The 139,909-nt window shown below is 45.2% G+C and overlaps 7 protein-coding genes and 1 long non-coding RNA gene across 14 annotated transcripts in view; 6 read left to right on the top strand and 2 right to left on the bottom strand.

Moving 5' to 3' along the window:
- The window catches only part of NGF (nerve growth factor), a 26,474-nt gene extending 9,422 nt beyond the window's left edge, over nt 1-17,052 (top strand). The window contains exons 2-3 of one of the 2 annotated variants that reach the window (XM_056511523.1): nt 13,024-13,151; nt 16,195-17,052. In XM_056511523.1, the coding sequence (XP_056367498.1) occupies nt 16,206-16,922 (717 nt within the window). In that variant the 5' untranslated portion in view covers nt 13,024-13,151; nt 16,195-16,205 and the 3' untranslated portion in view covers nt 16,923-17,052. The remainder of the gene's footprint in view (nt 1-13,023; nt 13,152-16,194) is intronic. The other variant, XM_056511524.1, reaches the window with a different exon arrangement.
- Nucleotides 17,053-44,700: 27,648 nt separating this feature from the next.
- TSPAN2 (tetraspanin 2) lies at nt 44,701-66,515 on the top strand. The gene is made up of 8 exons (XM_056511488.1): nt 44,701-44,864; nt 47,507-47,609; nt 59,313-59,410; nt 59,836-59,910; nt 60,401-60,502; nt 61,669-61,743; nt 62,476-62,559; nt 64,064-66,515. The coding sequence occupies exons 1-8, from the start codon at nt 44,796-44,798 to the stop codon at nt 64,127-64,129; spliced, it is 672 nt and encodes a 223-aa protein (XP_056367463.1). The 5' UTR covers nt 44,701-44,795; the 3' UTR covers nt 64,130-66,515.
- A 2,825-nt stretch (nt 66,516-69,340) lies between these two features.
- TSHB (thyroid stimulating hormone subunit beta) lies at nt 69,341-70,408 on the bottom strand. Its single transcript, XM_056511415.1, has 2 exons — nt 70,247-70,408; nt 69,341-69,583 (listed from the first exon to the last, which is right to left on the bottom strand). The coding sequence occupies exons 1-2, from the start codon at nt 70,406-70,408 to the stop codon at nt 69,341-69,343; spliced, it is 405 nt and encodes a 134-aa protein (XP_056367390.1).
- A 6,945-nt stretch (nt 70,409-77,353) lies between these two features.
- Nucleotides 77,354-89,917, bottom strand: LOC130263733 (bile acid receptor-like). 6 transcript variants are annotated; one of them, XM_056511475.1, is made up of 11 exons: nt 89,720-89,917; nt 85,057-85,180; nt 83,546-83,914; nt 82,522-82,662; nt 81,220-81,359; nt 81,026-81,133; nt 80,836-80,935; nt 79,619-79,747; nt 79,242-79,361; nt 78,937-79,050; nt 77,354-78,799 (listed from the first exon to the last, which is right to left on the bottom strand). In XM_056511475.1, the coding sequence occupies exons 2-11, from the start codon at nt 85,145-85,147 to the stop codon at nt 78,570-78,572; spliced, it is 1,542 nt and encodes a 513-aa protein (XP_056367450.1). In that variant the 5' UTR covers nt 85,148-85,180; nt 89,720-89,917; the 3' UTR covers nt 77,354-78,569. The 6 variants fall into 6 exon arrangements, with proteins under 6 accessions (XP_056367450.1, XP_056367453.1, XP_056367452.1 ...); XM_056511478.1 differs by having other exon boundaries at nt 81,026-81,130; nt 89,641-89,916; XM_056511477.1 differs by having other exon boundaries at nt 81,026-81,130; nt 89,720-89,916.
- LOC130263734 (uncharacterized) lies at nt 85,621-89,606 on the top strand. Its single transcript, XR_008842382.1, has 3 exons — nt 85,621-85,679; nt 87,995-89,436; nt 89,470-89,606. It is a non-coding gene; the product is annotated as an uncharacterized LOC130263734 (long non-coding RNA).
- A 7,970-nt stretch (nt 89,918-97,887) lies between the features above and the next one.
- Nucleotides 97,888-102,402, top strand: SIKE1 (suppressor of IKBKE 1). The gene is made up of 5 exons (XM_056511489.1): nt 97,888-98,202; nt 98,279-98,384; nt 98,602-98,744; nt 100,594-100,707; nt 101,080-102,402. The coding sequence occupies exons 1-5, from the start codon at nt 98,044-98,046 to the stop codon at nt 101,164-101,166; spliced, it is 609 nt and encodes a 202-aa protein (XP_056367464.1). The 5' UTR covers nt 97,888-98,043; the 3' UTR covers nt 101,167-102,402.
- A 698-nt stretch (nt 102,403-103,100) lies between these two features.
- Nucleotides 103,101-124,683, top strand: CSDE1 (cold shock domain containing E1). Its single transcript, XM_056511183.1, has 20 exons — nt 103,101-103,700; nt 107,066-107,500; nt 110,536-110,734; nt 112,060-112,169; nt 112,504-112,596; nt 113,117-113,214; nt 113,357-113,438; nt 113,758-113,886; nt 114,055-114,180; nt 114,940-115,152; nt 116,803-116,943; nt 117,031-117,189; nt 117,757-117,864; nt 118,608-118,783; nt 119,164-119,276; nt 119,924-120,043; nt 120,247-120,425; nt 121,366-121,529; nt 122,567-122,699; nt 123,228-124,683. Exons 3-20 carry the CDS (start codon nt 110,536-110,538, stop codon nt 123,273-123,275), a joined length of 2,391 nt encoding a protein of 796 aa, XP_056367158.1. The 5' UTR covers nt 103,101-103,700; nt 107,066-107,500; the 3' UTR covers nt 123,276-124,683.
- A 1,055-nt stretch (nt 124,684-125,738) lies between these two features.
- Nucleotides 125,739-130,665, top strand: NRAS (NRAS proto-oncogene, GTPase). Its single transcript, XM_056511185.1, has 5 exons — nt 125,739-125,908; nt 126,467-126,645; nt 127,926-128,085; nt 129,305-129,427; nt 130,103-130,665. Exons 1-4 carry the CDS (start codon nt 125,798-125,800, stop codon nt 129,422-129,424), a joined length of 570 nt encoding a protein of 189 aa, XP_056367160.1. The 5' UTR covers nt 125,739-125,797; the 3' UTR covers nt 129,425-129,427; nt 130,103-130,665.
- The last annotated feature ends 9,244 nt before the right edge of the window (nt 130,666-139,909 follow it).

Genomic DNA, 139,909 nt, shown 5'->3' with positions numbered 1-139,909 from the left:
TTGTTCCAGATTCCTTGTGAAACCCAAACCCTTCCCTTTGCAGGGAGAGCAAGGCTGGACAGAAAGGTTGAAAGGTTTGGGTGGGATATTGGGGAGGAATTCTGCCCTGTGAGGATGGGGGGGCTGGGATGGATTTCCCAGAGCAGCTGTGGCTGCTCCTGGATCCCTGCAGTGCCCAGGCCAGGCTGGATGGGGCTGGGAGCAGCTGGGACAGCAGCTTTGGGGTCCCTTCCAACCAAACCATCCCAGCATTCCATACTGATTCTCTTCATGCTGGTGGTGCTCCCACCTGCTCTGCACACTCAGCCAGGTGAGGAAATGCCCAATCCAGCTGCAGGGCTTGCAGCCAGATGTTGCAGCTTCAGCCTTGGTGTCACTGTGACTACAGCAGCCACACCCCGTGTGTGAGGACTGCAGCTCCTTAACTGTGACATCAAATCCAGCTGTTAATTGTGCTTGGAACCTCTGATATTACAATGGGATGGGAGAGCTTCACATGACAAATATTAAATATTCATCAAAGCAAGCAGTTGATAAAATTGTGCAACCATGTGCGTGCAGGGGAAGAGATGATTCACTTACAGATGTGCTGCTGATAAATTTTTCATCGCTGCACACAACCTGGGGCACATCAGCAGCCAGACAAATGTTTAAACACCACCGTTATTTTCCACTAGACAAACTCTTGCAAAAAAAGTCTGACATTTCAGCTCCTCTTTGAAACGATTTCTGCTGGATGTAAGAAACAAAACCCATAGAAATGTCCTTTTGGGATTAATTCTCTAAACATAATGACTAAAAAAGCCTACTGGCTTTACTCTGAAATACTGCAATTTTTGCTGTTAGTATTAAGAGCTGCAAAAAGTTGGTATTATTTATCTTTCTAAATCTTTTTTATCTTTCTTTATCTTTCTAAAACCTTCTAAAAAGTTGTTTTAACTCCTGGAGGCTGCAAATTTTCTGTCTCAGAGACAAGGCAGCACATTCAGAAGGAAGAAATGTGAGAGGGCAAGTGTCTGTTAATGTGTGCATCACATTGTAACCTGCTGCAAGCCTGGGAAATGGAAGAAAAAAAGGGAGCACTGGTGAAAAATCTTCAAATTATTGTAAAGAGCAAGTTTTCAGGAAGCAATTAACTGCCTGACTGGGAATATCCCTGCTTTTTATTTGATGTCAAACTCATGGGTGGTATTTTGAAACATTTGATTGAGCTCAGTCAATTAGCCTTGATTATGGTTTGGCTTTTCCCTCAGAATAGGCTGATCCATAGGGAATGCCACTCATACCAGCACTGAGGCACTGGGGGTGACTCAGCTGATTAATCAGCTTTCTTTTCTCTTATTTAGAAGCAAATCTTTGGCTTCCCCAGCTGCTGCAGTGATCACTATCGAGCTGGTGTTGTAACTCTCACAGCTTTGCTCACCCCTGACTCACATTCTGAGAGGAGGAAAGTCACCTGCAGCCCTGATCTGTAAAACAATCATGGAATTTCAGAATCCCAAGGACCTTAAAGCTCCTCTCATCCCACCCCTGCCATGCAGAGACACTTTTCAGGCTGCTCCAAGCCCTCCCCAGCTCTGTCCCTGAGGAACACAGCAATGCTGCACCCAGGGATTTCTGATCACCATAAAGTCCTTGGCATTTGCAGGAGAAATGTTCCCATTCCTGTTGCTTTCTGGTCAAGATTTGTCCCTAATTTGGAATCAACCATAATTCCCATGCTTAAGGGTTCTGACAATTCCTTTTAGACAAGCAGGTACTGAATCCTCACCTGTATTTGGCCAAATAAATCTAATCAGTTCCTTAGAACACAGCACAGAATCTGCAGATGAGCCATTTTTTCCAATCCAAAAATTACATAAATTTATTAACTAAGTTAATGGAAGGAAAAAAAAAGGGCTACTTGTAAAAATCTTAAGTAAACACAGAGCTTTTTTCTCTTTCTTTAATAGGTAAATGGCACAAAACACAGCCAGGGTACAGGCACAGGGTGTAATCATGGTCATGAAATGCCTACAATGTAAATGGATTTAATGACAAAATTAAACAAATCTCAATTAAAAGCACAATGATTCCAGACAGGCAAAACCCATCACTCTCCCAGCTTCCCACTAAGTAGATCTGCAAGCATGGAAAGGTTGCCAGCTATGGGGAACAGTTTAGAAAGTTAATGACAGTACAAATGGGATTCACTGGAGACTGTAATCCTGACTCTGTAAGCATTGCCAGAGGCCTGACATGAAGGAACAAGTACTATTTCAAGCAGACTGCAAAGCCAAGGCAAAGATTAACATCTGTCAGAATCTGCTACAGATGAGATTCTTATTGATCCTTGAATGTCACAAGAATTTAGAAGGGCTCAAAAGAACTTTAAAGAGAATACTCAAGTATCTGTGGATTTGGTTTGTAGATCTGAAGTACCTTTCCCACACTTCAGCTATTTTTTTTTTTTTTCAAACAGCTGTGTGTGATGTAGCTCAGTGCCACAAGAGCTATTTCTTCCAACTTAGTCACTGTCAAGCTTAGTCTTGCAGGAAAAGCAGTGGCAGGGAGCAGTTCTGGTGCTGTTTCCAACCTCCAAGACAGAGCTTTTCGTGTTTGGACTGTGTTGCTGTGGATTTTGTTTCTGCCTCATCCCTATCTATCCCTACTAACAAGATTAAGGCTTTGCTCACATTCTTCTAATTAAAATGCTGTAATTCTGAGAAGAGATTCCACATCTCCTTTTAGCAGGGTAATCAGTACATCTGTGAGTTCAAGTTACTATTTTTTAACATCAAAGCTTGTACAAAGATAGATCTCTTCCATGCAGGCCATGACTTTTATCCACACTGGTTTGAAAACTGGCTCCATTTTGTACTGGGATCAACATCATGTCCTGCAAGGAAAGAGAGCTGGGAATGCTCAGCCTGGAAAAGAGAAGGTCCCAGGGAGAGTTGAGAGACCTTCCAGGGGCTCTGAGAGAGATTTTGGGCAGCCTGGAGGAACAGGACACAGGGAATGGCTTCCCACTGCCAGAGGGCAGGGTTAGGTGGGAAACTGGGAAGGAATTGTTCCCTGGGAGGGTGGGGAGGCCCTGGCACAGGTGCCTCTGGATCCCTGGAAGTGCCCATGGCCAGGTTGGACATTGGGGTTTGGAACACCCTGAGATAATGGAAGGTGTCCCTGCCAACCAAAGGCTCCCAACATCTTGTCCTGTCAGGAGCTCATGTGCATCTTTCTGCTGCATTTTTTCCTTGTTAAACTGGAAGAAGCATGATCTGAGTGTGTGCAGGGAAGGGACAGAGCTGGGGAAGGGGCTGGAGCACCAGGAGTGGCTGAGGGAGCTGGGAAAGGGGCTCAGCCTGGAGAAAAGGAGGCTCAGGGGGAATTTCTGGCTCTGCAAACTCTCTGACAGGAGGGGAAACAGGGACAGGAGGAGAGAGAATGACCCCAAACTGTGCCAGAAGATTGGATAGAAGTGAAAATTTCTTCATTGAAGGCATTTCCACAGCTGCCCAGGGCAGTGGGGAAGTGCAGTGCCTGGAAATGTTCAAAGCCTTGTAGATATGGTGCTTGGACACACAGTTTAGGGTGGACATGACAGTGCTGTGTTAATGATCTTAGAGATTTTTCCCCACCTTAAAGATCCTATGAACTCCAAGTTATATTTCACTTACCAGGCACGGCCTTGAAATTTTATTTATGAAGCTTTTAGTTCTTCTTTAGTTCTTATTTTTAGCTTCTCCTTGCCATATCAAGGTACCACTCCACAGCTTTGAGAAGCCCCTCCTGCCCTCACTCCTCTCCCCTATTTTCCCTAAGCTTGTGACACAGAACTAAGAGACTGTTTGGTTTAATCAGCTACTGCAAGATTGTTTTGGTGAATGTAGGCTGAGGAAACTCATTACAGCAGTTTAGTCCTCCCAGTCCAAGAGTTCCCACATCCAACCCATGGATTGTTCTCTCTGTGGAAATGGGGGAAAAAAGGTTCATATCTATTATAATAAAAGGTAGCAAGGAAAATAATAAGCTGGTAAACACAGGAAGAGTAATCTTCTAACCCTGGCCTACTTTTACAAGAATTCCCTAATTTCCAAGCCCACGTAGCAGGGAAGTCAGTGAGCCCCACAGAAAGCTGAAGTGTGAGCAGTCCAAGGATGTCCAATGCCATCAGTGATGGCACTGTGCTGTAATTCAGGGATTCAGAGCTGTTCACTCAGAGCAGGACCAAAGAGAGTTCTAGAAAATGTGGTAGAAACACTCAAGGGCATGGTTTAAAGGAAAAAGAGGCAACTTTCCCATTATAATCTGCACTGTAGCAAAAAATGCTTTCAACCAGCAGATGATGCCAGAAATGTGAAGACCCTTCAAATGCTCCTCACACAAGTGAGTTGCCAAACTCAGATTTATAAGGGCTGCTGAGACTGCCAGGTCAGTCCAACTCCCTGTTTCCTGTTCTTAAGCAAAGGTTGCTGAACTTCATTTAAACTTCTCAGGGCTTGGTCCTGTGCTTGGAGCATTCCCACAGCACAGGACAGGGGCTGATCTTTGCTTCACAGACTCTTCTGTTGAGCTGTCCTTTTGCACAGAGGGGCTGTGTGGCCAGGAGAGCTGTTCAAAGACACAGGGATTTATTCCAGAGACAGCTGCAGGCTCCCAGCAAGGGAGGATGTCCTGCATGCTGCTCCATCATTCTCTGTGTTACACCCCCATCCTTCATCCCTGTGTGAGGCCAGCATATTCCAGAGCTCTCAGGCTCCAGAGCTTCCAGATCCAGACAAACAAACCCCTTCCCACATTGAAATGTCACCTTAAATTTCATTTCACCTTAAATGGCTGAGCAGGGAATAGAAAGCTGCAATGTTAAAAGATGCACAGCAGCTGCCTCCTGTCAGCCTCTGACACAACACAAGGATGGAAACTCCTGCTCCCCACGGCTGGGTCTGTGCCCAGCAGCCCACAAAGCACAGCTGAGATGTGGCCCCAGCTCACACGGCCTCTGCTCTCAGAGCACGAGCAGATTGCTGTGCAGCAGCTGCCTGACACACTGGGGATGCTGAGAGTGCTGAAGCAGAGCTGAGATCCTCAGAGCACAGGAGTGAAGTAACCCCTAAATCAATCTCTGTGCGAGGAAACACAACTTGGATCAGTTTCTCTGAATATATATTTTGTTGCTGATGTGCAGAATCCATCACATTTTGTTAGCAGCCAGCAGTTGTCTGGCTTTGTGAGTTAATACAGCAATGAGTTAAAACAATCCCACAGAAAGGAGTAAATACTTTCCCAGCAGATGAAAGCCAAGGTGCTGGAGAGGTCCCAGGTGTGCTGCAGAGATTGTGTGGGGCAGCAGCTCTGAGGCAGCTGGAGCCAATGTGTGACAGGAGAAGGCAGGAGCCTTGCAGATAAAGGAGTCAGGGAGCACGTGGAGAGGAAACAAAACAGAAGATGTCAACACACAGGCATGAGCAGGGGCACGAGTGAGAGAGCCAGAGAACAGATTTAGGGATGGATGTCTCACTCTCCTGCTGCTTTTTAATCCATCCACTCCATAAAGAAAGGTGCAGAAAAGGGTTTTGGTAAAGAGAGAAGGAGCTGGTGCTCACATGGGTTACAAACACTGGCAAAACTACTCTTGTGTTTTCTACCACTTGAGGCATGCACACACTGAAATACAATGAACAAATAAGGACAGTAAGGCAAATAAAAGCATGTGAAGAAATAGGATCAGTTTCCCAAACATCCTGAACACTTGTGCTTTGCAGTGGTTTACTGTGCTGCCAAGGAATCAAAATTATCTCCCAGGCTGAACTCAGAAGAAAGGTACAGGGGGAAAAATGTAGGTGGCAACACACTTCCACAGAAAGAGCTTTAATCCTCAGTAAGTGCTGAGTACAGACACACAAAGTTTGACAGCCCAGGGGTGAAAATTCCAGCAGCAGCACCTTTTACAAAGCAGCTCTGTCTCCCATGGAGAACGATGCAGCATCGTTGTCTGGGGTGCTGGAGCTGCAAGGTGAATCCCCATTTGCTGCTTCCCTTTTTCTGGCTGTGCTCAGATGAGCCACAGCATCAGAAGGAATATCTGAAAAGTCTAAGCAATTGTAAAAAAACTCGTGTTTTTCTTGGTGAACTACCTCAGATATCAGCAGACTCCTATTTCTCCTGCAAGAACTACTTGTGCTTGCAGAGAACATTACAAGATGACACTGCAATCTGATAACTCAGTGTTTCTGTGGTTTACTTTGTTTTATTTGGTGGTGTTTCCAGATTTTTTGTGGAAATCTCTACCCTGCTTCTTAGGAGGTTTTACCCTCTCATTTCAAAACTACACCACATCTAAAAGGTTCCTGCTGTGCAGGGAAAGAAAACCCTTTTTTCCACCTCTTTGGGAACTAAATTTTTATGCCACCAGCAAGTAGCAAAAAAAGACCTTCAAAGCTGCATTTTTCTTGCACCCAACTAATTTGCTTAGTTTAGATTTAACACTAAGATTGTTACTTAATATATTTTTATTTTTATTATCTATTACTATATCACTATTTATTTAGATCTGCTTAGTTTAAAACCCACTGTATTTCACATCTCTGTAGTGGAGTGCTTAGGAATTCTAAAGAAATTGTTTTGAACTCAGTTTCAAATGGGAAAGGCAGGTGGAGTACAAGGATTTGAACATTTGACCACATCTTTACAATCTGCAGAAAAAACTCAGGCTTTGCAATGAGGAGACAGACAAATATCTGCCCAAATCTTGAAGGTCACCTCATGTACAGCAGGACACAAATCTTATGTCCACTTGTCCAGAAAATATGGAAATACACTTCTCAAATGTACAGCACATGTCAAAGAATACAGAAATCAAACAGCTAAACAGCAACAGCAAAATTATTTGAGTTTTTTTGTGCACACAATTCACCCTGAGGTATGCTGGATTATGAAAAATATTAATATTTTTTCTATAGTCCTAAGTATTATGTCTGTGCCTTGTGAGTTACAATAAGAAGGGCACAGAATGGCTGTGACTGCTCTGGGGTCAATACCCATTTCCAGCTGCAATAAAAATCAGGAATTTGGTTTATAAAGGTGTCATTTTAGGGGGTTTTGTCATGATTTTCCTATTGTAATGTAAAGGAAATCATAAGAGAGGAAATTCAATCCCTAAGAAGGTAGTTAAATTCTGTAGGTCTCATGAAAGTAAATGAGATTTTAAAATGGGAAAGAATATCCTAGGAATTAAAAAAACAACAAAAGGAGGTGGGCAATGGAGAGGAGGAACATTGCTACTGCTTGGCAAGAATCCTGTGTTATTCTTTGGGTTCTTCACAGGCTACAGAAGTAAATTCTGCTGCCCATAAGTGAGTGGGGAGGATCATTTTATTAAGTGTTTGTAAAACCACTCGACATTTCTGGATGGAAAAATCCTACACAAGCAAAGCAATATTCCATTCCAGTATTGACTGTACCTTCCCTATCTCAGCACTCTGAGTGAGCACAAGAGCACCTCCATGTCATAAGATTTAATTTTGTGGATTTTTGTCTATATACTTAAGGGGTTTTTAATGGAAAAAAAAAAAAAAATCCAACACAGCAGTTTGAATTGAACTTTTTATCAGGTGCAGCCAGGCCCTCAGTTCAGTAGAACAGAAGTTTTAAAGTGCTCTCCACTCTATCCTTTGCTGCATCCTTCTGTGCTCTGACTTGCCAAGCACAGACACCCTTCAGCTTCCCTTTGGAACTTCTCAGAATTCCTGCCCCATTAAAATATCGTTGAGTCATTGAAAATAGTTATAAACACACTGGAAGATTTGTACAAGATAAAATTCCTTTTGGATGTAAATAATTAATAGAAGGGGAAAGTCTGAAAAGTCATGGCCATAATTTATGGCTGCTCCTTGTCCTTACATAATGTTCTTTTCCAAATTCATGACCCAGAGAAGCACTGAAATGATGGAGTCTACCTTTGGGAATCTGATCATGACATCCCAGCTCATTTTTGTTTTCTACCTCATTTTTGGAGTCACCACATTGATGCCTTACACTACAACACGTGCAATTGCTAAAAGTCAAGTGTTCAAGTTCATTTGTGCAGTTGTAGAAAAGTGAAAAAGGAGAATATAAATGAAAATTATGAGCCTGAATAAAAACTAAATGCTAGCTAGAATTGCTGCTGGGATTCAGCTGGTTCTTATTAATCAGGGTTTGGAAAAGAATCAGGATTTATATTCCCTTCTGAATAGCTGGAATAAGATCACTAGTTGGAAAGGTTTACTGGCCCTAAAGATATTGTATTTTTCTGCCTTAACTACTCTTGGCTGTAAGAGGGGATGTAACATCACAGTCTGACTGCCCTCATACTTTCTGTTCCCAGCTGAATTCCAGTTTGATTTTGGTAGTGTTGTGAAGCCTGAAATTCCAGTTCTTTCATTCCTGGTAATTTGGTGTTGGAAACCTCGGGGCCAAATATAGCAAGCCAACGATTCCCAAATTGAAATCCATTTGGGGAAGGTGTAGAGGGGAGAAAGGCAGGCCATGCTCCAGCCTCAGGAAGGTCTTTGGACTCCCTGTTTTAAGCAGCAATAGGGAATGAGTCCTGCTGTGTTTGGATTTAGGAGCAGCAATCCTGTGCTGGCTGCCAGCTGGGCAGGAGGGAGGAACCAGCTTTATATGGATTTATCCCATTTATCCTGCAGTAGTTTTCCTGTCAGTTAGTGCCTGAGATCTTTAGTCACTCCTTGGTGCCTATGAATTAGGATATATGAAACCCTGGAGTCCTATAAAATATATATATCCAGCTCCAAGGCGACATGGAAAGTTCCAAAGCAATCATCACATGTCAATCATTGATTGCAGGATTTGCTTTCTGGATAATATAGGGATGATATACAACCCTGGTATGCTTCAATAACTCACTCCTAGCCAGGATTTTTATTTCTAGCTCATTTAATTTACCAGCTTTATGCCATTGAGGTCATTGACTTCAGGAGAATCACATTCACATGCTCCTCCAAAAGATGTTTTCTGTCATTTGTTTTCAGATTTGACACTAGTTTTGTAAGTGTTGTGCTTTCCTTCACTTTACTTAAAGAGATTTTTATCTTGACAGAGACAATTTCTTTATCTGTTATTTAACAACTGTCAGTTTGCTTTTGTTATCTGCAGCAGGATAAAGCTTTCTGCCCTGCCAGGGTGGCTCTGTGCATGTTTGACACTCACTAACAGCCAATCTGTCACAGCCAGAGCTGCATCCTGCCACAAGCCCTTGCTGGTAGGGCCACCCTGACCTAAGTTCACGGGGTTTTTCCCAAAGGAATCACATTTCAGATGGCTGTTGATGCCTCTGGACTCCCATGAGCATGTTCTACAGGCGAGAGCAACATGATGCCAAACACTATAAAACAAACTTGAGAAGCCAAACAAGTGATTATATTCTTAGAATTTTTGATTTTACCACTGAGGAGTTTTAAAGTGAGCCTTCCAAAGGTGAGCAGAGCCTGTGTCCCCAGCCCTGTCCCCTCCTGTCAGAAGCCCCAGGCTGTGGCTCCAGGCTGGTCTCTCCCAGGCCTCACTCAGCACCAAATGCTCAGAGGGAATGGGCTGTCAGTGAAGGTGATGGGAAATACACTTCATTTCCTCTCTGGGCTCCTCTGCTGAGACACAGCAAGTGAAATATTGATGTACTGGTTCAGGATGAAAGAAGGGATTAAATGAGGCCCTTGCAAATAAGCCATTTCCATAACTTGTACCCCAATAAACACAGAATAAACCTTAAGGAGTGTTTTCCAAAACCTCAGTGGTTTGGATTTGGTGCATCCCCACCACACAGAATCACAGCATGGTTTGGGTTGGAAAGGACCTCAAGGATCATCTGCCACAGGCAGGGAATATTCCACTCCCCAGGCTGCTCCAAGCCCATCCAAGCTGGCCTTGAGCACCTCCAGGGATGGATTGAAACTCATGGTGCAATTCCCCCTCAAGCACCCCAAATTGCCAGAGGCTCAGTGAACCAGCCCTGTCATTATCTTTACCTGGCTGGGGCTGAGTCAGAGCTCTGGAGGCAGATGCTGGGTGCTCATCCCTACGATGAGGAGGATCACAGTGACACCATGCTCCTGCTCCAGGGCAGCATTTTTCTCAGTCTACTGCTCTCCCTAGAAATCCTCAAAGGAACATTTCAGTGCCGGAGGCATTTGGAAAAAAAAAGGGGAAAAAAAAAAAAAAAAAAAAAGGAAGTGTATGAGACACAGGTAGCTTCCAGCTGGCTTCCAGCACCCATAAAACTCTTATTTACAGGCTGAGTCACTGCAGATATAATGGAGGAATGAAATGTTGGGTCCATTAGAGATTCCCATTTTCTTGCTCATCAGCTAAGATCAAGGGAAAGCTGAGCCTCTGACACTGCTCTTAGTCATAGTGCCTTCAGGATTCCCTTCAAGGCCTCCCAGGGCTCACAAGTCTTTTCCCTGAGCTGTTGCTGCTAAATTTTAATTCATATAACTCGTATAGCTGTGAAAATATTTCCATGAGAGATGTGCCAGAAGCACCTTCTCTTTACCAGCAACTTCAGCAGCAGCTGCCTCCCTCATTTCTCTCACTACCAGAAGCAATGAGACAAAACTAATTCACTACTTGTTGCTTATTTTGGTGACCTCCACGATCCCATTTGCTGCACTGACAGCCAAGCAGTTCTGTTTATTTTTTGCATATCCCTAAAATATGCCAACAACTTCAAGAATGACAGAAAACAGCATTCCAACTTGTATCATGCCTTAGACTACAACATTCTATGCTTATGTTTATTGACTGTGTTTGTTTTTATTTAGAAAATAATTTACTTGCTGTGTTTGACTGAGCCAAATGAGAATTAATTTATCTTTTTTAGGAACTGCTTTAATGGCATCTGGTCAATGTGCAGTGAGAAGGCTGCACTGACTGCTGCTCTTATTGGGAGCAATTAATTTAGTAAATTTATTAAATTTTCTTTCCTAATAACTTTCCAGGCAACATTCCCTGTTTGTCCATTTTTTCCTCGGATTCTGTGGGTAATTTTAACAAAAAGGGAATTCCCTAAACTTGTTTTGTTCGGCACTTTTTGCACTGAAAGCAAAGGGCTTTTCAAGACACAGAACCATTTGTTTTCTGGTGTGATCCATTTCCACACTCTCCAGAATTATGGAATTATGGAATCCCAGAATGGTTTGGGTTGGAAGGGATCTTAAGGCTCATTCAGTTCCACCCCTGCCACTTCCACTGTCCCAGCTGCTCCAAGCTCCAGTGTCCAACCTGGCCTTGGACACTTCAGGGATCCAAGGCAGCCACAGCTGCTCTGGGCACCTGTGCCCAAACCAGTCTGGGACTCTTTAATTCTACTCTACATGTGCTGAGACTAAGAAATAATAAGACTGAAGTGAGATTTTTTTACCCACCAGGTTTGTCATCCTGTATGCATGTAAATCCTGAAATCAGACTAACTTCAGTAGGATATTTTATGAATGTCTGGGAGTGGTAGAACAGAGGAATAGTCTATGGATGCTGAATAACACTGCATCATTTACTGGATTCCACCACAGCCAGGAATCCGGGAAAAAGACAGTAAAAGAACTTTAAAAAAAAAAAAAAGTCCTGCTGAAAATAAATGCTTTTGTGGTTAAAAACCAGCCAGTTGGAACTGAAACAGTGTTTTCTTAGGGTGGCAGAACAGTTGGAAAAGTTGTTGGATTTTTTTTGGCAGTGGCCAGCGCATTATAGCTCTATCATTACTGGTACTCAACTCTCCAGAGTTCACTGAAAGGGTTATTACTTCACTAGTACATTCCTGCAAAAATACAGCATAGTGCATCTGTAGCATGAAGCTCTGGATTCTGGAACTCTGTGTGACCTTTCTGACACACTGATGTGAGTGCAGCCAGCTCAGCTCCCAAATTCTGCAACACCCAGGGGGAACCTGAGCCACAGCCCCAGACAAAGGCAGGGTGGCCAAAGCTCTGCACAAGTTGCTCAGTGAGCTCATAGCAGGGTGACTCCTGTGCCCTGCACTGATGGAAACAGGCTGGGGAGGTTTCAGCTGGGGGTTTAAACATCAAGTGACTTGTACTTGGGTGCTGGTAAGAGCCAAACCCAGTGGCTGCCTCTGCTGGCAGCCAGTGCTCCCGAGGACAGACACTGTGCAGGTGGAAAGTGAGTCCAGTTCTTTGCTTTGGCATTAGCAGCTTGTTCTCCTGAGCAAATGCACTTCAGCCTGAATGCAGCAGGATTTTTGCAGTACAGGAGTACCTTATCCAACCCCTATTTACCTTATCCAACCCCTATTTACCTTATCCAACCCCTACTTCTCTTATGAAATAGAGCAGATAAGCTATTGAATAATAAGACTAATAAAGTACTATTTTTATCCCTTTCAGTGCCATGAATTTACAATCAGAAAATGTGTTTTGCTGAGAAGTGTCAGTGTGCTGGATTTAATTGGTGAAGAAAATAATGGTTTTCCTTTAGCTGGGGTCTGTATGACCATTCACAATGCAGTGATTCAGACTGGAGCCATTGCAGCTCCACAAACATCTAAGTGTGTGTTTTTATGTGTCTGCAAGTTTGGTATCTTCAATTCTGCTCAAATATCAGCCATAATCAGATAATTGACTGCCAAAAAATGGCAATCTGTGCTTCTCCTCCTGAATTTAATTGTAACCAGATTTGCTTCCCAGCACAGATGTGGGGCTGTGAGCCCTGGCTGGTGCCTGGCTGCTGTGCAGTGCCACAGGCACTGCTGCCCCACAGGGCATCACTCCTGGCTTTGCTGAGCCTGGAAGGTGTCTGAGAGGAGTGGGAAGCACTGGATCAATAACCACAGCCTAGTAAAGGTGCTGAGTAAAGGCAGATCTGCCTGCAAATGTACAAATGTGCTGTTGTGCAGAGTCTGGAACTGCTTTGGACAGGCTTGATGCTGTGACAGGGAAAAGGCACAGCTCAGAAAGACACATCCCCAAGGGGGGATGGCACTGAGAACACTGATTTGCTGGCTAATGACTGACACAAACCCTTCTGCCCCAGTGACCCAGGGCACAGGCAGCTGGCAGGAGCAGCAGGGCCCCATGGCAAGGAGCAGCCCAGCCTGGCTCAGCTCTGGATGAAGTAAGGACCTTGCTGGGGGAGCAGTTCTTCGTGCAGTGCACTCAGAGGTAAGGCAGCCCCCACTGCAGCCTGGAGACACCCTGGCCAGGCTCACACAGCAGAGGAAGGGTTAATGACACTTGCCCAGCATAGAAGTGGGGTTAATACAGTGGTGGCATCTTGTGAATAACCTCTGTGGCTCCATCAGACAAGCAGGGACCCGAGCTCTGGAACTGGCAGCTGCACATCCCCTGTGAGCCCCGGTGCACGAGGCATCCACTGTGAACATCTCCAGAAAGCACCACCAGAGATCTAATAACTGATTATGTGACAAAGTTTGGAGAGAGAATCACAGAATGCCAAACTGGTTTGGGTTGGAAGGGACCTTAAAGTTCATCCTGTTCCAACCCCCTGCCATGGGCAGGGACACCCCAAACTCCCCAAAATAATCTGTAAAATACCTCTCTGTGCCAGCAAAAGAGTCTCAACCCTCACAGCCCAAGGCAGTCCTACTCCTTAATGTTAACTTCTATGCCTGTGTTGTCATCAAGCCGAGTTCACTTTTTAATGTGTCACTTTCTATTCTCCACTAACTCACTAATTGATAAAAAAATTCCATTTTGAATCTTCAGAAAAGTTACCATATATCCAAAATACATTCTGTCTGTGTTTGGGCCACACTCCACATAATGATTTAACACAAGGAGAGGAAATACAAGACAATTTTTAAAAAAAGGCAAGCAGGCAAGGTCTTTCTGCTCATGTGTTAATGGCCTTAAAGCAAAAATCTCAGCATGGGCAACACAAGAAACCCAGAGAAGGGAGGTAAACGTAGCTGCATTTTAGAGCAGCAATCTTGTACAGCACAAAACCAGAACCAGCTCTTTGCTGACATTGCAGCATCTCCTTCCTATAGAAGGAAATAATAAAAAAGGGGTTTCTGCATAAACACAATACACTGAGGCTGCTATTGGCATGGCTAAATTGTGCCTGGATTTTATTCTGCAAACCTTTTCCATTAACATTTCTGTCGGGAAAGCTGACTCTTGAGAGATGTAATGAAGCATCTGACTTTAATTTGGTTGTAGAACAAGGGGTTACTCTCTGGAGGGTGCAGAGCCAAGCTCTGAGCTACACCCAGCTCTGTTTCCTTATACAGAGGATGATGAGTGCTCCAGCACGAGCAGCACATGGGAAAGCAGCAACCCTCAGCCTTGCTTTAAGCAAATTAAAGTGGCTTTGGAACAGTAAGGATTTGCTCTGTGACAAATATTTGACTCTCCTCGTCATCATTTTGTCCCCAATGCCTCCAGGCCAACAGTTGCACAGACAAGCTCACACTGCTTTTGGCCTTTCTCTTCCCTCCTCCCCTCCAAGCTTCTCCTTCAGACTCTGCTTCTCCACCCTCCTCAGTCACCACCTTCACTTGTGTCTCCTCCTGGTTTCCTAAATGTTTGCTCAGCCCCTCTCAAACCCTGCTGTTTATGTCATTTCAGCTCCTGTCCCAGATAAGACACACAAGATCCTGTGGGACATCTTCGGGTTGTTCTGCATTTTCCACAGGATTATGCTCTGGCAGAGCACCCTGGTCCAGTCCTTTAGCACTGCTTGGGATTCTAATCTGAGAAAGCTCCACAGAGAGGGTGAACAGCAACCAGAATTGACCCACACCCAGAAAAAACATTGAGACATTCTGGGAAATCACAGTGGAAGTGCAGAGCCCAATTCCTCTGGTACAAAACCCTGTTTGTCCAGTGGCTTTGGGGCTCCCTGCCTGCTGGCCCGGCCCCTGCAGAGCTCGGGGCCAGCTGAGACATGTCAGGAAAACAAGGGAAAGAGACGGGGAGGAGCCTCACCGGGCTGTTCTGTTTATACCCTGTCTCTGCTTATTAAGTCTTTGCAGAGGAAATACAACGTCTGCCCTTCACGGCAATTCCAGAGCGTTTTTCAGTGTCTCTCATTCCCAACACGTGGCTGAATTAGTCAGCACATGGTCGTTGCCCAACGAGGTATTGCTGCTGCTGCTCTTCCAGCATGAAATGGGTCTTAGTAAAGGTTTAGACATTTGGCTTGCACCTTTCCACACCCAAACAGATGTGCCTGTCCTCTGGATTAGGAGGACCAGCCCTGGCACTGCATCTGCTCTGCAGGGACTTCTGGGGAGTTCTTGCTCGTGGCATTCTGAAAAAACCCAGGTGTTTCCCTGTCCAGAATTCCCAGTGCTCTGGCCACAATGGCTTTAGCTGTGCTGTGTCTAAGATGCCAGTGCAGAGGCAGCTTGGCACCCACAGTGCTCCCACATTTGCCCTTGAATGTGAAAAAATCCCGTCTGCCCTTGTGACACAGATACCTGAGCTCTTGGAGGAAGGAGCCTGGGCTTTGTCTGCCCTGACTCAGTGATGTGATGTGTCCTGAAAGGGCAGGTGGAAGAGCTGGCAGCTGCTGGAGCTGCTGAGCACTGGGGCCACGTGGCAGGTGAGTGTGGCTGCTGAGGGGGTGATAATGGCAAGAGGTACTGGCTCGGTGGCCCCCACTGCAGCCCCAAGGACACCTCTGCAGACAAATTTAGAGAATGGACAGCTGCTTTAGCCAAGGGATTGCTTCTGCTTTCACTCCTCTGCAGCCAAAGGGCCGGCCCTGGCCAAAAAGGTTGCTGCAAAACTCACCAGAGATCTGACTCCTGGGAACATGCTGTCGCCATATGGTCTCCACATTAATAACACCAAACAAGTGCTTCATAAACAGCGCTCTAACAACAAATACCAGAGGAATTAATAATAATCTAGCTATTATTTTCTAATGTTCTCGCTTTATTAAGAACACTGATGCTGTCTGAATGAGTTCTTCCGGAAGAACAACATCTGGCACTCACATGGATACCTGATGGAATCCGTATGATCCCGGGTATCTGATGAATTTATGGCCAGAACAGCAGCGGTTTGTGCCCACCTGGTTCCAGCAACACTCAGTTCTAGGTTATCATGTAATGCCCATGCTGTTCTACATTCTGACTGCACTAACAGTGCCTTTCTCTCATTCCAGGTTATCATGCAATGCCCATGCTGTTGCACACTCTGACTGCACTAACAATGCCTTTCTCTCTCGTTCTAGGCCCTAACGTAATGCCCATGCTGTTCTACACTCTGACTGCAGCTTTTCTGATCGGCACACAGGCAGCTCCCAAGTCAGAGGACAATGCTCCACCGGAGTTTCCTGCAGAACACTCTCTGCTCAGCTCCCGGAGCGACCGGCCCCGCATCGCCCAGGCGGCTCCGCACACGTCCCACGGCCGCGCCACGTGGAGCCCCGGCAGCAGAGCAGCTCTAAACGTCACCGTGGACCCCAAAATCTTTCGGAAGCGGCGTTTCCGCTCTCCCCGGGTGCTGTTCAGCACGCAGCCCCCGCCGCTGGCCGGGCAGGGCCGCAGTCTGGGATTTCTCAGCGGTGCAGGGGGTCTCAACAGGACTGCCAGGAGCAGGAGGAGCACGCACCCCGTGCTGCACCGCGGGGAGTTCTCGGTGTGCGACAGCGTCAGCATGTGGGTCGGCGACAAAACCACGGCCACCGACATCAAGGGCAAGGAGGTGACGGTGCTGGGCGAGGTCAACATCAACAACAACGTCTTCAAGCAGTACTTTTTCGAGACCAAGTGCAGGGACCCCAAGCCGGTGTCGGGCGGGTGCCGCGGCATCGACGCCAAGCACTGGAACTCGTACTGCACCACCACGCACACCTTCGTCAAGGCCCTGACCATGGAGGGCAAGCAGGCGGCCTGGCGCTTCATCCGCATCGACACCGCCTGCGTCTGCGTGCTCAGCAGGAAGGCGGCCCGGCCCTGAGCCCGCGCCCTCCGACCCCCCTACCTCAGCCTGTAAATTATTTTAACTTATAAAGGACTGCATGGTATATTTATAGTTTATACAGTACGGAAAGAACCTCGTTATTTATTAAACTCTTTTGGAAAGCTTTGGTGTTTTGTGAGTTATTTGCTGGAGGAGCTCTTTGAGACGCGTGTTTTAGTTTTGTTCGCCTCTACAACTCTGGGCTGCTGAACAAGCTTTCAGCAAAAAGGAAACATTTTCCACGCAGTTTTCACACATATTGCTCTGTTCTACAAGAAAATCGCCCTGCTAGTTTATTGTAGGTTTATTTTAAATTGAAATTTTTTGTCCAAATGCCAAGAGATTGAAACAGAACTTTCAAACCCTTGTTCCAGTTTTACTAATTATCCATAAAGGTATTATTCATATATAATTAATCATCTTAGTGAAGCCCTAGAACACTAGTTCTTCATTGTTGCCAGATCAATTTCTAAGTAAGACCTTCAGTGCATATTTTAAAATTGCCAAAGTATTTTCATTGCAAAAAGAATCCATTGTGAATTATTTTGGAACATTTGTCTGCACAAGAGCAGGATCTCAGAGTGTGTATTTTTGTGTTAAAATGGTATTTTAGAGCTCATTACTTCAGAGTTATGTTAGATGATGGTATTTCAAATGTCAATATACTTCTATAAATTCAAAAAGTTCACGTGCCTTATAATCCAAATTTGATAATTTTCTCCAACCAGTGTTCTGGTAATGGGGACCTGCCATAGGAGAAGTCTTTTCATGCATGATAGAATAAAATCTAAAAATAAATATTAAAAAAAAATCAGAGAGGCTGTGTTTTAGCAAGGACTCAAAATAACCCAGTGCTCAAAATTTCTGCGTGTTGGGGACATTGACCTCCAGAAATACCCAGTGGAGCCCCAGGCCTGTGCTGGGCGTTTCACTGCACTCTCCAAAAGCTGCAGATCCTCTCCTTGTTTCCCTTGGAAGAGCAGCTGTTCTCCACTGCAGAAACTGTTTCAAAACAAATACCATCAAGGTTTTTCAGCGTGGTCCCTTCCAAATCCTAGAGGGCACAGCCACCCTCGCCTCCCCTCCTGCACCGTTCCTGCTTTAATGCAAAAAGCAGAGCTGACCTTTGCTTCCTCCACGTCAGCAGCACAGCAGGGCAGCAAATCTCCAGAGAAAACGTGCTGGGGTAAAACAGTGCCAGGGGAATGAGCCCAGGCAGGCAAGAGGTGCTTCCTGGAGGGACAGTGACAGTGCCAGTGCCAGCCTGTGTGACATCTGTGTGACTGGAGGGCACACACCACTCCTGACCAGCACTGCTCAGCCACTTTCCACCCCTCTGATAAGTTTTTATGGTGTGGGGCAGCAATGTCCCAGTGAGAAAGTATGGCTCTCTCCACAACAACATATTTGCAATATTTCTGTGCATAATCACTTTTCTGAAAGGCCAAGGAGGAGGCAGGCTGTCCTGATCCTCTAAATCACCACTTGCTCTGGAGCAGGGGAAGCAAGGAAGGCTCAGGGTGCTTCACAGAGGTATCAGATGCCCTGACACAGCAGCAGAACATGGGAACAGGGCAGCCACCTCCCTGTCACCATTCAGGAGGGATGGAGGGACAGCAGTGACACTCAGTGTTCTGAGGCAGAGGAAAGCATGGAATTGGAGCAGGCTACAACCTCTGCTCCTCAGGGGCCTTAAAGCCACGGTAACAAATTGCTGTAGGACTGTTTTCAGACCTGACACAATGGGACTAGAGTACAGCAGAGCTGCTGCTCATTCAGGACTCCTAGGTTTATGGAGACTGAGATTATTTTATCACTCAGATAAGAGAATTGCAATTGCAAGTGTCTTCTGAATGCCTTGGGTAATTCCAAACATGTGTAAGACCTGGCATTTCTTCAAAAGCCCTGAACGTGATGCCTTTCTTCCTCAGGAAAGCTGGAGAGGGACTTTGGACAAGGACACTTGGTGATAGTGGGGGGATGGCTTTAATCTGAAGGAGGGTAGATTTAGATGGGATATTGGGAAGAAATCCCTCCCTGGGAGGGTGGGGAGGCCCTGGCAGAGCTGTGGCTGCCCCTGGATCCCTGGAATTGGCCAAGGCCAGGCTGGACAGGGCTTGGAGCAGCCTGGGATAGTGGAAGGTGTCCCTGCCCATGGCAGGGGGTGGAAGAAAATGATCCTACAGATTAATTATCCTACCAGTTTTAATTATATATATAAGCATGATAACCAACTGCTTCCCTAAAGATGGAGTGTCTTCAGTTCTACTTAAAGTCCCACTTCTAAAAATAAGGATTGAAAATACTTATGGCTATGAAAAAATGAAGCTACTTCATCTAAAATAAGTTCAACTAGAGGGACTGCTATGAGGCAGATTTATTGGAAGAATTGCATAGTCATTAATTCAAGAACCTGAAATTCTCTTTAGAATCTGAGGGCAGAAAAGCAAGATCTTTATATTTAAAAAGCAAATCAGATCAATTTGGTTTCACCTTTAGCCAAATGCCACACGCCTGACACCCACAATCTCACTCCTGCTCAGCGGGTCTGACTAAGGAGTGAAGGTTAAATTTTGCCTGGAGGAAAACAGATCAATCTCTAGAGAGATGGATCATAATCAGTTTCCATCACCCAGCATGAGACTCATCCTCTCATCACTGCTGTTATTAGTTTGGTGGGGCTTTTTTGGAGGGGGGGTGTGGGAGGTGGCAACAACACATCTGCAAGCCCAGAGGTTACTCAGAGATTCTGCTGCTCAGGGGATGCCAAGAGCCTGGAATGCCTTCAGAAAACCCATTCCAACACCTACACCTGCAACCAGGCTGCACTGCACCGGGCACGGGTGATTGTTTTCCCTTCAGCTGCAATACAGACAGGAAATGTTGACACTGACAGGGAAGGGATGGTTTACATAACCATGATTCCTTTCACCCCTTACATGACACTGCTGCTCTGCTCTCTAATCCCTTGTTCAAACATGCGATTAAAGAGCTGCCACGCCCTCGCCAGCTCCTCCTTAGTAAGCAGCACCTCAGGAGAGCAATTACAACCACTCAGGGAATTTACTGCAGGGTTTGGAATCACTGTGTGTGTGTTTTCACTTTTCTCAGTCTGTTTTCCTGTTCTCTGCAGAAGTTGGTGTCTCTGTGCCTATAATGTTCTGATGTGGCATCTCCAGCCTGATATAAATCATATCAATCCTGAATCCCTTGGTCAATAAAACCATCAAGGATTGTACATTGACACTTCAATATCACCCTTCAACTAAGCTGCTTTGGGAAGTGAAAAGGAATCAGAAAAAAAGGAACACTGAATGTAGCCCAAAGCAGAACAAAATATGGAATTACCACTGAACAGCAGATTAAAACATAGAGAAAGCACTCCAGCAGAACACCCTGCACAGGGCTGAAACTGAGAAAATGCCAGACAGAAATAGGCAGGTTCTAATCTGGCCAGGAGACAGCATCCATTGGTTTTAGACAGCAGAAGGGAATCCTGACAGGAGCAATATCTTGTTAGAAAAATGGATGTTCTTTGGTTTGGTTGATGTTAAAGAGGATCAGATGACCAACCCTTTCCTGTATGCCCAATTTTACAGCAGAACCCAGGCATGGGCCTCAAATTACCAAATAAAATATTTAGTCATTATCCTCTCAGTCGTAACTGTTCTGCAGTAATTGTCTTTACTTTTTACTTCAACAATCTAGTCAGCACTTCTTCAGTGCTCTTTGAGTTTTCCTTCTTGTCCTTCTAGATTTCAAACACCAAGTACTTCTTGAGGAATCAGAAATTCACAGCTTTTGGAGGGTTTCCCTAAACTCTCTGAGACGTGAAGAGGAACAATGTGAAGCTGCCAAGTTTTGCTGTGCATCTTGGCTGTCTGAATGATGGGGACACTACAATTTGACAATTAAAGTGGCTGGGATGGAGCAGAAGGTTATTCTGTTGTGTTTCTGACAAACTGTTCTGGAGGAAAACTTTTTCTTGCTTTACACCTAAAGAAAAATAAAAACACTCTGAAACTGCTTGTGTCTAAGTCAGGGAAATGTCTAAGTCAGGGAAATGTCTAAGCTAATGAAATGTATTTCTGCTTTAAATGCAAATGGCTTTTTCTTTTGAAGCATTGCTTAGGCACACATGGCTTTTAAATAGAATATTGCCAGCAGTTCCTGCACAAAGCCCAGCAGACCCACTCTGCAAAGTGGAGCTCAGCTCCAGTGCCTGCTGAAGGCTCCTTCTGCCTGGAAAAGGCAAGCCTGTACTGAGCACACTGACTCACGGATTGCCTTTTTTTATCTCCTCTATTTCCATAATCCAGCACACACAGTGGGCCCTGGCAGGCATTTAGCAAGATGTTGCCCTCGGGGTTGTGATCCAGGGTGATGGGTGCAGGGTGACTCACGGGGCTGGAGGGATCTGCAGGAGCCCCAGCCCAGGTGACACCTCAGCCCCCATGAACACAGATGCTCGTGGCACCTCTGTGCAAAACACATCTGCTGTTGTGACTGATCAGATGTGTCCTCTGGGGATTTTGTTCCGTTTCCCTTTCTCCTCTTGAATCATTGGATTTGGTTGCATTCCAGTTCTACTGCACGGAGTCCAAGTCTGAGAACAAGTTAAGCTGTGGCAGGAAGGAAGGAGTGTGCACAATCCCAGTTCCCTGGTGACAGGTCTATTAGGCAATAAATAATGAGCCTTTTATTACAGGTTCTAATTAGAACAGAACTTGTCTGATTTAGGAGATAAACTGAGGACTCATTCCAAAATTCAGTTTGATCTCTTGCAGTGACATTCAAGCTTTGTTTTCTTTTTGGATTGATGATGCACAGGAAGAAAAGGGAAAGGAAAAGTGCTCACCAGCTGCAAAGGGTTGCTTTGGTTCTAGGCTCTTTACAGAGACTGGAACCCAGATTTCTAAAAACATGTGCAATCCAAGCCTTTAGACACCGTGATTGACATTTTAAGTGGGGTGGAACATGCTGGACATGGGAAGGAGCTGCTCAACAATAACAAGAAATAACAGCAGAGTGTGCTCAATTTGCCAGACAATGTCCACTATATCAAACCTGCAAATGCAAAACCCAAGTGTTTATTTTGTTTTCTCACACAAGGCCCAGAATACTTTTCAGAAAGTCATGGAAAACATTTTCCTATTAAGGTAGTAAAAAACCCAGTAGACAGATTTTGCACAAATTTTTTAAAAGTTTTTACGTCACTGACAACAATTATAAGAAATTTTTAGCCACAAATGTTGTTTAGCAAACAGTAAAACTGGAGGCTTTGTTAAAATTATTTTGAATCAGAACAGCTGTGATGAGCTAAACTGAAGAAGTGAAGGTGACCAGAATGCAAAATTGTCTGAAAAGTCCCTTGTCCTCCATTAACTTCTCAAGACTATAAATCAGAATAGAGAAGGAGAGCAAAAAAGAGGTTTTGGAATCACATCCATAAATTTAGATGATTAGTAGCACAGGAAAAGCAGTATCTAATGGGAAAGTGCTGTTCTAAACTGGGACTGTTTACTGGGGAATGATGGAAGCCCAGTCCTCTTGTTCTAGGAAGTCAAGAGTTCTTGAAGTTCCCTTTCAAAGTCTGCTCCCAAAGCAGATCCCTGAAGCCAAAGACAACAAACTTGGCCAGGGTTATTGTCAGGCTGAAGCAAACAACTGCTCAGCTGTGTGACTGCAGTGAGCCCAGGGAGATCAGCCAGGCAGCACCACCCCAAGCCATCCCCACCAGGCTCCTGCAGGGTTATTTGGCAGCTCAGGCTCAGAGTGGCCCCACACAGCCCTGCACTGAACTGCAGAGCCCTTTTAGCCACGAGGCCAGGAGCTGGTGCAGAAAGCCAGGTCTAACTCACAGCATCTTCTTGCTCCCTCCCAGCCATGTCAGCACAGTGACCCACACAGAATGCAGCTCATTATGCATTGAAGGGACTGATACAATTAGTGACTAATTGCTGACATGGGAAAGAGAAAAAAAACCCTAAAAATCTGGTTTTCTTGCTCTTGACAAACTTCTTTTGGAGTTTTCATTCTTCCTCCATGCTGCTGCAGTAAGAGGGAGCTCAGAGCCAGGAGAACAGGGCAATAAAGCTTCTGGGGGAGTTAAAGGTTTTCTGCTGTGTCCTGACTGCAATTTCTGCAGCCAGCACAGGGAGAAGAGTGGAACTGTGCAAATTAAGGCCACACATTCCAGGAGTAGAGATCCTGTATAAGCTCAGCACTGCTGACAAATCCCCATCTTCATACACTTATAGAATCCTGGAATGGTTTGGGTTGGAAGGGACCTTAGGGCCCATCCCATCCCATCCCATCCCATCCCATCCCATCCCATCCCATCCCATCCCATCCCATCCCATCCCATCCCATCCCATCCCATCCCATCCCTTGGGCACTCCCAGGGATCCAGGGGCAGCCACAGCTGCTCTGGGAAATCCATTCCAGCCCCTCTCCAGCCTCACAGAAGAACAGCTGCCTGACACCTGATCTAAACCTCCTCCCTTTAGAGAGCCACTTTAGAACCATCCAATTAAGTTACATCAAGAGATGTTTCTTTCTAAAATTGCAAGATGGGGTCCCCAGCACCTTAAGTATGACCAACCCAAAATTTTTTTTGAAACTTGCACTTGAAATATTGAATAGTTTCTATTTCACCAATGTATTAAACACATTACAGGTCTCAATTTTCTGATTTGCTTAAAAGGAGCCAGACATTTATTTGGAGAATTTAAGATACAGATTATCTTATCTACAATGGATTTGGGACAAATTGAAAAAAAATTATTTATCTCATCTTCCCTAAACTCAGATCACCTTCAGCTTTATCAAAGTGCTTAGACATTGTCTAATGTGAGTGAAGAGGTGATTCATTTGGTGATTAATAACGCCCAATACAGCTGTCAGCAGCAGCAAGGCTTAAACACCAACTTCGGAACATCAAAGCCATGCAAGGGTAAACAGGGAGAATCAAATTAATAAATGAGATTTTTTGCAAACTGGATTTGTTCTGGCTCCTTCAGCACTGGGCTGAATAATGATGTTGATTGAAATAGTTTATTCTTAATGTTCATAACAACCCATCATTCTTCAGACAGGGTATGCAGCACTTATCTTCCCATCCATCAACCAGCCCTGGGTTTGTGTCAACCAGTTGTAACAGGAGCTTGTGTTTGAGCATCAGAGGTGATTCAACAAACATTTCACACTGTCACTTTCTCAGCATCGCCCAGTTTCTGTTTTGGTTTAGCCAATTTTCTCCATCCCATTCTTATAATTCTTATTTCTCTTTTATATTAATGGATTTTTTTTTTTTTTTTGTGCTCAGAATCTTGCTTACTAATATTATTTTTAAAATGCACCTCAACAACAGCAGCTCTCATTCTATTTTTCCCTTTTTTTTGCAACATATTTCACTTAGCTGCTTTGCACCTTGTGCCATAAACCTTCATTTATTTCTCAAACCATCATGCAGGAGATGCTGTGACTGTCCCCAGGCAGGAGACCATGCACAGGTGGGTGCTCCATCAATCTGAGCCTTCAAACCAGGTTTTATTCCTTCCCAAAGGATCTTTTGTATCAATACCCTAAAGTGAAATGGCAGCTGGAGGCAGGAGCACCTCAGCCAGTTTTAGTCTTCTGGTGAAGTGATGGCTGGAGGAACAAAGACATTTTACCTGCAGAGCTCCTGCAGATCTGCAACAGCACCAGGCTCTCCCCTGCTCCTGACACAGCCTCTGGCACTCAGCTGCCTCAGATCTTCCCTTCAATGCTCTGTTTCTCAGCTCAAGCATCAGTTAGAGCTGGAGGTGAACCCACCCCTCCAGAGGACTCAGAGCAACCCATGGAAATAATCCTGGGTGTGTGAGAGCTCTGCAGTCCCCTCCACTGCCACACTGCTAAAGAGAGCTCTCTGCAAAGCTGGGCCTTTGCAGACACCTGGGAAATGTGAAGAAGTTCCTGCAGAGGAACTGAACAATGTTTTATTTATTCAATTATTTATTTGAGGCTGGACTGAAAATGAGCAAAACCACATGCACTTATGGCATTTATTTTATGTCTCACATTTCCCTGGCAGTCTCTGTGTTGGTACCACATCTCAAGCATCATTGTAAATCCCTAAAACACTGCTTCAAAGAAGTACATTTTTGAAAAGGTTTTTTTGGTTGGTTTATTGAGGGGTTTTGTTTGCTTGTTTGTTTATTGATTAAATAAAGCAGCCACAAGGATAAAAAATGTTTCTGGGCTGATTCCAGTTGCTTTCCTGGCTTTTCTCCAGAGATGTTCAAATCAGGGGTTGTTCAAACTAGGAAACAGTAGTTTTGCCATTTACTCATACAAAAACTTGGGAGCTCTGGTATTTTTTTAGTACACATTGCTAACAGGGTTCAAGAGTACCCTCTCCTCTGTCATGTGGCTCTGGCTGTGCATAAACATTGCTTTGACCAATAGGGGCAAAATTAGATACTTCCCAGAATGATTTGTTGCATTCTCACGACAGTTGCGATCCCAGACTGGATTAGATCCAGTGGGAAAATGTTTAGACAAAGTCCTGCAGCAAAGAACACTCCTGAGAGTGCCTGTGGTCTGCCTAGGACAGGAGGCAAGGTTACAGCCAGGCCTGGAGAAATGTGCTCCAGGGAGGTGTCTTGGAGTGCTCTGCCTGTTCAAAGGGAGCAAAAAAAATTGGGAGCATCCAGCAAATGTGCAGCCACGTTCATGTTCTTCCCTGGGAGGGTGGGGAGGTGTGTTGGGTTGATGTGGCCAGAAATGTGGATCCTGTCACAGTGACCCTGATCTCCTGGCACACATTATCTGCTCATGGGCCATCTTTAAACCAGCTGGGCAATCATCTTTATCTTCCCACAGCCCATCCTCCCTCCAGGAGATATCTCCTGTTCATGGCCACTGAGTCCCAGGGCATGACTGATAAAATTCCATCATCCCACTGGGAGATGCTCCAGCCAGGGGAGGAGCCAAGCCTTTCCTACCCAGATAAAAACTGAGATTTGGAACACCAGAGCAGCCTTTGCCACTGGATCCCAGAGGAAAGCCAGACCTTTCCACATCATCCCTGGAGCTTCAGAGGAAACTGCACCTTCTCCAGGAGCACTGCTCCAGCTGAACCACATCTGCCCCTGCAGGAGGATGCAGCCACCATGGAATGGGACTGTGCCAACACCCTGACTGACTGACGGGTGTCAGCTTGGATTCTGACTCTGGCAGGGTTTGGGATTGTTCTTTGTAATAGCGCATTTCTATTTGAATTTTCCTAGTAAAGAACTGTTATTCCTAATTCCCATATATTTGCCTGAGAGCCCCTTAATTTCCAAATGATAATAATAATTTGGAAGGAGGAGGTTTACACTCTCCATTTCAAAGAGAAGCTCCTGCCTTTATTGTCAGACATCTGTCCTCCACACCAGGACAGGAGGCCCTGGCACAGGTGCCCAGAGCAGCTGTGGCTGCTCCATCCCTGGAAGTGTCCAAGGCCAGCTTGGAGCAATCTGGGATAGTGGAAGGTGTTGGGGTTGGAACTGGTTGAGCTTTAAGGTCCCTCCCAACCCAAATCACTTTGGAATTCTAAGATCTCCAGTACCAACCTTTTAGTTCAGCTTGTATTACTCAAACATCATGACATAGAAACCAGGAAGAAGAAGGAGAAACATGAGGAGATCAGAAAAGGAAGGTATCACTCAGCCCTCTCTTCAAACACTCTCTCCTGATCCACTAGATCTTAAGTTTTAAGAGCTTTAGGAAATATTTAGCTGAAGACTTCTCCTAGTTCAGTGACCCAGCAGATAAGCACGTCAGGACTGAGAGCTGGAAAGTGCAAATGCAGCATGAATTTGGCAGCAGGAACAAGGTCTTAGCACCCCCACTGTGCTGCACCAGCCAGATCTTAACCAGCCTCTGAGGCCTTAAAAATGTAAGCCCCTGCTCATTTCTCCTTGTTAACTACTTTGGAGCCACATTTCCTAACAGTTGCTTGAGGATTTTTCCTCCTTCCTACTGGTTTCCCCTTTCTTCTTCTGTGAGAGTTCTTTGGACTCCTTCAGTTTGCAGATTCCACTCAAGGCTGTGCTTCCCATTCAAAACATTTCTACTCTCAAAGGCATTTTTGCCTTTGCCTTCACTTTGAATGAACTGTGCAACCTGCACAGCCTTGCTTTTTCAGCCCCTTCAAATGAGTTCTATTAATTTTTGTTCCTCACTGCTCCAGCAGATTACTCTGAGTACTTTCTGCACACATCCACACAAGACCAAAATAGTGAATTATGCCTGGAAATCTGGCACAGATATTGTTAGAAGTTCATTAAACCTGCATTCCTGCAGTCATATTGTGACAGCATGCTTAGGAATACATTTCCTGACTCAGGTGACGTCGTTACTCAGCTCTTCCTACTCTCTTTGATTGCTGAAATGTTACCTAAAGCTGGTTAGAAGATAGAAGATGTGAGAAATTGAAATCATCTGGAGACAGCTTCTTGTCTGCCACTGCTGACAGGTAACATTACAAGGACTAATTCACTGCTGTTGTTGAATTCCTGTTACTTTCATTCACATCTTTGCTCTGAAGGCACAGAAGATCCTTTGTCAAGCAGAGTCCAATCAGCAGCAGAAGATAAACGGAATGACTTGGTAGTGTTCAATGGTACATCCTCCATTTTATGTTTATTCTTAGTGTTTAAATTGCCTTCCTCTAGAAGCCAGAGGTCAAAGTGAAATTTCTTTTATTTATTTTCCCAGTGTGATGCAAACAGCAGAAGGTGGTGATGCTCCTCTGTGCCAACTCTGCCACTGCAGACAGAGGCTCAGGCTCCAGCTGAGGGGTGTTTTGGAGCAGTAACAAAGGAAATCAGAGCCCACTGCTCTCAACCTGGGAATTGTGATGCCTTTGGGACAGTCTGGTCCCCAAAAGAGAGAGGAAACTTCAAAGGTCTTGGTTCATTTTATCAGGGTAGATAAAAGAAATAGGAAAAAAACAGGACCCCTGAGCCAACAGCAGCAAACCCAAAAACTTTCTTAACCTTGTCAAAACCAGCTGCTTTTAACACCTAAACAGGATATTGGTATTACTGTAAAAATACCTGTGCCTCTGTTTAGCCTCTTCCAGTATGAATGTAAGGCACTGAGGGAGCTGGGAATGAGCAAAGAAACAAATAAACATTTCAGCCTCCTGTATTGGAGCTCATCACCCAAACTGCCATCCCTGCAAGGAGCTTGAGGACACACCAGAGTTACCAGTCTGGCAAAGACAAATGCCCTTCAGTGGTGGAAGGTTCAGCAGTTCACTCCAATCCTAATTTTGCAGGACACAGCAATGTACATTCAAACAAAGCTGCTGTATCAGGAAGCAAAAGAAATCAGAAAGGAATCAACTCAGAGCCATGGACAGAGCTCTCCTCTCCATCCTCCCTGCCATGGCTGGAATAAACAGAATTTATTGTTGTAAACATCCCCATGTGCTGCACATATCCTGTACCATTACCAGCATATTCCATAGGACTTGCATCCCTCTTTCTCTTCCCTAAACTATTAACCATCTTTGAATTAATAAATAACATTTAAGTTCATATTTCAAAAGTGTGCAGGCTCTTGGCCCCTATAAAATCTCCAAGAAATCACCTTTACTTCCCACAACGTAGATCCAGAGCATCCAAAGTCTGTTTGCTTGTTATATTAATAGAATTCAGAAAATTGCTCTACAACATTCCTAAAAAAGAGAATCAGCCAAAGTTAGACTTGGCATCTGCACAAGTCTCAGTTATTTTTTGGAATACTTTGACAACACTCTTATGTTATTGTCTCCGGGTTCATTTTTCTGTTCATGTATTCCCCAAAGAAGGAAAGAATGGTATTCCTGTTCTCTGAATAAGGACTCATCTTGCTTGTCAGAGAGATTTAATTATTTATTTTCCCTTCTCCTTCTTGAATTGTTGGATCTTCAGATCAGGAGGTTTCAGGTCCTTCTAAATCTTACTGTTCAGAGAAACTCATCCTAACTGCCTCAAATAAAGAAACAGCAGAGTTTTACCTGCAGAGCAGACACCTCCAATTATTGTCCTTCCAGCTGGTAACTGCAGGGAGAGCCTTTGGAGAGCACAAAAAACCCATCAGGCTCCTAAATCTGATTTAGTAACACAGAAAACTTGAGCTACTCAGTGCTGGCACAAGCACTGTGACAAAGCCCACAGGCTCCACTTGGCTTCACCTGGCTGCACCCAGGGACAAATTAAAGGTGTAGGATGAGCCATGTGACTCCTCCAAAGCTGCTTCTGAAGGAACCCTGCAGTCAATTGAGAACATTTTCATTTTCTCTCTTCCATTTGATCTCCTCAGCAACATATTTTTCATATTATTCCTCACATTTTACTTCCATCTGGTTTCAGCTTTTGATTAGAAACTTGGAAGCTCAGCCTTAACAGCTCAGTGCAGAGACCTGAGCTGCTTTCAGCCATATTCCTCCTTGGAGGATCTGAACTCAGCCTTATGGTTCTTTTTACTGAGGCTGTATCCCAGTAAATAGTGTGCAACTCTAGGAAAGAGAAAAACTCTTGCACACAGAGGAGGGGTTTGTTATCCTGGAAGAAACCAAACCTGCAAGACAGATGATACTTAGTGAAAAATATTTGCTATGCAAAGTGGCATTTATAGGGAAGCTGCAAATTGCCAGGTTTGTCATACAATACTCAATGCACATATAAATGTTGGTTGACATTTCATCAGGAATACAGGACCAAGGGTACTCTGATATCTGAGCTCAGCCCAGAATCACTGCAGCCACAAAAAACTGACAGGGAAGTTCCTGCTCAGGGGGACAAAAAAAAAAAAAAAAAAAAAAAAAAAAAAAAGTTCAATAATGAGAATTGTTTTGATGAGGTCATAAAATTGTAGAACCACAGAATGGTTTGGGTTGGAAGGTAACTTCAATCCCATCCAGAGTCATCCCTGCCATGGACAGGGATATATTCCACTACCCCAAGTTGCTCCCAGCCCCATCTAACCTGGCCTTGGGCACTTCCAGGGATCCAGGGGCAGCCACAGCTGGACACCCTGTGCCAGGGCCTGCCCACGCTTCCAGGGAAGAAATTCTTCCTAATTAATCTTCCTAATCCACCCTAATTCTACCTATCTGATCTAAACCCACCCTATCCACATCCTCCCCTGTACAGGATCAGAAGAGAGAAGTCATCATGGCAGGTAAGGCTGGTGGATGGTCCCATTTCTACACTAAAAAAGTAATTTTTACCTGAAGAGCTTTAAAAGATCCTGAACCAGAACAAATCTGTATCTCCCCAAGTGTTTGCAACAGGGCACAAGTGGCACACAACCAGCAGGCACAGAAACCCCAAGAGATGTGGATGGAAAGAAAAAAGATTTGGGAATGGTGACCCTCCCACACAATCTCAATTCCAGCAGAAGTGCTTAATTCTCAAGGACCTGTGAAAGTCACAGAAGAAAGCCCCATATAGGCCAACATCAGAGGCACCAGTGATTTCCAGCAGCTTTTGAACAGCACCAGGAATTTTCCAAGGCACCCATGAGAAGTTACCTGGCCTGCAAGTGCAGTGGAGAGCTGGAAAAAAATACATTCAGCTACTGACTGTAAGAACCAAGGAAATGTGTTTAGACTTCCCTCATTTCTGAGCAATCAAACAGGACAGCCAAAGAAAGACAGAAAGCAGGATTCTAATCACAAAGCTATGAAGGAACAAAATTCATCCAGATTTTGTCACTTGGATATTTTTCCCTACATTCTAAGCTTTTTTTTTCCTACATTTTGATACCACCTCATCTGGGCTGTGCTTTTATTTTATTCTTTGCAGAGTTCACAGTAAAGACTTGAGACATATGTAGGACATATGCAGGAGATATCCTGGAGTGATCTCATGTTTGCAGCTCCAAGAGGGATCAGAGAGCTGAAAGTTGGTCTGGGTTGTCCCCTAGTGGTCCCCACCTTTCCTGGGGAGCAGAACCCCACAGGGGCTGTGAGTGCTGATTGTCATGGTCACCCCCAAACTGGGACCAGGGGCTGCCTCCTTCCCTGCAGTATTTTCTGCTCAGCTCTCAGCATCTCCCAAATTCCTCACTGCAGACCTCACCTGGCCATCTCTCCCAATGCTGCCCCTGTGATTATGATTATTCCTACACAAATCCATGATCCTCTATGCTATGATTAAGTCATAGCTGCTCTTTTAGAGGTTTTCCCCAATCTGTCATTTGTAATTCGAGTTCTGCCCTCCTCCATTCTGGCAGCATTTTACAGCTTTGTTGTCATTCATAAATTCCTGACAGAATTCCCATTACATTATCCAGGTTATGTAAAAGACAACATTGGCCAACACAACATCACCCAATTTCACCTGATAGGCACAAGGGAACTGGTGCAGGTTATATTACCAGAAACATCCAAGGAGAAGGACTGACTTCTAGAAAATGATCTTGACTCACATTTATCTTGTTTTCTTCAGCCACACAGCTTAGAGAAACAATTCCTTATATAAAATCTGAAATTGTGCTTTTTCAGTAACATGTCAAAATCCTGAATCCAGATCTGTTGCCAACTCTGCCCATGGACTGTTTTTTAAATTTACCTCTTGTCCATGTGGCATCACACAGCTTTTTCCTGCATGTTTCTCCATGTTCAGAGCACTGTTTTGTGATTTAATTGGAAAGTTGAAAGTTCCAGACACCCTAAATCTCTACAGTCATCTCTTCCATGTTTGACCTCAGCAACTGGAGGGGCTCCTGTGAGAGCTTTGAACCCAGGGGTGAAGTTTTTGCTCTTGTTCCTTCTTTCTGCCTAAATCACCCTCCAGCTCCCTGTGCAGTTTGGGTCAGGCTCACACTTATTGTCCATTGTTCTGTTCTTTTTCCTCACTTCTCTTTTCCTTTCTGTACTTTGAGTCCTCTCTGATGCAATTTCAGCTGTTTTGCTAAGACAGCTCCTGTCAGGTCACACATGCAGCAGCACAGGAAGCCCAGAAGAAACTGTGGCATTAAGTGGCTTAAGTGCAATTAACTGAAGGATTGTCATGGAAACAATCTAATTTAAGCTAAAGAACAAAGTAATTACCCTCAGAATTTTCCTAAACTTTAATTTCTGTTCTCTATTCTACCCAAAAACACTCGGGAAGGAGGGAGTTCACTAAAAACTTCAAGTCATGGTATTTGCTTAAAAAAAAAATCAACATGAAATTAATTTAAAAACCCAACAACAACAAAATATATTTGCAAAACCTCCTCTCAGCGAAGGAAGGCAATTTCTTCTTTTTCCAGGCATAGAAAACTCCTCCCAGGGAGGCAAAATTTATTCAATTTTAAAGGATATGCTCCTTTTAGACAGACAAGTTCCCCATACACAGCACTGTTACTGTTCAGGAAGTTACTACAGAATAACTCATTTTATTACCCATGTGCTCTAAATTCCGATTATAACTAAACTGCAAAAAATCCCCTTCAAGATACTTCAAAGAGGAGCTTTACAGAAGTGATAAAAATTGGAGGATTTGGGTGCTCAGTGTTTCTAGTGGTATGTTCTTATGCCATAAATATCCAGGATATACATGGAAAGCATGGAAAGATTAGATCAATATGTCAGTAGTAAAAACCAGATCTGTGTCTCCATCATTCCATCCCACTCAGCTTTTGCATTACTCTCATTAACAGGTCCCAAGCACAACCCAATAGTGCTCCAAAAAAGCAAAACCAGCATCTGCTACAGGACATCCTCCCCCTCTCCTCATGCATGGAACAGGGATGGAGGTGCTCCTGCCTCACTCTGTGCCTCCTTGCTCCTGGAGCCAGATCAAAAGAGCATACCTGGCATTGGAATGGAATGCACAGAGGTCTGAGGTGGCTCCTGGATCCTGTGAGGGCTTGTCCAGCTCTCCCAAGGCTCTTCCCTCTGCACACAGCTTGTCCTCGCTGCAAGGACGTGCTGCACGTGTCAGCCTGTCAACAAACGTGTCCCACCTCACTGCTGGCAGCAGGAAAGCTCCCACTGTGCCTGGATATTCGTGGGGAAACATGTCTTGAAAGGCAGAAGTGGCAGGAAGCAATTCAACTGCAGCTTTTTTAAGATTTGCTGCAGGTGGGGTCTCATGAGGGCAAAGGAAGGGGAAAGATGAGAGGCTGAGGAGCAGCAAACATGGACAGAAAGGTCACAAAACTGGCCAGCAATTCCCTGTGACTGGGGGAGTGTGATCTGCAAAAAACTGTGTGTTCCACAGTACAGACAGACAGTCCATGCCCTTCCTAAGAAACCTGATTTACCAGAAAGTCTGTAAACTGCCCAGGAATTTAATTGCAGCTTGTAGCTTTGCTTCAGTGATGATGGAGTGGAGCTGCTGCGAGCTGGGGTTTGGTTGGTTTGGTTATGCCTGTCAGGGCAAAAGGAGAATTGTTTGAAACTCAGCCACTCCAGTGCCTCCTGCTTCTGAGGCAGCCAGAGTTTGTTTTACAAACACATCGTGGTCATCTGCAGGCAATGAATTGTCAGTGGGGCTGTGCACTGGCAGAGAAGGTGCCCAGGAGCTGCTCTGGGCTGGGCTCCAGCACCTGGAAACGTGGGGCTCAGCACCAAAGGCAGGGAGGCCTTGGTCCCTGAGAGATCAGAGAACCATGGAATCATTCAGCTGGAAAACCTTTGAGGATTATCAATTCCAGCCATTCCCCCAGCCCTGCTGTGCTCACCACTAACCCCTGTCCCCAAGTGCCACATCCACACCACTTTGGGACACTGCCAGGGATGGTGATTCCACCACTGCCCTGGGCAGCTCTTCCAGTGTCTCATCACTCTTTCAGTGAAGAAATTTTCCCCAATATCCAATCTAAACCTCCTCTGGCACAGTTTGGGTCACTTCTTCTTGTCCTGTCCCTGTTCCCTGGGAGCACAGCCCAACCCCCCTTGGCTGTCCCCTCCTGTCAGGGAGTTGTGCAGAGCCAGAAATTCCCCCCTGAGCCTCCTTTTCTCCAGCTAAACACACTCAGACTTCTGTGGGTGTTTTCCACTTTGGGAACCAGATCAGCATATTAATTTTTTTAACCAAACCTCTGAAAGTGGGTTATAGTCAGTGGGGTCTTCAGTACCTTCCTAGCCTTCAGTATTTATTATGGATACTTCACAGAAAGGCTGTCAAATGCTGTTGACTGCATTCCCACAAAATCAATCATTTTAGGGCATCACACTCCAAATGGGGACAGGACAGGAGCAAGACATCACAGTGGGAACAAAGAGCAGCTCAGCTCTCCAGACATTTGCTCTGTTTGAGACTAGATTTTCATGAAACTCCCAAAGTATCCCACATTTCTGTGTATGATCCATGTACAAAGACAAAACACTATTGCAATCAATCAGCAATTTTTACATTATTTCCACCTAATAGCTCGGAGTACCCAGAAGTAAAATTCAGACCTGGAAATTCACATCTATTTCCCCCCATTAGGCTGTTGGGGAAAATCACTGATTGTTCTAGCAACCTAATATTGACAATTCCTGATCATTCCCATGTTCAGTTCAGTCCACTGCTGCTGCTGGATTAGTATCCTACTATTCTGACCTTTACCTACTCAAGATGAAGCAGCTCAAGTGCCCTCTAGTGTGGTTTCAGAACATCCAGTCCATGCTTTTTTTTTCCCAAGTTTTTGGTATGAAATGAGAGGGTTTGTCTTTGGTTTGAAGCATTTCTGTAGATCCATAGAATTTCATTACTTAAACTACTCTGAAAAACAGGTTGATTGCAAAATTAATGATGATTGTGATTTTTTTATAAAATTGCTGAATGATAGTTATGGCTGCTTTCACTTGATGCCCAAAATAGCAAAATTTACTCAACATGTCTGATATTTTCATGACCATTATATCTGCCTGTGGAGTGTTGCTGTTATTCCATTGTTTTTCTTGATATAAAAGGGTTTAGTGCATCACCATTCTACAAAAAAATATATTCTATTTACTTTTCCAGTTTCTTATAAACCCAAATTTTGACTACATATTTATCAAAGTCGATTTTATTTTTCTACCTCCTGCATTTTTAGTGGCTCCAACAAACATTCCCTGAACTGCTCAAGAGATTCTTGCTGCTCCATTTGAATTACTTTCCTAGCTGATTCAACCCGAAGAAATTTGGCCCTTTTAAAGCTATTCACAGTCTGAATAATGAACGTGCTGAGATCATCTCAGAGCACATGTTTCTGGAAGCTTTCCTGGCTGGGCTGCACAGGCTTTGAAATAAGCTTCCTGTTTTAGCTAATTCTGATTTAGCTCCAGTCGTGTGCACACCATGTGAGCGAACAGACTCAGGCACCAAATGGGTTTGTTTTTTCCAGACTGAAGGTGGAAATGGGAAGAGCACAGGCTGATATTGTTTCAGATATCTTGCACAGTAGTGAAATTCTCAGAGTTGACTTGAAAGAAATGCCAGAGAAATGAATGTATGTTCTGGTAGCACCAATGGCCTGTCCACTTGATGGGAGCTGCCAGTAAACACGAAAGGAAACAGCTTGGGAATGTGGGGTAGGAAGAGGAGGAGCACATTCCCAGTTTGGCCTGCTGGAATTCAGTGATGTTTGTTTTAAGAAGATCAGAAGAAGAAAAATTAGAGTGACAATAATGGAAATAAGGGCAGGCTGAGCTGTGGGATGATTTCAAAGGAAGAATCCTGTCCCTTGGCTCGAGGTTACCCAGACTGGAGCACTGGAAATGGGTTTCTCCAATTCTCCTCTGCACTTCACAGCCAGGCACGAAAACTCCAATACCTTTCCCCTAATTTTTCCTAAACACTTAATCCTACTCCAGTCTTAACAGCCTTTCCTACTACTTCTTAGACCTGGGAAAATGTAGAAGTCTATTTAAAACACTGGCAAGTCCCCAAGCAGCAGCAGCAGCAACAGCTGTGCTCAGATCGACTCTCCCTGATGGAAATTTTCTCTTCTTGTACCCAAACATCATCACACCACAATCACATCAATGTATGTCCTTCAAGTGTTCCAGCCAGAAGCAGAAAGGCAGCACTCATGTGAATGGGACAGAAAATGAGATTCTATCATGAAATAGGGATCCATGTGAAATAGGAATTATGTCCTCTTTCCTTTTCACACTTGCAAATGTTTTAACAGTCCTGAAGAGTGTTTCTTATAGGGGTTAATAGGAACTGAGGAAGGGGAGCAGGTTTATAGAACTCAGTGAAGTAATATGCAATAAATAGTGATTTTATGAGTTGATTTGAAAATTGCATGAAAAATTTGAAATTAGCATTAAAATAGATATTTTGGTCTTAGTGGCAGGCTCTTGAGATAAACATCAGCCATTATTAGCATCTAATTTCAGTCTTAAAGTCCAAAGTACTTGACTTTTCTACCCAGATCCACAGTTAAACAGTTAAACACCTTTATGAGTTGCCAAATATGTCTGAATTAGTCTGAGTACATTTGCTCTGGAAGGACATCTTGTACCTCTCTAACATGCAGTTACTGATGCAAAGGCTTTGTATAAATAGCACAAGAATAGCTTTGGATACATCATTTTTAAAAGTTCCTCCTCTCCTCAGTTCCTCTGCTTTCTAGCAAATTTCCATGGAAGATGGAAAACTGTTTATTTGAGAAGAAACCATCCATACAACAAAGCTCATTTTGAACCTTTCCCTTCTGTTTTGTCCTTGCAAAGGAGTAACTTGGGGTAGAATTCAGAAAAGCTCTTTGGACTCCTCAGCCATTGACTGGGATTCTGTCCTCAGCCCCTCATCCTGCAGGGATAATTTTATATTTAATCAGTGGCTCTGGAGCCCGATGTTCCTCCAAATTGATGGTGCATGTGAAAGAGCTGGGTTAAAACCATTGAATTCAAGGTGCAGCCCAGCAAAGAAATTTGCTCCTGAAGTGAGGAGGAGCAGGAGAAAGGCACTGAAGGCACTGCTGCTGCCAGCTGAACTCAAGTGGAGCCCTTGCCATGCTGCAGCCTGCAGGACACATTAAATTGCAGAGAAATCTTCCCAGAAAATTAACAAAATCATTTATTGCAAACATGTTGGACTGATGATTTCTTTGAACAGAAACCAAAACTTCCCTCAGATAACTGAGTGCTGTGTCCAAATATTCTTCTGATACAACACAGGCAGAGTTTTTCTGTGCCAAGAAAAAATCACATTTCATAGTAAGGGTAGAGCAGGCAGCATGGTGGTGCCCCAGATATAACAATAACCAAATGTTAATAATGATTAAACTTTTAAACTCCATAATGTTATTTGTCTTATTTGTTTGTTTTAAAAGCTGCCTTTCCTGATAGGACAGTAAATAAATATTGTCCTGATAGGACAATAAATAGGATAGAAATAGGACAATAAATGGACTTTCTAGGCTTCTTCAGACCCCCTGTTTTCTTCTGTTTAACCAACAAACAAATTTATATCTTTACAAGCCATAAATGTGTTCAGGTTTCCTTTTGCCTTGAGTTTCAGGGAATATTCCTCTGTGATACTGAGCACCTGCTACAGTTCATACATCACCTGCTGCTGTGTCCTTATACTGAAACTTGGACAAATGCCTAAACCTCCATCACTTCCCAGCTTAAAGCAGCTTTGTGGAATCAGACACTTCTCTTCAAGGATTTCTGCTCTCTGCTGGGTACCCTCTCCACCAGCACAACAAGATGCAAACCCTGCAAGTGGCACTCAGGTGCTGCTGTCAGTGGAATCCTCATCTCCTGGCAGCTGCAGCAGCTGTGCAGGAGGGAGCACACCCAGCAGCACATCCCTCCCTGCTGACCCTGCTCCAGAGCTCACTGCTGGCACTGGGATCTCTGATGGTGCTGCACAGCAGCCCAGCCCCGGTGGCAGTCAGGGGAAAGGAGACGTGGCACGTTTCACCACTCACTTCTCTGATTTCACATTCCAGCCGTGATGCATTTTTGAAGGACCACAGAAATGTGCAGTTTAAAACCTGTCTAGTAAACTTCCTTGATCCTGAGGCATAAGCTTTGAATTTGAGTAACTTTCTTTTTTTCCACTGTCCTTTGGAGCAGTTTCCTTTTTTTTACTTGGCTCAAACAATGTTCTAGTCAAGACAGCAGCAACAGCAGCAACAGCTTGTTCCCTCCTGTGCTGCAGATTGTGAGTCAGGGCCTTTGGGACCTCTGTGCTGACTGCATGAAATTCCACATGCCCCAGGGGATTGCCCCAGGGGTATTCCTGGAATGGCTGGCAGTGTCTGGACAGCACCCTGGGTTTCTGCTCTTGCTGCTTTCCAGGCTAAGGGCAGAGCTGCATACCCTCCTCTGGCTCCTAGAATCATTAAGGTTGGAAAAGATGATGGAATATAGCTCAGAGATTAGCAGAGCTTTTCAATAGGCTTTCTGTAATAAACAGTCCCAGAGGACTATGAAATAAGTCACTCTTAGACCCTTTTTTATGTATTAGATTTTAATTCCCTAAAGAGAACAACAGATTATATGGGAGTAAACCACGGGGCTGAGCTAGGACAAGACTCAAGAACTTACAGTTCTGGGATCACTCCAGTGGCCCAATCTCTGCAGAAAATCTCCACTCCACACTGCTTGTGTTACATGTCTCCTCACCTGTAGAAGCCTCCTGAGCCCAGAGGCAATGAGCACAAAAAAGTTCTGGAAAAACAGCCTTTTCCTCTACCACTGGGCATTGAGAGCAGGCACTGTCTCAAGGTGGTCAGAAGAATGAGGATTAGAAGGTCAATCCTTCTCCCTGAGAAGCCTGTAAGTACAGGAGAAATGTCCATGTGCAAGTGGGACCCCCTTCTCCTGGGATCTGCTCCCACTGTAATCCACAGCAGAGACTCTTTGGCCTGGGCAAAATAAATTAATCCCTGTCCAGATGTCCCAGACCCCCTGTGACTCATCATGGAATCAGTTCCATTCCTCATTTTCCATGCTGACCCAAACAGCCAGATTAGCTCAAAAAGACTTCAGCCATCACACATAACAGAAGAATTCCTTCTAATTAAACTTGAGCAACAGTTCTGATAACCTGTTTTTCCTTAGTGTTTTTCACAGTTTGACAGATCATGTTATTATCTTCTAGGCCAGGTTTCCTGGGAAACAAAGCATCTTCTTATTTTTCTAATCCTTCCAGGGAAATGATGCCAAATTAAAACATTTTATGAGCATTCATTAAATTTTGTCAGAGATGGTTCATGGATAAATCAATGTCAACTGCCCACAATGTGCTACTGATTAATGGGGAGCAGAAACAACTAAACTTGCTTTTTCAAAGTCTACTTCATGTCCAGAGGCAACATGAAGCAGGGACAAAAGTTCCTCTCCAGCAGTTCTGTGTTTTGGTTAAGGAAACTCTGCTGCTGAGAATGGGATGTTGCTACAGCAAAAATGTGTGAAAGGGGCTCTTCCCATGGACACCACCTCCAGTTCCTACCACATCACAGTGATGCCCTGGGTTTTAGCTTTTATATTTTCCAGAATCTCTGCTGCTTAGTGTGTAACTCTGAAACTTCATGGTAGGTGTTAGTAAGTTCTCTTCACAGGGTAGTTGGACAAAACAATCCCTTCCCAGCTGGAGAATCAATATTCAATATTCATATTCTGAATGCTCCTGAAAAAAGAAAACAAGGCCAGTGCATTTGCCAGGGCATCCAAGCAGTTCTCAACAGCCCTGTATGAGCTTTGCAGAGTGACCCAGCATGCAAGTGCCTGATGCAAAGCAAATAAACACACCTCAAAAAATTTAAAAGCGTGGATGGAAACAAAGGAGCAGACAGTTTGCCCAGACACTTGGAGAAGCACAGTCCCTTCTGATCTCCTTTGTATTCCAGGGAGCAATTCCTGAGCTGCATTCAGAGACAGAGACAGAGTTGCCAGGCCCAGAAATTCCGGCAATTACTCAGTGGAAATGGAAACAGCAGCACAGATGCCAAAGGTATGATGCAAGTTTCATTGTCCCTGGAAGAATGGGAGTCCAGTATGGGTTTGGGGCTGTTTGCTTGGAATTTAAAATCAGTTGTAGTTCCACGTAAATGAAATATTTAAGTCAGGGAATAAGATTATTTTTATTAAGGAACCTCCTCCTCACTCCCTGGCTGATGTTTCTCTGAAGGGCTATTTTGGACCTTGAACAGGGAATTTGAGCTTATCATGCTTAGAAGCAGCTGTGAAACAGGAAGCAGATAGGACAAGGGGGAATGGCTTCAAACTGCCAGAGGGCAGGGTTAGATGGGATACTGGGGAGAAATCCTTCCCTGGGAGGGGGTGAGGCCCTGGCACAGGTGCCCAGAGCAGCTGTGGCTGCCTCTGGATCCCTGGAAGTGCCCAAGGCCAGGCTGGATGGGGCTGGGAGCAGCCTGGAACAGTGGAAGGTGTCCCTGCCATGGCAGGGGTGGAACAGGATGAGATTCAAGGTCCCTTCCAACCCAAACCATTCTATAATTTTATTCTGAACAATCCTCTTCAGAGCTAAGGAACATTCACAGGAGTTTTGCTGTTCATAAAGCATAAAACTGGAATTGTAAGCCACTTAGGAAACAGTCAAACACCGGAAAGAAAAAAGAATATTGTGCTCTCCTGATATCTGAAAAATTAATGGGTTACCAGAGAACCATTTAGAAGACTGAAAAACAGAGGAAGGGTAGGTCAGATCTGGAAGGAAAATGTAAAATTCACGCCCTCCCTCACCCAAATACATTTTAAAATATTTTATTCTCAAGTCAGGATAATATTTATGGGAATAATAACTCAGGCTTTCTTTTAGTAATTGAAATTAAACAGCACTTGCTCTAGCAAGGACAGTTTCTTATCCATCTGTCACTACAAGTACAAGTAATTCCATGTGTTTAGCAGTATCTGAACACCTAGAGCTACAGCTGGATAACACTTCACTGAAAAGTTTCCCAGCATGGTCTGCAATAAAATAAAATAACCAAAACCAAATAGTCTTTGCCTCAGGATCTACATAATTTAAATCTAACTGCAAAGAAATTGCAGGAGTGTTACAAATATCCACATTCTTGTTTCATCTAAGAGCCTCGTGGGGAAAGAACACTTTGATAACAGAAGGGTCTTTAATATAAAAAGCAATAAAATCCATGTATTTTGAAGCTGGGCATGTTCAAGATGGAAATGTCATTTCCCAGCAAACAGGACTAACCACAGCAGTTCATGGAATCATTCTGTGAATTGTCTACCAAGCAAATGCCTCCTTACAATCTGATAATGCTACTGAGAAAAAATCAGCACCTCTCTTCTTCCCTTAGCGATATTGATTTCAAAAGTGGCTATGAAATGAAAACAATTAAGACCTTTGAGCTTTCCCCCAAAATTCCCTTGGGTCAGTCGGAAGCCTCGCAATCAGAACTGTTCCAATGAGTTGTTCTGATGAGTTATTCTAATGTGCTAATGAGTTGTTGCAATGTTCTAATGAGTTGTTCTAATGTTCTGATGTTCTAATGAGTTATTCTGAGATATTCTGATGTTGTTCTAATGAGTTGTTCTAATGTTCTGATGGGCTGTTCTGATGTTCTAATGAGTTGTAATGTCCCGATGTTCTGATGCTGTTCTAACGTTTATCGGAAGGAGCCGGGAGCCGTGGCACAGCCGCGCCGCCAGGGGGCGCTGCCGCCCGCGGCCGTGAGGGAGCGGCGGGGCCGCCATGGAGCGGGAATGTCCCGGGACACGGCAGGGGCACCCCCGGCCGTGAGGGAGCGGCGGGGCCGCCATGGAGCGGGAATGTCCCGGGACACGGCAGGGGCACCGCCGGCCGTGAGGGAGCGGCGGGGCCGCCATGGAGCGGGAATGTCCCGGGACACGGCAGGATCAGCGACACTGCCCCGCACAGACACCCCAAATCCCAGCCGGGGCACCCCTGGCAGCGCTGTCCCAACGCTCCTGGAGCACAGGCTCGGGGCCGTGCCCCAAACCCTCTGGGGGAAGAACCTTCCCTCATCTCCAACCCGAACTCCCCTGGCCCAGCCCCAGCCCTTCCCTGGCTCCTGTCCCTGTCACAGAGATCGGAGCTGTCCCTCCGCCGCCCCTCGGGAGGAGCTGCAGCCCGCGATGAGCACTGACCTCATGCTGAACAAACCAAGCGCCCTCAGCCGCTCCTCGAGTGGCCCCTCCAGACCCTTCAGCATCCTCGTGTCCCTCCTTTGGACACTCTCCAACAACTTTATATCCTTCTCGTTGTGTGGCACCCAAAACTGCCCGCAGCACGAGGCGGAGCGGGGCAGTCCCTCCCTCAGCCGGCCTGTGGTGGCCCCAGGGCAGGAATGGCCCACCTGGCTCCAGGGTGTTATAAATGATTCGTGCTAATTAAACTGTAACTCTATTAGATAAATTGTTGGTTTATAATCAATAGGAAAACTGTATTTAATTGTTATAAAGAAAAGGGAAAAGGAAATGGTTAAATAAAGCAGATAGAATTCTTCTAATGTGGGAGTAGAAGGATGTAGTAAAACAAAGATATAGGTTTGACAAACAGTGTCTAGAAATAAAAAGTCCTGATCTTGAATTGGGCCTAATTGGGATGATTCCAAAGCATTAGACACTGGACTAAGACCTGTTGTGGGGACATAAATTTAATTATATAACCCTAAGCATGATGTGCCTGCGCTTACGTGCAGGTTCAAACCGTGAACACTGAGGAAGACCCAGAGCCTTCATCGAAACAAGAACCTGAAAGGAGGAGAGACCCCGACCACTGGTGAAGCATGCACAACACAATACAGTGATGTAGATTTTAGGAATAGAAACTAGGAGTTTTCTAGAAGCTTCTGTATTGATATGTATTGGTGAACAGTATATAAGTGAGACTTTTAGTCTAATTGATTTGGTACCTGTGGAAGGGAGAATCCCTCCCTGTACCCCCAGTCGGTTTTGCTTATGTTTTATTCGAACCAAACCTCTATTATACTAAATTACTTACTGCTAAATTTTGTATTTACTCAAATTTATGTAACTCATATATTTTAATTGTATTCATTTATATGCAACTGCTGTTATTAATAAATTGCTGCTAAAGCTAACGTTGTTTTGATTAATTGGACAAATTGAACATATCCATTTATAACAAGGGCACACTGGCTCAGACCCCTCTTGCCATGGCCAGGACCCCTGGGTGCCTCTCACAGCCCTGCTTTCCAAGCCTCACTCCCTGCTCTGTCCATACACTCAGCTCCTGCAACTCCTCAGGCTCAGAATTTGCACTTGTCCTTGTTAAACTCCACATGGTTGCTGATTGCCCTGCCCTCACATTTATCAAGATCTCGCCGCCTCCGAGGGAGTCAACAGCTCTTTCTAGTTTCATGTTGTCAGCAGTATTTCTCAGTATCTCTTCCTGATCCAAATCATTTAGGCCCTAAAACCAAGCCTAGCAGAGCCCCACCAGTGACTTTTTGCCAAGCCTGTGTCCCTGGGCACCCAACCCTGCCTGAACCCCCCACGCTCCCCAGCCTGTGCCAGGGGAATCTGAGGTGCCTCCCAAGGATGCCAAGAACCCTGTGCTGAAAAGCAGCACCTTGGGGTTAATTCATTGCAAGGATTATGTGGGAAGGAGGCCTACTACTTATGAAGGCTGAATGCTCCATTTGTACACTTTTAGAGAAAATCAGCGTGAAAATTACTAGAGAAATAGAGAAGCCTAATAAAAAACTTTTTAAAAAACTACTTATGTTGCCATCACAATCGAAGGCAAAACTACTCCCTCATTTTTCCTCTGCTTCAAATGTATCAGAGGATAATGAAGACTTTTGCTGTTGTTTGAGGTCCTGGAGTTAATCTGACTATTCAAATGCATTCATGCTTTCATTATTTTAGAAGGAAAACATTGGACGTGGTACTTCAACACCATCTAGCAGAGCATCACAGAAGCAAAAAAAGGGGAAATTGTGTGGTTTTACTCTGAGTTATAAGGTAGATGCAATGTTTCCTAAAAAAAACCAAACAACCAAGCAACTAAACCAATAAAGTGTGTTTCATTCCAAATGGAACAAGATATTCTTAATTAAACTCTGTCATTGTAATTCAAATAAACTGTTTGGGATTATTTTTAAAAAATGTGGCCAGGCTTTAAAGCAACTGAAAATGAAGAGCAAAGCAAGTGAAAAAGGAAACCACCTCCAGCATCCTTTGGTATTACTGCATCATTAATTTGAAATAACACAATTTGAAATAACAACACCAAACATCTTTTCCCATGCATTTGTGCATGGTTTCCATACACACACCTTAGGGAAAATTTGTTCAAAACTTGAAAATAATCTGAATAGGTAGAACTCTACAGTTATGACTAGAGGACAAACTAAAATAAATAGGAAATAAGTGCTTCATTCGTTCAATAAGGAGAGGAAGTGTTTAACGCAGAAACCTCACTTTTCCAGAGACACAATCTTACCTCGTGCTCCGCTGTCAAAGCCCCTCAGGCAACTTTGGACTCAAGAGTTCCTGGAGACCTCAAAGGAGCAGCTAAAAAAATCGTAAAATGAGAAAGTTGTAAGATTTTGACAGCAGAGCCAGCATTTTGGGTCAATTAGAGAACAAATTAATGATCGGAAAATTGACTTGAGGGAGCTCTTAGCTATGGCTATCAACCGAGACAAGTTTAGCGACATCACATTCTTGATTCTGCCTGTAATTTTGCGGGCAGCATCTGCAAGATGTGAGCACGGGACACTGAGAGGGATTCCTCCGATCGCACGGGACAAGCGGGGTGCCCGCAGGAAGCCCCGGGCACGGCGCCGAGCACAAAGTCCGCCCCGGGGCGGGCCCAGGTCGGCGGATCCGCCCGGGCAGCGCCGGCCCCGCCCGGCCCGCACCTGCCCCGGGGCCGCCCCGCCGGAGTCGGGCCGAGCGCCTCGGAGCTGCTGCCGGAGCCGCAGCCGGAGCCGGCGCCCGCCATGGGCGTGGGCTATGGGGGGATGCGCTGCGTCAAGATCCTGCTCTTCATCTTCAACCTGACCTTCTGGGTGAGCGCCGCGCCGGGCGGGGCAGGGGCACCTGCTGCGGGAGCGGGGTGCGGGGGTGCCGGGGTAACCGGGGGTACCGGGTAACCGAGAGTACCGGGGGTGCAGAGAGTGCCGGGGGTACCGGCGGTACCGGGGATGCAGGGGGTACCGGGGATACCGGGGGTACCGGGTAACCGAGAGTACCGGGGGTGCAGAGAGTGCCGGGGGTACCGGGGGTGCAGAGAGTGCCGAGGGTACCGGCGGTACCGGGGATGCAGGGGGTACCGGGGTACGGGGTAACCGAGAGTACCAGGGTTGCAGGGGGTGCAAGGGGGTACCGGGGGTGCAGAGAGTGCCGGGGGTACCGGCGGTACCGGGGATGCAGGGGGTACCGGGGGTACCGGGTAACCGAGATACCAGGGTTGCAGGGGATGCAGGGGGTACCGGGGATCGGGAGGGGGGCACGGGCGCGGCTCCCTCCGGGATCTCTGCGGGAGCGCCCGGCCAGCGCTCCCGGCTTCTGCTCGCTGCTAGGGAGATACAGCTCTGCCTGGGAAAGCAGCGGCTCGGTGTAAGACGGCATTGCTGAGCAGAGACAGCGTCTGTCTAAACTGATCATTTAAAGTAGCGATCATTTCCCCGGCAACCACGCGGCTGCAGGAGGCTGGGAGAGGTTCCCCCAGTGCAGTGCAGCGGCCAGAACGTTTCACAGCATCTCGGTGCTTTTTACTAGTGCCATTTCAAATAGGGAGCTAACAGCTGCTACAAGTTCATCCTAAGACAAAGTCCTCGCATCATCCCCAAGAGATTTAGGGAATGCTGGGTCCTTTCTCCCCTTATTGCACCTTTTCAATAGTCTCACAGTTCCACGCAGCTGAATTCACGCTTTCTCTTCGCTCACTTTCCCTCATGCTCTGTTCTTCCTTCAGCTTTCCAGAAAACAATCAGCAATGTTATCTTCTTAAATGTCTTTTTCTTTCCTTCTGATTCACTGGGGTCTTTTTAAAAGAAGTCACAAAGTCATCCTGTTCAGCCTCTCCGGACCAAGCAGTTTTGGGCTTTTGTCTCCTTTATGCTCGAAGCACAGTTAAACCAAAGGCTGTTCCCTCGTGGTGACAGCGCTGCGTGCTCCGGGGACACAGTGCTGCTGTGCTCGAGCTGGAGGGGCAGAGTGATGCTGCCCAGCTGCAGCTGCAAGGCAGCAGAAGGACAAAGCTTTGTGTTATTTGTTTCTCAAAAGTGACAAGTACTGTGTTTTGTTATCTGCCTTTTCGCTGAGATGGAGGGAATGGCTCAGCTGGCTGGGACATTCATCCCCAACTGCCAGGGGCACTCCACAGCCTGGAGAGGCCCTGGCAGCCCAAGGCTGCCAGCAGGGAGGTCCCCATGCTGTGACAGGGTGGCAGGGGACCCTCACCCTCTGCTGGGACACATGTGTGAGGAAAGCCGTGATCCCGAGCTCTCCAGCTGTACAATTGCCTGCTCTCTTGGCTTGTGGAGCTGTGCCAATGTGTCAAGTGCCAGGGAATGCAGGACAGGTCAGGGGAGCACTGTGCCAGGCTGGCACCCACATGGGAAGCAGCAGGTGTTTGTGAGCCTTGTCCAGATGTGCAGGAGCCACAGACTGAGGCTCTGGGCCTGGACAGCAGCAGGACACTGTGCCTGCTCCTGGGGAGTGCTGGAGCTGCCTGCAGGACACACAGCTCTGTCCTGAGGGATGCTGGAGCTCTCTGCCAGGACACACAGCTGTTATCCTGTGGGATGCTGCAGCTCTTTGACAGGACACACAGCACTGATCCTGTGGGATGCTGGAGCTCTCTGACAGGTCACACAGCTCTGTCCTGTGGGATGCTGGAGCTCTCTGCCAGGTCACACAGCTCTGTCCTGAGGGATGCTGGAGCTCTCTGCCAGGTCACACAGCTCTGTCCTGAGGGATGCTGGAGCTGCCTGCAGGACACACAGCTCTGTCCTGAGGGATGCTGGAGCTCTCTGCCAGGACACACAGCTCTGTCCTGAGGGATGCTGGAGCTCTCTGCCGGACACACAGCTCTGATCCTGAGGGATGCTGGAGCTCTCTGCCAGGACACACAGCTCTGTCCTGAGGGATGCTGGAGCTCTCTGCCAGGACACACAGCACTGCCTGGCAGGCTGATGATCTGTCTGGCATGGGTTGAGGCTGAGACCTTTGACTATAGATCTTTCCTCTCAAACAACATGCTGTGACACTCCTTTGTGACCTAGTCTTGTTTACATAAAGGGAATTTTTCCTCCCATTTGACAGCATCTATCACTGGTTTGTAATTTCTGTGATTCAAGATATCTGTCCAATAATAAACCTTGTACCTCCTACTTTTGGTGGGGATCCCCTGCTCCACTCCATTTCTCCTGACAATTCAGGCCCAGCTTTGATGATTAAATCACTGACAAGGTTTGAGAGTCACTAGTAAGTTCAGAAGCACCATTACACTGAAGAGCTGAAGGGAAGATGTACATTGCACTGTGATAGGGATTTGTTGTTATCAGACCCTGGCAAGTGCTGCATGAATTTCCTGACAGTGCAGTTCTGAGCTGTGGGATCTTGAGGAAGCAAAGGTGCCAGGAAGCCCTGTGATGCTCTGCAGCAGTTTGTCACTGCAGCCCTGACTGATCTGTTTGTGTTGCAGCTGGCAGGACTGGCTGTCGTTGCCTTTGGGCTGTGGCTGCGGTTTGGTGGGCCCATGGCAGAGTTTGCTACAGACAAAAAATCCCCAGAACTTTTCTTCATGGGTAAGTTACAGTGCTGGGAGGGCAGCAGCCTCCAGCCTTGCTTGCATCCTGGGGCAGGTGACACACCTCATGCATTGACTTATAGGAAGGTCAACAATTCCTGGGCTGGCCACACAAAACTGGATATTCTGGTGCTGTGTGTGTGATGGCTTCTGACCTTTTTCTGCTTGGCATCCACTTCCTTATACCTAACTAATCTCTTCTCCTGGATTTGATCCAGTCCCCACATATCCTAAGTGAATTGTGCTAATGCTCTCAGAATAGAAGGTGAGACAGGTCAGAGACTTGTGGGGCTCACCAATAGATCCCTCCAGAGTTTTCTGTGCAGCTGTCAACCAACAAAACATGTGTCCTTTCAGAATGTTCCCAGAACCAGGACAGAAGCAAAATTCTCCTCAGCAGTTCTTCCTGTGGAGGCCTTAGTGGGACCAAAGTGTCAGAGCAAATCCTTCCACAGCTGAAAAGTGGAAGTACCTGGTGTTCAGTCATCTCAGGGGCTGTTAGTCCAACCTGGGCAGGAATCAGCTAATTCCTGTGCCCACGGAACTGGGATTAGTCACGTCTAATTTTTGCATTAAAGATAACTTTTTTCTCCCTGGGATTTCCAGGTGAGTTTTTGGGAAATGCCACCTGTGTTTCATATCTATAGATACCTTTAAATAGCAGCTGTCTGGGACTGCCAGCAACAGCAGGTCTATCACTGGCAGCTGTAACACACCTTTACACCAGAAATGTTGGATTTTCTTCTGTTTAGTGCATCACCCCTGGAGATAGGCCCAGTTAAACCCCATTGGTGCAAACGTTTTTGCCATCTACAAATGCCAAGTGTGAGTGAATACCTGGTCCTACCCTGGCCAGTGAGCCACTCTGGCAGGGTGGAAGGACTGGGAGTTGACCAGAGGTGTCCTGCAGCAGTCACCCATCACTCCAAGATTGTGCAGTTACCTTAAAGACCCCAATTCTCTCAGTGGAGACTGGCTCAGATCCAGCACAGCCCCAGGGATTTTGGGAGGCTGAATAAAACCATTCAGATGAAAACATTGTTTGGGACCTGAGGGTTATTGTAAAATACCCTGCAGCACCTCCACTGACACAGAGAGCCGGGAAGTATGATTTACTTTTTCTCTTACATCTGAGCTGCTATGACAGCAGCATATTAGATCACCAACTTCATTTCCAGATCCAGTTTATACCTGCTGAATTCCCCATGCTGTAGATTGGAATGCTTCCCTGCCTGATGCACTTACGTTTGTCCCAGGAGAGCAAACAAAACAGAAGGATGTTCTGGCCTTCAAAATCAAGCGCTGCTGGTTTGTTGGAAGGCACAAAGTGCTACATCCTGTGCTGTGAATGAGCACCACAGCTCCAGTACAGCCTGGGACACACAGTGTAAACAAGATATTCCTTGGTGCACATGTATTTAGATCTGCAAAAGACATAGTCTGCTTTTGCCCTGAATAGAAATTACAAAATTGTTCAAAGTTGTGAATTTTGGGAAGTCCTGGGGGACATTCTTGTAAAAGTTTCATCAGACACCATGACATTCAGCTCTGGGGCTGCCACACATATTTATAGAGCTGCCTGTTGTAACTGTGAGGGGAAGTGCTGAGGAGCAGGGCACAGAGATATTCACAATTCTTTTAAACTTGCATTTTGGACTGAATTCTACAGCAAAAGTTTTGCCCTTTTTTGTAATAGGCACTGAACAAAGTATTCCTGTGAAAGAAAACCAGAGTTTTCTGCTCCCTCCCTCCCTCATTACAAATCCTGCTAAATGCTGTTGTGGCTGCTGAGCACCTGATGGCAGCAGCCTGGGACCAGGGCTGGGAAAAGGACAGTGAGAAGTTCAGTTCCAGAGGCTTTGCAGCAGAAAAAGCTGTGTTTGAAGGCCATGCTGAAGAGCTTTCCCTCTCTGGGAGTTTCAGCTCAGAGTCCCCCTTGGCAGTTGTGTGTTGGGCCTTTCTCAGCCTCTGGGACTGTTGTTTATTTGGCTCTGTGTGTTTGCTCTCTAACATGTTTTCTGGGTGCCAGCCAGGCTTTTGCATAGGAATTCTTAATATGGAACACCAGGAGCAGCTGCCCTGAGGGCTGAAAGAGAAAGCAGATCAGCAGTATGACTTAAAGTATCAACATATAGCTGTACATCCAAAAATAATTTCTTTATCTCTGTTCCACTGATGGCTTTTGTGGCTTTTTGTGATAACCCAAGGCCCTGTGATCACATCAACTTTGTGTCAGTGCTTGGAACAGCAGTGCAGGTGCATTTGGAGTTTGCTTTGTAGGCTGAAGCACTCCAGAATTAAAAAAGGTTAATTTTCTTTCTTCTAAAGGGCAGCACATTCTGCTCTTTCTGTACCTGGATTGAGCTGCCAGCTGAATCTAACCAGCTTCTCTCTTCTGTTTCCTTGTGATTGTTTTTTTCCTGGATGAAATGTTGGGTTAGTGTAAAATAATTGATAATTCTATCCTTGCATTTTCCATTAGGCCAGAGTGAGTCTCCTTAAATAGCCCTGTTCTTTACCAGCAGTCCAGCTGTCTTTTCTGCCCCTGGAATAGTTCAGGCCATGACTTGGCAACCAGGCCTGTTCATCTTTTCCAGCCACTGAGATGTTTTTGTTGGTTGGAGAACAGCTTAGAGGCAGCAGGGCTGTGGGCAAGCACATATGTGTTCCTAGCTTTCTGTCACTTGTGGTTTTGTGTTTGGTGATCCATATTCCCCATTGCAGTTTGCAGTAAAAAACCTACAACAGAAAAGGTTGGAATTGGAACTCTTTGACCCACGCAGTCTCCAACCATTTTACCAGACGTATCTTACACTGGAGCAGGCTCCTAAAATTGGACATCTTCTCCCTGCAGCTCCCCAGCTTTTGGTGTTCCCTCTACAGTGGGATATATTTTTATGTCACTCCATCTCACAGTACAGTTTTTGTCCTGTGCTTCAAGTGGTGGAGCAGAACTGTGGCTTCTCTGTTCAGCTGCAGTTCAGCTCTGGTAGAGTTCATAAATCCCACTCTTAACTGCATTTGAGAGAGAAAAATGAAAGAAAAAAGGATAATTTCAGCAAAGGTCCATAGTTGGCAGATGCCTTTTATCTGAGTTGTCTGTGACACTGCACTGATCAAATGGAGAAAAGATCTGTAGAATTAAGGGAATTCCCTCAGGTTGCTCATCCTTACAGAAGCTCCTGTGCCAAGGCTGGGAAATTTTCTACTGGGCAGGAAGGTCTGCAACAGTCAGAAGGAAAAAAGATGCTTGTGGGAGCCCAGGGTGTCAGCATTGTCAGCTGTCTCACAATTAATTGGTCCTGAATTAATTCCTTGTAGTAGTGCTGCTCTTAATTCTAAGAATAACTAGAGCACAGTAGTACAGACCAAGTGCTGCTGAGTGCAAGTAGAGCACCTGTGGAGCAAAAACTGACATGGGGACATTGTAAGGATCAGCTCCAGACCCCAATTCTTCCATCTCTGCTTTTGGTGGACAAAGGGCAATGAGCAGGACAAACTGTGCATTCCTCAGAAATGAAGTGCAGAGGGTCCCATCCCTGCCAGCACCAATAAAATGAAGTGCATGTACTCAACAAACCCCCTCAGGAATGGTAACAGAACCTGATGAATGCAAACAAATCAGTCTGGGTGGCTTTTTCTCAGCCCTGAAACGTTGCTTCTCCTGCACAGCCAGAGCTCACAACCCTCCTGCTCTGCTCTGTTCTCTTTGTTTCAGTCCCATGATCCAATCTGTGGTCCAGGCATCCATCAGGGCCAAAACAGCTGGGGACAAAAGTTTTAAGGTGCTTGTGGCTTTTTCTTGGGGTCAGTGAGAGCAGGAGTGATGCTGCTGGCTTTGAAAGGTACACTTAGATGGAACGTGCCTTAGGATATGAAGTCATGTCTGGAGCTGAAGGATGTTAGTAGTTTTTCTCCATAGCAGTGGATGCCCATACAAACAGGAGTTGGCTGGAGTTCCATCCATGTAAACTGCAGTTCTCTGCTCCTGTGCCTCATTTTGATCAAGTTCTGCTCATGTATTTTGGAGTCAAGCACTATATATACCTTTAGTCAACAGGATTTTCCCTCCTAAATTCACCACCTCTCAAACTCTAGCAGCCTTTAAAAAGAGAGCTGTTGGCAAAGCAGCCCCTGTGTAGAGATGTAATAACACAAGAAGAGCATTAAATGATGCTGCCATCATTTATTGGAGAGGCTTTTAGTCTGTACTTAAGACTTAAGCAATGAAATTGTCTTTCTTCCTATCATCTTGTGTGCAGCTCTCTTTTTCTGCCACTCAGGAAGAGTGGTTTAGAACAGGCTGATAGTGGCCCTGAGTGGAAAACGGAAGCTGATGCACTGGAAATTGGCTTTAAAAATATGACACCACCACTACACCCCCTGAGAAAACCTTACTCAAAATGGAAGTTGTTCTAAAGTCCTGTCTCAGTTCTGGATCACAAAACCTTGCATCAGTTCCTAAGGGTTAGTGTTCCCCCTGCCAGGATAAAGGCAAGAATAAAGGCAATTCTGACCAAAGCAGCTAATTTAGCCTAATGGAACAATCTGTCCATCTGCCTCAGGGTGATTGCTGTATATTTGCAAGGTGCTGAGGTTCAGGAGGCTTTTTTTTTCTTTAATCCTTTAAGCATGATAATGCACTTTATGCTTTTTTGTCCATTAAATTGTCCTTCTGGGTGACTTCTCCCACCCTCCTCTCCCTGCTGCCAGCCAGTCCCACCCCAGAGCAGCAGCCAAGCCCAGAGTTACCCCATTTCCTTTGGGAGCCCCTCTAGTTCCTGCCTTGAGCCAATCTGGGCCATAATTATTTAGGGCTCTGGGATGCTTGTGAGCAAGATAACAAGGCTGGCTGTAACAAGGGCTGGTGTTCTGTGAGAGAGGGAGAAACTGGACTGGGATGTCACTTTACAGTGAGGCTGCTTTTAAACTGAAATTCAGGATTTGTGCCAGCCTCCAAACTGGCTGGTGCCTGTAATGCTTTTGTGGTTCCAGGAAGATTAACCACGAAATCTCTGCTGAATTCACACAAGACACTTGATCAGATAGATCCATTATGCTCAAATTAAGAGTATGTTCCACTTCTCTAGAAATTCGTGTCACTTTAGAGGCTTCTGCAGCTTTTCTCCAGTTCTGTAAATGTATTTTATAAATAAATATACAATGGAAATTTCTAGTAACAAGCTGAGTTTGGTGCCACACACACAACTGTCCCTGTCTGGATGTTTTTTTCCAACTCCTACGTGTGTTTATCATATTTTCCAGGAGTGTGTCTGTGCTAGAGGTTCCTTGGTGCTCTCCTAAGGGCTGGAGAGCCTCAGTCCTTCTGTGGAGGAGGAGATGTGCCTCCCAGGCTGCAAGGAGCACAGAACCCCAGGAAAATCCCTTCCAGCCCTGTCTGGGTCCTGGGCTCTGCCTGGCTGGCTCTGGGTCCCTCACCCCCAGAACAGAGCTGCTTGTTCTCTCCGTGGAGTAGGAACAGTTGGGGGTTTGTTCACTGTTATTTACTCAGCCCAAAAGAGAGGGGAAAAAAAAGGAGAATGATTTCAAATGGAAAGTGCCCATAGCAGCCAGGTAAACAAGAAACCCATGTGAATAAAGCCAGCCAGAGTCAGGGTGTGTTTGCTCTTTGCAGTTGGCTCCAGGCAGGGATTTGTGCCTCAAACATTCAGTAAGACTTGGAGGAAAATAAACAAACAAACAAACAAAAGTAGCTCTGGGAATGGATTCCCTTCCAGAGTCTGAAATTAGACCTCTTCCAGCCCAGACTGGTCCTTCCCTCACTGTTGATATACATAAAAATATATTGCAGCCAGTAGCTATAAAATTCCATCCTTCTCTTCTGTCTGGTCTAAAGAGATGCAATTCTGTATCATTGCTAATCACAGAGGTTTTGTTCACTCAGAAATAACACACAGAATCCCTTGATCCTTTTCAAGGTGTTTTATCAGACTTGCAGATCTCCAAGCACAGCCCAAGAAGGGATGTGTCCTTTTATCCAGAGATCTCAGGGAAGAACTGTGCCACGAGCACTGAGGCTGATCCCAAGATCTGCTGAGTTGTGGATTTGCCATTCTTCACTACTGGGAGCCACGGGATGCTCTGAGACTGCCAGATAACATTTTAATTCCCCTTGTAATGCAAAGCAGAGTCTACTAGAAAATGGGAATCCCTCCTGTTGGGATTTTCACAGGGAATACCCCCATTTGACCATTTCCTTTCAGGAAAGAATGATTTTCCCCATGGGATAAATCAAAAAGTCAAATATACAGAAAAGCTGCAGCTTTATGGCTTTCTAAATGTGTCTTTGTACAATAAAACAATGGCAGAAGGAGCTTCCCCTCCTATATTCACTAGGTTACAGCCAGAAGGGAAATCAATTTGTTATCAGGTGTTCTCTCACTTGACTCACTGCTAAAAGGAGAAATCTTCATTTCTCTTCACATCTATAAAAACCTTTGTGTGGGGGTGTGTCAGCACAGCAAAGCTAACAAACCACACCCCAAAACCTCAATATTTCCTCAGAAAAAAAAAAAAAGTAGAGAGAATGAGAGAGAGAATAGGCTCTGTCCAAAAAACCCCCAGTCCTGTGACAGGTTGTTTTTATTCTTTTGTGGTTATAAAGAAGCCCCAATTTCCTCCAGAGCCCCCTCAGTAATCAGTGCACTGGCTGTGTCTGCCTAAATCAACCAGTTCTCTGTCAGATTTGCACATGGATTTTAATCTTTGGAATGTGCCTCTCCATCCCTTTGCATTCAGGAGCTGAGAGTGACCTGTTTGTGGGTCCTAACTGCAGGTGGAATAAATATTCCAAGTGTGAGCAGTCACAGATGGCAGAGCTCTGTCACTGGGGGCAGTTTGGGTCCCCTCAATGGCACAGCAGCATTCCTGCTCTCTGCATTCCCTGCTCTCCATTTCTCCTGTTCTCTTCATTCCCTGCTCTCCATTTCTCCTGCTCTCCATTTTTCCTGCTCTCTGCATTCCCTGCTCTCCATTTCTCCTGTTCTCTGCATTCCCTGCTCTCCATTTCTCCTGCTCTCTGCATTCCCTGCTCTCCATTTCTCCTGCTCTCCATTTTTCCTGCTCTCTGCATTCCCTGCTCTCCCTTTAGGTGCCAAACCTCTCCTCTTCATAAGCACACAGAGACCAAAGAGCAGAACTGCAGGAAATGAACAGAGGCAACAAGAGGTGAGAGGAAAATTTTCACAAAGGTCACAGACCTTCGCTTCCTTTCCACCTTGTGCTTTTTTCCTTCTGCTGCACAAAAAGCAGCAGCTGGAGTCTTCTCATCATTTTCCACTCACCAAAACAAGCTCTCTTCCTGACCTGACTCACTTCTTTTTGCCATGTTGAGCTTTGTGGTGAATTTTTTGTTTTAGTTTGTAGCTCTCAAACCTGTTCCATTTTGTGGCTATAAACTTGACTTTTTTTGTTTCCCTGCTGTGCTGTAGATGCCAAGTTGGAGGCCATGCCAAGGCTTTGTATTTTACAATGGAAGTACTGATGAATAGCAGCTGACTAAGGCTTTCCATCCTGCTTTTTGGGAAGGGATGGGTTTTAGTGGAGCTGAGGTACTTCTGACACTGGATATTATTGCAAGGAAAGGTGTGATGTTAACCACCAAATGTCTGGATTTGCACTGCTGACCCTGACAGCTCTAAGTGCTTGGTGGCTTTAGGTAAGGCTGGAATTCCAAGAGCTGTGTGCCAGATATTTCCAAACTTTGCTGTTTTTCTCTCTAGAGAGTCTCACTTTAAATTTAGGCCTATTCTTATCCAGAATTTGAGGTGATGCTGCCTGCATTGCTGTGTACAGCCCACTAGGAGAAGAAATACCAGATCCTTGTCTTACATACTTACACCATCCAGGATATTTCTGCATCTCCAGCTTTGATATTGTTACAAACTGATTTAAACACAGAAGAGCAAAGAAAACTAAGTCTGTAAATAAAACTGATCAAACCCAGAAAGGTTCCAAATCTAACCAAAAAACATTATTGAAACCAAATGAGGTTAGATGTTAGTGCCAAGAAAATGATATATTTTATTTAATAATAAAAGAGGAAAATATAAAGAAAGAGAAAATAAAGAAATAGAAAAAGAAAGGGGAGGGAGGCAGACAGGGAGAGAGTGACAGGGGCTAGTTGGAAACTTATCACCCATCCAAGTGATCATCCAGCCAACAATGTCTCTTTGCTCCCCTCCACCTGCTCTTCTGGGTGGTGAGGGTCCTCTGCCACAAAGGATGGAATCCAGTGGATAAATCAACATTTTGGACAGGTGGGAACACCCCTGTGCCTCCTGAGGGGGTGCAGGTTTGCAACTTGTCCCTTGTGTCAGGAAAATTAATCCACAAACACCAGAGGTTTATGTCCAACAAGGAGACAGAGGAGTTCTTTTGCTTTATTCTAATAAAGGCAGAGGCCATGGGACATTCCTCTGGGATCTGCCAGATTTTTGGAGGATGCAGCCTCCTTTTATCCCAATTTCCCTTCCACATTTCTCTCTCTCTTTCCCCACGGGCTGAGGCACTCGAGAGGCACAGACTTCCCAAACACCTGACACCTGAGATTCCCCTCTAATGTACAACTCTCCCTTTTAAATTTTAATTCTTATACAATTCATAGTTTTTCCCCATTGCTTCTTTCATCTTCCAATATCCAATTTCATTTATCAGCAAACATACAGTTTTTAAGAGCAAATATGTTTTTCCATTCATCAACCAGTGGAATCCTTCCCATTGTTTTATCTCTGAGTGCTGGTTTTTTCTACCAGCTGTTTGTAAAGGCAAATCTCTCATTCCTCTCACTTGCAGAGCTCTGGGTCTGTTGCATGGTGTGCAGTGCTCCAGTGCAGGGCCTGGGGACCCCTCTGGGGGCTTTGACTCTGCTTTTCCCAGGCTGCAGGGCACAGCTGGGCTCCTGGCTCAGCACAGGACGGACATTCACTGCCTCTGGTTGTTTTTATCACACACCAGAGCTCTTCCTCCTGCCCTTTGGTGAGCTCCATCCCTCTGTGGATGTGTCCCCAGAGCTCAGCTGAGCCACTCTGCCTTATCTCCAGCAGTGAGAAGGGCCTTAGTCAGGGCGTGGTGATCTTCTCTGCAGCTTTTGTAATACAGTTTTTTACAGCAAAAGTCCTTCATGAAGATGCCATAAATTAGAACATTTCCCAACTGACATCCTTCCTGCAAGTCATCTTTCACTGAGCATCCCTGGCTGTGGGTGCTGGGAAACCTCTCAGTGCAAGCTGAGAAGGAACTTGGCCCCTTCGAATTTTTTTCAAGCTACTCTTTATGTGTCTCATGGAATATTCAGGATTGGAAAGGATCCACAAAGATCATCGAGGCAGAGTCCTGGCCTCAGGACAATCCCAAAATAACAAGTTTCATTCCTGTATGAAAGATTACATATGTGTATATATAGAAGAAATGTAAAAAATATCTTTATTTTTATGGAAATTTTAAGTGTCAGCATCATTTTCCATCTAGAAATAGCTGTGTATCAGCAAGTGGCAGTTCCAGGTTGAGAAAGGACAAAGTAGGATGAACTTTCCTGAGCAGAAGATGGCAGAAGGTGGATTTTATGGATTTTTAACTCCTGGCTGGCTCAGCTGCAGGGCTCAGCTTTGTTTAGTGAGTGGTGTGAGTTCTTCCTGTAACACGCCTTAAAAGGGAAGTTCTGATTGAGGTAGTGGTTTAGCTCTGAGTCATGCAAGTGAAATGCTCAGGCTGTTTCTCTTACAAATGCAAATCCAAATTCCTGAAAGAGACTCACCGAGCTTTTATTTCCTAGTTGCAAATAACAAAAAGAAATGGGAAGACTCCTTTCCTGCCTCTTTACTCAAATTTATCTTTGCTAAGTGGCCTGATAAGTACAGGGAAGGGAGTAGGGAGTGACACACTGCATATGTCCAGGAAACATCTTTGTAAAGACACTGTTTGTTACCATGGAGATCCCAGGAAATGGCAGTGGTGGTGTTTGCCCATTAAGCACCAGGTTCTGCACCTGAGCGAGGGTTTTCTGTCTTTTCCAATTCATCTTCCACCAGAGCTGGCTGACCCTTCTCCCCTGAGCCATAAATATCTTTGTACATCAGTAAAAACCAGTGCTGTGAATATGTGTACAAGTACCAGCCTGAAGAATGCTCAGTCCCAGTAAGTCACAGGTGGCTGAGCATTAAAAATCCAGAAATCCCAGAATAAGGACTGCAACACAGACAGCAAACAGCACTGTGTATTTTACAACTACTAAGGCAAAGCCATCTTACTTGTAATTGTTTTATTGCTACTTAGCAGAATGTGTATCTCAGCAGGAACTGGGGTAGAAGAAGGGAGGGAGAGAAGGATCCCAGTAACTGGGAGAGACACAGACTGGAGGTGATGTGGCAGTGAATGGCAGCAGGCAGGAGTTTGCCTTCCCTGAGCAGCCTGCACCAGTGAGCCAGAGCAGCTGGATGGAGCTCTGCACTCAAACATTGACTGCCTTTACATTTTCCTAGCAATTGCAAACTGTCATCTGGAGGATTTTCTAGTTCAGGTTACACAAGGCCTGCTAACAGCAAATTCCAGCAGCTCTGCTCACCCTGGGTCGGATTTTATAATAATGTTTACACTGGTCACTGAGCACACTAAAGGCTCTCATTGAGCTTGGGTAGTGCAGGCTGGGAGCAAGCTCACTGTGCCCTCTAGTGCACCCTGCCTGCAGCTCCACTGTCCCTCACAGAAGGACACCAGGAGAAGGAAGATGAAGCTCTTTTCCCCAGCAGTGGCTTGGCACAGCAGATTTCTGCACATCCTGCACAGAATTCCACCAACACAGTACCAGAGCCAAGGCACAGCCCGATGGTTGTGGTCTGGTGGGAGCTGACCCCACAGGAACCCAAATGTTGCCTAAGCACAGATCAAAAAATGTACATTCACAAGTGAGGAAAGAAAAACTCTGTGCTCTGATTTCCTTTTGTCCTAGATAAAGCCCATTAAAAAACAAAAACAAAAACAAAACAAAACAAAACAAAACAAAAAAAAACAACAACAACAACAAAAACAAACAAACAAAAAAACCCACAAACAAACAAAAAAAAACAACCAAAAAACAACAGCTGTTGAACAGGTGGGGTCCTAGATCTATATGGGGCTGTGCTGCCATCTCCCATCTCCCATTTTCCTCTCATGTCCCCCCTGCAGAGCAGTACAGCACATTTCCAGCCCCAGGTTTCCCAGAAATAAGCCCTCTAGCAAAGCTGGGTGGTTTTTTGCCTTGCATTGCTTATTGCAGAGGTGTAAGGGGGTTCTGGATGGTATGGGGCTTCTTCCTGCACTGAGCTGCTCCTGGGACAGCAAACTTGGAAGGTGGAAGTCACAGATTCTTATCACAGAATATTCAGTTGGAAGGGATGGACCAACAAGGATCATCAGGTCCAACTCCTAAGTGAATGGCCCATCCAGGAATCAAACCTGCAAAGCTGGTGTTTTTAGCACCATGACCTAACCAACTGAGCTAATCTCAATTTGTCTTACTTAATTCTCCAAGAATTCTGAAAAAAACTGTTGCTTTCCTGCTGTGGTCAGAGAACCTTTTCTGTGTAGTTTTGTGAGAGCCAGAGACCTTGTTATACTGTAAATGGGTGGGGCTGATGAATTAGGTAGCAGGCTTTGAGGAGAGAAACCTTCTGAAATTGTTGCCTGGCTCTGATTTCCACAGGACTCTATGTACTGGTGGGAGCAGGGGCCATCATGTCAGCAGTTGGATTTTTCGGGTGCTGTGGAGCAGCACGGGAGTCCCAGTGCCTAATTGGAACAGTGAGTAAAAGGTTTCCAGGGCCTGGGCTGTGCAGGAAAACCATCCAAAGCACTCAGTGCTTGGTGTCATTAATGGAAGGGTCATTACAGCCCAACACTGAAAGGTCTCATGGCCTTTTATTGTCTAATCCAGTTTCTCTGGACTCAGCAGCCACCATGCAGAGCTGGCATAAGGGAGAGGTGCCCTTGCTTGCCCCTTGTGATGTATTCCCTGGAATTACCCTCTGATTTTCCTGAAGCTCCCTCTGAGCCACATCTTTGCCATTTCCCCTTTATTTGAATGTGACAGGACATGTGCCTTGGCCTCAGAGCCTCCTCAGGAGCTTTGCTTTGGGGTGGGCTGTTGAGGCCTGGGGAGGACGAGGTTGTCTGGCAGCCCCCATGAACAAGCTGCACTCATGTGAGATTCTCTCCTTCCTCTGCAGTTCTTTGCTTGCCTGTTGGTGATATTTGCAGGTGAGGTCACTGCTGGAGTATTTGCCTTCATAGGCAAGAAAGTGGTAAGTAGCAAATGATGTAATAATGGGGTAGTTACGGATTCCAGTGCCCACTGACCTGGTTTTTCATAGGAAAACTTTCCAGGAGACTTTTCCCTGAAAGACTCTACAATCTTATCTGGAGCCAATGACAGCTTGTGCTATCATTGGGATAGGATGAAGTTTTTGCTTCCTCAGTAAAGAAAAAGTGGAGGTGTGATTCAGCCTTGAAGGAACATCAAGGGGAACTGTATGAAAAGAGGGTAGTGCCCGGGAGAAGGTCAACCAAATTGAGGCACTGAACTTCCCCAACTCAGAGTATTTGACCACAGCACAGAACAGAGCCTGTGAACATTCTGACCCTCTGAATGCCACCAGGCCACAAACCCTCCTGGCTTTTGAGTCACCTGTTTGCCAGGCCAAACTTTTGCCCTGGAGGTTGAGGACACAAGGTGAAAATCTTGGACTGGGGTAAGACTGATATGCAATCACTAAGAAAGTCTGATTTCTGCAGGCAATACAGGAAGCCCAGAAAATCTACGAAGATGCTTATGAGGACTACATGAAGAGCCCAGTGGGGAAGGTGAACAGTACCATCTATCGCTACCACGTGGCTGTGAGTATCCTCCCCCTGCACACCTCCTCCAGTGTCACACTGCCCATAGAACCCAGAATCCCTCCCTCTCAGGGATGGCAGAATAGAACTGAATGTGCTTAAAATCCAGTCAGAGGCTCACAACCCTGAGAGTTTCCTGAGGGCTCTGTCAGAATTCTGGTTTTTGGAACACTACATTTGAAAGTGCAATTAGTCAGGCTTTGAAATTTCTAATGCTTCTGGTCTTTGTGTGCAGAAGAAATGACTGTTATGGCCCTTGTGGATACAGATAAATACTCACAAATGCAGAGAGAGGGAGAAATGTCTGCATCCCTCTGCCTCTGTCAGAGAAAACGTGTCCCAGGACCTACAGCATGGCTGAACAAGTCAGTGAAAGACCAAAAGCACATGTGTGACAGAGTTCAGGCCACCCAAAAAGTGAATGTCTGAATCAGAGTTACAACCTGTGACTCCTTTAATCCTGTTTGTGTCCATCCTGGATCTCCACTGCCTCCCATGGAGAGCAAGCCCAAGCTTTGTCCTCCTTACAGCAATTCCCACGTTCTTTAGAACAAACATTTCACAACCTCAGACCCTTTTGTCCTTCTCCCATAGCTCTTATTTCTGACCCAAAGAGGAATTCCAAGCATTTTGTGGGAGATAGGCAAACAGGAAAAACAAACTCTCTGAAACTGTGATTTATTACTGTCTCCAAACCCAGCACGATGTTGTGTCAGAAATAAAATTCCAGCATTCTCTGCTGTAGCTTTTGTGCATTGCCCATAATTCTGGATGTGATATTTGAACTTTCTGCATTCTCCCTTTAACAACTCCTGTTTTCTTGTAAGCCAAGGATCTGCTTTTCCCAAATCCACTTGTTTGCTTTGTTATGAAATACTGTAATAAAATTCTCTTCTGGACATTGTTGTTAATACAAATTCATCTGTTTGCTGTGGCCTCAGACAGTTGAAACTAATTTTTGAAAATTTTGTCCCACGCAGTTGGAACTCTACCAGAAGCAGCAGTTTAAATATAGAGAATAAGGATATTACTTGATCTGTAGGGATTCTTTTTTTTTTTTTTAGTTATTTATTGTCTCACTTTCAGTATGAAAGTAATAACTGACCTTCAGTAAGAAACAGCCTGTGGTTTCCCCCTCTTTGATCCTTCATTTCTCTCTCATTCAGCTCCAGTGCTGTGGTAAAGGTAATGTGGAACAACAAAAGGAATTACCCTGTCCAGAGAACATCCAGCTGCCAAAGGCAAGTGTCCTCTGTCCTCTTTCTTCTAACCACTTTTTCATGTCAGTTCTTTAGTAAAATTGGAGGCATTCTGTTAGTAAAAGAAAGGAAGAAATTCCTTCTTACCTTGCAAATTCCAGTGTGAAATTCCTTATGGAATGGAGCAGAGTGGAGGCAGAATTAAGCTGGAGGTCACATTGCTCTCAGTCGTGACACCTGTTTGTGGCATCCCATGGCAGCTGAGACAATATTGCATCATCTGAAAGGAAAAGGGAGAAGGAGGGAAGAGAACAGCACCCCAAATTCCCCATGGAGGATGAATTCTGGCAAGTGCCCACCTTAGTCATGCATGGAGCCTCCTGACTAGAAACTTCTTTGGTGTTAAGAAAGATATTTCTGTAATTTCTGTCTTTTCTGGAATCTGCTTGTGAGTTCAATGTCAAAATGAAGCACCAAACCTCCTGATTTAGCAAGGCCTGTTACATAAAGGAGTTTAAATTTAGGGAAAAAACTGAGTGTAAGAAAATTACTTGCATGTGTCAGCCTCTAGGCAAGAAGTACAGATGCCTCACCAGAAAAGGGAAGATGCTGGGAAAATTATCCAGCAAAACCCAAGGTTTAGGTGCTGGAATTAGGACAGTGACTGCTCTAATATTTTTGTCTTTATATTTTGTTCAGTGAGGACAGCTGATAGAATTGATTGAAATATAGATTTCCAGGCATAAAAAAATATTTTAATTTTGTTTTTAACAGAACTGCCTGGTTGAAATTCAGAATGTAATTGATGCTCATCTGCACTTAGTTGGAATTGTTGGAATTGCAATTGCTAGCATCACAGTGAGTAAATCCATGTTCTCCAATCTCTCCTTGAGCCCAGTATCCTGTCCCTTACTCAAAGCTTTGTGGAAGGTATTTTGCAGTGAGTCTGGTGAGATTCCTCAATTCTTATCACTTCCAGAATGTCTTCTTCCTGGGAATTTCCCCCATCAGTGCAAGCAGAGCTGTGTGACTGTGCTTTTCAAGTTCATTTGGTGTCCTTAGACAGGATCCAAAGTAATGGTAATCTTGTTGTAAGAGCAGGAGAGCAGAGTGCACAAGAACCAAACTGAAAAGCAGAAGGCTGTAGCAGCATTTCATGTACTCCAAAACAACTGCAGTCTGATGCTTTGAATCCTTTAGGATACATCTCTTAGTTTTCATGAGGAACAGAGTACTCACTAGAGCTGTGACCAGTAGATGTCACCCTGTCCCAAGGACACAGGACTGGCAGGCTGGGGCTCACCAGGCTTTAGCACAAAGCTTTTTCCAGCACATCTGTGCCATGATTCCTTTCAGACTCAGACACCAGCAGCATGAGGAGCCACATCATTAGTAAAGGAACATTTAGCTGCTGGGAAGAGCAGGATGTTCACAGATTTGTGTGGACACTGAAAAGCAGCTGAAGGGTTTCTGCAGGTAATAGAAACCATGGTGTGCATATGGAACAATCCTGGGGTTTGTATGAAACATGAAGGGACTCAAAAATACAGCCAGGCAACAAGGGTGGGCCAGAGATCAATGACATCAAGGAGACACCATAGCTGGGACCATCTCCCCTTAGATCCCCTCCTCAGACACAGCCAAGGTCCTGCAGTGACCACAGCCTCTTCAGAAATGCACCTGCACCTTTTTCTGGGCTTCTTTCTGCCACTAGCTGGGCTGTGAGAGCTCAGCTGTGCCTGTCCTTGGGGAGATGTGTGGGAAGGGGACATGAGCCCTGTGATTTCATTGCCCATCTCCACCCTGAGCAGTGCAGCCTCCAGAGCTGCTGCTTTGGAGAACTGACCTGTGGCAAGAAAGCAACACCCACTGTTCTCTGCTTTTATCATTCCCTCTAGAGAACAAGTTTCCTGACACGAGTGAGGGTTTAGATTTAGTGTATAGTCTTGCTCTGGGGCACAGGAACTACTGAGAGCTCAGCACCAGTTCCAGGGGCTCTGGAATCAGCCTCTGCTCTTACTCAAATCTGTGTCAGTTCCATCTAGAAGCATTCTGAAACTCAGAACACTCTGCTGCAATACCAGGATACTACCAATAGTCCCAGTTATGTGATTTAAGTGATGTTAATAACATTAATATTTGGAGCAGTTGTGCTTGCCTGGACATTTAGAACAAAGAACAGAAATCAGTGTGAGCTGATAAAATCAGTGGAAGCTCTTCCATGTTTATTGTCTGATGTTTTGGGGTTTGTAGACAGAAGCAGTCACTGCTCTGCCATAGGGACCTTCAGATTGCTTGATGTGCAAATTGTTTTATAATTGTTTTGTAAGTGGATCCCTAAATCACATCCCTTCTCTTCTAGATCTTTGGCATGATATTCAGCATGGTTCTGTGCTGTACGATCCGTAACATGAGAGAAATGATCTAAAACTGTCACTGCACAACTGCCAGGAGTTCCAGACTAAGCTTACAAGAAGTGCTCTTCTACCCAATTTAATAATTGTAATGCATTTTAATCAGTGTTTTAACATACTGAGAGGAAAATATCCCATTAGGTGATCAGATGAATTGTATTAGTTACAGTAAAACTGAAGTGAAAAAAAAGGGGTTTAAAATGTCCTTTTTAATGAAAAAAAAAGCAAAGGTGGATCTAAGACTAATTTGATTTTTAATGTTTGTATATGTGCAATTAAGAGTTTACACATGTATAGACGTTGTGTGAGCACATGCATCTCTGTCCTTACAAACAGCTGGATGTGAGCAGCTCCCTGGATGTGCAGCACCTGCAGGTGGAGCAGGCTGTGTGCACATCCCACAGGGACACAGTGCCCTCTCACACCCAGCCCCTGTTTGCCAAGAATCAGCAAAGGCACAAATGCCATTGTAAAAAGTAACACCTGTGATCCATTTTGTGACTTTATTTTCCAAAGCCCAAACAGAATAGAACTAATAAAATTGGACTTTAAAAAAATTATTAATGCCTAAGGGCTTGCTCCAGGAAACTTGACTTCATGTGAGCAGACTCACTGACTTCACTGCCATGAGAGACTGGGTATTTATTTTTTGTAGGACTGGACCCTTCATACAAATGCAGAAAGTTCTGGGGGAGAAAACACACCCAAGGAGATCCAGGCTAAAGGAAGAGGGGGAAGGAGGTGGGAAGCTGGCAAGACCAGGCAGTCATTTGGGACCAACTGAAGTGCAAAGTGTGCTTAAGCTTCCCAAGCTAGGCTGAGATACACCAAAAAACCCAACTGTGAGTTCAAGGGGCCACTAAAATCCACATTCAGCAGCCCCTTTGTCCCAAAAGCCTCACTGTGGCTACAAAGTGGTGCAGGAGTGGAGCCTAGGTCCAGAAAAGCAGCCCCTTTTCAGATCTCTGGAGAATCTAACTGGCCTGTGGAAGCCAAACAAAGAGTGAAAGTGGTCAGAAAAAGACACACAGCACTTTAATATCCTCAGTTTCTGCTTCTGTGACTATCACAGCTTCCACAGGGCTCTTACCTCAACCTCTGGCCCTCTCCTGGGGGCAGAAGGCAGGAAAGGAAGATGGGACATTTTTACAGAAGTGAAGTTTTCTTACTGGCACCTTTAGATTGCATGTCAGGTATAAAAATTACACTGTGTGCTTGAAATACCTCAAGGCTTGCGTTTACATAGTGTGTTTCTATATTTTCATTTTTCTATTTGTCATATTTATTCATAAGAGAATGTTCCTTTTGAACCAGCCTAGAAGGGAGAAAGGTTGTCCCCAGAAAAACAAATTATATCAAAGGCTCAGGATCTCTTAGTTTTTGGCTTACTCGAGATAATTCAGTTTCAGAGAGCTTTTTGTTAACTACACCCCCACAGCAGCAGATCTGGTGATCACCAGCTCAGATTCCTGATGCAGTTGTTCCATTCATGATGGGGAGTTCAGTTAAACCACACATTCCAGTAGACCATTGGCTGAGAGGCCTTGGAATTCACAAGTCATGGGGTCCTTGTTCCACTGAAACACAGTGGAACAAAATAGGATTTCAGGAAATATATGTATTCAAACACATGTTTGTGTGGGATATACCACCCTTTATCTGTTATTTAATTTTTATCTCTTATTTCCCAAGGAAATTCAAACTCTCATCAGTTTTCTGTCACTTCAGGACTTGGGGTAGTGCTGCTGCTCCAAGTCTCTGGTTTAGCTGACACATTTTGCTGTCTTTTACATGGATTTCTCTTTTCCAATCATCCAAGCATGAGCTGTGGCACTGCACTAAGAGCTGGGCATGGCAGGCACTGCTGACTGAGCCGTGTCCAGGCTGAGCTTCAGGCTGCAGGGACACATGAGATCACACACCAGCAAAGAGCCAGGCTTGTGTCACTGTCACAGCTGATTAGCAATGGATGTTAATTAGGAACAGGGCCTGGGACCTCATTCTGCAAGAACCAGAACAGGAAACCTGATCTGCTGCTTGCTCCTAAAACAGGCTCAGCTGGGAGGATGGCAGTGGCAGCAAATCCATGAGGGTCTCAAGTTGAGCCTTAGAAATCAGTTTAACACAGCAAAGCAATTTCCTGGCTCCCAGGTGTACCTGAGACTGTCCCTACAATGGTTGTGCTCTGAAGAGATGTTGGGTAGTGCCCAGCTGGGGTGTGTTGTCCCACACAGGCAGCACTGGCAGAAAGAAGAAACTCTTGCAAAATGTAATTTTTGCCACTCAGGACAAGCCAGTTTTCCAGGAAAAATAGCACCACAGCCAGTGATTCAGGTTCCAAGATTGTTGCCCTACAAGGATTGAAACTGATTGCAAATAAAGCAATTTCCTTGTGTTACACTCCCCGTCATAATGGCAGTATTCTATTCATTTTAAACACATCTACACATAATTGGGTTTCATTCCTCAAATCTGTAGCACCAGAATGTAATGACAGGACCAGAGTTTATATCTTTATTTATTATTTCTTGAGTAAGTTGGAAGATGCCCACTCCTGCTTTGAGATGCACTGAATGCCAAGGCAGCTTGCAGAACCTGCTGTTGCTTCCCCAGCCCTCCACTCCCCCAGAGTACAAAACCACCCCAGTGCCTTAGGAAAACAGGAAAAAGTGGTATTAAAAAAAACTTCTATAAATTCAGACTCGAGCCACCAAACTTTCTGCTGAAGTGTTTTGGGTTTGTGATTTGTTTGGTTTTTTTTCTCTAAAGAGGGCATTAACTTTCTGAGTATTCCTGCATAAGCTCTAGAGTTATTGTTATTTAGGTCTAGGGGATACTTGCACTGCATACCAGGAACAGGACAATACCTGTTACTGGTTTAGTTCTCTAAGTTATTGGTATAAATTAAGCTGGAAATCAACATGTTATTCATATACTAGTGCCTTTAACAGAATCCAGGGATAAAGGTCTTTTGTAGTTTCCTGCTGTTGTGAGGTGCTTAATATAATTGCAGTTTTCTCTGCATCTTAGTAACTGAAGGTATTTTTTGAGTTATTGCCACTTAAGGCAGCAAAAAAAACTCATTTATCCTGTCCCTTGCACCTGTGTCAGAGGAAAGTGACAAAAGATCAGATCCCTCCAGGTGATGTGATTCTGAAAGCACATCACACACATTTTCTTGTTCTCCTGTCAAAGAGTTTGTTCTAAAGCATAAAGATCTAAGTTGTTGATGCCCTTATTGTGTCTCTAAACATCCTTATTCACATTTCCCTTGTCTAATTTTTCTAAGTAACAGATTTGAGTGGGAGTTTCCTTTGTCACAGGGAAACCTCAGCCAGAGGTTTTTTCTTTGGTACCTCTCAGAGATCACACAGCAGCTGATGGAGCTCAGCCCTGTGACATCCCTACAATGAAGAGTCGTATTTCACTTATCTTGATACTGATAGTTTTATAACAAAACATGTTTCATGTGTCTTGAAAAAGAATTTGAGTTGTCTTAAGCCCTCAAATGCTGTATTGTACAGCCTTTGCAGGCTACAGATTAACAGCATTAGATGCTGTTCATGGAAAATGTACATAAATAAAGCTTTTCAATCTTTTTCCTCTCTATTGGTGCTCCAGCCACGAGGTTCTCCAAAACACAAACCACTTACAGGATGATGTGGATGGTACAGCATAAATTCTGATTTTGGACAGAACTGGTGTTTCGGTTCATGCTTCCAAGTCTTTGGCAGAATTACCTCTTGCTTTGAAAAAAAACAAACTTAACTCTGTGGCTGAAATTAGCTGTCATTTCCCTATGATGTCTTCTGAAGTGGCGTTTTATCGGCTTTGTGTTTTGAATTTGAAACAACTTCCTAATAAAAATAACCTGGAATAAACGACTCTCGGAGAGAACTCGATCCGCGCGGCCAGAGCCCTCCCAGGCCCTGAGGGCACCTCCGCCTCACCTGCTGCGGCCAGGACACCGCGGGGGCTCCGGGTGAGACGCAGCAGCCGTCGGCCAGCGAGGGAGGCAGGGACCGGGACTGGGGACCGAGACCGGGACCGGGACTGGGGACCGGGACTGGGGACCGAGACCGGGACCGGGACCGGGACGGGACCGGGACCGGGACCGGGGACCGGGATCGGAACCGGGACCGGGATTCGAACCCGGGATCGAATTCCCCTCAGGTACCCGCTGTGGGCGGTGCGGCGGGCGGTGCTCGCTTCCCATTGGCTGCTCGCGCTGCGGGGGGGCGGTGCCACCATCCCAGACTGGTTTGGGCGGGAAGGGAGCTCCAAGCTCATCCCACAGACCCAGAGCGCTCCCGACCCCGTCCAGCCCGGCCTCGGGCACTTCAGGGATCCAGGGGCAGCCGCAGCTGCTCTGGGCACCCTGTGCCAGGGCTTTCCCGCCCTCACAAGGAAGAGTTTTTTCCTAATATCCAGTCTAAACTAACTGTCTGTGTGAAGCCATTCCCCCTTGTCCTGTCTTCCTTGCAGTCTCCCTTCTGGTCATCCCGATATTTCTCTTCTCCAGGCTGGACAATCCCCATTTCCCAGCCTTTCCTCCCAGCAGAGCTGCTCCATCCCTCTGCTCCTCCTGGAGCCTCCTGTGGACTGGCTCCAGCAGCTCCAGGTCCCTCCTGTGCTGGAGGCAGCTCTGCAGGTAAGGTCTCACCTGAGCAGGGCAGAATCTCCCCTCACAAACGCTGCCCACGCCGCTTTCCATGCGGGGAGCAGCGGCGGCGGCCGGGCGGGGTCGGGCCGGGCCCTCGGCCGCCCCTCAGAGCCCTCGCCACAGCGCCCCCTGTGGCCCGGGGGTTGTCAAAGCCCCCGCAGGTGCGAGCTGCTCCTTCCCTCACGGGGAACCGGGGATAGCGCGGGCTCCTTCTCCTTCTTTCCCTTCTCCGTCTTTACCTTCTCCTTCTCCGCGCTCCACATGCGTTCGGGTCTGCGCTTCTCCGAGCATCTGCCGCCGAGCGCCGGGAGCAGACGCGGCTCCAGACCCGGGCCCCGTTCTGTGCTCTCCCCACCCTCTCTGAGACACGGACTAAAGGTGAAGATGTTTGGATTACCCGCAAATCCATCGGAATTGTGGAAACGGCAATCAAAGCAACTGATACACACCTCCGGAATAAATCTTTGTGCACAGCACTTTGCAAACCGAATATGAAACACAGTTTTATTTCAGTTCAGGTGTGAGCAGATCTCTACGTTTCACCCACATCCCACTGAAAGCTTTACAGGTTACAGAGTTTCTGTGGCTTAGTGCAGTAGTTTGTCCTGAGCCTCTCTCGGACACAGTCACTGTAGTCAGTGTTGCACTTGCCACACTTGCAGCTCAGAGCCACGGGGTAGGAGTAGTAGGAGATGGTGTGGTGAGGGCAGCCCGGGATCAGCGCTGTCCGGTACAGCATCTCTTTGTACGTGCACACGTTCTGGGACAGAGCACTCTTGAGGAGCAGCTTCTTGCCATTGCTGTCCTACAAAGAGAAGAGAAATGTCTTGTTTCACTGAAGCACACGTGTGTCAGAAACACAGAAACACTCTGTGAGGTGCAGGGACCAAAACTCATACCAGAGCCCAGCTCTGGCACTTCTGAGTTCAGAGCTCTGATTGTGACTGGGGCTCCCATCCCACACAGACACACTCGCCTTGTTTCTGTTGTTTAACTAATCCACATGGCTCAGAGTGTTCCCTGTGCTTTGTGATCTCTCCTGGCTCCCTTCTGCCCAAGCTGGAACTCAAAATACTGTTTTGAACATTTAAGTTTTTGCAGTGGTGTGGCCGCTGCAGAGCTGTCTCCACAGCCAGCTGAGATAGAGCAGAAGTTACCTAAGTTATTTATTTAAATCAATTAAGAGCGACCCAATATAATCTGCCCCTCACAAACTACCCAGGCTCTGCAGTGGCAGCAGCAGTCAGGTCTCTGTTGTGCCACTGGTGTTATCAACTCCATAGTTCCAAGAGGCTCGGCATTTTCCATCCACACCTTTGCAGAAAGCTAACTTGAAAACGTGGTAATGGTGCAGTTTTCCTGCCTGTTATAAACTCTATTGCATTTAAATCATTTGCATGGTATTTTCTGGGAGAACAGAGCCTTGGTTTGCAGTGGAGGCTGTTACAGAAACATCTGTAACTCGTACCCGAGTCATGCAGAATCCAGCGCAGATGGTGGTGTTGATGGCCAGGCAGTAGGCACATTCCCTTTTCTCCACATGGATTGTGTACTCAGAAGGAGCACAGAGTGATGCTGTTTGTCCAAAAATCAGCCCAAGGAGGAGAGATACCACAAAGAAGGGACTCATGCTGGATGGGGCAGAACAAACAAACAGCAAACCACAGGTAAAATGGGATGTACCTTACAGCCCTGTCCTCAGCATTCAACAGGAACAGCCAGGACAGTCACAGACCTGGAGTAATCTTAACGTCTCTAGCTACAGCCTGACAATTTCTTTCCAATCTCAGTCCTTATTTCAATAATAATGACAATTAAACAGAGAACAAGGGCAAAGAGCCATTAACAATATAGAACAAATTACTTTCCCCCCACTTAAGCATAGTACATGGAACTTCTCATTAGTGAGTGATGAAATCCTAACACAGAACAAATAAAGCTGAAAGATTTGTAAGTGTGACAAGTAAGAGAGCATGAGCTCTAGACTTAAGCAGAGATATTAAAATAATCCCACTGCTTTAAAACAGTTTTCTAAAGAAAGTATCTTATAAAATGTTAGAGACAAAAAGACAAGGCTGTGCATATCAGGCATAAAATGGGATTTTTCAATTTCAAGTGGCTTAGAGGCATGATGAGATGGGAACACAGCCAAGAATTAAATAATAGATTTAAGCAAATTACAATAAAGAACATCAGCAAAGAGTTCAACTCAATGAATCCTGCTTTATCTGTCTGTTGTGCTGACCTCATTTCTCAGACCTGCAGAGTGATCCTGAGAACAAAGCCTTGATTAGCTCCAAGACAATTCCAGGAACTACTCTAGAGCCTCTAAATGATAAACTTTAAATGACAGTGTCTACCAACGTCTGGACATCACCCTCTAGCCTCTCCCAGCTGCCAGTTTCCCATAGCAAAGCCATCCATTACAGAGGCTGGTTTACCCTGTAGCTGCAACAACACCAGTCTGGAAAGACCAACCTCTTGTCAGCAGAATTCTTCCCTATCACAGGAACCTGATTCTGCCTTGAGCTGGGAAAGCAGTGACCCAGCACAAGCTCTGTGTGTGCTTTATACTCTCCAGGCTAATTCCAGGCTGATCTTACTGTTTATATAATTGCATCTGAATTGCTGCTTTCTTATCACAAAGTTCATCTATTGAAAATTCATACTGAACCACAAAGCAAATGTGACAGGAACAAACGTGTCCATAATATCCTAACCTGGAAACTGGAGCTGGAAATCTAATTATATTAACAGTCATTCTCCCCTCAGTCTTTTAAACTAACCAGTGCTTTTTAAAAGTTGTTATTATTGATTAATTTAATTGCTCCATGGGACAGCAAGACCATGGCAAGAAGGCTGGCATGGCTGTGGAGCCCTCCAGAATCACAGATGATGAGTTTTACACCTGTTTTGTTAATGTTTGGTGAGGTCTGGTTCACTCTGCTTGCTCCTTACCATGCACAGCTGGGAGATGCTGGCACAGGGTGCCCAGGGGACCTGTGGCTGTTCCAGCCCTGGAATTGTTCCAGGGATAGTGAAGGTGTCCCTGCCCATGGCAGGGTGTGGGATGGGATGAGCTTTAAGGCTCCTTCCAACCCAAACCATCCTGGAATTCTCTTAAGTCTGGGCAGTGCCCATGAAGCAGCAAATCTGAAATGAAAGCCACTGCTCTGCAGCCTGCTCAGGCACAGCCTGGCTTATCTGCTCAAGCAAAACACACTCAGAAATTGGCTGGCCTGGAACCTACTCAGCAAATACTGAAGCAACAAGCAATTCGCTCAATACTGATTGATAGGGAAAAAACTTACAAAACCACTCCTTGCAGCACAGTAAGAAACAAAATATTGCATCAATACATTGAAACAATGACCCCAGATGGGGGAAAACACTCACATTTGGGGGAGCAAGAGGGAGAAGAGGCTGATAAAGCCCCAGTTGTGTGTCAGCCCCTCCCTGAGCTCCCTGCCTGCAGCTCTGGGAACACGTGCCCTTCCAGGCAATCACCTAACTCCCATTTGGAATCTGATCTGATGGATGTCTTATGCAGGTCAACCACATTCCTGATTTACACAGCCATGAAAAACATGGAAAATGTGAGTTTGAGGTGGTAATTGTGGTCACTGTGAGCTGTTGGAGGAGTGACCCAGTTGGTCCCAATTGGTGTTCAGCTAATTCCTGAACAATAGTGTCTCCTTTTCCTGTGGTTCCAACCTGCTGCACACAGGTTTGTGTCCTGGGCTAATTTTTTAAGTATTTTTTTTGATAATATAATAGAGGTTTTGTTCTATTAAGACGAGCCAAATGCTTTCTGGTTTCCTGGAGTCTTTAATTCTGGGTTAATTTCTACCATAAAATTTTTCAGGAATTAAATATAATTTAATTATATTTAAACATCTTTCTGGCTTAGGGGCATGAGCAGAGTATTAATTGTACTCTGTGTAACATCTGTCCATCTCACTTAGCAACAGGAGTGTAACCCTCACTTTGTTACTACTCCAATATGTTATTCAGCTCTGTATTTTCTGATATATTTGGAATACAAACACCCAGGGTCTCTCATTATACACTACACAACTCACACATAGATAATGTGTATATATACACTGTACATACACACACACTACATAAACATGTATGGGCTTGGCTGTTTGAAGCTTTAACCACAGAAAAGAATGTTCTTGGGAAATACAGAGAGTTTTTCAAAGGACACAAAGAACCTGAAAGGAAAAGAACACAATTCATAAAATTAAAACCTGGAGAGGACAAAAGACGCTCAAAGTAAGAATTAAAACCCAGTATTCTTAAAGAAAATATCACATGTGGCTCTTACATGCACAGCTGATTCTTTCCTCTAAAGACTCACAGCTTGAGGCAGTTGGAGCTGGATTTGTGCACCCTGGAGAACACCACAGGTTTAAAGTGTCTCAACATCCCCTACAGGAACATAAGCAGAGAACAGGTATGAGGACATGCACTCTTTGCTGCCTCAAAGTGCTAATTTCTCTGAGCTGAGAAAAGTGGGTATAAGATGGCGGGGGGGGGGAGGAGGTGGAGATTAGGGTGAAAAAAAAAGGTTTTAGCATTTGCTTTAACAAGATTTAGGGAAATGTCTGCAAACATCAGTAGCAAATTGTAACAAGGCTTGACAGTCATAATGAAGATGAAAAAGAGTGCAACAATAAAAATGATAGCAACAAAAATAGAGGGAAATCAACAACAATAACTGTTGGAGGTGATAAAATGCAGAAAACTTGTACAGGAAGCTGAAGAGTAGGAAATAAACTTTTGCCAGGCCAGAGGCCAATAATAAAGTCAGGGAACATTACAAGATGAAGACAAGCTGTTGATGCAGAGTAAGTGCAAAGGCTTCAGCAAGTACTTGTGCTTTTGAAAACATAGTGAGTGAACAACCACACACAGATTTGCAACAAAAATTATTAAATAAATCATATAAGGAATAAAGATTTTACACTCAACACGATTAGCTAGCTAATGCTCATTTCAACAAGTCTGGAATACTGAGAACATTTCAAAACATTAAAAGAAAGTACTAATACTATGGCAATATTTAAGGAGAGAGTGTTGACCCAGGTAACTCTCCACCAGCCAGGTAAAATAACAGAAAATTGATATGGGATTTGAGCAATAAAGAATTAACGGATAAAAACAAAATTACTGATGTTACATAAAAGAGGTCATGCCACACAAACCCAGTTTCATTGTTTGCAGTGATTACAAATTTGGTAGTTAAGGCAATTGCACAGATGCAATGTCTTTGGTTCCATGTGGGCAGAGCCCCCCTGTCAGGAAGGTTTAGAGCTGTCAGGCAGAGCTCAGTGTGGGGATACTGAATGCTGCTAATTATCCACCACTGGAGCAGTCACTTTAATCTCAGTGGTGCCTTTATTCACTGCAGTGTTTTTACCCAGCCTCTGAACACACTGCAGTGCACTGGAGAAATACCTGACCAGGTATTAAGGATGAAAATTCATTTATCTGAAAGGGCAATAAATTACTCTAAGTAGAGCTTAGGAGCAATGTGACTGCTGCTTATCAGCTCAGCCTCATGCTGATATGGCCACAGAACCTCTTGGCTGCTGCCTTTCTCTTGCTGGCATTGTTGTGCTGCCCATCAAAAAGGTGCTAGTCACATATCTTCAGTAATTTACAAATTACTGAATTTATCAAGCTGTTAAAAATCCTCCTGGATTGTCCTTATGGCTGTGACCATGGAGCTCATTCACTGCTGACCTCTCTGATGGGAGTGAGATCCCACAAGCTACAGGGAGCAGCAAGACAAGACTGTGGCAGGACAACCAAGTCCAGTGTCACAATTTGTGAGTGCCTGAGGCTTCTTCCCCATAGTTTCCTAAAATCCATCATCCACAGTCTGATGCTTATGGATCCATTTCTTTGGTTGCCCTCCTGCTGACCTGCAGAGACTCAGGGATAGAAATTTTTAATGTGCTTTTATAGCCCAGCTTTGCAGCCCTGTTCTGGAACAGTCACATTGTTAATTATTTATCTTTAACCTTTCTGTTAACCGAACCAATCCATTCCCTGACATCAGTGATTTTACTCTTTCATTAAGTGAATGATGGTGTGCTGATGTTCTACAGGAAGTGCTTCAAGTGATATCTGTAAATAGAATTTAGTAATTATAAAAACCTTGGGTTCATTCCCCAGGAGTCTCTGCAATGGGCTACAGAAATGAGCATGCCAAAAGCTCATATGTAAGAGTAATTTAATAGGATTCTCTGTCACTGACCAATGTCTAAAATAAAAGGAGAAATAATGAGAAGTTATCAGACATTATTCCTACTCACTCTGCCTCTGGTAGTGGTACATTACAAAGAAAGCTTTGTGATCTCATGAGCAGGTTACTTACAGAGCAGGGCCACTCTTATTTCCACTAAATATGCAACTGTAGATAGTAGAGTAAAAACATGTCCACAGTTGCAAACAACCAATAATTGGAAGCTCTGCTGATGAAAAACAGACAAAACCAATCAGATTCTGAAAGATAAGTATTCTGGTAGAGGAATTATTTCCAACTCCATCCAGTTGCAGCCTTCCACTGATAAAAGGAAATAAGATCCTGATATGCTGCCATAGAAACAAGTGTTTTTGCCAGGTTTTGCATTTAAACAGCCTGTGGCTGCTGAATTTTCAAAGCTAATCTGCCCATTGCCAGTGTCTGTAACAGCCCAAAACACAGCTCTCATCTCTGAAATTTATAGATTCACAGTCTGCTCTTCTCTTTCTTTCCTAGGATTAGCGGCAGCATTTCCTATCAACCACAGATTAAAACAGCAAATCTCTTTGTTGCATATCATATGCCAGCAATCTCCATTTATGGTCTGAAAATTCTCCATAATCCTGTGTGCTGTTTGGCTCAGACGATAGAGCCCTTTGGATCTGGTTTCATTTCTTTGGAAAGTGCTAGATATTTCTGTTAGTCTGAGATACACAATCACTGTGCTGAGGGCAAAGCTAAACAAAAAAACAAACAACAAACCACCACCAAGGACAATCCAGAGCCTGCTGCAGTATTGTCAAGGATGAAGAGTACCAAGCCCGCATCAAAATAATGCTAAAGGTAAAACTCTGCCCCAGGTGTGACAGCCTAGGAGGTGCCAGGTGAATTCCTCTCAGCAGGGAAGCTGCTCTCAGATTCCAACTAAAAATTAAAATGGCTGGAAGGAAGGAAGAGGGAAGGCTGGTTTTCCTCAGGAACTCTTCCTCTCCAAGATACAAGCAGAAGCAAGGCACATTGCATTCACTCCTGGGTGAGTCCTAACAGTGAGATTACTGCAGATTTGTTCTTATTTTCTACATTGTTTTGCACCCTCTGCTCTTGCAGCTTTATACAACACAAATTTGTAAACACCACTGGGAAATGACTTTGGTAATGTGGGGAGGCAATTACATGTCCCTGGGAGTGCCTATCCATGAGTTAGAAACATCACAAGAGTAAATTCTTTTCCACAGAGGGTGACACAAGCTTATGTACATGATTAGGAACCAGAGTTTAAATCTTTATGCACCTACTGCATCTGCATTCACAGGCAGTGCACGACAAGGAGGAGACAACAAAAAAGTGAAAAATCTTATTCTGATTAAAACTTAGAGACTTCCCAAGCACTTTAAAAGAAAAACAAACAACCCCCCCGCTCCAAAAAAACCAAAAACGAAAAACAAAACAAAACCCTCCCCACACCCCCAAAAAAACCCCAAAAACTCCAACTAACTTGGAATCAATGTAATTTTTAAAGGTTTGTCTCTAAGCACGTTCCCTGAATCACAAATATCTCCTCTAAGTGATTCATCTGTAAACAGGAAACAGAGAATTATTTTTCCCCTTTGCTTTCTTATTTAGCCTTGAAATATCCACTGAATAATGCTTTAGGAACTGTTTGGGAACAACTTAAGAGGCGCTAAGAATTTAGATAAGCAGAGTTTATGTGTAGCTGACTTCTTTGTCTGCTTCAGAGCAAAGTTTTACTTGCTATGAAATTATATCTGAACTATGAAGTGATTCTGATCAACATATTTTTTAAAAAACAGTGAACCTGTATTTAACATTTACATTAGACTACTCATGAATCTTAAAACTCGATATTAAAAAATATTAGAGAATGTGCAAGGCAAAATTTATTTTAGTTTTATGTTAATCAGTGATTTTGGCACAGTACAGGGACTGAAAGACAAATTAAAATCATCACCTGGGCATTTGTTAAACCCCTGCACAAACTTAAGGGTTAGTTTCCTATGGATTGATTTCTGAAGAAGGATAAAGTTATCAAATCCCGAAGAAAAAAAAAAAAGTTACAGCTAATGTGAAAATATGTATTTTAATTAATAAATCAACTGCCTGCAATTTTCAAAATTACCAAAATTGGTAATGGCTTTGGAACCCACTTGCTTCGTACTTCCCAGTGGCTTTTCGAACCGCTGGTGTTGTGTAGTTTGCTTTATAGGCTGTGGCAGAGTGGACGGTTTTGGTGAGGAGAACTCATCAGCTGCTGCCTGTCTGTGCACAGGTGCGTGATAAAAGACTCAGGAAGCAAAATTATTTCTTTAAAGTCCAGAAGTTGATGTTTATTTTTTGCTTTACTCCCACATCTGACCATGTTTTAGTATGAAAATGCCATTTTAAAAGAGTTTTCAAGTCAAAAAAATAGGATAAATAGTGTAACTGATCTCCTGTCAGAATATCACATTTTAATCTAAACATATTCTGTTAGGAACCTCAACATGAAACAATAATTTGTTTAATTCACATAACTCAGTGTGGTGACAGAACGTCTTCACTGCAGATTTGGTCTGGTGCAAGCAGAACTTGCCAGTGCAAGCATCCAAGTGGGGCACTGCTCACTGCTGGATCACCCACATCAAACGTGGGTTTATCATCGGTCATGTGCAGATAAACACGGACCAGATGATCGAGAAGATTCTTTCCTTCAGTCTTCATAGAGAATAACAGCAGAAGACTTTGATATTAAAGTCAAAGATGTTCCTCCAGCACCAATCTTGGCAGTCTGCAGAGAAAGGAGTTCAGCAAATTTCACACACACACAAAACCGTGGAATGGGTTTGGTCGGAAAGGATCTTGAAGCTCATCCGGTGCCACCCCTGCCACAGGGACACGTTCCACTATCCCAGCTTGCTCCAAGTCCGGTTAGACCGGGCCTTGGACACTTCCCGGGAGCGGGCGGGATGTGCTCGGGTCAGACTCTGTGTCCCGGTGTCCGGCCCGCTGTCCCAGCCGCTGTCCCCCCGCCCGTTCCGGCGCAGCCACCGGGCCGGTGGCACCATGGACCCGGCGCGGCCCGAGCCCGAGCGCTCGCCGGCTTCAGCCGCGGGCCCTGCCCGGCGCTCCGGCACGGCCGCACCAGCGGCTGAACGGGCTCATTCCGGGTGGGCCCGGAGAAAAGCGGCGACACAGACAGCGACAGCGACATCGCCGCCGGTACCGATACTGACACTGGTAGCTACACCAACACTGGTACCCACACCGTCACTGACACCAGCAGCGACAACCAGCACTGGCACCGGCACTGAGCGTGGCACCCAAACCGATACCGGCACCAGCACCGACGCTGGTACCGACACCAACACTTGTACCGACAGAGACATCGCCGCCACCACCACACGGGCAGCGACGGCGACACCGACGGCGGCCGCGCCGCCTCACGGAGGCCGCTGAGGGAGGGCGAAAAGGGCGGGAAACCGCGGCGCGCGCCCGAGGCGGGAAGGGGCGCGCGCGCCGGCGGCGTTGGCGCCGCCTAGTGGAGGTCCCAGAGGTCGCGCAGCGGCGCGGCCAGGCGCGGGTCCCGCGCGCGCAGCGCCCCCGCGTGGGCGTGGCGCAGCGAGCGCAGCTCCGTGAGGCGCCCCAGCAGCCGCGCGAAGCGCTGCGGGTCCCGCGGGTGCTGCAGCTTCGAGTGCTTGTACAGGATCCCCAGCAGCGGCTCCTGCAGCTCCTCCACGTGGCGCTTGTCCCTCAGCAGCGGGCGGTCTGCGGGAGAGCGGCGGTAAGCGGGATGCTCCGGGCACAGCCGCCCCTCAGGGTCCGGTCGGCGCCGCCGCCCCTGAGGGGACAAATGGGAGCTCCCCCGGGGCAAGTGACAGCTCGTTGTCACCTTTCCAATTTACCTGAAAAGAACACTGTTGTTGCTACGAGCAGAGCGTATTCGGTCTCGGTCACTTTGAGTTCCCCCATGGTTCTGTAGAAGTAGAACAGGGCGGTGATGAACTCCTCAGTTATGCCTTGAAAATGGAAAAAAAACCCAACATTTTTTTGGTGAAAAAGAAGGAAAGGGAGAGAAGAAGAGAGGAAAGGAGCTGGAGCAGTGGCCATAGAGACAGTGTATATAAAAATATAATAAAAATAGGTGCAATAAAAAGAGGGCCAGTAAAGCAAAAGATTCACAGTATTTCGATTCTGAGACCTCCATTACCTGTGGTAGTAGTAGAAGTTGGCCTCTCTTTATTATGACACATTTCCATGGAATAAATATTGTTTTTATCAAGGTTTTGAACGTGACAACATGTCCCGTGATCAGAAAGTCTTACATGACCTGGAACAAGGCAGAGGACAGTTCCCAGTCAAGCTCAAAGCGATCTTAAATATTTGTCTGTATCATTGCTGAAAATGTGTGAATTTTTCCCAGACCCATGAAGGTATAAAATCCTTTTTGGCATCTGGCTCCAATTTCTTTGGTTGCATTTTTCTTGGTCAAGGTCTCTTGTGTTAAATTTAGCACAATATGTAATTAATATAGCTGATATTATCCACCCACCCCACAATGATGCAAGTCAAGTATTTCAGACCTACTTTCACTGGTTGAAGGCTGGCACTCGCTCATTTTTTGGTTGTAAATTTGGGCTGATCTCAAGAACATCGCCTCCACTGTGGACCCTTTCAGCAGAGCAATCTGGTCCTCACTGGCTAAACTCTCAAACCCTGCAGAGAAAGGTTCATGTTCAGAATCAGGGAAGGCTGGGGCTGCCTTTAAGCCCCCAACATGATGTGGAAAAACTTATTTTTTTAATAAATGCCTTTACTGGAAAGGAGGAGCCATAGTTAAATGATTCATGTGCCAAAGACTTGGGATCTTTCTTGCTAATTTGCAGGTTAGACAATTAAAAAGGAAAAAAAAATAAAAAGGAGGGAGCAATTTTCAGTGTTAAAAGATTCACAGAAAGATACAAGTAAAAAATTTGGCACTAAGCAAGATGTTATCAAAACATTCTTCCCAATATCTGATAAATATCACATGGGCTAACACCTGATAAATTTGCTGCATTGTTTAGTGACTGTGGATACTCCATTCATTGTTATATTATTTTCTCTTTAGAAATCGTGTTCATCTTTTGACAAGCTCATTGTCTGCACTTGTAATTCAAGAGCAAAGGAACTTTAGTGAGTTTTTTTCTTAAACCTGATCAAAGCAGGATATGTAAGGCAAGAAAACAGACAGCTCACCCCTTCCTTCAGCTCTGCCCACAGAGATGCTAAATTGCATCAAATACCTGCTTTAGATATGGTGATTGACCTTTGTCGGTGAGTTTTATAAAGAAAAGTTATCACCCTCCCTGTCTAATGTTACTTTGTCAACTTTACACTGAAACGCAGTGAATTTAATTGCATGTTCCCTTGTTCTTTATGAAAGGAAAATATGAATTAGAACACCTGTATAGTCCCTTATGTGCTGCCTTTTCCTTTGAAGGAACATCTGTTTTTTCCTTTGGTGATAATGATAAATTACAGACTCAACTGGATTTCAGAGAATGTGGTGAGATAGTAATTCCCTCAAGGTGGTATTTTGAGGTTCAAATGGTTCCAGAAAATGTCTCTACTCCACGTCAGAAATGGAGAAGAAATCTAATAATAGCAAAGTTTTGAACTGAAAGCTTCTAGGTTATCCTCATGACACGTAAGAAGTACAAATAAACAGTTTTATGCCTTTTCTTAAAGCCTCTCTTTTTTCTCTGGTTCCTACCATCAGTTTGATTTGGTTCCTCTAACGTACCCCAAAGGAGGAAACTCACCTGGGAGCCTTTTTGTGAAATCCACCAACACCTGGACATGAACAACAGCTGTCTCAGACAGGCGGAGAAAACTTTCTTCAGGACTTGCAGTTTCCTGTAGCTGCACAAAAGAGTGTTTGGACACTGGATATGGCCAATAAACATATCAACAATGACTTAGCAGTGCAGGCTGGGTGTGCTGGATACCTACAAACTTCTTGGCTTCCTCAAGGGGAATTGTGTATTTTTGGTGTGCTGCTACAATGTGGTCAAGAAGCTGATGTTCTCCTGGAGTAAGTTCCATCTTCTCTGGGATCTGCTGAAAAAATAAACCAGTCAAGTCACAACGACTTGGAGTAACAAGAAGTGATAAAAAGAGGTATTTTAAATAGAAAAATATCCCACTTTTCCAGGTCTTGTTGTAGATGATACTTGCTTACTATTCAGTCCCTCATCTTCCAGCTTTATGTTGCAAAGGAAACTGCTCTTCTGCTTGAAATTCTTCCTGAGTCGCTTTGACTTGCACTGGACTTCAGTCAGCAAACCTGTGAGGTGTGAAGTGGCCATCAGTGCTTGTATGCTCAATTAATTACAGTCTGAAGTCAACATTTATTAGAGATAACTCCAGTCTTGCATCACAGAAGCTGTCAGCTATAATGAACTATGTTTCCTGGATAATGTGGCTGAGTGTTACTTATCAGGTGAGCTGGTGTTCAGTAGCCACCAGAGGCCTGAGGGTCTGCAGTCATCTTTGTCCTTGTGCCTCTGTGACACACAGGCATCAGAATTTTTCATAAAAGTCCATCATGCCATTTTTACTTAATTTTTTTCCCTCAAATCCTAAAGCTCATCTGGTCTGCTCACTGCTGTCCTGACAAGGCTCGGGATATTTAGCTTCTCTTGTTAGTACTTCCTTTTTTTTTTTTTCCTTGTACTGTCTTTTAACAACAATTCTCTTAAGGTGAGGGGATACTTTCCAAACATTGCTGGTTCCTGCACACCAAAATGCTACAGGTGCCACCATCCTCAAAGTTAATTTTCCTACAACCAAATGAAACTTAGAGCAGCACCATCAGGAAGGGATTTGTGGAGGCCAATGGCCCTGGCACAGCTCTGCCCACAGCCCTGCCCTGGAGGGATGTCCTTTGAATGGGCTGTGATTAGTTCATCTCAACTGTCCTGGAGAGATGCCCCTTAGGTTGGCACATCTTCTCTTATCAGGGTGAGCTATCTCCAAAGGATTCAGAAGGATTCAGTGGTCCCACCATTACCCATGGTAATCCCTTGTAACCCATTGGTCTTTCCCCCTTGGCACTACCCTTGCTTTCCCCAATAAAAACCCCTGCTTTTCCCCCAGTTCTCAGGGGATTATCATCCCTGGCCCCCTTCACAGAGCTGCTGGATAATAAAGGAATTTCTGTGGAATTGCCACATGGCCTGGGACAGCCTCGCAAGCAGAGCTGAAATCACTGAACTGATCTCACTGAGAGCTGATCACTTGTGGCCACATCACTTGCTGAGGTTCATGCAGCAGCCAGGAGACCTGTCAGAGACCCCCTCAGGAGGCAGCGCCTTGTGGGACCCTCTCTCTGGGAAGGTCGGCAGCACGGAACCTCCACGGGCCCCCCAGCCGCCCACAGGGATTGACTTTGGAGGAGGATTTATCCACGGTGACCAGGAAAGAGCCCAGCAGGAGGGAGCACTTACATTCCGCCAGCATTCCCACAGCTCTGCACTTCTTGAGGCGGCACTCCTGGCACTTCCTCCTCATGTACATGTCCATCTCGCAGTGCCCCCCGCTCTTGCAGCGGTACACGGCGTTCTTGGTGATGCTGCGCCGGAAGAAGCCTGGCAACACGGCCAGGTCATGGCTGGAGCAATCTAAAGCTGCAGCTTTATCTCACAAGGGTTTAACTGGAGAAATCTAAAGCTGCAGCTTTATCTCACAAGGGTTTAAAAGTGTCCTCTGGGTTTGAACGGTTGGGATTTTTAAATGGAAATATTACCTTGATTTTAAATCTGCTTTTTAAAAACATAGTTATGCCTGGTTTTTTCTGATTTATATTAATTGACATTTTCCATATATAGAATCATAGAATATGCTGATTTGGAAGGGACTCACAAAGATCACCAAGTCCATTCTCTAGCCCTGCACAGACACCCCCAAATCCCACCCTGTGCATCCCTGGAGCACTGTCCAAACTCTTCTGGAGCTCTGGCAGCCTCGGGGCTGTGCCCATTCCCTGGGGAGCCTGGGCAGTGCCAGCACCTCTGGGGGAAGAACCTATCCCAAAATCCAACCTAAACTCCCCTGCCACAGCTCCAGCTGCTCTCTTGGGTCCTGTGCCTGGTCACAGGGCACAGAGATCAGAGCTGCCCCTCATGATACAGCTCCCACACCAACAAGTTAAAATGTGATTAGCAAGTAATTTCTACTTGCTTTTATTCAATTTTAATAGTAAGTAAAATTATAACACTGAAGGAAATTTCTCAGAAATGTTCATGAGAAAAGCAGCACCTGCTTGCACTGACACTATTCTAGCAAATCATCAGTGCAAAAATGAGATGCTTAAAGTGCTCATATTAAACACAGACTGCCATAATATTTCTTCAAAGAATGTTATAAAAATGTGAATTTGAAGTAAGCATGTTAGACAGCGTGTTCATTAGATAAATTAAAAGGCACTGTTGTGAGACCAGCTCAAACACGTGGAAGGTTGTCCCCGCTCACCTTTGCAGCCCTCGCAGGTCAGTGCATTGTAGTGGTACCCCGAGGCCTTGTCCCCACACACCACACACAGCTCCTCCTGCCCCTTCAGCCTCACCGAGTGGCTCAGCCTGGGCCTCTTGAGCCCCTGGTACCCGCCCTCCTCGCCCTGGGGAGCCAGGAAGGGGCCCTTGCTGAGCTCGCAGCTGCTGCCGACGCAGGGCCCGTCGCCGTACGGGGGCTCCAGGCTGTAGGAGCCGAACGGGGACGGGCACGGCGCAGCCTGGGGCTGCAGGGCTGGCACTGGCACGGGCACTGCTGAGTACTGGCAGTACTGGGCAGCCTGGAAATCCGGGTCCTGCAGCTGGTAGTTGATGTGCTCTGGTAAAACATCTGTGCCGGGGGAAATCGATAGCGGGGTAAGAGCCTGGAGAATATCCCGACATCAGCTGCTCCAAAGTTTAAAAATGCTTTATGGATTTAGTAGCAGAAATATTGGAGGAAAACATTTTCAGAGAGGCAATGTGACACATTCTACTTAAATTTGAACCTGTCATGTTCTTCAGTGAAATCTTAAATTTAGCAAAAATGGCTCAGTAACAGTTTGGCAATATTATGTGGATTAGTGTTAGTAGATAATTGAATATCACTTGCCAACTGATGGCACAGCTGCCTTCAGATCTTACACTTAAATGTTGTTTTTACTAGCTGTCCACTCTACAGTCAACTATTTTCCATAAGTGATTTTTTTAATGATTGAAGTGTTTTTCACTGGTACATGTCTCGGGCATCATTTTGAAAATGTTGCACAGGGATCTGTTAAAAATTGTGTAGAAATCAGAGGGTACTAAAAATTCCTGTGACAGGAGTCTTAAAGTTGAAGTTCAGAGGAGTGAAAAGCAGAGACTTGTTTTATTTAGTATTTTCCCACACATGTGTCTTTACAGTTATGAGATTTTAGTTAAGTAAAATGTAGATACAGAATTGCAAAGAGAGTTTCTTCCTGCTTTTCTGTCTGTTGAGTTTTAATTTTATCCAGCTTCCCTTAGAAACACACAGCTACACCAAAGAAAGCCTTTGCAACATGCATCATGTTTCATTCTTCCTTTGGGATTATAAAATCTCTATAAAAACAAATTGGAAAGATTTTTTTAAACAGTTTGGAGGTTTTTTCCCTTTTAGTGAGCTGTGGGTCCTGTCTTTAGTCTTCCAGAATCAAATTAGTTATTGCAATTACAGCTACATAAGATATAAAACATGCATTATCTATTTATAATGTAACTGTGTCTTCTCCATGCAGGCCAAAAGGAGACAGAACTGGGGATGCTTATATGGAATAAAAGTCAGAATAATCACATTGTGCTCCAAAGTCTGTATGAGCACACAGTCATAGATTTCAATACACTTTCAGAATCAGCTTGGTAAGAGCTTTAAAGTGCTTTAAAGATAAATTTAAATGAAGTAAAAACAATAAATAAATTCCCAGAGGAGTTCATTTTGCCATATTTCCAGAGTGCAAAGCTTGCTTTACTCACCGTAGTACTGGAGGGGCTCAGGGAGGCCGTACCCGTCAGGGACGGTGACAAACGTGTTGGCCATGCTCTGCTCCCAGCTGCACTGCTTCATCCACTCTGCTGAGATCAGCCTTGAAACAGCAACCTGGGGAAAGGGGAAAGGGCAAAGGAACAGAAACATCCCATGGGAAACAATTGCTGGGTAGGGTTAGACACGGAGCCAGAGAACTCCAGGATTTTCAGATCATAAAAAAATCAGATGTCTGTGTGAAGTCACGTAACATCCTCAATGAAGCTACAAAATGAGCATTCTGATATTGCAGATTCAGGGTAAAACTCTTTCCTAAATTTCCAAGCTATAGTTAGAAATGTTTTGTTCTAAGTTTTGCATAAGAGCATGTGGGGGAATTGGACTAATCACTGGTAAATTCTCTAGTTCAGAGAAGGTTAAAAGGAGCTTCACTGGATAGAATAAACTTGCTTTGGACATGAATTGGAGCATTTGCTCTAGTGTAGATGTGGGGCTGTCCTGTTTGTGCACAAAGATGGGCTTTTAATGAGTTTATTTCATTCATTTTTCATGCAGAGTTGAAACAAGGAAAATAGCATGTAAAGGCCAGCATGGAATATCTGTTCTTTGTCATGTAAGTACTCATTTATGCAGTAGAACTCAACTTTGCCTTTCTTAAGCACTGCCTGAATCACACTTCCTGTGTTCCTTTAATGGTGCAGAGTTTTCAGTGAAGACCAAAATATTGATTTCCTATAGGATGTGCTGCCTCTAAAGAGCTTTCCACTGCCCCTTGGCCATTGAAGGAGCCTGGGCTCCTGGTTGGATTCACTGACATTCCCAATAACAAAGTGCACTGACAGCTCACAGTAACATGGTGAGAAGAGCTGCTGTGCTTGGAGTTCAAAACTTCCCTCACTTTTTCAGTAATTTGGCTTACATATTCAAATTTAGAGAGAGGTTCTGGGAAACAGTACTCTAAAAACTCTTATAAGAGTTTTAGGGGAAAAAAAAGTCTTTATGGACAGTGGCAGAAGCTGGGTTTGAATTTACATACCTACAGCAAACCTCTGGTATTGCTTAGAATTGAGAGCTAACAGAGTGGCTATTAGAGGAGTAATTAAGAATATTTTCCTTGTCCCATTGTCCCTCTGCCTGAGTGGGATGTGGCCACAGCTTAAACCTTTGCTGAGCCTGATGCCCACTGAGCAAGGGCTGTAAGAGACAATTTCCCTGTGAACACCCACAGGCTTTCCCTGAGCTGGCAGGAAAGATAGAAAATATAAAAAAGGCATGGAAAGATTTGGAAAATACAGCAAATACAACCCCTGCAACAGGATTCTCTACAGAATGTACAGCAAGCTGGGTTTAAAGAGCTTCCCTGAAGGAAAGGGTTTATGCTATACCTGCACCTTGCTGAGACAATGAATGGATCACCCCAGGGAATCTGAAGTCCTGACTGGGAAAACACACACCCCTTCCCCAAACTCAGCAGAGCTTTGGGCTGGCCACTTTCTCTTCATTCTGTCAGCAGAAGGTGAAAGGATGCAGTGAGGCTGGAATGCTGGGGGTTTGTTATCTCTGCTAGTAAATATTTGTTTGAGAGCAAAATAAGTCACTGAATCATGAGGTCTTATCAGTTAGATCAATTTGGCCTGGGCAAAGTCTACATTTTTTCCCAAAAATGTGTGTTTGCTGAAGAAATGTGTTTCTGAATTCCAGTGGTTTCTTTAAATAAAAGTCATAATTGAATAGTAGATTAAAAAAAGTTACATGGATCCAATCTAACAGAAACAGAATATTGGGAGTATGAAATAGCAAATGTAAGGTGGTCAATTGCTTAAACATTCTAAATCTTGGAAGCAGCTTTTCCTTAGGCAAACTTTCCTCAGTTTAGGTATTGTATGAGAAAGGATTCAGCCCTTCTTACTGATTTTTCTGGCTAAGCAGTGACCAGTTGCACCTACAAAATTTCCAGCTTAGACTGAGACTTTGTAAACTGAAATAGTAAATTAAGAGGATGTTAGCACAGCAGGGACAGTAAATCAAATGGTTATCTGAGGAATGCTCTGCTGTCCTAGAATGAGACTTATGTGGAAACATTTAGAGTTTCATTTTCTGACATTTGAGAATTTAGTGTTAACAGGCTTGTTCTCCCGATCAAACAAAGCATTAAACTTTGTAAAGAAAAAAAATAAAAAGAAATAAAAGAAAAAAAATAAAGAAGAGACTAAGAGATGGAAGGGAAGAACTTAATTTCCTAGGCCAGGCAAGTTTTGATTTTTTATGAGTTGACTGTGAGAGTAGTGTTTTCCAACCTTTGCCTCCCCCCTGGTGAGAGAGGCAGCAGCAGGGAGGCCTCTTCCAAACTGCAGTGGTCCCTGGGGTTCTGTGATCCCTGTGCTGCTCTCCCCGGGGCTCTGTGGCCATCCCAGCCCCTCACACCTCATGGGACTGAGCCCTGACCTGCAGGAACTCCCCAGCCCACACAGAAACTCATCAGCCCTTTGCCAGGGAATTCTGCACGTGCCCAGCAAGGTGAAGCTCCTGACAGAAGGTACCAGACATGCCCAGGTGTAATGTCCAAAACTGGAATAAAGTAGAAATAAAAATGGAGCAATGGGTTTGGATGTTTGGGGCAATTGCAGCTGTGCCATTCCCAAAAAAAATGTTTTGTGCTCCTTTATCTTTTTTTCCTTGTATTCCCAATATAACCTCATGTTTGTGCATGAGTGCTTTAAAAGGAAGCAAAAATCTAAATACATTCCCAGACAGGATGCATAAAGGTCTTTAGCCTAAGAGAGCAAAAGATGAATTTTTTAATAACTTATTTTGTAGCATCCCAAGCAGTAACACACATAGGGTGGGAGCCTTCAGTCACACAGACTGAGCTGACAGAAAATGTCATCTCATAAAGCACATGCTGTTCTTGCTTTTCCTCTTCTACAGAGCATTTTACATGTGAAGTCCTGACCAGGTGAGGAGAATGGTGTTTGGAAGAAGTGACCTACACTCAAGGTAACTTAAGCACATTTGAAAATGTGCTTTTACAGGCTTAGTTTTGCCACTGCTCATCTTCTGAACTACAAGCACTCAGTATGAACCAGAACGTGTTGATTCAAGGCTTGGTTATCTATCTCATGCAGAAATTTAGTTCTTAGTCCTAACTGAAAGACTTGACAATTTATCAAAAATGGAATCCATTAAAGAAAAAAAAAAAAAAAAAAGCCATTGATTGATAAAAGTAAAGTAGAACAATAAATAGAATGTACATATTCAGACTGGAATCTGAATTGTACATTTATTTATTTCTATTTATGGCAAAAGATGTGGGGTTTATCATTTTTATTGCTATAAAACCCCATATCATAAAGCAACATATCATCAACTTATCAGATTTATTGGGATACAAAACATCCTTCATGGAGCAGGGCCACAGGGAGCCCTGAGGTCTGTGCTGACAGTGCTTTAGCTGCTATCATAAATATTTTGACAGTTGAGTCATAGGGAAATTTCTTGTTTACAGGGAATTTTAGGAACTTGAGCTGAAGGTCTTCACCATCTATTTAGCACACCTTGGGGCACAAAACTGATCACATAGTGAAACTCAGAGCACATTTCAGGCTCAAGTTTAATCACTGTACTTTGCTTGCAGCTGCAAGGCAAAGCTGATTATTTTTTTAATTTTTGAAAATTTAAACCAAAAACTGGGGGAAAAAAGTAACTGCGCATAATCAGTGCCAAGTAGGTGTGATGCCAGCTGGTCTATTCAATTTCACTCAAGCAATTCAGTAATCACTGCTTAATTAAAGAATGATGTTGCAGGGGAAATTGTAGGATCACTTGGTTGATCTTGTATGCAGCTTACATGCACTATTAAAGATTTTTCTGTTCCTCCTGGTTTTAATGTGCCAAGAAGCTCCCCAAAGCTTCTCTTTGAAGAAATTCCATTTTTCTTATTAAAAGTATTCCTTCCTGGTCATATAATAGCAAAAATAGGATCTGGCTTATTTCACCAAAAGACTGCATTGCAATTATCTTGAAATTTTCCTTTGGAATTGTTATTCCATGAATAATTATTTCAAAGGCATAATTTTTATAAATTGTAAAATAAGAGGTTAAAGGTTGTTTGAAACTCACAATTTTCCGGCTACTTTTGGGAAGAGAAACAAATAATCGAATTTAAAAGCTGTTTTTCTTCACTCTGTGTATCAAATGAAGTACTGTTGGAACAAACCCTTGGCAGCAGAACACCAGATTTAAAAGTGCATGTTCGCTATTTTCATTTAGCCAGATGTTTGAAAATAAAGAAAAAGGGAGGTAAAGAAAAAAAAAAGGAGGTAAAGAAAAAGGGAGGTAAAGAAGAAAAAGGGAGGTAAAGAAAAAAGGAGGTAAAGAAGAAAAAAGAAGGGAGAAAAAGGGAGGTAAAGAAGAAAAAAGAAGGTAGAAAAAGGGAGGTAAAGAAGAAAAAGGGAGGTAAAGAAGAAAAAGGGAGATAAAGAAGAAAAAAAGGAGGTAAAGAAGAAAAAAGAAGGTAAAGAAGAAAAAGGGAGGTAAAGAAGAAAAAGGAGCTAAAGAAGAGAGAAGGCCAGCACCTGGAATACTTTGCCATGGTAAGCTGCCGTGTGGCTGGAGCAGCATTTGTAGCATGCAGAGAAGGAACGGAATACTCACGGCTCGGTGGGGCTGCCGCCCGCTCCAGCTCTGCTCCAGCTGCAGCCCAGCGGGCCTTTCCCTATTTATCAGTGTGTGTGCACAGCCCGGGCTCCAGACACTCGGCAGAGCCACGCTGCGGCTCGACACCAACTTCCCACACAGCTCCTCTGGGGTCGGAGCAAGGGCAGCTGCGAGCCCGCATCAATCACTGCACAGCTGGGTCATCAGGGACAGAGGCCATGGGACCCTCGCGTCACTGCTCCCAGAGCCTCCCTGCCCAGCACAGAGATTCTGCTTTCCTGCCAGAATTCAGAATTCTCCCATTTTGATTGCTTCACGTTGACATGTCGGGGTGCTGATGGAAAATGTTCAATTCCCAAGCAGGGAAATGATTGCAGTGGTATTATTTGGAGGTTTTTACATGACATAATAATTTAATTTAGAAAGGCTGGATCAGGCCAGGACCTCCAAACACTCACCTTGTCCTCCAAACACCAAACACTCACCTTGTCCTCCGTGTTCCGATCCAGACCCCCCTGTGGTGATGCAGCACTCACTTCATTGGCAAGCTCAGTGAACCTGAGTTCATGTTGCCATTAACTCAGCAAAATTTCATTCCTAAAACCCCAAATATTTCCATTATTAGTAACTTCTTATAAATTAATTGAAATTTGATATTTTCATTGTTTCCTAGGTAGATGTGGCCCTTTGGGTAGGGAATTTTCTTGTTAGGTATCATGCTATTCCAGTGCTCCCAAATCCCCTCACTGCAGGGGAAGTTCACCTTCTGTGTAAGATCAGTTCTCCATTCACCTCAGGAAAAACTGCTCCTGTTGGAATTAGATGGGAAAAAGAAAATATAATTTCCTTTTGAGTAATTTACAGCAAAGCCATTTAAAATACTCCTTTGGGACAGTAGGTTTTCATGGACAAACTGCCATCACCCTTCAAAGGAGAGACACATTTATATTCCATGGGCTCCAGAGAAGAGCATGTGCCATTTAGAAATCTGTCTGTGGAGTGGAATGGTTGAGTCTTTCAAGAACAGACAGCAATGACTGATAAATGTTATTTGAGCATATTATGGGGTTTTCTAAGTTTTCCAATGTCCTGCATTGATCATGTGTGGTGATGGGGGACTGGAATGCAGTGATTATGCAGCAAAGATTAAGATTAAGCTTAATTATGATCAGCACTTGTCTTTCTGATAAAAGCAGCCTCATACAGAAACTTTCCAAGTTGTCAAAAGAACTTCAATAGTAAAACTGAAAGCTTTACAATGGATAAAACAAATATTTTTTTCACAGAAGAATCTCTTTCACAATATCCCATTGACTTTTCCATCCAGCTTTTCTCATGAAAGTTGGAAAAAGAAGCAGAGGTTTGTGAAATAGTATGGTTAGATTTTAAATGCTACTGGCTTTTATTTTTAGCATTTTTTCTGATAGAAGGCACCTTACAGATAAGCTGTTCAAATTAGCTGTAGGATGTGGGTGTTTAGAGCCTGTTTACTCCAGGAGGCTTAAATCTGAAGCCCAGGTTTTTAAAAGGCATCAAATCCTCATTCTACTCAGTTTATAAAGCCTGCTGGATTCAGGGTAAATTCAGTTTCTAAAATCAGTATATAAAAAAGTTTCTAAAATAATTACATAAAACTTAGTTGTAGTAGAAATTAATTGCAGTAATTAAGTATTAGCCCAAGGTTAATTAACTCCCACGCTGTAGTAATGAAACTATTTTGCATAATCATGAAGTGATTCAGACCAGGTGACTGGCTAAATACATATATTTATGTAAATACAGATATTTACATTATTTTAACTAATCACAGTTCCTGTTCAAAGCTTAGCATGACAAAAATGGGAGACTTGAGGGCACACTTGAGTCACCTAAAATACTGCTGCAAAGAAGAGGAAAATAAACTCTTTTCCATGCTTGTAAATAATCAGAAACCAGAAAGGTTATTTAGGAGTAAGGAAGATTTAAATTACAAACTAGGGAAAGCAATTACTGTGGTAAAAATAGCACTGGAGTGAGTTCCTTGTACAATCTTCTCCACTGTTTTGAAGATCAGTTTGGGCAACCAGATTGAACTGAAGAATTGTTTTCTCTGAGTTGCCATGGTTTGTAAAGAGGACTTTTTGTAAAGGACTTTGAAGCTTTCTTCCAGCTCTGTTTTCTGTTATTTTTCTATGCATACATCAATTCTGTAAAACACTGCTGAAGTCTCTGGTCAGTAACATGCCCAGCCCCACTTCAGTGGCAAAGGAAATATTAGCAGACTCCAAGCTTGCTTTACTAGCAGTAAGTAAACAAAGTGTCACTCATAGATACGGCCTGAAAGTAGGAGCTGGACGAGTTCATGCCATGAGCAGCATCCAGAAGTGGCACTGAAGTGGGGAATAAGGGACACCACGTGCTTTCCATAGAACACGAGCAGATCTGGTGACAGCAGCCTGAGCTGGACACTGCTGCAGCCTCGCTGCCACCACTGCAGGCTGGGAGCTCTGGGAGGCAAATCCCCTGGAGACTGGGCAGCTGAAGGGTGAGGGAGCTGGAGATGCAGGAACAGCTTCCCTGGATCCATACCTGCTGAGAGAATCCATTTTCAAGGTCAGTGCAGTTCTTTGTTCATCTGGACTGGAGATTCCAGATGCCTGTGACTCATCTGGTATCCGAATAGTTAAAGGAAATCGCATCTACTCCAGCTGGATCTTCTCTACATAAACGACCCGTTTGGCTTGATCTGGTATTGGATTGTTTACGTAACTTCAGTAATTAACCACTATCAGCCTCATTAATGAAACATAAACCACCTCTTCTGCTCATTTATAAAGCATTTGTCAAACAAAACTCAAACAAAGGGCAGGATCTCAGCAAAGGAACAGCCCTCCAAGAGCTACTGAGCCCTGACTGCAGGGCACAGCAGTCACTTGGTTGTTGTTTTTCAGTAGAACTGAAGCAGAAGTGATGGCATTGTCTATTGCTCTTGGCTAACTTCTCCCCAAGCCATCTGAGATCTGTCACATGAGGGCAAGGATGCCTGGACAACTATTTTGGCCATTTCAGTACAAAATACTGATGTTCCAGCTCATTACTGTAAATCATTAAATGATGAAAGCAAGAGTCAAATACTAAACGACTAAAGCCCTCAGAAAACTAATTGCTAATTACAGTAATTGTTGTTCTATGTGAGTTAAAGGTTATATTAAAATAATTATTATATCATTACAGGGTTAAATCTCTCCTGTTGGTAAACTGTTCTAAGCAATATTAAAGAAAGATGAGTATTAACAACACAGATCACATATCAAAATGATCTAACCTGATCTTTACCTATTTTTGTGTCAGAGAAATAAAATGGTTCGGGGACATAAAATACACTGACAGACACATCCATGCCAAAAGTTTTGTGATCTGATACCTTGGATTTCCTTTCCAATTTGTTGAGGAACTCATGAAAAAATCACAAGTTTTCTGTTTTCTCTCTCTTCTATTATTTATCGACCTTCCAGGGGTTCAGAGATTGTTGTTGGGATTGTTCTTCATGGGTGTGGATGAGCCTCTCAGTCTGAGTGAGAGGCAGCACAAAGCCCTGTGAGTACTGATTTTGCCTGTTACCAGTGAACAGCTCCCATTTAGCACTGCAGAGAAGTGTTCATTAGTGGGAGATAATAGAATTACTCTTTGTTTTGCATCAAATGAATCAGACAAATCCTCATGATAAAATTGGATGAGAAATAACTCAGAAAATGGAAATTCTTGTTAAATTCTTAAATGCTTTTGTGGGATTAAAGGATGAAGTATCAGACCAGAGAAAAAGAACAATTTTGGTCTTTTTAAGCCAGTTTTTTTCTTAAGCATGAGGTTGTTAGATAAATTCATCTTGCATTTTCTTACAGGCTGGTGAGGCCAACCTTGAAGAACTAAACTTGATGTCAAATTTCAGTCCAAGAGCCAGATTGCCTTAAACTCACCTGAAAACCTCAGGATGGCCCACAAAATGTTAGTGTTTCTCCTATTTATTCTCTTAAGCTTAATCTGCAGTGCCTGAAGGCAGAGTAAGTAAAATCAGCCCATCCATTCAACCTTCACAAAGTTCCTGGGTACCCTGACACCTCCCCCTTTCAGTTCCCTCTGCCAAATCTGTTTCCCCTTGGCTGGAAGACCAAGATTTGTTAATAAAATGCTCCAGCAAGGCACAAGCTGAAAGAAAGCAAAGCTATTAATTAAGTCTGATTACCTCTAAAAAGTTGGTATTTCATAGGGAATACTCATAACTACAGGCACTGCAGTGACTGTACTTTGTAGGTACAGCAATGGGAAGCCATGACCTGATTTCCATAAAGCAGATCTTGACACTCTCTATTAAGCATTACAAAATAATTATAGTGGAATCTCTTGCTCAGCATTTTATCAGCAGTGGTCTTGCTGCTGAGAGACTGAACTAACTGCATGTATCCATTTATCAATGATAATGTTTTTCCTTTTTTTCCAGCCTGGATTCCATCTTGAGGACATTTGTTTTAACAGTAGAAAGAATATTAGACTCATAAATGTGAGTGCTGTGATGCAGTGGGTGACTCCTCAAGATTTATCAAAGCAAGATAATTAGGATGAACAATAAGACTGAGTTTCTTGGTAATAATTTTTGTCACAGGAAAACTCTGTGTTATGCCACGATAATCTGCCTTGAAGTATGGGCTGGGAAGTGCAAGGGGAGGATTCCTTTGGGCTCCTGGCCTGTGAGTCTGTGCTACACTTTCATTGAAGGTGATACCAGTGAAATTGTGGCAGTAGCTGAGAGCTGCCTTAACACTACCACTTCATTTTAGAAGCAAGCAGTCAGAAAGTGTTGGGGTGTGTGGTGTGAGAGGGGGCTGGTTTGCTTTTGAAACAGCTGTAGCTGCTGAAATAGTTCTGTTTTGAAGGAAGGACATTGAAATGAGAATTGTCACATTCCATTTTTAAAAACTTGTGCCCTGCTGCATCACCATGGGAAACTTGTGCTTTCAGGCACTTAACCACAATGTTTCTACCTGTCCTGACCACACTTACAATTAATATAATTTCACTTAAAATCCCAGAAGTATCCTAGAAATTTGCCCTTTATTCTTTTCTCTACTTGCAGTATCTAGATGTCACTCCATCTGTCACAGAGGTTGCCATTTGACACCAGTCTGTTCATAGAATCCCAGAATGGTTTGGGTGTGAAGGGACCTTAAATCCCATCTTGTCCTATCCCCTGCCATAGGCAGGGACCTTCCAGTTGCCCAAGTAGCTCCAAGCCCTGTCCAGCCTGGCCTTGGACACTTCCAGGGATGGAGCAGCCACAGCTTTTCTGGGCACCTGTGCCAGGGCCTCCCACCCTCACATGGAAGAATTTCTTCCAAATATGTAACTTGAATTTCTGCTCTTTCAGCTTGAACCCATCTCCCCTTGTCATGTCCCTCCAGTTCCTGATGAGGAGTTAGTTCCTCTCCAGCTTCCCTGTAGCCCCTTCAGTCTCTGGAAAGGGCTGTGAAGTCTTCACAAAACTTTCTCTTCTCCTGGCTGAACAGCCCCAGCTCTCTCAGGGGAGGTGCTCCTGTCCTCTGAGCACTTTTGATCACTTTTGGTCCATCTAGATTTCTTTTCTTTATGATTTTCCTACTGTTAGAAAAAGCCTCCTCAGCTGTACTCAGAATTGTTATGTATTTATCCCACCAGAGAAATACTATTTCTGATTTTCCAAAGATGGCCTGGAAGCAGTTTGGCCAGTTTGGGCTCTGCAGCAGAGTTGTTGTTCTGAGCATCCCAGTATTTTGCTATCCAGCCTTCAACTTCTCCTGCTACAACAGCCCCATGTTCTGTTTGACAAAATGCAGCCATGTGGTTAAGAGTTATTAAAAGCATTAAAACATTAACCTCTTGTAACCCCATTTTTCACTTTGTACACACACATAAGTGTTTAATCAAATCGAAGTTAAACACTAAAAAGTTTGAGAGGCCAAATTTATACATTCTATTTAGTTTACACAGAATTGATGTGATAAGCCAAAGGAATTACAAGGCACCCCTACTCAGAAATGCTCATCTGTTGATTTGTTTAAGCTCTGTTGCTACACACTTGAAGTTTTGGTGACAAGCATTCCCAGCATTTAAACCAAGGAGCTTTGTCCTACTGGGATCCGCTCTGTGTCCTGGCGCCACAGGAACTCTCTGCTGTCCCTTGGAGCTGGAGAAATGATTCCATGTCCAGATCTGCTGCAGAGGGGCTGAGCCCCAGCCCCAGGTGGGAGCACAGGCTCAGTGCAGTGTGGCAGTGCTGTCAGAGACTCTCATCTCCCTCATCCTGGAATTCTATTTCTGGAAGCCAGAATGCCACAGAGGAAATACAGATCCTGAAATGGCAGCCTGGTACAGCAGTGCAGGTCCTCACCTGTCCCTGCCTGTCCCTATGGGCAGGGAAGGCCAGGATGGCACCTCTGACATATGGAAAAGTGAGTGTTAAATCAGAATTATAAACACAAGAGCAGAACAGGACAGCAGTTCAGACACATCAGCTCCTGCAGAGGTGAAATGATCCTTCACACTGCTCAGACCGTGGGTTCCTCCAGCTGACTTTTACTGGTGCGTACTGGAATTCCCAGTGCCTCATCTCTAAATGCCCCATTGAGTGCCTGAATTAAGTGAAACCCCAGGGACCACAAATTTGGTTTCACAGAAATCCCTGTGTTAGATGAAGTGGAAAAGGGAAAAATGGCTCTGGCACACAGAGCTCGTTCCACTGAGCTGTGTCAGAGCTCTGTGAGCCTGCCCCGAGGCTCTGGGGGAATGGAAGCTCTGGGAGAGGCTTTGGGAACAGACAGGGAGCTGGAATAGGAGCACAGGGAGGCAGCAGCAGGTGCTGAGCTGCACACGAGGGGTCATGTGAGGATGTGGGAGTGGGACAGGGGAAACCAGCTGTGGCTATGGCTTAGGGGAGATGTGTCCATCCTGGGACAGGGGAAACCAGCACTGGCTATGGCTTAGGGGAGATGTGTCCATCCTGGGACAGGGGAAACCAGCACTGGCTATGGCTTAGGGGAGATGTGTCCATTCTGGGACAGGACAATCTTTACACTACTTGTTCCATAATCAGCATGGTCTGCACAACAGTATTTGTCAATTTTCCAAGTGTTCATGACTTGCCTATTAGGAAAAAGGAATTCTGATAAACTGTCTTAAGTTTCTAGTATCCTCTTAGAAGATGAAAAATAGGGAAGGACCAGAAGGTGAAATATGCTATAATCATGGTCTGGACTTTTATTTCCAAACTAGCGGAAGGATTACATTTCCCAAATTTGCAGAATAGCTCTCATACTTTACTAATTAATCTGATTCTGAGGAAATATTCCAACTGCAGCTGCTTACCCCGATCTCTTTTGCATTGTGTGCATGTTTTGAGATTGTTGCTTTTATAAAATTATCTCGTTCAGCACTTCTGCACCAGGCTTGATTAATTCTGGGATCATAAAGAACCTTCATCTGATAAAGCATCTTGGAGTTTTTTCATGTGTCTGTGTGGATAGAGATTTAAACTCGGAAGATTATTAGAATCAAAGGCAATCTTGCTAAAATATTATTGTTGAAAACATTGTTAATGAAGTCGCTGCTATTGAACAAAAAACTTTTCGGCACAAAGCCTCAAGGACACCCCGGATCACCAACAGTAGCTTCAGTTGGCAAACAAGAATCAAAGCAGCGAGTCAGCATTGCACAGCTTGTTATTTTGAGTGGCGGATGTTTACTGTTGGAAGGGACAAACAGCAGGATCAGATAAGACGGGAGCCCCGCAGATCCCGGCCGGGATTGATCGCGCTGGGAGGGAGCAGCCGCACAGATAAGCGGGACCCGGGGTCAGGGCCGCCGGCCCTCCGCAAACAGCCCGCGCCGAGCGGCGGCCGCTCGCTGAGCGCGGGGCTCGGGGGGCTCGGGGCAGGCGGCTTTGGGCCGCCGTGTGCCGGGGCAGCGCGGGCTCCGCTCGCCCCAAAACGCCCCAAACTACCGAAAGCGCTTCGAGCCTGTCCCGGGAGCGGCGGGGGCAGCCCCAGGCCCCGCCCCCGGGGCTTGGCCCCGCCCCCCGGCCCGGCCGCGGCGCTCTGGCGCCCCCAGGCGGGCCTATGGCGGAAGGCGGCCTCTCGCCCGCCCGCGCCTGCGCACTGGGGCGCCGTGGCCGCGGGCGGAAGCGGCGTCCCGGCCCCGCGGGTTCGCGTCCGCCCGCGCCCGGCGGCGGGGCCGGAGCGGGGCCGAGAGCGGAGAGCGGCGGCGGGGCCGCGAGGGACATGGGCCCGCCGCGGGGCTGAGCAGCGCCGCCCGCCATGAGCTGCACCATCGATAAGATCCTGACGGACGCGCGGACGCTGCTGGAGCGGCTGAAGGAGCACGACACGGCGGCCGAGTCGCTCATCGACCAGTCGGCCGTGCTGCACCGGCGCGTGGCCGCCATGCGGGAGGCGGGCGCGGGCTGCGCCGAGCAGGTGAGTGCGGCCGGGCCGACCCCCGCCTCTCGGTAGGGCCGAGGCGGCCGGACCGACCCCCGTGTCTCCTCGGCAGGGCCCGGGCCCCGCGGCGGAGCGACCCGACCCGTCCCGGCTGCGGCCGCACGTGGTGCTGGCGCAGGAGAACACGCAGATCCGCGACCTGCAGCAGGAGAACAGGGGTGAGCGGGACCGGGGGATGCTGGGCGCTGTGCGGGGCTGCCCGGCGGGAGGGTCTTGTCGAGGAGAGCAGAGGTGGGGCTGTGTCGCCTGTGGCGGGTCGCGGGTCTCCTCCGGCAGCCCCAGCGCAGCGGCAGCGGCCGTGGGGCAGCGCCAGTCCCGCCCGGAGCTCCTGTGGGGGTGCCGCGCGTGGCCCTGACCGTGCGCTGTGCTCTGCAGAGCTCTGGGTCTCACTGGAGGAGCACCAGGATGCGCTGGAACTCATCATGAGCAAGTACAGGAAGCAGATGTTACAGCTGCTGGAAGGGAGAAAACGTGAAGAGGCAGAACCAGTGTTGAAAGTCCATCAGGCTAATTCTGGGGTAAGGACCCCTGTCCCCTGCTTGCTATCATGCAATCTTTGTTCCATTCCTGCAGTGTCTGTGTTCCAAAATACATTTTCTCCAAATCTTGACTCTGTTTGCTGGTATTTTCTCCCCTGTTCCTTTCAGAGCACACAGGTTGTAACACCTGTTCCAGAGGACACTGAGGCACAACCCCTTCACAGCTCAGGTGGAGACTTTTTCTTTCGACCAGGTGGTGACTTCCCTGGGTTAAGCTTAATGTACCTGATCCTCTATTGTAAAATCAAAGATGTCCAAGTTGTTATCATTCCTGTTCAGTAGCTGTAGCAAAGAGAAAAAATCCCCTCCTAAATCCGTGAGCTGTATATGTTTAGTTCTTAAGAGATTTCACTCCCTGGTGTTTTTAAATCCAGATACTTTGTGCAGTGGCCCAAAGTGTCCCTTTGTACACGGTGGGCTCAGTGACTTCAGAGCTCTGAGATGTGGCTGCTGATAACTGCTGTCTGTTTTACACTTAGGTATCTAGTAACAATAGAATAACATTAAATTTCCATTTAAAACTTAGGAATTGTGTTAGGCATTTTTTAAAATGCATTTTTATCTGATTAGAGAATAGCAGGTTGGTTCAACCCAGTGACATCTCATATCTTGTAGTTTTTTCATTGGAGCTGGAGCCAGCCTAACTCTTTCTACATGTTTCTTTGCACTGTTATGTGGAAATTCACTGGTTCTCTTTTCTGAGTTGCTTAACTCCTCTGAAGGTAAATGGTGCAGCTGTGTTGGTTTCCAGTGCCTCCCTGAGTGTACAAATTGCTGTTTGTCGTGGCATTTGAACAGCTTTGGACAATGCAAAGCTGAAAAGGCTCTGAAGGAGCCCTTTGAGGAATATCCCTTGACTGTCTCAATTTCTAGGCAAAGTCTTCTGTACTTAAGATGAAGTCCTTGAGTTTCTTCCTCCCCACCATTTGAAAAACAGTCACAAACTTCTAATGTCTTCAAAAGAACTATATTCTTAGAACCATCTTCCTGTTTAGAAATATAATAGTTTAGAAAAATAATAATCTTTCTTCCCAGAAGTCTTTTGTGTTCTCCAGCTCTTTTCTGGATGCTCTTATTTGTTTACATACTTTCTGAATAATGGAGTTCCAGACTGATTTCTCTGCTCTGTGATAAATTTATCTTCCAGAGGCAGTAGAAAAACTATAGATACTTAAAGATACTCCATCCTGTCACATTATGTGCTGTATTGCTCTTCAAGCAGAAGCTGTTGCTCCATATTGGAATTTGTCAGTGTTTGTTCCATGTGCATTTCTGAGCTTCAGCAAAATGCATCTTCCAGAGGATTATAGCTGTATCTGATTCTGTAAAATCTGCCTCAGGAGGCTCTGCTCTTACTTCCTTTAGTTTGATTGCTTGATGTCTTTCTGAGATAAGGCTGTTTATTCCACACTTGAAATCTTTGCTTTTATTTTTGGTGTCTTTATAAATTCAGTCAGGCTTTTCTAATAAAGCAATATAAAATTTGCTGCCTACTAATCATGTTCACATGAACCTGAATCTGCTGTCTCAGACCTTGGCACACTTGAAATTACTTCCTTTTAAGTCAGGGTGCCTTATCTTGTTGGCTGCTGTGTCTCTATTCACTGTTTTTGCTGATAAAGGACTGCTGATAAGGGACAATAAGGTACAAGTTCTTATCCTTAAGTATACAAGGTAGAAAGGCTTGCAAGTGCTTGGGTGGAAAGGATTAAAATTCAAAACAGACAATCCAAAATCAGGAAAATGGAAGTAAGTGATTTAGGAGGGGTAAATTACGACTGTTGCATCAGCCTGGACTTACTGAATGTATTAATTTTATGTCTTTCAGGAAATTGAAAGTCAAATAGACAGAATATGTGAGATGGGAGAGGTGATGAGGAAAGCTGCTCAAGTGGATGATGAGCAGTTCTTTAAAGTTCAGGAGAAACTGGCTCAGTTGGAGGTAAGAACAGAGCCAGTTGCTGAAGATAAATTGAGCTTTGGGGGTCTCTGGACTTTCTCTGTGTTTTTTATATTTGTGTCAAGGACTTACAACACTAAAAATTTGGGGATGGGGTCAGGAAATGTGGAATATGATTATTCATTTTTAAGTTCTTATTATATTTATATATATAAAGCCAGAAGAATATAAACTTTAAATTATGTGGTTCCCGTGTGCCAGCACTGTATTAATGCTTGCATTACAAACTGTAATGTACAAACTTTATCTGTTTAAAGATAAACATCTTCTAACTACGAATTAGCACCTTTCTGTGAGAGCCCTTTAGTTGTGAATTAGCTCATTTCTATTGCAGCTAAAATGTTGCTTTTGCAGCTTGAAAACAAAGAGCTGCGTGAGCTGCTGTCCATCAGCAGAGAGTCCTTCGAGGTGGGGAGAGATCTGCCAGACTGTGAAGCTTAGGCCACAAAAACCTCATCTCCAAGCCTTCAGAGACTGTTATGAAACTACCTGACAAGGATTTGTTGTTTCAGGTGTTTCCTTGTATATTTGTTTTATCTTTAAAGTGTGTGGGCTGTTTTCTCTGTGTTTTTTCTGAAGTGTTGATAGCAAAAGCTTGCACCCTGCTCTTAGTACCTGCAGCACTCAGATGCTTAACACTGAAGTATTTGATGTGTCCTCCCTTGTGATGGTTCATTTCCTCTCCCTTTGTTATATTTTTATGAACTTTAGTTAATAATTCCAGCTGTGCAGATGGCTCTTAAATCCACCTTGTCTGTAGCTAGAGAACACAATGCAGGTTGTGATTATTGTGCTTGATAGAAGGAATAGGAGATGATTGAGAAAGCACAGTGAGAGGCAGGGATGTGCTCTGGCTGCACAGGGCAGCTGGGCTCTGCAGAGTGTGACCCTCAGTGTCTGGCTGGCCTGACTTTGTCCCCTGGCCACTGCTGAGGGCAGCAGAGCACTTGGAGGAGTCACTCCTATTCAGAGCAAACTTTACCTTGTTTTAGGGGTGAAGATTGGAGTTAAGGACCCTTCCTGACACACACATTTTTGAAGGATTAATCTTTTTTGATAGCTAGACCTGTCTCAGCCTTCCCAGTGCTCCCAGTTAGCAGCCAGCCATGCTGGTTGGTGTGCTCAGAGCCTGCCAGTGCACAGCACCTGCACATCAAAGCTCTTTGGCGTCCCACAAATTTGGGTTTAGGCAGAGGGAGTTCATGTCTGCATCAAAACCAAGCCAAACCACCTCCATACATAGAATTTTGGTGTCACATCACGGGTGAGTCTGGTGTTCCATAGTTACTGCAGCTCCTGTGCTGAGGGGAATTAGAGGTGCAGTGTTGTAGGAGTTTGTCAGTAGGGTGGTGTTTTTAATCAAACTTTTGTATAAAAGATTTCTGTCCTACCTGTGATCGAAGAATAATCTTCCAAGAACGGTAAACATCCCCTTTCCACTGTTAGCTTAAATTTTTAATGCCACTTTTTCCCAAATGAGACTTTTGATAGATGCAAAAGGTGACTCATTCTTGTGCTTACTGAGAGACAGTGAACACTGGAGGCATTGTGAACATTTGGAACACCCAGCAAGACAGGTAGATATAGGGAATTTCTGTACAGGAGTGCTCTTGTATACAATCCTTTTCTATTGGAAATTGTTCAGGAGGGAATAAAAAAACTCAATGGGAAATACTATCTCAAGTGTTTTCTGTTTTGTGAGTCCTGGGGGAATTCCATGTGTTCTGCATATTCCCAAACCTTTTGCACCTGAGTGAAATACTACAATGACCAAAATGTTGAATTTTTTGTTTTTTAAATTAACATCATCTGGAATGCTCTGAGTTTAGAGTAACATCCCTCCAATTGGGTCCTTGCTGTGCAGCCAGGAAAAAAAAAACAAAAAAACAAAAAAAAACCAGAAAATAATCAGCAATTACTTTGACTGAGTTTATTGTTAATTAATAATGAATATAAGCAAGGGAAGGTCAAATATGTCCACAGAATATCCTGAGCAGCCCTGGAGCACTGTCCAAACTCTCCTGGAGCTCTGGCACGTCGGGGCTGTGCCCATTCCCTGGGGAGCCTGGGCAGTGCCCAGCACCCTCTGGGGAAAAACCTTCCCTGTTCTCCAACCTGAACACCCCCACTACGCTCTGTTCTATTTCCTCCTGTCCCTTTCTGCATCTGTAACTGCAATCTTCTGACTGTAAATGGCCACCTGTACACGGTGCCCGAGGGCTGCCAGGCATTTTCAGAACTCGCTCCGCTTGTGTTGGAAACCGGACTGGAAATGCTCTGCCTTGTCCGCAAAGCGTCTCCCCCTGATCCTTCAGCTCAGCGGGGCCTTCAGCGAGCGCAGCCTCGTGGCCGCCCCTCGAGCTCTGCACCGAGGCGTCCCCGCACGGGGCGCGGCCTCCTGAGGGCCCGGAGCGTGCCCGCTGCCCGGCCCGGGCCGAGCTCTCCCTCCTTCCCTCAGCCGGGGCCGTGTCCGCTCTCAGCCGGGGTTTGCTCTCTCCCCTCAGCGAGGTCGATCCGTCCCCTCAGCCGAGGTTCTCTCTCTCTCTCCCCTCACCCATCTCAGTTTCTCCCCTCAGCCGAGGTTTTTTCTCTCTCTGTCTCTCCCCTCAGCCGGGGCTCTGTGCCATCACCGGTTTTTCTTTCCCCTCACTGGATTTTCTCCCCTCAGTGAGGTTCTCTCTCCCCCCGGGGGTTTTCTCTCCCCTCAGCCGTTTCTCCCTCCCCAGGCCGCAAGGGGGCGTTGTCCCCCCGGGCGCGCGCTCGCGCTGCCCCCCCCACCTGTCCCCCCCCCCCCCGCCATCCCCTCAGGCGCGTGCCCGCGAGCGCCACCCGCCGGGCTCCGGGCGCGCACGCGCGGCCCCGCCCCTTCCCCCCCCGTCTGCGGGCGGCTCTCGCGAGAGCGCCGTGATTTCTCTCCTACGTGCCGTGCCGTGCTGCTCATGGCGGCGCTGGAGCGGGGGCGCTGAGCTGTTGGGGTGAGTGCGGGCCGGGCGCCGCCGCCACCCCCGCCCGCCCCGGCGGGCTCCGGGCGCCGCGGGACCCGCGCCCGCGCATCTCCGCCCTCACCGGGGCTGGCGCCGGGAGCCCCGCCGGGGTTGCGCGCGGGGTGTGGGGGGGGGTGGTTGGGGGGTGCGGCCTACTAGGCCGGCGGTGCGGGGCTGGAGCGGCGGGCGCGGGGCGCGGAGTGCGCGCTGCGCTCCGCGGGGCTCCGTGGGCCGCGGCGCCGGGGCCGCGCTGGGAGCGGCCGTGCCGGGAGCCGCCGGGGCTGGCGGGCCGCGCCGGGAGGGGGCGGCGCCGCGGGGGCTCCGGGCCCCGGCGGGCGGCGGGGCCGTGCGGGCGGAGGGGCGGCGGCGGCTCCCGGCGTGCCGCGCGCGGCCCCGCCCGGCGCAGCGCGGCCGCGGCCCTTTGTGTGCGGGGAGCGGCCGCCATCGCCCCCCTTTGTGCGCGGGGCGGGCGCTGCCCCCGGCCCGGCCTGCCCGCACGGCCCCGCCGCTGTCACCGGCCGGAGCCGCCCGCCCCCGCGCACGGCGGCCCCGCTGGCCGCGGCCCCGGCGCCGCCCCTCGGCGCGGCCGCCCCTCGCTCCGCCGCCTCCATCTTGGTGCAGCGCAGCGAGCGGGGCCGCGGGAGGGAGCGGGCCCGGGCAGCTCCGGCGCTCCGGGGCCGCTTCTCTGCTGTCCGCACCCATTCCCGGCGTGGGGCTCGTCTCCGCACCGCACAACCCGTAAAAATACCGACATTTCTTTTAATGACTTTCTTGGTTTTTTTCTCCATACATTCTTTACAGATGTCCTTGGCAGTTCTTTAGTTCTTTTCTCCCCCATATATGTGTTTTTCCTTTACGTGAAAAGGATTTCGCTGCTGTGGTGGTGGCTCGTCTTAGAGCTGTCACAGGAGCCAGTGCTTAGTGCTGCTTTCCAATATCCATCCGAAAAGAGATGGAGGAGCCCGATCTCCACACATCTGTGTTGTGTGTGAACACTGAAAAGACGAAGTTTTATCTATTAAATTGTATCTTGGTCACATCATAGAGGGCTGTTTCTGGAAGCACGTGCTCTGATCCACAGAATGCATGTCCTTGCAGTTGCCTCTTTTTGTGAAGAAAATGGGAAGCAGAACAATGCTGTCATCGGGCAGCTTCCATGTGGGGCTCTGTGGGTCCTTTCTGGCTGTGAACAGCTTCATGTGACCTGCTGTCATTTAGCAGGAGCTGCACAGGAAGGACCCTAAGAGCAGGGCCCAGCTTTCCTCTGTCTTTGCATTAAACTTTTCAGCTGTAAATACACAAATACAGGAGGCAGTGAGACTTGGGGGCTGGGCAGCTGCTCAGGGTGTTTACCATTTGGAGGAGTATTTATAGTAGCTGAATTAAAAAGTGAAGAATTTGAGGCAGATGAGCATAGTGAGGTTTCTTTTTGCTTGAGTTATGCTTGCTTGATGAGCTTTTTTTTTTAACAGCTTAAGTGTAGTAAACCCATCTTGTTATCAAATCAGACTGTTTTAATGGGAAGGTTTATTCCTTTACTGCCTGACTGATAACATTACCTTTAGTCTTATTTGATCAGATGAGGTGTTTTGATTATTAAATGAAAAAGTGATATATTTTACAGCCAGAAAAATGATAAATGTAATATGATACGAGTTACATTTCTAGGAGAGCTCTAATAATATCGGTCTAATTAAATGTGAAAGAAGTACGTGAGAAGATTCCAAGTGTGTCTGTGCAGTTCCTGGGGTGCAGTGTGCTCATTTGAGAGTTGAAATACTGCTCCAAAATAACACTGTCCTGAAAGAGATTGTGGTAACAGTTGCCCCAGTGTAATGCTGAGGTGAGGGAAAAGCAGAGATACTGTTATCTCTGCAGCAGCTTTGTGCCTTCTGATTTATAATATTTTATGATGAATCTTCCAGTGCAAACCTTTCACACCAGATTTGAAGAGCCCTCACCCAGTTTATTTAATGTATTTCATGTGTGTTTAATGATATGACAGGAAAGCTCATTTCAGCTGGAAATTCTCAGTGGTGATTGAAGGAGATGCTTCAGCTGTGGGAAATCACCGGAATACAAACTTCTGTAAAACTGGAGATGAGTTTGCACATTTGGGGTTCTTGGAATAGCTGCCTTCACTCAGCATTTTCATTGGGGTGAACTTTGAAGTGTCTTTGCATTCAGGTTTCAGTCACTTAAACTGACTCAAATCACCAGAGGGAATTCAAAGATCAGTATGAGTTGTGAAATTCACTTTTGTGCTATGCTGGAGAAGTAGACTTTGTCCATATTTTTTCTCTTTTGGTGTGGGATTTGTGGAATGATTTGGGGAAGAGTTGTGCTCTGATGATTCATATCTTTAGATTATTGCAGAACTGCCAGTGTATCTGTGAGGTCAGAGTTCTGTTGCTTCTCACTCACTTTTGTCCACAAAAATATCCTCCCTTTTTTTTCCTATCTACTGAGTAAGCAGCAAACTCAAAACTTGATTTCTTCTCAAGGAAGCCTTCTATTTCTGTAAGGTTTTGTTTTGTGTGGTAAGTGGCAGTTTGCTGAAACTGCTTTTCTCATGAAAAAACAAAGTGGCACTGGAAAACTTTAGGAGAGAATTAATTGCTAATTAGCTACTGGTGCAGAAAGGTTTCTTCCTGGTGTTAGCTACACAAATATCATCACATGTAATCAACATTTTACAAAAACTGTTTCAGAAGTCCAGAGAATGGCTCTGTGTTATTTTACATGTAGTGTCTGTACACATAATTGAGAAGTTTAATTTTTATACAATTCTAAATGTGCTTCAGGTATCACTAATCTTTAACTTAACCTTTGGAACAGAAGTAATTAGGAAATTTTAATTCCGAATTCCAATACATCCTATTGCTCCTCTGAGGATCTGTGTGAGCACTTAGATAAATTATGGCATAATTTAATAAGCACCCATATAAAGTTATTGGTAGCAGGACTAAGGCTTGCTAATGGGTCAAATATTAATGATGAAAATGAAGTTGCCATTTTAATGGTGCACACTGGGACCTTCCCTGAGATCCCTGAGTGTGTCTGAAGAATTCAAAATTGGAAATACTATCTCACTGGCTTGCAGTCTAGTCTTTTGGAAAACAAAACTAGAGGTGGGAATCCCAAATAAGTCTGTAAAACAGCTTTTCCTAATGTGGATTAAACATTCTGTGTTAAGGTAGAGGAAATGCACCTGTTATTAAAGACCTAGAACTGATTTGCAAGGGATTTGGAAGTAGATGTTCTTTAAGGTCCCTTGCAAACCAATCCAGTCTGTGATTTGATGAGAATTTCCTTCAAAGTGATACTTAGTGTGTGTGTCTTTCTCCTTTCTCCAGTATGAAGTGGAACAGAACAGAATTTACCACCTGAAACTGCTGCTTCAAGTTCAGATCAGGAAAAGAATATAATATACCACATTGTAACAACTCAAGACCAAAGAAGAGGCAACTTACACTGAAGAAGATACAAGGCTTGATCTGAAACAAGAAGTTTGTGCCTACTCAACAGCTTCAAAAGAGCACGTCCCGACGCTGCTATAGTAGTCTTTGTTTTCTCCAGTGCTGTAGTGAAACTGCCCAGGGCAGCAGCACTTGTATTCTCTAGAGCTTGATAGATCACCTTCTTTTGCTATCTTTTTCTTTCTCTTTTTGTCTCTCTTCCTTTTGTTCCCTTTTTTAAAATACTAGCAGTCTTCATCCTTAGAAACTTGTGCTGAAACAGAAGAATCGGCAAATACTACTGAAAGTGCAATATTTGAATATCACTGCGAGGTTGGTGCTCATGGTGGAGGAAGAGTTATATGTGTATTTATGAACTTGGTTCTTACTGAGTTTTTAACAGAAGGGAGTTGGGCTGGTTAGTTTTTTAATAGTTCTTGATAACAGATTCAGTTAATAGTGAGTCCCTGGCACAGGGTGCCCAGAGCAGCTGTGGCTGCCCCTGGATCCTTGAAAGTGTCCCAGGCCACTTGGGAGGTGTCCCTGCCCATGGCAGGGGGTGGAACAGGATGATCTTTAAGGCCCCTTCCCTCCCAAACCATTCAGTGGTTCCATGACTTTGCTGTTATGTTCAATTAGTATGGTGAATTCACAGTAACTGCAATGTGGTTCTGTTTGATAGTATATAACCCTTGAGAGCTGATTATTGGTGCTTCTCTCTTCTAGTAACAGTAGGTTTGTGGTTCCAGTCCCTTTTCTCAAATAAATTCTCTTTAGTCTTTTAATCTTACAGCACAGGTTTTGTTTTTTTTCTTCCTCTGGATATTTCTTTTAGTGGGGTTAATAGTTCATATTCCTGTTACAACATGTTAGAATTTCACAATTATCTGGAAGAGCTGCTGATGCTTTATAATATTCTTGTACAGCAAATTTTAGTGCCACCTGAGGAATCTTTGTTTGAACTGAAGTTATCAAGCTTTAGAGGACTGGTGAGGAGTTCTTTGTGCTGTGTTGCTAATGCTCCTTTAAACACAAACTGTTCAAATGATGTCATGCAGTGGTAGCCTGAGCAGGAGGTGAAGCACTGTGGCTTTCTAACCCTAAGAGAGACTATTCTGAGCTAAATTTTAAACTACATTTTTGTCATTTTCTCTGTCTGATGTACCTTTAGCTCATGTTTGAGGCAGGCTGTCTGTTTGTTGCTTCCCTTGTATCAGAGGTGAGGTGGCCATTTGGTGACTCACGGAAGCCTTTGGCAGGCTCATTCCAGCTTCCAGAATGGGTTAATGCTCTGGCCTGTAATTCTCTTGGGAGAAGGTATAATAACATGTCATTTTCCCTTCCCCCAGCCACCCTACTTGCAGGACTAGTTTATTTTTGAAAAGTATTTTAAACTCTAGGATAGCTTAACACACTTCAACTGTTGTGTTCCCACAAGGACATTTTCTTGTGTGGAGTGTCCTGGGGTTGCCTTCCTCAAAAGATGAGGATTGTTACCTTGGAATTATGCTGACAGGAACTAGTCAGTAAGTCTTAGCAGCTTTATCAAGTGCTTTTTGTTAAATACTCAGAGAAAATGTGTCCTTTAAACATAGTCCAGTGCATAAAAAAAGGTGTGACTGCTGTGGCTTTTGTGCTTTGAGCAGCTTAGGCTGGACAGGAGGGGAAAGAGATCACTGTGTGTTCCTGATCCATTATTTTCTGACATGGCAGTATTTCATGACTTGAACGTGTTAAGAGTATTGATTTATGCCACTTACTACAGGTTGGTTGAGGAAGAATAAGAGGGCAGCATTGATTAAAATTAAGAGATTGTTACCAGTTTTTAATGGAAAGAAAAGTGAGATGTAGAGCAAGGAAATAAACATGTTACAGAAATGATATCACAGCAGATTTAGCAGTTCAGTGAATTCTTAAAGAGGCTTGGGTGGTAACACTGTACTGTGGAAGTGCTGACCAGTGCTGTGGGGTGGAGACCATTACACAGTGTCCTGGGATCCTTTTGCCTCCTCAAATCATTCCTCCACCATCTGTTATTTGTGTTCTTCTACATCTACCCCATGTGGGTCTGGACCAGACGGTGGTGGTCAAAATACTATCAATCTTTATTTTGTGTGCTTGTTTCCAATTTCTTTTTTTAATATCGGTCTCCAAGACCAAAGATTTCTACCCAAGAACTCCACAGCAGATGTTTCTTGATGTTCCTTGATCGCTTTTAAACTGATTTCCAAACTGCAGAATAAGAATACTGTGCCTTTTAATACATTAAGTAACTCACTGGCTGTGTTAGAGTGAGAAGCATGACCCTTTTACAAGTTGCTCAGGTGTCTTTTATCTCCGCTAAACACATTGCTGAGTAATTTTTAATCTCTGCTTGTTGCAGCAAGAAAGCAGAGAACTGATACAATCTCACTGTTTCCAGATTAAAACTTCTGAAAACTAACAAAAAAATCCTGTATATTTCAAGATGTATATTGACTGTGTAGAGAGAGCAGGATTACTTGAGTTGTCTCTCTTGAATTGCAGTGTTTAGCGAGGTGTAATAAATTTCATCTGATTTAATTGTAAGTCAAAGTGCCTTGCTTTAAAAAGGGGACTTGTACATCAAAAAAGCCAATGAATTGGTAAAGGGAGTGGGAATGTTTCAAGGGTGAAGAAAAGAAAAAACACCCCCTAAAAATGTTTTAGTAGATGTCAGTTAATTTAGCAGTTCATTACACCTTTAAGTGCTGTTTTCAGATTTTCTGTGTCTTTCTAGCACTTGAGCTTCTATGCCACAGGAATGTTAAATTCTGATTATTAATTCCATAACTGTGCAAAACTGTTTAATTACTTAATACCTTTTTTTAGTGTGAAAGACTGAACACATGAACTAGGGAAAAACTATGCAGGGATTTGAACCTAATTGTGTTGATTCAGTGCTGTTGCATTTTCCTAATCACCTGTTTAATTTGGAAGAGCAGATACTTCAGATAGTTTCAGTCTCTGGTGTAAAACAGTGAACGTGGGAGTACTTTGAGGTGTAATACTTGAAAAATGCCAGAAGTCTGTTTTGTTCTAAACAGACTTAGTTTTGGTGTTACAGTTCTGGCTTGTTTTATAAATATGTTGCCTGTATAAATTTTAAGGATTACTGTGTTAGAAAAGCTCAACTCTTTTGGTGGTTTTACTCTGTTTTAAAAACAGACTAAAACTTAAAGCACATTTTAGAAATGTGTCAGTAACTCGGAGGAGCACTTTGCATTACTGTGTTGCGGGGATATGAAGGAAGCAAGGAAATTGATGTTCATAGCTTTTCCAGTGAACAATCACAAACATTGATGAGTGCTGTTCAGTATTGCTCACTGCCTGTGCTTTGTGTGGCCCAGATGAGCTTTGATCCAAACCTGCTCCACAACAATGGACACAACGGGTACCCCAATGGTACTTCGGCAGCGCTGCGCGAGACCGGCGTCATCGAGAAGCTGCTGACCTCGTACGGCTTCATCCAGTGCTCGGAGCGGCAGGCCCGGCTCTTCTTCCACTGCTCCCAGTACAACGGCAACCTGCAGGAGCTCAAAGTAGGAGGTACCTGAGCTTTGGGGCCAGCAGCAGCCTGGCATGTGGCAGGAAACATCCTCTGCTGCTTCTGGGGCTAAACCAGTGTCCTGGTGTGAAGGACAGGTGTCTGCCGATAAAGGCGAAGCTTCTCTTTGAAATGGAGATTGTGAACACCCTCCCTCCAAATTATTATTATAATTTTGAAATTAAGGGGCTCTCAGGCAAAGATATGGGAATTAGGAATAACAGTTCTTTACTAGGAAAATTAAAATAGAAATACAGTATTACACAGAACAATCCCAACCATGACAGAGTCAGAATCCAAGCTGACATCCGTCAGTCAGTCAGGGTGTTGGCACAGTCCCATTCAATGGTGGCTGCATCCTCCTGCAGTGGCAGATGTGGTTCAGCTGGAGCAGTGCTCCTGTAGAAGGTGCAGTTTCCTCTGAAGGTCCAGGAATGATGTGGAAAGGTCTGGCTTTCCTCTGGAATCCAGTGGAAAGATGGATAACTTGCTGTCCAAAATCTCAGTTTTTATCTGGGTAGGAAATCTTTGGCTCCTCCCCTGGCTGGAGCATCTCCCAGTGGGATGATGGAATTTTATCAGTCATGCCCTGGGACTCAGTGGCCATGAACAGGAGATATCTCCTGGAGGGAGGATGGGCTGTGGGAAGATAAAGATGATTGCCCAGCTGGTTTAAAGATGGCCCATGAGCAGATAATGTGTGCCAGGAGATCAGGGTCACTGCCCCACCCGTCTCCAACAGATGGTGATGGAATACACATTTCTGGCCACATCAACCTAACACAACATAACCAGTAAATAACTCAGAGCAGCACTTTGTGCAGCTTTGGGGTACAAACCCTTGTGGAGAAGGAAAAGGTGCAGTGTGAGGTTAGACTTGTCTAGCTGAGATGGAGGCAGGTACTCAGACTGTGAAATTTCCCCAATTTCTTTGTTTAGAATTAGTTTGAGGATGGCCAAGTGTTTTTCAGCATGAGGAGGCTGCAACTTCATGCTGATGATTGCAGTGAAAATGAAGTTCCTGAACTATGTCATGGCCTTTGTGTTGTCTGAACTTTAGTGTGGAGTCTGCTGTACAGCAAGAGGTCAGGGGGAGGGAATTGCTGTGGAATTACACCAGTTCATTGGCAACAGGAGATAATAAGCAGAATAACCAGAAAAATTTTACTAATCATGTGTCATTCCTTGCTAACAAAAGGACCTGAGTTCTACTTGCTTGTGTTTGGCTACAAGCAGTGAATTCAACTCAGCCATTTAGTGATTTTTGTAAAAAACCTCAGTCCCAGACAGAGCTGTGACAGCATTGCAATGTCTGATTGTCTTGCAGACGATGTTGAGTTTGAAGTGTCTTCTGATCGCCGAACTGGAAAACCCATTGCTATTAAATTGGTGAAGATAAAGCCAGAAATATTACCTGAAGAACGAATAAATGGACAAGTTAGTGCCTGTTTTCTATACCTGCATCATTTCCATCCTTTATTCCAGTACAGAAAACAGGGTTAATTTAGCCAAGGGTATTAACTGCCTTCAGTGTGGTTGCACTGAGATATATTTCAGTGTGCTCTGGTAAAAATTCAGAGGTTCAGTTTGAGCTCTTACTTGGCTCCAAACACTTAGAACCAAGAGGGGTTCTGTGAGATTGAAAAGTTGCAGTGTGGCATTCCCTGCTGAGTGTGTAATAGAGGATACTGAGATTCATTTTGTGTACAACAATGCCACTCCTGAAATGACTAGCAATGGATTTTTTTTTTTTTTTTTTTTTGACTGGTAGGTTGTGTGTGCTGTTCCTCACAATTTAGAGAGTAAATCTCCAGCTGCCCCGGGTCAAAGTCCAACAGGGAGTGTTTGCTACGAACGTAATGGGGTAAAGCTTGCGTATTTTACTTGAACTCTTCACTGATCCATCACTGTGGTCTAAAAAAAAGAAAAAAACAAAAAAAAAGCAGTTTAATGTAGGCAATTGACACTGCACTGAACTGTGCAGGTTTTGACAAAAAAAAAAAAAAAAAAGCAAAAAAAAAAAAAAAAAAGCATGCTTTGGTAATTACTACAAGAAATAATGTTCAGACAGTCTGCTTGCTTATATCTGTGGAGAACTTCCTAGAGCCAATAGTTGTTCTCTTTTAAATTTGATGGAGTTCATGTATCCTTATCTTGAACTTTTAATGTTTAGAAATTGGCCTTTAAAGATTGTCATGTACAAAACCTTTCAACTTAAGCTGCTTCTTACATACTCTCCAAAACAGCACGATGGAAAAATAATGTTTTGCATGCCATGTTTATTATTGTTGATTTTCTCACTAAATTAAGCAGATATTGTGTTAATCTTTCTTTGAAACAACTATTCTGCAAATTGAGTAATTTTAATTAATGTTAATTTACAGGAAGTATTTTACCTGACTTACACCCCAGAGGATGTTGAAGGAAATGTACAGCTGGAAACAGGAGATAAAATAAACTTTATAATTGATACAAATAAACAGTAAGTTGGTATTGCTTTTCTGGCTTCATATTTTGTTTTTAGTAGTCAGGCAGAATTTATACTTATTCCAATAACTATTATATGAAATACAGTCTTAATTTTTGTTTCAGTTTTGATTTAACTTTCTTTTTTTCCCCTCTAGTACTGGTGCTGTAAGTGCTCGTAACATAATGCTATTAAAAAAGAAACAAGCCCGCTGTCAAGGAGTCGTCTGTGCCATGAAAGTAAGTGATTTAAGTTTCATTTGAAAATGAAATGCTATTTTGAAGAGTGCTGTTCAGAATATATTAACAGCTTGGGCTGTGGGTGTAAATTATCTGAAATGGTTTAAACAGCTCATCTTTGTTACTAGTGTTCTTTTTAACAAAGAAAGTTCCATTTATTTCCATTTATTTATTTTATTTATATGTTTCTTGTAGCAGTTAGCTACTGGAAGTGCTGTGCTGGGATTCAGAGTCTGTTTTGTGTTTAACAGAACCTGTTAAATGATTCATTGTATGTTCTGATCATGGACAAATAAACAACTTTTTTTCCTGTTCACAGGAAGCCTTTGGATTTATTGAGAGAGGTGATGTCGTGAAGGAGATATTCTTTCATTATAGTGAATTTAAAGGTGACCTAGAAACCTTACAGCCTGGTGATGATGTGGAGTTTACAATCAAAGACAGAAATGTAAGACGAAATCCAGTAAAACGGAAGCCAAGGTCTTGGGAAATAACTGCACAGCTCTCTGCTTTCCCCAGCTTTAAAAAGGGGGGAGGAGGATCATTGAAGTTCATTGGGAAATGTCTGTTACTTTCTCTCTTTTCTTTGGGTGTTTGACTGATTTTGTGCTCTTAGGGTAAAGAAGTTGCAACAGATGTTAGACTGCTGCCTCAAGGAACTGTCATTTTTGAAGATATCAGCATTGAACATTTTGAAGGAACTGTAACCAAAGTAATTCCAAAAGTACCCAGCAAAAACCAGGTGAATTTCAGTAGTTAAATAAATTTCTGTAATGCTGGTTTGATTGTATTGAATTCCAGTCAGTTGTTCCCATATCCAGTACCTGTTTGCTGCATAAGCATCATGTCAGAGTAAGGATTTACTCTTTTCTTAATTTCAAATCCAAAGAGGAAGAGTTAGAGTAGTGGTACAGGATGGAGTGTATGTTTTCTTTAATGTTTCAGATACTTGCTATAAATAAAATGTAATATATATAATATATATATATATATATAAATATAAATCTTTCTGGGGTTAGGACATACCCTTAAAGCAAAAGACCACGGAAAAATGGAAAAATATTTGCTGGGATAAGCCAGATCTAAGGATTCTTGTGAGCATTAACAGTTAATGAGGCTTTTGGGCTGTAGTGTTTGACATGGAGTGTTCATGAGCATTTCCACTAAGGTTTTAGGTAGTCTGTTAGTTAGGGAAGGTTTGGGGTGTTTTGAAGACTTAGTAAGAGCAAGCCTGCCTTTTAGAAGTGTTGTGAATGTAGTTATAAACTTCATTCTTGAAATAGAGAGAATCCCTTTGGGCAGAACATGGCTGGAGCTTAAAAAACCTTCAAGCCAAGCAAGAGCTCCAAAAGCCACCTTGCACTGGGCAAGTTCCAGGTGAGGAGTGGTGGAAATGGAGCAGAGGCTGAGTCCAGCAGGATTTGGCAGGAAGCCTTGGCTGCTGGCAGCTGTGCTGAGCCCTGCAGGTGAGCTCAGCTTTCCTTGGCTGTTCTGTCCCCAGAGCGATCCGTTACCCGGCCGCATCAAGGTGGACTTTGTGATTCCTAAAGAGCTTCCCTTTGGGGACAAGGACACCAAGTCCAAGGTGACCCTGCTGGAGAGCGACCACGTGCGGTTCAACATCTCCACCGACAGGCGCGACAAGCTGGAGCGAGCCACCAACATCGAGGTTCTCCCCAACACTTTCCAGTTTACTAATGAGACCAGAGAAATGGCAAGTATCCATCTCTGAGCATTCCTAATTCTTGAGGGGATGTGAAAGTAAACATGAGCTGGGGGCTGTTTCCTACAATAGGTACAAAAATCACTCGTGTCTTCGTTGCCTGCTCTGAAATCCAGCGCTCAGATCTGCAGTGCAAGCAAAGTAGAAAATTCAGAATTAATGCTCTGCATCTTTGCCTTAAAAGAATAAAATCTTGACTATTTTTTAACATTTAAATGAAATTATATTAGGAAATTAGACCTTAACTGGCATTCTTGGATGGGATTGCTGGCTGGTTGTAGCAGGCAGAAATAATGTAGTCTTGAACTGACAGTTTAAAATTCACACACTTAACTACTCATCTTCCTTAGGGAGACTGGAACACCCTGGGAATAACCTGGTTCGGGTAGTGAAAAGTGTAAATAATTGGAGGAGGGACTGTGAGCAACTTTTGTATTTCAGGTTTTTTGGCCAATCTCTATTTAAGGGTCAAGCAGAAGGATGGTAAAGAGCAGAGTTCTCTCAGTACAAGAAACTCTTTGTGGATTACAGGGACTAAGATGGATGTGCTAATGAGTATTACAGAATATCTTTCATTCCTGTAACTTGGAATGTTGGTTCTGTTCCAGCTAAACTGCAACTTTGCTTTCCTTTGCAGTTTGGAATTCAGTTACAGTGTTGTCACATCAGTGTGCTGTGAATTTTTGTCCCTTGGTTTTAAAAAAATCCTGAGTTTTGACTTCAGCCTTTGAGATTTTGGGTTTCTATTTTACAAACTTACTGTATTTCTGCTCTGGCTACATACACCTGGCTGCCTGAGTTGAGCTGTCATGGGGGTGATAAGTGCTGGCAGCTTCTGGGAAGGTTGCCTGATTTGCTGGAGTTTGTGAAAGCTGTTTAAGAGAAGAATGTTCCTAGAGGTGGAAGGTACCTTTGCACTGTCATTCAGATCCTCTGAGCTTATCCTGAGACTTGCTAAACTCTGTATTGGCTGGGTTAAAGGCAATATGTTAATGAATTCTTCCGTAATTCTGGCAGGATCTGGTACTAGGATTTGGGTTTTTGGCAGTATATTGTATTTATCACTCAGCATGCCATTTCTAGTGGTTATCAGCAAGGCCACTAAACTCCTGTGTCACATGGGAGTGTGTTCCCAAAACACATCCACAGGTGTGGGAGTCTTGTTTAGCAGCTTCTTTAGAATTCCTTCATTTGTGACTGGAAATCTGATGGGTTTTGTCTTAAACTTCCTCTGAACACTAATTTTATTTCCTGTTTTTATAGATGGTTGCACATTCAGTGTGTGTTAGTGTGTTTTATGAGCTCCTGTAGATGATACAGTGTTTGTAGAGCTGCCCCATTTTGTTCCCTGTGTGTGGTACTGGCAGGTTCTTTAACTTCAGTCCTTGGCAGTGGCTTAAATTAATATTCTCCACTTCATTCTTCATCATGAGTTAACCTCAGAAATGAGGTGGGAAGAACTTGTGTGCATTTCAGGTTGACCAGGGCTGTAAGCACCAGGGTTTGCAAGGAAGGACAGTGCTTAAACCAAGTGTTGTCCCAGGATTCAGGCCTTCCTGCCGACTCCTGACACGTGGAGCAGCTGCAGCCAGATGTCACATACCAGGGATTAAACTGAAATTGTTGGTTTGGCTGTTGCAGGGTGTGATTGCAGCAATGAGGGATGGCTTTGGCTTCATTAAGTGTGTGGACAGGGATGCTCGGATGTTCTTCCACTTCAGTGAGATCATGGATGGAAATCAGCTCCATATTTCTGATGAAGTAGAGTTCACCGTCGTTCCTGTAAGTGGGATTAAAACCCCAATAAAATCTCAGCATTTAAAGAAGTGATGCACAGTCTGTCTATAACCTGATGGGTTTCTTTTCCAGGATATGCTGTCTGCCCAAAGGAACCATGCCATAAGGATTAAAAAGCTTCCCAAGGGCACAGTTTCCTTCCACACTCAGTCAGAACATCGCTTTGTGGGCACTATAGACAAAGAAGCCACTCCAGCCAAAGCCACTAGCCCAAATAAAGGCAAAGAGAAGGTAATGCTGCTCTTCTGCTTGTGAATATCTGTTCTGCATTCCTGCCATTGCAGACTGAGGCTGCTTCCTTAAAATCTCTAATTCAACTGTGTTTGAAGCACTGTTCATTCTGTATAAATGTGAACTACAGCTGATGAGAGCAGGCAGTGAAAACTAACTCCTCTGAAAAGGATAATAAAAGTATTGTTAATAGTCATTAATGATCATATTGAGGATAATTTCCAGGAAATTGATGGGGAGTTTCTTTCTACCTCTCAGTACACAAGATTCTAGATAGAATTGTTTAGGTTTTGTGGGAGGAACCTCTCACTGTTTAGTTACACAGTTTTAAATAATGCCAAGATACTCAAAAGTTCCAAGAAATGCTTCCTGGAACTAATGGCAATACTTTCATTGCCTTTTAAAATATTGTCTGGCATCATTTAAAGCTCTTTACCCAGAGTTTGATGGAGTTTTTGACCAGTTATTGTAAAACCACTGAGACTCCAATGAGCAGTGCTTGAACTGTATGTAGGAAGCTGTTCCTAAAGAGACACTGATTGCTGAATTCTGACCTCTTGTTTTCAGGAAGCTGAGGATGGAATAATTGTGTATGATGACTGTGGAGTAAAACTGACCATTCCTTACCAGGCCAAGGATGTGGAGGGATCTACTAATCCCCAGATAGGAGATAAGGCAAGAGAATTAAATGTACTATTGGGAGATGCTGTTCTGGGCATTGTGGGGTGTGAGCTTCTCTTTGCTTTTACTTGGAACAAATGGAGGACAAGGCATCTGTGTAATATCACCTGGAATGTTGTGTTTAAATGAGTCAATCTTTTGTAAGTAAAAAATACCCTCCAACCTGGTGATAAATAGATGGAAATACTGTATTAGTGTGTAAATGATGCTTTTTAAACAAAGAATTTTTATCACTAAGTGGACACTGCTTGTCAAAGGGAAATGAATTAGCGTAGAGATCAAGATGGATATTGAAGAGGGAGACTTTTCCCTCATGAGCAATGGAAAAGGAAAAAGCTTGGAGATCAGGAAGAGCAACAAAACCCTCAGGAGCCATTCTAGTTACTGGTTATTGTTTCTAGAAAATGAAACAAGCAGAGAAGTGAGGCACATCCCACTGTGAGCAGTGTAGGGAAAGGATGATCCCCATGGACAGAAAGGCTCTCATGTTTAAGAGGTGAAAAGCTGAGTGCTGGAGGCTGGCTTGCCTTGCAGGTATCCCAGGAGTGGTGCTGCTCCCTGGAATGTGGGAAGTATCAATGACTGACATGGCTGTGGGAAAGTGGTGACTAGGAAATGACTTTCCTGGAGAGCCCAGGTGCTGCTGCAGAGCTACACATCTTCTAAATCAGTTTTTTGTGGGTGATTGTGGTTTTCCTTGCATTTTTCTTTGTGATTGATTGCCATGCCTCTGGCAGGTTGAGTTCTGTGTGTGTGAGGTGAAGAGAACCGGGCTGCAGACGGCTGTTTCTGTCAGGATGCTGGGACGCAACTACAGCTCCAAGAGGCTCTTGGGTTATGTGGCAGCCCTGAAGGATAACTTTGGGTTTATTGAAACAGCCAATCATGATAAGGAGATCTTCTTCCACTACAGGTGAATAACAGTTTTATTATTTGATTGTGTGTTTGTTTGGGGGGAGTGGGAGTTTTGTTGCACTTTAAACACACACAGAATATATATATATATATATATAGTTATATATATGCCTAGTTAGCTACAGTTCTGTTTATCATCTCTACCTGACTGGTTCAGGCTTTTCTGTTAGTCAGCAGTCCTGGTGTTCTGTGCCTCTAATTCCCAGGCCAAGAAATCCAGTTGTGTTATGTATTTGAAATGCTTCACTTTCCTGAATGGAGATTCCTTGGGAAGTGATGAGGGTTTTAAATAATTTCTGATAACTCATGTTGATGTTGGGTGAGCATCTCTATTGTCATGTAAATAAAGGAAAACTCTTTGTCATTCTGTTCCTATAGTGAATATTGTGGTGATATTGATAGCCTGGAACTTGGAGACACTGTGGAATACAGCTTGTCAAAAGGCAAAGGCAACAAAGTTAGTGCAGAGAAAGTAAACAAAACACATGCAGGTAAGGCTGTGCCTGGTGTTTTCTGCCTGCAGGGCTCTCAGCACGTGCTGAGGGGTAAAGTTTGTTAATGATCCATTTTCACTTGGAGCTGGGAGCAAGAAACTGCTCAGTGTGGGGTGGTCATTGGTTCCCTGAAAGCTGCTGCCTGTGTTTGCAGAGAACAGACAATCACAGGCCAAGAGTTCTGTGCACAGCAGCAATTCTGTGGAGCTTTAGTGTCCTCAGCCCTCCTCACTCGGGGGTTGTAGGAGAGGCTGAGGGCAGAACTGGCCAGGTCAGTACCTGCACTAATAGTGCTGTACCTCACAGGGGAAGGATTGCTGGAGCAGGGCAGATGGGGGAGAGTATTGAGGACTTGGGGATGGGAGGAATACATACTTCAAGATTATTGGATGATTAACATGAGTAGGGAATGCAGTGGAAGAGAAGGGAAGGAAATACTTTGATTTGCTTTTCAAGCTTCCTGATCTTAAACTTGAGAAAAATTTTTCTCAAGAAAAATTGTATGATAAGTCAATGTGATTTTGATTCAGTGTCATGCAGTGCAAAATATTGACTCCTGGTCAATCTGAATCACTTACTTAAACCAGTTTTAAAATGAACTGTGATTAAACATCCTATTCCTATATTCTCTGTGTTTTTTTCAGTGAATGGTATCACTGAAGAAGCTGATCCAACTGTTTACTCTGGTAAAGTAATTCGTCCCTTAAGGAGTGTAGATCCCACACAGACAGAGTACCAGGGCATGATTGAAGTCATGGAGGATGGTAAGATTGGTTCCTTTGAATTAAGTGTTCTTTTCACAAGTGCACAAGTTGAATGCACTGTAAATAGAGCTGTTGAAGATTTTATTCAGATACAACCTGTATCCACACTGCTAAGCTGGCTGTAAAAGCAGCATTTGTGATACTGGAAACCTGAAATCAGGTGGCAAAAGCTTCTCAGTTCTGTCTCATACTTCCACCCCTAGGTGAGATGAAAGGAGAGGTCTATCCCTTTGGAATTGTTGGTATGGCAAACAAAGGTGACTGTCTGCAGAAAGGGGAGACAGTGAAGTTCCAGCTGTGTGTGCTGGGCCAGAACGGGCAGACGATGGCCGTGAACATCACCCCGTTCCGCAGGGCCACCGTGGAGTGTGTCAAGGACCAGGTGAGTGACTGAGCACCATGGGCTGGGAAATACCTGCTCCAGCTGGCACAGAGCAGCTGAGAGCCACTGCAGCACTGGAGTTCAGGGAGCTGTGCCCAAACATTGCCCTGGACTCCAGCTCTAGAGCAGGTTTGGTAACCCAGGTTATACCAGACTGGTGTGACTTGAGTAAAGGGGAGCTCAGAGCCTGGTTTGGTGCTGAAACGTCAGAACTGCTGGGCAGCAGATAATTCTGAAGATTTGGGTTTGACATGTCCTAGAAATTGTTCTAACTGGTTTCTGCTGCACAGAGTGTTTAAAAAGTGTTCAGAAAACCAAAGAAAACATGCATGTACTTTACTTCTGGAAGAAGCTTCTTCACAGCATTCAGCTGTGAGTACAGCTCACCTGAAATTCAAAGGCTGATCTCTGCCCTCTTTGCATCTTGGCATGATTAAAATGTTAAATGCTGCAAGTGCTTTTTGTGTTTATAGAGACTGTGGAGCACTAATCACCAGTCATTTTTGGAGAGGCTGGATGAGTATTCCTGGCTTACACATGAGTAGAATGAAAAACAGAAGTAAATGGCTTCTTATCCCAGTGACAGGCTAAAAAATGGATTGGTTGCTGCTGTGTAACTTCAGGGTGGAGTCTCAGAGCTTGGGGCACTGCTCTTCTCTGTTTAATACAGCTGCCAGGCCTTGGGGGCAGTTTTCAGAACTTGTTCTGTTATAGACTTTAGGATTTAAATGTGACTTTACAATGCCAGGAAGAGTGTCTGGATTTCCAGAAGTTTCTACACAGAATGTTCTGATCACTGCAGAAATTGCATTTCCACTTCTATTAGGCACCCCAGTTTTGAAGTTTTATTTAAAAGCAGTTAAACTACAGTGATGAGTAAGTTACTGCATCTGTCTGGGTGCAGAGCATATCAATAACCTTGTGGTGTGTTGCTTTTCAGTTTGGTTTCATTAACTATGAAGTTGGTGACAGCAAAAAGCTCTTCTTCCATGTCAAAGAAGTGCAGGATGGTGTGGAGCTCCAGGCTGGGGATGAAGTGGAGTTCTCTGTAATCCTGAACCAGCGCACAGGAAAATGCAGTGCCTGTAACGTGTGGCGTGTCTGGTGAGCTTTGGGATTGGGATTGGCCCTGGCATGGGGTCTGCAGCCTGGGCCTGCCTGGGCTGATCTTCCTGCAGCAGCAGCTCTGGGTTCCAGCTGGCTCCAGGGAGAGCCACACCTGAGAGCTCCCAGCTCTCCCAGGGGATCCAGTGCAGGCAGCAGCACTGCCAGCTCTTCCTAATTACAGATGCCTTGTTCTCTTCCTAACCCGTTCTTAAACTCCCCCTGTAGCAGGAATTTGGATGCAGCCTTGCAAGTGGAAGTTAATGATAAGGAAACTCATGGCTTTTCCTTTTTTTTCACTCCACAGTGCTGCCACTTCTTTCTTGAGGAGCAGCTTTAATTTTTAAATAGAAAACTCATGTTTTAGGGATTCTTTCTGGCATGGCATTTCTTACAAGTGATGAGTTTGGGGTTTCTTTAACTATATACACACTTGAAGAAAATTGTGTGATTTGTATTTTAAGTTTGAGATAGCACATCAGCAGTAACAGACAGCTGATCTGTCTCAAAATTCTGTGTTCCCATCATCTTTAGAGATGTTAATGTTCTGCCATGATATGCTGGCAACTTGTAAGGCTTTATTTATTGCAGTTAAATCACAGAATCACAGGATGGGTTGGGTTGGAAGGGAACTTAAAAAACCATCTCATTCCAGCCCTGCCATGGTCAGGGACACCTGCCTCTATCTCAGACTGCTTCAGGCCCCATCCAGCCTGGCCTTGGGGACTTCCAGGGGTGGGGCACCCACAGCTTCTCTGGCAATAGAAATGTAGGAAACACTGGTTAGTTGTGCATGAGAACAAACACAAGAGCTCTGCTCCCTAAACAACACCCTCTGGAGAGCACTGAGCTCCTGCTGCTGCAGAGTCCGGCAGGACAGCAGGGTTTGGGGCAGGGCCAGGCTGTCAGCTGGGGCTGCTGTCACACAGCATCAGCTCTGCAGCTTGCAGTGCAATAAATGGCTGTGCTGAAGGCCTGTGGGAGCCTGGCTGCCCTGCCCAGCTGGGTGACCCTGCCCTGTGTGTGCTCTGTTGCAGCGAAGGCGCCAAGGCCGTGGCCGCCCCGCGCCCCGACAGACTCGTGAACCGTTTAAAGAGCATCAACCTGGACGATGCCAACGCCCCGCGGCTCACGGTGCTGCGCCAGCCCCGGGGCCCCGACAACTCAAAGGTACAGAGCACAGGGCAGCTCTGCTGGGAACAGAGCTCTGCTGCCTCTCTGGGTGCTGCTGGGTGAGGGTGCATCGTGTCTGTGCACAGTGCCCCCTGTCAGGGCTGTGTGCTGTGCTTACAGCAGAGAAGCAGCCACTGCTGCCTGTGTTGGAGCCTTTCTGTCATGGTTTGTCTTGGCTGCCTTAGTTTGCTCTTTATTTATAAACCTCAGAGGTAGCAGGTGAAGTCCATTTACCTAGACATGGCTTTTTCTGCCACTTCCTGATAAGCAGGGGAAAAGTGTCTGGAATCTCTGTGGTGTTTTGGACTACAAAGAACACCCCACAGAACCTGTTTTGTTGCTGAAGACAAACATGACTAATTAGAAAGGTGCTGCTTGGGTGGAACAGACCAGGCTCTGCCTCAAAGCCCAGTGGCAGTGCCAGGTTCACGGTTGGACTTGATGATTTGAAAGCCCTTTTCCAGTCTAAATGATTTCATGACTGTGTGATGATGATGCTAAAAGTTTGTTCTGTTCTCCTTGCAGGGATTTGGTGCAGAGAGAAAGATCCGCCAGGCTGGTGTTATAGACTGATCCCAACCCCACGGCAACGTTGGGCCGTGCGGTGGGGCTGGCGAAGGGTACTGAATATCTCCCTGTTCACCCCTTCCTCCAAATTCTCAGAAGCTATTCCACCAGTTTTAACACCTTCTCATGTTATGTTTAAAATTAAATTTACGAAACCATTTTAAATTTCTGCACAGTTGCATTCTGGAGAACTTTAAGGTGGCGCCTTATAGTATCACATTTTAGAAGCTTGTTTTGAATGGTGCATTTAACGCAACTGGTAACTGCAATCTCCATTGCCTCTGTGAGTAAACATAGACAGCTCTGCTCGGGCAGACCTTGTGGAATTCTGCACTACAGTTATTATGCTTTATCCTTGTTTTTTGGCCAAGGTTTATTATGCCTTAGTGCTCAGTTGCATTATCTTCCCAAGTGGAAGGGAAGAACTCACTTCAGTTCATTCTGCTCAAATTTTGAGGAACATGTGAGGGTGGAATAAGTTCAGTTTCTATCAGATCTCCACAAACATTCAGATACCTTGAGTTGATGGCCAAATGTTACAGTGTTTTCCTAGTTCATTTAACTTGACTCCTTTAGCCAGTCCTTAGAGCTCAGTGCAAGTCTCTCCCAGGGTCGGTGGATTTTGTAGTGTTCTGGAACAGACAGTGCAGAATTTCATAAGGCTGAGGTGTGCCATCAGTGTGGTAATTTAAATATATTTAAAACAATGCACAAATCTGCTGCTGCTTAGAACACTGCAGCTTCTAAACCCAGTTTCTTTTACTGATTTAAATTTAAAAAGAAAGAAGTTGTGCCTGAAGTGGATACATTTTTTTTTTGTTCTTTTTGCAGCCGGCACCCAGTGTACTGTAAGAGAATAAATACTTAGGCTTTCCATAGCTGTATTGAGACTTTCATCAAGGTGAATAGTTGATGTCTGTGTGCTTTTTTTTTTTTTGGTTAATTTTTTTTTTGTTTTTTTATTTTTTTTGGTTTGTTTGGTTTTTTTTTTTTCTTTTTTTTTTTTCTCCTCCCCTGCCCCCTCCCTCCATTTCCCCAGTCACACTTTATCAAGCAAGAAAACGGAATGATTGGTCTAAGTATTACTTTAACCAAAAAGATCAGGAGTTACTTTTTGGAATAGAGGGCAGTACTGCAGTTTGGATTTTGTGTTGGTTTGGTTTTTTTTTTTTTTTCTTTTTTCGATTTTTTTTTTCTTTTTTTTTTTTTGGTGGTTTTTTTCCAGTTTTTCCCCCCTGCTTTTTTTTTTTTTTTTTTTTTTTTTTTTTTCCATGTTACCTCTATTCTCAATTTAGGGTTTTCTTCTCTGGGAGATGCATTATCTTTGTAAAACAAAACATTGCTTTCTCCAATTTTTTTTTCTGTTAATGGCAAAGAATGGAAATAGAATAAAGTTTTACTGATTTTGAAAAAAGCCTTGCTGTGCCCAGCCTCTTCTTTCCTCAGTGGGGGCTGGGTTAGATCTGTGCTATTCCCATCACGGGCTCCAATTCTCACACCACCCTGAGGGATTTCTGTGCTTTATTCCAGTTTGCACAAAGCAGAAGCTTCCCGAAAGGGCCCATCCATAATCAACACTACACTATTTATATAATCAACTATTTATACATTATACAAAGCAGGAAAATTCATTGGTTACAAATTACATCACCTCTAATTAGTGACCAACCCCCAGTTCCTGAGTTCTCTCTCCCTTCGGTGCTGCTCAGTCCCCAGGTGCAGATCTCCTCATTTGGGGCTGGTGCTCGATCCTCACTGCTGGAATTCTCTTTCCCCAGTCCCTGCTGGTCCCTCCCTCTGGGGATTGTGGTCTCATCTTTAAAGCTGAGCCCAGTGCCCGATGCTCACCCTGCAGTCACTTCCCCAGAGCTCCAGCTGCCCATTAAAGCTTTGAAAAATGCCAAAGTTTGGCTCGAACCCCTTTTCAAATCCCGAGCGCCTCGGGGTCATTCCTGGTTTACAAACCGCAGGGTTCGGGTTCGGTGCCGTTCCCCTTGAAAGCTGCGGGGCCGTTCCCGTTTAAAGCCGGTGCCACCGTGTCCCCCCCGTGTCCCTCTGGGGTCTCTCCCGTGTGTCTTCCGTGTCCCTCAGTTTCTCCCCGGTGTCTCTCCGTGTCCCCCCCCGGTATCTCTCCGGTGTCCCATCGTGTCCCTCCCACGTCTCTCCCGTGTCCCGCCGTGTCCCTCCTGTGTCTCCCCCCGTGTCCCGCCGTGTCTCTCAGTTTCTCTCCTGTCCCCCCGTGTCCCGCCGTGTCTCTGTTTCTCTCCTGTCCCCCCGTGTCCCGCCGTGTCTCTGTTTCTCTCCTGTCCCCCCCCGTGTCCCCCCGTGTCTCTCGGTTTCTCTCCTGTCCCCCCCGTGTCCCCCCGTGTCTCGGTTTCTCTCCTGTCCCCCCGTGTCCCCCCGTCCCCCGTGTCGCGCCCGTGTCGCGTGTGCGGAAGCGGCGCGGGCGGTGACGCGCGGGCGGGAGGCGGAAGCGGCGCGGGGCGGCGGCGGCGGGGCCGGGCCGCGCCCGGCGAGGCCGCGGGGCCATGACCGAGTACAAGCTGGTGGTGGTGGGCGCCGGCGGCGTGGGCAAGAGCGCGCTGACCATCCAGCTCATCCAGAACCACTTCGTGGACGAGTACGACCCCACGATCGAGGTGCGCGGGGCCGGGATGGGCGCGGGGGGAGCTCCCGGTGCCGGGGCCGGGCTGGGAGCGGATGCGCCCCGAGCTCCCCCGGCCCCTGCCCCGGCTTCCCACGGCACACACGGGCAGCCGGAAAGGCCACACGGTCTGTGCAGGGCGTGGGTTCTGCTCTCAGGGAGGGTGATTGTGAGTTTGTTTTTTTTTTTTTCATCTCCTTTTGAGGGATTTCTTTAAAGCAACAGGAGTTCTGTGTTTTATAACAAAGGGTGGGGAGGCTTAGAGTCTCATTTTAAATGGGATCGCTTGGGTAATATTTAAAATACTATAGTTTTAGATACTGGTAGTTTTTCCATCAGATATGGATAAGAATCACAAAATCCAGACTGGTTTGGGTTAGAAGGGACCTTAAAGTTCACTTTCCACTGTCGCAGCTGCTCCCAGCCCCATCCACCGGACACTTGCAGCGATCCAGGGGCAGCCGGAGCAGCTCCTGCTGCGTTTTTCTGGTGCCGTTTGTTTCCCTGGAGCCCGGGCTGGCAGCAGGGCCGTGCTCACCCCCCTGTGTTGCAGGACTCGTACCGCAAGCAGGTGGTGATCGATGGCGAGACGTGTCTGCTGGACATCCTGGACACGGCGGGGCAGGAGGAGTACAGCGCCATGCGGGACCAGTACATGAGGACAGGGGAGGGATTCCTCTGCGTGTTCGCCATCAACAACAGCAAATCCTTCGCCGACATCAACCTCTACAGGTGCAGGGGGCTGGGACCTGGCACTGATGCCTCAGTGAGGGCTCACTAACACACAAATATTAGATCTCCCACTTCTGTTCTGTGCCAGTGCATAGAATCACAGACTGGGGTGGGTTGGAAGAGACTTTAAAGCTCATTCAGTGCCACCCCTGCCATGGCAGGGACACCTCCCACTGTCCCAGCTGCTCCCAGCCCCATCCAGCCTGGCCTTGGGCATTTCCAGGGATCCAGGGGCAGCCACAGCTGCTCTGGGATGTGCCAGGGCTTCATCACCACCCTTAGTCAGCTGTGGGAGAAACAGGACTTTTGGACAGCAAATTAATATGATTATGGAGAAGTTGATTTATTGCTTACTTTTTAGCTTTAATTATACATTTTAAGACTACTGTCCACACAATTACGTATTTCTTGATTGGTGTTTTTATACTGTTTACACTACAAGCTGTAGAAAAACACTTAAAAATGGCTCATCCTGTGCACCTGTTATAAACATTGGTCTAAACTAAGAAATATACAGAAAAACTACTAAGTGTGTGAAGAAACAGCAAAATATGCAGAAAAAATAGGCAGCAAAATATGGAGAAAAACAGCTAAATATAGTTTGGCTGGTGCAGACAATACAGACCATGGCCTGGACTTGTTTAGACACGTCATTGTGGATTAAACTTGTTCAGTATTACTACAATCAGTTAAGACTGGGATGGTTTTTGGGATTTTTTTATGTTAATCATATCATCAATCCATATAAGGGCTGCCAAGAGAACAGTGTCAGATTTTTTTCCATGGTGCCCAGGGACAGGACAACGAGCAGTGGCCATAAACTAAACCAAGAGAAGTTTCACTTCAATATGAGGAAAACTTTCTCTGAGGGTGGCAGAGCCCTGGGGCAGCTGCCCAGGGAGTTGTGGAGTCTCCCTGTGTGGGCACATCCCAAAACCACCAGGACAGGGTCACCTGTTCCAGGTGATCTTGCCTTGGCAGGGGGTTCTGGGGGATCTCCCTTCCAGCCCCAGCTGCTCTGGGATTCTGTGAATCAGATGCCATTTACAGCTACAGAATGTCTCCTCTAAGAAAATGGGTGAGAAATCCAGAGTGGAGTTTTCCATGGACAGAAAATGAAGTGTACAAAGTGCTTGGCCACCCTGCTGACCCCTGAGCCTTTAATATGTTTTTGTGGTACAAGGTTGTTTGAATACTGAACTAAAATGGTTTTGATATTTAGAAAACAATTCCTATTTTTTTATTTTTTTATTTTTTTTTTTTAATTTGTCTTCCTAAAGAGAACAGATCAAGAGAGTGAAGGACTCGGATGACGTGCCCATGGTGCTGGTGGGGAACAAATGTGATCTGCCCACGAGAACAGTGGACACAAAACAAGCCCAAGAATTGGCAAAAAGTTATGGGATCCCCTTCATAGAGACCTCTGCAAAAACCAGACAGGTGAGGGGCTCCCCCAGGGCCTGGCTTCTTCCTGGCAAATGCAGGAATGACATTTTCCCATGTGCTTCTGCCTTATTTACAGGAGAAGCATTTTTTCAATCCCTTTAGAGTTTTTAGCTTTTATTTCCCCACTCACTCTTAGCTTGAAAGGGTTCTGGGCTGGGCTCATCCTGACTTTATTTCAAGTGGGTCATGTTGATAAATAACATAGAGAATTAAAAAATTTCAACTCCCCTGAAGATACTAAATAAAACTTAAAGACTAACTAGAGAAAAAAATACTCAAAATAATAAACATAACTAAAGCCAGTAAATGTAGAAATAAAGAGACCTACAGTTGTTTTGTGGAAAACTATGTAACAAGAAAAAATAGCATGTGTCCAAAAAAAAGCTCAAAAGAAAATCACCTTTATTATCAAAGCATTCAATAAATACAACCACTCTCTTAATAAACCTCCAAAGCCATAAAAAACTCCCAATAAGAAACAAATGCCTGCAAAATAATTCCCAAAAATACTACTATATATCTTAAATAAAAAACACATTTTAATTACAATAAATAAATAAATGCCTTATTCTAAAGTCTCACAAAACACACAGAATAAAAAGAAACCCAGCTACTTTCTACTGCTTCAGATTATGTTAAAAATGTGATTCCAGCCAATTTCAGCACTGTTCAGTGTTGGCAGGAAGAGCAGCAGAGCTTCAGCCCTCCCTGAGGGGTGTCAGAGGCTGAGCTTGCTCACCCCAGACCTGCTTGGTTCTCTTGGCTCATTAATGAGAGCCAATTAGCAGATTATGATTGCAGACACAATTCCCCAGGCTGGACTAATGGGCTTCTCCAAAGCCTCCTTGGCCACATGGGGCTGTGCAGCAGGGGAGCAGAGCAGGGAAGCTGCAATTATTGAGCAGCAGCCTGAAAATCCTAAAGAGCTGAATTGTAAGAATTGTAAAATGAGGCAAGGAGCAGCTTGTTTCCTGCATGGAACCTCCCTGAGGTGGTTTCCATGTTCCTTTGAGTGGTTGTTACCCCAGCAGGAGTCAGGGGTGTAAGGAGAAGTTTGGGACATCCATGGGAGTTTCTTCCTCTGGGATGAGCTGGGTGCTGCTCTTCCTGTAGAACTGTGTCCTTCAAATCCATGGAGGGGTTCTGGGATGGCCAGATCAGTGATTTCAGAAGCTTCAGGGAAGGAAACCCCTGTCCCTGTGTTTGCATTCAGGGTGTGGAAGATGCTTTTTACACCCTGGTGAGAGAGATCCGGCAGTACCGGATGAAGAAGCTGAACAGCAGCGAGGACGGGAGCCAGGGCTGCATGGGGCTGTCCTGCCTGGTCATGTGAAAGGTGAGCTGGAACCCCTCTCCAACCCTGCCTTCTTCCCTCTGCCCCCCAGCACTTGAGAAGTGTGGCTTAGAAGTGCTGGGTGCTCTAGGTGGGGTTTTAGCCTATTAAACAAACGATGGATTGCCAGAGGTTTGGATCCTGCAATGTTTTAATGCTCAAAAAAATAAAAATTTTCCTCTAGGTTGGTGACAGAGCTTAAGAAAAGAAATTTTCATTCATGGCACCCTTTTGGCTGATGGGTGGATGGAACAAGATGATCGTTAAGGTTGTTTCCAACCCAAAATATTAAATTATTTCCCTTTCTGTCTCTTTCCTTTGGGAAACCATTTGGACTGTTTGGAGAAGGTGTAATTTCTGCAAAATCACCTTGAAAGAGGGGTGTGCACAGCTGTGCTCCTGAGTGATTGACTCCTGCACAGCTGCCCTCCAGCTGTGTTCCTCTGCCATGTGCTGATTCCAGGAGTAACCAAATAAAACAGTGCAAATAGTCAAATCTGAGTTCCCAGCTGAGGGAAATTCCTCTCGACAATTCCCTGAAAGATTCTGTTTGTGACTGTGAAAACAGACAGACCAGCTCAGGACTGCTGCACTGTTCATCCACCCCAGGGTGGGACAGAGCTAATTAGTGCTAATTGGTGCTAATTGGTGCTAATTGGAGGTGCCTTTCTGTTCCAGATGCCAAGAAAATGTGGTTCAGGTGCAGCTGCTGGATGAGCCTCAATCTCCTGTGCTGCCTCTCCTGCTGATGCCTGCAGTGTTTTGGTGCCAGTGACAGACTCTAATTAACACCAGAGTTAATTAGCACAAGATCTTTCTCCATGCTCCATCTGAAGAGAACATCCATGGCATCTACCTCCCTGCTCAGCTCACGGAGCAGCAGCATCTCTGGATGTGCTGGGATTCTTTCCTCACTGTGTTACCTGGGTTTGCTCAAGAAGAAAACCAGTCACAAAAGTGAACTACAGAGACTAAATGCTGTGAAAAAGATGACACTTTACCTCTAGAGTAAAAGCTAGAAGTGCTGTGTGTGCCCTGTCTGTTGGAACCCGTGCAGTGCTGTCAGAGGAGTGGCACAGAGCAGTGGCACACGGGGCTGTGCCACCAGGAGTGCCCTGTCCCCTCTCAGCTGGGTGTCTGCTCTCTGTGCACCTGTACAGCAAAAGTGCAACATCTCCAGTGCCAGGAGTGCCACCTACCTGATCCTCCATTCCTGTAATAAAAAGGAAAACCTTTCCTAACTAAGTGCCTGTTTGCTAAGAAGATTTCAAGTTGTCCCTTGGGTTAAGGAAAAACCCCAAGGACTGGAATTTCTTGGGAGCTCATTGTCTCAAGCAGGCAAGTGTGGTGTGGGTGATCTGTGCCTGACAGGATCCTCCAGCAGGAATTTGGAGGCTGGAAGGTCCAGCAGGCACTTGTGAGACTTTTGGACAAGGGAGGGGTCACACTGCATCTGTGTTGAACTTTCTTTGTGGGTGGAACAGTTTATATTCTGTATTGTTTTCCTGCAGCATTCAGATCTCTTCCAAGTTGGACCAAACCTGTCAGCTGTTCATTTTTAACATGAACTGCCAACATTTCTGGGCAGCTCCTCACTAATTAATCTGGTAACTGGAGGTTGCTTTGGACAGCTGCTATTCAGCTCTCTCTGTGACTTGCAAATTGTTTTATTCTGAATTATTTTCTTACCCTAGACTGTAAAGAGTCTCTTTAGAGTGTAAAATGTAGTTGGAGTTTCCTTGTCAGGGAAGGAGTGTGGGGGGTTGGGGTTGATTCTGTCAGGGTGCAGAAAGTGGCTGCTCCATCCCTGGCAGTGTCCCAGCACTGGGACATGGGAGGTGTCCCTGCCAGGGCAGGGCTGGCACTGGGTGAGTTTGAAGGTCCCTCCAACCCAAACTGTTCTGGGATTCTGTGATGAAGGGAGAAGGCTGAGAGCTGCCCCAGACACCTGAGCCAGCTTCTGATTGCAGCATCCTTGCAAAATGAGGAAATGAGTCCAGGGATGGCTGCACAGGAGGCGTGGGACAGACTGGTGGGAATTGGGGGCAGCTCCAGCTGAGGGAACTGGAGCTGACAGTTCTGCCCAGAACAAACCCCCTCCCCTCCTTCCCCTGCCCAGGTGTGCTCAGTGCTCAGCCCTGCCCTGCTCCCCCAGCTGGGCCAGGGCAGCTGAATTCCCTCCTGGGAGGGAGGAAGGAGCCTCAGCCAACAGAGGGAGCATTTGGTCAGTGCCAGGCCAGCAGAGCAGGAGGCTCAGGTTTGGGTGGTTGGTGTCAGTCACACATCTTAATTTGGAGTTTGAAATGGACATTAGAAACCAGTAAACAGAGAGAGAAGAACTTCTTCCTTTTAATGTTGCTTCCTTCACTACTTACAGTCTTAATTCTCTTCTGGGAATGAAGAGGATCAGTCTGCATCACATTTTCTGTATCTGTGATAATCCTTATAAATACTTCTTTCAGTTTATTTTAACTTTGACTGATGTGACTGATAAGAATTAAACCCACAAAAAATTTAATATAAAATATTCTTTTCCAGCAGCATACACACAGTGGTGGGCAGAATTGTGGGGACCATTAGCTGTGAGTTCAGTTTGTTTGATGTTGCCCAGAGCAGCTGTGGCTGCCCCATCCCTGGAAGTGTTTGAGCCAGGATGGAGCAGCCTGGGGCAGTGCAAGGTGTCCCTGCCCATGGGATGAGCTTTAAGGCCCCTTCCAGCCCAAACCAGGTTAAATGTGACAGAGCTGCCACCAGTGCACAGCCAGGGCTGAGAAAGCTTTGTCAGGATGAATTTTCTGTGAAATCCTTCCCTGTGACAGGAGGTGAGGGTCTGCTTCTGAGGAGGTGTGTGGGAGGCCAGTTCATAAAAACACCTCTGGGAAATGAGAAAAAGCTTTTGGGATGCAGATCTGGTCCCACAGAGCCAGCAGGAAGGGCAGTGTGGAGTTTGTGAGGGCACTGAATGGTGACATTTGTCATCCAGGTCTGTGGATGGGGTTTGATTTCTGGGCAAATGCAGGAATTTGTTTCCTGGTCACTGGATTGCTCAGAGCCTGTGGCCATGGGAAATTCTGGCATTGGGTGTTTGAAGGCTGTGTGGTCAGCCTGGAGAATTATTTGGGTGGAGGTTTATCATAGCAAATGCTCTGGTTGGCATTCAAATGTACCAGCTGTAGCTCCAAAAGCTGGGAATTCTCAGAAATGTGTGGGAACTGACTGGAAAATGCATCTGCTTCTCTTTGCTGTTCCCTTTCTCTTGGGCTCTGTAAAACCTGAAAAGGGAAAAAGGATAGATCTGTATTAGTGTCACCTTTGGAACCTTTAGAAGAGTTTTTAGGATTTTTTTCAGTTATTAGGATGCTGCAGAGCTGACCTGCACAGGTGATCCTATCTCCAGCAGTGTAGTTTTAAATCCAGCAAAAAAAACCCAAAATCAGGGTGTTGTACTAGTCAGGAGTGTGAACTGAATGTTGTGATTTGTTTCCAGCTGTCTCACAAGAGCTCTGGGTTTGGTGGCAGCCAAGAACTGGAAGGACAAAACCCTGTGAACTTTTGGGAAAATTATTTAAAGATAAGCACAGAAGGTTTTGCACAAGACAGGTCCCTGGAAAAGGTGGTTTAGTAGATTTGATCCAAATATTGTTATTTAGAACAGCACAACTCTGCACTAGTGCCAGGCTGATTTCACTGCCCTGACTGGGCAGAACAGACATGAACAACTTTTGAGGTAAAATATTACAAAAGGGTAAAACTCTTGTTGAGAACTTCCAAGTGCCAATGACTGTAACAAATGTTCCTGTTGCTGTGGCTGAGCAGAGCAAGGAGCCCCTGGAGCTCTGGGTTGTTCCTCTCTGGGTCCCCTTGTTCAAACACCTGCTCAGATCCTGTCCTTGGCCTTGCTAGGACTTTGGGTTTTAATCAGGAGGTTTAAGCTGCCATCATTTTTAATACAGCTCAGACTCAGAATTGGATTTCAGCAGCCTCAGGCCTGTGGGGGAAGGAGAGCAGTGGGAGTTTGAATCACATTCTGAGCTGTGTGTGCTCCTCAAAAACCCCAAACCTTGAGTGTCTGCCTGTGTGTAACCCTCAGGATGGTTGGGAAATGTTGGGATCTGGACTTTTAACCCAAGGGCTAATTTGTTGTTACTTTAATTATTTGCTTTCAGTAATGCATCTCTTTTGGTTTGAATTGAAGTAAATTATTTTGCTTCTTAAATAACTTTTTTAAAGAATAAACTTTGAATTCTTTGGTTATTTTTTGTGGGTTCTGGGCACGGGATCCAGGAATGGGTTACAGGAGGTTTGTCACAGTGCCCTGCTTTGCCTGTGGGTGGGATTTACTCCACTCTGTCATGGGGCAGGGTCAGCTCTATCCCACATGTGCCCTAGAGCACCAGTGAGCACTGAGAGTGTCCTTGAGACCTGCACAGGTTTGGTCCAGAGTCCAGGTTTAGTGACCTCACCAATCTGCATCTTGCTGCTGCTGAATCTCTGTGTGCAGCAGGGTTCCTCATGCTGACTTACATTAAAAATAATTTGATATTCCTGTGGCAAAACCAGTTGTTAAGTTACTGCTGTGCCATAATCATGCTCTGTTAGGCTTTTGAATTGCTTGATTCAGTCTTCTAAAATTCTTCCCTGTTGCCTTCCCTCCTGCAAGAAGGCAAATTGTGTCAGACCACACAGTAAATGTGCCTCAAGGGTGCTTCTCCTCAGATGTTGTGTCAGGCAGCTGAAACCTGGAGTCCAACGTGGGTTTTGTGCCAGGGATTTAAAAACAGACCCCCAGGAGCAGGGGCACAGAGCTGCAGTCACTGCCTGTCCCAAGGATTCACTGCCTGACTTTGGGTGGGTAAAACCCCAAAGGTTTCTTGGCTTGCTGGGAAGGTTTGTTCCTGCAGTGGGTTTGTTCCCTGCAGTGGGTTTGTTCCCTGCAGTGGGTTTGTTCCTGCAGTGGGTTTGTTCCCTGCAGTGGGTTTGTTCCTGTAATGGGTTTGTTCCTGTAATGGGTTTGTTCCTGCAGTGGGTTTGTTCCTGCAGTGGGTTTGTTCCTGCAGTGGGTTTGTTCCTGTAATGGGTTTGTTCCTGTAATGGGTTTGTTCCTGCACTGGGTTTGTTCCCTGCACTGGGTTTGTTCCCTGCAGTGGGTTTGTTCCTGCACTGGGTTTGTTCCTGCACTGGGTTTGTTCCCTGCAGTGGGTTTGTTCCTGCACTGGGTTTGTTCCTGCACTGGGTTTGTTCCTGCACTGGGTTTGTTCCTGCACTGGGTTTGTTCCTGCACTGGGTTTGTTCCTGCACTGGGTTTGTTCCCTGCACTGGGTTTGTTCCCTGCACTGGGTTTGTTCCTGCAGTGGGTTTGTTCCTGCAGTGGGTTTGTTCCTGCACTGGGTTTGTTCCCTGCAGTGGGTTTGTTCCCTGCAGTGGGTTTGTTCCTGCAGTGGGTTTGTTCCTGCAGTGGGTTTGTTCCTGCAGTGGTTTGTTCCTGCACTGGGTTTGTTCCCGCAGGGTTTGTTCCTGCACTGGGTTTGTTCCTGCACTGGGTTTGTTCCTGCAGTGGGTTTGTTCCTGCACTGGGTTTGTTCCTGCACTGGGTTTGTTCCTGCACTGGGTTTGTTCCCTGCCCCAGCCTGGCCCTGCTGAGCAGCTGATTTTGGCTGTGCCCTGGGCCAGAGGCTGATTGCAGCAGCCCTGGGGGACCTGGGATGTGCATCAGGGGATGACAGAGAAAGGGGGAGAGAAGAATTTCCTGAGCGTTCCCCCAGTGCTGGGTTGATCCAAGGCCCAGCACAGCCAGGAGTGCCCTGGTGAGATCCAGGTTATCCCCTCTCTGCTCATCCTCCTCCTCCAGAGGAACTGGAACCATTTTCCAGCAAAGCTTGCCCCATGGCCACAGCTGCCTGTGCTGGGGATGCAAGGCCAGGCAGGCTGGAGGCAGATCCTGCTCAGGAACCCAAGCTGCCAAATTCCTGCCACATCCAACCATTCTCCTGGCTGGGCTGGGCAGAGCAAGGGCAGCTCAGAGGTAAAACGTGGGGGATTAGAGCCACTCCAAAGCCCCTGGCTGTGAATCACTCACTTTCCAGCTGAAAAAGAGTGGGAAGGCAGGCTGTTTGTGGCAGCCCTTGAGTTTGCACAGGCCCTGGCTCTAACTTTAGCACAGTATGTGCCCAGGCTTTACTCAGATTTCCACCATGAGCCCACCCAAGCTCAGTGATTAAAAAAGCTGAGGGATCAAGAGACGATCAAGATCTTTGGGGGAAGATGACCTCTGCATCCTAAAGGTTATTTTTGGTTTCAGATGTGAAGCTCAAGATCCCAAGGAGGGTTAAGGGCAGATGAAGTCCTTGTGGGAGAGTAAACAAGCAGGAGACAGATGATGTGGACCTTGAAGGAAACAGTTAAACAATAGCTGGTGTGGAGACTCAAACTTGGGGATGGGTGGGAGAAGAGAATTCAGAACCTGAAGATTTTATCAGTATGAGAAGGAGGCCAAAGCTGTACCAGCATCTCAGCTGGTGCTGCCCCTCTGCAGGTTGGAGGGAGGGAAATTGATATTCTTGAGGAATAAGAGGGAAGTGGGGGTAAAATTCCCTAAATTCTAGAGAACTTCTCAATTGTCACCCAGCTTGTTGTAAAGTTGTGCCCATCAAATAGTGGGCACATCTCTTCCAGAGAGTTTCTGGATGCTGTGGAAATTTTCTCAGCTGGAGAAGCTGTGCCAGGTCTCAGCTTACCTCATTTGCTGTGCCACAAAATTCCTGTGCTCCCAAGTACAAAATCCATGACTTGTTATTTCCAGCTTATTTTATTTTATTTTATTTTATTTTATTTTATTTTATTTTATTTTATTTTATTTTATTTTATTTTATTTTATTTTATTTTATTTTATTTTATTTTATTTTATTATTTTATTTTAGTTGTGAAGGTGAGTCTCTCACATATTCCAGCCTTCTTCTCAGACAAGACCTTTCCATAGCTGTTCTTGCAAAACATGGCACATGGATGCAGATATAATTCCAAATAATGGTGCCTGTTCCAGGTGGTTTTTCTGTTCTCTTCAATGCTCTGACCAAAGCCCCCCTTTAAACCAGAGCCAGACTCTGCCCAAATCAAATTTTGTCCAAATTTGTCCTATTCCAGGGCAGTTTTTCCACACCATCAAGAACTGAAGCTCAAATAAACAGGGAAAGACTGTTTCACATCAAAACTGTTTTATCCTCCTGACCTGTTCAGTTTCCCCATTCCCACCAGGAATCTGAATCAGAAGCTCAGAGTTATCCTGGCAACATGCAGGACACTACAAATCCTGCCCTTTCTCTTCACCCAGGAGGTGTTTCCCAGCTGCAGGTGAGATCTGAGGAAGGTTTGAGGACACCCCAAAGGAGGGTGCAGCCCTCAAAGCCAATGTGCTGGAAACCTGCTTCAGATGAAGCCAGGAGCTGAGACTGCTCTGCCAGAGCCAAGCTTGAGGCAGGAGCTCCCTGACCCACCTTGGGCTGGGCTGGGAGCTGCTCTCTGTCAGAAACACGTGGCTGTGGCTCACCACAGACAGAACTGATTATCAGACCAACACCAGGACACAAAGCTTGGAAAAGGCAGTTCCTGAAAAGCTCAGGATCAAACTGTGACTCCTTCCACTTCCCTTTTATTTGTTGGACTCAGCTGGGAAGAGGTGAGGATGTCTGGCAGCCCTGTTGGTAAAATCCAGGCTTTCAAACCAATCCCTCCCTCAGGAAAAGACTGTGAACATCTCAGGTGAGAGCTCATGGTTTGTACCTATCCACAGCCCCTGTTCTGATTGAGAATTTCCTTTAAACCTTTTCTTCAGCACAGAAGGCATCAGGGTTAGTCTTCCTTAAAAGGATGAATTCCACAGATCACATTAGAAAGTTGCAGTTGCCTTGGAAAGCAGAAATCTGGCCAGACACCAGGTGACACCACAAAATTTAGAATACAAACGTGACTTAAAGATTGATTAAATTTGAGCCCTGCTTTCACCTGTTTCAGTGCAAGTGCTTCTGGCTGCACTTTAAATAGTCCCAGAGTTGATTTCCACTCTCCTTTTAGAGTGGGAGAGTCTGATTACAGGAAGGGAAAGCAGTAAAATTAGTGTTGGGCTGCCAGGCAGTCACTTGGCCCCTTGTGCTCGGGGACTCTGGGGTGTCACTGAGGCTCTGCAGACGCTGCTGAGATGTCCCGGGTGAGAATTCCAGGTAGGTCTGAAAGTCAAGTGTGAGCCAAGGAGCCCCAGGGCAGCTTCCAGCCCCACAGCCTCAGAGATTTGGATGTGTGGTGTCCAGGGCTGGGGCCTTTGGGCATTTTTCTTCCTGCTTGGAGATGGTTTTGGATAGTGCAGTAAAGAAATTGTGTTGTTGTTTAAGTCTTGCTTAAGGACTTTAATAGTACAGCTCTGCTTGTACTGAAGGGGTAAGTCTGTCCTGCAGTGCAATGTGTCCTGTAATGACATCATTCAGTCCCTGGGGAAGGGCTCAGAGGATTTCAGGAATCTCTGGTCAAGCTGGTGAAGCTCAGATGTGGGGAGCTGCAGCCCCAAGGGGATGGGAGCAGGAGCAGGGCCAGCCAGGCTGTGCAGGGCAGTGCAGAGGGACATGTGGCAGGTGACTGCAGAGCCCTGAGTGACAACAGCACCAAGCAGCCCTGATAGGAGCGTGTTTGGAATTGCAGGGCTGTGATGTGATGTGTGTGTGTGTCCTAGCTGGTGCTAAAGCCTGGCCCTGCACCATCAGTGGGAGGTTGTGAACTTTCCTGAGTGTAATTTTCATCCACTGAAGAGATGAAAGGTCAAACTAAATATTTCTGGGATGCTTTGTTGGCAAATGAATCCGTGGAGTCAGGATTCTGGAGGGTTGAGTTCTGCAGGCTGTGCTTGGGGAAGGCAGCAGCTGTGATGGCAGAGCTGCAGCCTGAGCTGCTGGGTCAGGAGAAAGGGCAGGGCTGCACCCAGAGTGCTGCTGGCACCCTGCTGACCAGCAGGCACCATCTGGGCAGTGTCTCAGCTGTCTGGTCCTGCTGGGGAACAAGGGGAGCTGTGACCACAGGGGGATGGAACTCAGCATCTCTGAAATCACCACCCACCCTGAGGGCCACAAAGGAGGGCGAGTCAAGGGCAAAAAATAGCAAAGCCTGGTGCTCTGGGTCTCTGGAATATCTGCTCCTGGTCAGCAGGAGGAGGCTGTGCTGCCCTCCCTGTGTCCCTGCAGGTGCAGGCAGAGCCCTTCAGGCCAGCTCAGCCTTAGCACAGCACTGGTACCTGTCAGGCACTGGTGCTGTGCAGTGAGAGGATCTGGGTTCTAGAGAATGCTCCACCCTGAACTGCAGGGAAAGCAGGGGCTGTGTCAGGCAGAAGCTGTGCCAGAGCCACACTGGGGTGGGTGTGTGGGATGGACCTGCAGGGGGGTTTGGTTCCACACTGAGCCATCACCGAGGCAATGCAGAACTTCCTCTTTGTGTTCCTCAAAGTGACAACTTCTTCTCTGCCTTTTCCTTCCAGTATCTAAAGGGCTACAGGAAGGCTGGAGGGACTTCTCACAAAGGCAGGGAATAACAGGACAAGGGGGAATGGTTTTAAGCCAAAGGAGGGTGGGGTTAGGTGGGATATTGGGGAGGAATTCCTCCCTGTGAGGGTGGGCAGGCCCTGGCACAGGGTGCCCAGAGCAGCTGTGCCTGACCCTGGATCCCTGGAAGGTTGGATGGGGCTGGGAGCACCCTGGGGTAGTACAAGGTGTCCCTGCCCATCAGATGAGCTTTAAGGTCCCTTCCAACCCAAACCACTCTAGGATTCTTTTACAAGTGGAAGGTGTGGAAGGCTTTGGCTAAACCTGTACTTTGCTAATCCCTTTTTAAAGACTGAGAGGTGATAAGGCAGAAGGGCTCAGATTTTGAGGGGCTGATCACAACAGCTTTTATTTTGTCTCTGTTTTATCTCAAACAGCAGAACACAAACGTGAGTATTGCTGGGTTTCTCTATGCTCTGCTATGTTACTGCCTAGGCATGATCACTGGAACCAAGCAGCAGTTACATGATCATGTAGATCACATAGATCATATAGATCATATAGATCGTGTAGATCATGTAGATCACATAGATCATGTAGATCATGATCATGGTGATCCTTCAGCACTGGGGAAATGCTAGTTCCTGGCACTGCCAGCTCTGCTCATGTGTGTTACACAGAATGGTCCCACCTTTTGGGCCATTGATACAGCACCAAAATATGCAATTTATTAAATGTCATTCTGGCACCCTGAGTGCTGTTGAGAACCCTCTGTTCTGCTTTGGTGCTCACCTGTGACCATGTCCTGTGTGACACTTGATGGTGAGTCCATCCCTGGGCACTGATCCTCACCTTGCCTCGTGCTGACTGTCAAAACCTGCTGTCAGTGCCCCTGTGCTGCCATGCAAACATCTGCTTCTGGGAGTGGCTGCCAGCAGAACCCTTGGATTCTTGTTTTATGTTGTTCTTT

This window comes from Oenanthe melanoleuca, chromosome 26 (assembly GCF_029582105.1).
Source record: "Oenanthe melanoleuca isolate GR-GAL-2019-014 chromosome 26, OMel1.0, whole genome shotgun sequence".
NCBI lineage: Eukaryota > Metazoa > Chordata > Aves > Passeriformes > Muscicapidae > Oenanthe > Oenanthe melanoleuca.
The sequence above is the reverse complement of the archived record's forward strand: the minus strand, read 5'-3'. Positions and strand labels throughout refer to the sequence as shown.

Excerpts from the sequence above, each read along its gene's own strand:
- TSPAN2 (XM_056511488.1), top strand. The coding sequence starts at position 44,796 with ATGGGCGTGGGCTATGGGGGGATGCGCTGCGTCAAGATCCTGCTCTTC. Across the intron at positions 59,911-60,400 it reads CCTTCATAGGCAAGAAAGTG|GCAATACAGGAAGCCCAGAA; the intron begins GTAAGTAGCAAA and ends TGATTTCTGCAG. Across the intron at positions 60,503-61,668 it reads TCTATCGCTACCACGTGGCT|CTCCAGTGCTGTGGTAAAGG; the intron begins GTGAGTATCCTC and ends TCTCTCATTCAG.
- TSHB (XM_056511415.1), bottom strand. The coding sequence starts at position 70,408 with ATGAGTCCCTTCTTTGTGGTATCTCTCCTCCTTGGGCTGATTTTTGGA. Across the intron at positions 69,584-70,246 it reads CTGGATTCTGCATGACTCGG|GACAGCAATGGCAAGAAGCT; the intron begins GTACGAGTTACA and ends TTCTCTTTGTAG.
- LOC130263733 (XM_056511473.1), bottom strand. The coding sequence starts at position 85,216 with ATGTTTCTGTTCCTTTGCCCTTTCCCCTTTCCCCAGGTTGCTGTTTCA. Across the intron at positions 81,360-82,521 it reads TGTGGGAATGCTGGCGGAAT|GTTTGCTGACTGAAGTCCAG; the intron begins GTAAGTGCTCCC and ends CACACCTCACAG. Across the intron at positions 79,362-79,618 it reads CCAGCCTTCAACCAGTGAAA|GTCATGTAAGACTTTCTGAT; the intron begins GTAGGTCTGAAA and ends GCCTTGTTCCAG.
- SIKE1 (XM_056511489.1), top strand. The coding sequence starts at position 98,044 with ATGAGCTGCACCATCGATAAGATCCTGACGGACGCGCGGACGCTGCTG. Across the intron at positions 98,385-98,601 it reads CCTGCAGCAGGAGAACAGGG|AGCTCTGGGTCTCACTGGAG; the intron begins GTGAGCGGGACC and ends TGTGCTCTGCAG. Across the intron at positions 98,745-100,593 it reads TCCATCAGGCTAATTCTGGG|GAAATTGAAAGTCAAATAGA; the intron begins GTAAGGACCCCT and ends TATGTCTTTCAG.
- CSDE1 (XM_056511183.1), top strand. The coding sequence starts at position 110,536 with ATGAGCTTTGATCCAAACCTGCTCCACAACAATGGACACAACGGGTAC. Across the intron at positions 114,181-114,939 it reads AAGTACCCAGCAAAAACCAG|AGCGATCCGTTACCCGGCCG; the intron begins GTGAATTTCAGT and ends TTCTGTCCCCAG. Across the intron at positions 119,277-119,923 it reads AGTAAACAAAACACATGCAG|TGAATGGTATCACTGAAGAA; the intron begins GTAAGGCTGTGC and ends TGTTTTTTTCAG.
- NRAS (XM_056511185.1), top strand. The coding sequence starts at position 125,798 with ATGACCGAGTACAAGCTGGTGGTGGTGGGCGCCGGCGGCGTGGGCAAG. Across the intron at positions 126,646-127,925 it reads GCCGACATCAACCTCTACAG|AGAACAGATCAAGAGAGTGA; the intron begins GTGCAGGGGGCT and ends GTCTTCCTAAAG. Across the intron at positions 128,086-129,304 it reads CCTCTGCAAAAACCAGACAG|GGTGTGGAAGATGCTTTTTA; the intron begins GTGAGGGGCTCC and ends GTTTGCATTCAG.